Source organism: Mytilus californianus, unplaced genomic scaffold (assembly GCF_021869535.1).
Source record: "Mytilus californianus isolate M0D057914Y unplaced genomic scaffold, xbMytCali1.0.p SCAF_5, whole genome shotgun sequence".
Classification (NCBI taxonomy): Eukaryota; Metazoa; Mollusca; class Bivalvia; order Mytilida; family Mytilidae; genus Mytilus; species Mytilus californianus.
Window position 1 is genome coordinate 67,976,200 of NW_026262701.1, and position 144,179 is coordinate 68,120,378.

The 144,179-nt window shown below is 31.7% G+C and overlaps 3 protein-coding genes and 1 long non-coding RNA gene across 10 annotated transcripts; 2 read left to right on the forward strand and 2 right to left on the reverse strand.

Annotated features, from left to right (window-relative positions):
• Window positions 1–5,761: 5,761 nt before the first annotated feature.
• LOC127701323 (AKT-interacting protein-like) lies at window positions 5,762–49,936 on the reverse strand. 5 transcript variants are annotated; one of them, XM_052205211.1, is made up of 10 exons: window positions 49,821–49,936; window positions 38,389–38,469; window positions 26,777–26,955; window positions 25,904–25,968; window positions 23,244–23,344; window positions 18,899–18,987; window positions 17,509–17,607; window positions 16,384–16,491; window positions 15,060–15,120; window positions 5,762–8,548 (listed from the first exon to the last, which is right to left on the reverse strand). In XM_052205211.1, exons 2-10 carry the CDS (start codon window positions 38,407–38,409, stop codon window positions 8,444–8,446), a joined length of 828 nt encoding a protein of 275 aa, XP_052061171.1. In that variant the 5' UTR covers window positions 38,410–38,469; window positions 49,821–49,936; the 3' UTR covers window positions 5,762–8,443. The 5 variants fall into 5 exon arrangements, with proteins under 5 accessions (XP_052061171.1, XP_052061172.1, XP_052061173.1 ...); XM_052205212.1 differs by lacking the exon at window positions 49,821–49,936 and adding an exon at window positions 45,179–45,376; XM_052205213.1 differs by lacking the exons at window positions 38,389–38,469; window positions 49,821–49,936 and adding an exon at window positions 33,618–33,700.
• LOC127701385 (uncharacterized) lies at window positions 21,826–22,280 on the forward strand. The gene is made up of 2 exons (XR_007982001.1): window positions 21,826–21,973; window positions 22,140–22,280. It is a non-coding gene; the product is annotated as an uncharacterized LOC127701385 (long non-coding RNA).
• On the forward strand, window positions 49,931–104,138 carry LOC127701270 (L-fucose kinase-like). 3 transcript variants are annotated; one of them, XM_052205104.1, is made up of 29 exons: window positions 49,931–50,019; window positions 54,145–54,222; window positions 54,912–55,063; window positions 56,341–56,391; window positions 57,280–57,405; window positions 59,390–59,462; window positions 60,344–60,438; window positions 61,617–61,697; window positions 62,480–62,599; window positions 63,379–63,553; window positions 67,498–67,637; window positions 68,784–68,945; window positions 69,524–69,643; window positions 70,426–70,527; window positions 72,858–72,988; window positions 74,054–74,131; window positions 77,509–77,645; window positions 79,361–79,512; window positions 80,973–81,119; window positions 82,136–82,297; window positions 85,002–85,036; window positions 85,339–85,442; window positions 86,742–86,879; window positions 88,755–88,849; window positions 89,981–90,199; window positions 97,124–97,223; window positions 97,798–98,021; window positions 98,733–98,750; window positions 103,818–104,138. In XM_052205104.1, the coding sequence occupies exons 2-29, from the start codon at window positions 54,147–54,149 to the stop codon at window positions 103,884–103,886; spliced, it is 3,282 nt and encodes a 1,093-aa protein (XP_052061064.1). In that variant the 5' UTR covers window positions 49,931–50,019; window positions 54,145–54,146; the 3' UTR covers window positions 103,887–104,138. The 3 variants fall into 3 exon arrangements, with proteins under 3 accessions (XP_052061064.1, XP_052061066.1, XP_052061065.1); XM_052205105.1 differs by lacking the exon at window positions 49,931–50,019 and adding an exon at window positions 52,458–52,483; XM_052205106.1 differs by lacking the exon at window positions 98,733–98,750.
• A 4,110-nt stretch (window positions 104,139–108,248) lies between these two features.
• Window positions 108,249–135,393, reverse strand: LOC127701288 (palmitoyltransferase ZDHHC1-like). Its single transcript, XM_052205155.1, has 13 exons — window positions 135,261–135,393; window positions 125,432–125,618; window positions 124,579–124,751; window positions 124,041–124,142; window positions 123,587–123,711; window positions 122,924–122,947; window positions 122,255–122,281; window positions 121,016–121,144; window positions 116,183–116,295; window positions 114,345–114,385; window positions 113,709–113,823; window positions 112,479–112,641; window positions 108,249–112,088 (listed from the first exon to the last, which is right to left on the reverse strand). Exons 2-13 carry the CDS (start codon window positions 125,600–125,602, stop codon window positions 111,427–111,429), a joined length of 1,845 nt encoding a protein of 614 aa, XP_052061115.1. The 5' UTR covers window positions 125,603–125,618; window positions 135,261–135,393; the 3' UTR covers window positions 108,249–111,426.
• Between the last annotated feature and the right edge of the window lie 8,786 nt (window positions 135,394–144,179).

A 144,179-nucleotide genomic window follows, 5' to 3' on the forward strand; every position in this document is an offset into this window, starting at 1 on the left:
TAATATGTAGGATAAAGCAAAAATGTAATTCACATAGTAAAGTATGTGGCTGCTGGTTTTTTTTTTTTCTTTTTTTTTTGTGTTTCTGCTTGCAGAAAATCTTTTATTCCTGTCAATTATGTGGGTTTTTTTCAAATTAAGTTAAGAGGGGGCTGATAAAAATTGATATAACTATGTCAAGTAAATTTTTATAACACATTTCAATTACAACTTGATGTAGTTCCTTACTGGGATACAATTTAAAGTAGTTTGTAAAATTAGATAAAAAGTCCTTCAAATTAATTAAATTTAGATTTAAAACAAAAATTACTATATTACCGATGGGATGCAACACTAAGAGAATAAAGAATCAATGAACAAAGACAAATCCGGGAACAGATAAAACACAAAGCGACAAACTATAGACAACTAACACTGAAAACTAAAAATAAATGAGAAACATTGATCCTGAAAAACGGGGGCTACGTCAGAGGGTGAACAGACCTTGCTTCTTGCAAGACACTCGCCGTGAAAACAATCTGATATGAAGACAAGCTTTTGTTTTTAAAATTTCCAACAATAGGCATTTGCCTCAATGTAGTTACGTCCCTGTAATAAAAGTGGGGTAAATGTTCTTGAGACAATATACCTCAAGTTAAATGAAACCCATTTTCAGACATTTCAAGTACATTAATATTCATGATATTTATACATTGTATTATTAAAAGATTTGGGAAGTTTTCCCGAAAAAAATTGAAAAAAGATGAATTTTGGAAGAATCTGGTGCCATCTCATACTTGAGAATAGCATTTATAAAATGGCTTAAAAGACATGCTGAGTTATTTATTTTCAATACATTGTAAGTCAGGTTATTTATTTTCAAACTACCACAGACCAAACCATTCATTTTTGTTATTATCAAGGCTGAGTTATTTATTTTCAAAATCCTCCTGCCCCCCCCCCCCCCCCTCCCCAGAATATCAAATGGTCGTCCCCTTACAGACCGATCCGGTTACGAAAGAAAAAGAAAGATGTCTTACGTAACAGAACTTGTACCTTTAAAACTAAAAGTTTAACAAATACCCCGTAAAAGAGGGACGAAAGATACCAGAGGGACAGTCAAACTCATAGATCGAAAACAAACTGACAACGCCATGGCCAAAAATAAAAAGACACAGACAAATAATAGTACAGATGACACAACATAGAAAACTAAAGACTAAGCAACACGAACCCCACCAAAAACTGGGGGTGATCTCAGGTGCTCCTGAAGGGTAAGCAGATCCTGCTTCACATGTGGCACCCGTCGGTAGACTAGCGTAGCATTGCCTTTTATGAAATTATGACCCGTGGCCAAATAATCCTCAACAACTACTGAAGGTGTTATAATTGTTAAAAAAATCACGCGAACTTCAGAAGCATATAGTTAACCCAAGGTTAAGTAGTATATACGTTTTAACAGGCAAAAGAGGGGACCATGAGGTCTTAGAAAACGTTTTTTTTATTACCCCTCTAACATCAGATTGGTCATCGAAAACTCGAGAATCAGCTCAGGTAAGTTCAGGGACAGCATGAATTAGAATATAATCACAAGATTCCTTGCAGAAAGGTGGTTTTCTTCCAGGCATGGAGCCTTTAACGGCCTGCACCTTCAACATGTTTTCATAGTCCTACTTATTAATTCATTTTGAAATGTCAAAGTTTTACTAGGGGTTTAGGCACATACCTTCATTTAGAAGAAGGCAGCAGGTGCGGTAACCATGAAATAATGTAGCTCGAATTGGATATAGTTGAAAAAAAAAGCTTTAGTAAGTACACGGTACTATCACCTGCATTATCCTGTATGTGATCTAATCAAGTATTTCATTTTGCACTTTTAAATAAATTGTATAATCAGCAATCTACTAAGAAGCACTTCGTAATCCTTGACCGACTTATAGATTTACCTATTTCTGTTTGTAACAGAGATCTGCCAAATCTCAAGTTCTGCAATCATAATCAAGTGCCTTATGACGAAACGCGTCTGTTCTCCATCAAGCTACGAAGGTGCTAATTTGTGCAATATTACATGAATGGTAATTACTTGCAGGGCATGTTATCCAATTGAAGGTTAGGTAAACATAGAGTAAATACACATAATTGAGCTAAAGACAAGGTGTATATGTATGACAAGCCGTTTTTATATCTATTTCATTTTCAAGATATCTTATAAACTATATAAGATATTATACAAGATACATATCTTATATACCGGTATATATTTATTTCAAAGATATCTTATATAACTCAATATGATATTATATAAGCTAATAAGATATCTGTAAAATCAATCATATAAGGTATCTTAAAAAATATCTGATAAAGTAAAAAAGATATCTAATAAAGTAAATAAGATCTCTTATATTCTTTGAAAGATATCTTATCAAGTTAATAAGATATCTGATAATGATTATTAGCTACTTATTGGCTGCAAATCGAAAAAGATATCTCATACAGAATACTAGATATTTTATACACTTTATAAGATATATGTTATTAACTGTATAAGATACAAGTATCCTGAAATTGAATAAATATAAAAAGAGCTTGCAAAATATATTATATGTCCCATTGTATAAACAACTTTGTTCAAATCTATTCTATGTCATGACTGATAAAAGTTTAGTAAACCATATAACATTTATAACACCCAAACACCCAATCACACTCACATACACCCATCCAAACAAAAAAATAAACTGACAAACAAAAATAAGACACCAAGCAAAACAAAGAAATAATGATTATACTGGATGCCAAACATATTTAACGCACACACATTCATGACCTATCGTCAATCTGATAACTGAAGAGGATAATTACAGTGCTTAAAAATAAGATATTGTCTGAATAAAATACAAAGAAAAACAAAAATTAGGACTGTTTTTATTCAATAAATTATGATATGCAATGTACAAGAAGTAGTTTTTCTCCATGGGAATCAGTCCTCTGTTATTTAACCCTTGCAGTACTGATACAATCTACCTCATTCTTAAATTGATAAAAATTTATAAAGTTATATATATCTTATTTAGTTATTCTTAGATGGGTCCTATTTCAGATTTGTTTACTCCCAATGATTTATACATATTTTATATATATATATCAGGAATGTAATAGATTGGTGCCAAAAATTTCCAATTACTGATACAGAAAAGAAAAAGAACCCAATTAATTATATTTCAATGTGTTAATATTAAAATAAATCATCATAAAACTTTAAAAGAATAACAACAATGATATAACTACCTTTGTCTGGAATAGAGGATCATGTGCATACGTTGTTCTCTTTTTCAGGTATAAACCGCATTCCTTTTTCTACACTTATACAGACAGAAAAAAACCATGTACATATATATATGTCTGTGACTAAAGGATTGTTGTAAACACATATGCAGTTTTCAGAAACCTTGTCAGTGGTTATTTTATACCAAAGCTTGTTGTTATTTGGCGAGTTTGATGATGATGGGAGATCCTTAATAAGTTTCTATACAATCTATTCACTGACTTTGTAGTCGATTTACAGCTTGGCATATTGTAAAAACAGCTATCTATTGTTGAAGACTATAACATATGTTGACTTCTATAGATTTGATTATTTTCGATTCATTCTCATTTACTGAATAATTAGTCAAATATGTTCAGTTTATATAATCTGAGACTTCTATATCAGAGTGTATTATAGTAGTCTCAGTCTTGTATGTTTTTTAATTTTAGTTCATTTATATGTTTTGGAGTTTAGTGTGACGTCCATTTTCACTGAACTAGTACCGGTACACAATTTTATTTAGGGGCCAGCTGAGGACCACCTCCGGGTGCGGGATTTTCTTGCTGCGTTGCAGACCCATTGGTAGCCCTCGGCTGTTGTCTGCTCTTTGGTCGGGTTGTTGTCTCTTTGATATATTCCCCATTTCCATTCTCAATTTTATCAGATATAATTTTTGTCGAGCCTGCGACTTTTGTCGCAGAAAGCTCGACATAGGGATAGTGATCCGGCGGCGGCGGCGGCGTTAGCTAACTTCTTAAAAGCTTTATATTTTAGAAGGTGGAAGACCTGGATGCTTCATACTTTGTATATGGATGTTCATGTTACGAAGTTTCCGTCAGTCACATGTCCAATGTCCTTGACCTCATTTTCATGGTTCAGTGACTACTTGAAAAAAAAAGTTAACATTTTTTGTAATGTTAAATTCTCTCTTATTATAAGTAGTAGGATAACTATATTTGGTATGTGCGTACCTTGCAAGGTCCTCTTGCCCGTCAGACAGTTTTCACTTGACCTCGACCTCATTTCATGGATCAGTGAACAAGGTTAAGTTTTGGTGGTCAAGTCCATATCTCAGATACTATAAGCAATAGGTCAAGTATATTCAGTATATGGAAGGACTGTAAGGTGTACATGTCCAACTGGCAGGTGTCATCTGACCTTGACCTCATTTTCATGGTTCAGTGGTTATAGTTAAGTTTTTGTGTTTTGGTCTGTTTTTCTTATACTGTATGCAATAGGTCTACTATATTTAGTGTATGGAATGATTGTAAGGTGTACATGTCTAGCTGGCAGGTGTCATTTGACCTTGACCTCATTTTCATGGTTCAGTGGTCAAAGTTAAGATTTTGAGTTTTGGTCGTTTTTTTCTAATACTATATGCAATAGATCAACTATATTTGGTGTATGGAAATATTTTATGATCTTTATGTCAGTCGCACAGGTTTTATTTGACCTTGACCTCATTTTCACAGTTCATTGCTCAGTGTTAAGTTTTTGTGTTTTGCTCTGTTTTTCTTAAACTTTAAGCAATAGGTCAACTATATTTGGTGTATGGAAGAATTGTTAGCTGTACATGCCTGCCTGGCATGGTTCATCTGACCTTGACCTTATTTTCATGGTTCATTGGTCAATGTTTAGTTTTCTTGGTTAATGTTAAGTTTATGTGACAGTTGTAATAAAGCTTTATATTTAGGACTATCAACATAATCTCAATGATTAGTAAAGGCGGCGAGATACTTCAGCGTGTGCACTCTTGTGTATGTTATACATGTTTTTCTGTCTGGTTGACCGTAGACTTCTTTTAACAACTATAAACTGTTGACAGAGGGATGTCAGGCTTATTGTAATTTTAATAGTACAATGCAAATGTCGAAATTAAAATGGCAATATTTAAACATGTAAACTATGCAAAACATTCCAAGTCAATGTACCATGACTGAAGGTCCCAAAAATATCCATGGAAATGAGAAATGAAATGCTTATAGAACTGCACTCCAAAATACTGCAAAAATACAACTGCATACCAAATATCATTAGTGGTTTATCTTAAACTGATCTAATCACAAACTTTAACATATAACTTTGCAAATCCTTCAAAGTCAATAGACCATGACTAAGAGGGCAGAGCCAAATAATCTTCATGGAAATGAGATGTGCCAATGCTAATACATCTGCATACCAAATATCACTGACATACCACTAGTGGTTCCACATTAACTGACCTTATCACAAACTAATACATTGTTGCCGCCGCCAGCGGAAACAGCACGCCTTTATCTTGCTTTTTTCGACTTTAAAGCATGAAAAAAAATGAGATATCTCATATTGTAAATAAGATATCTAAAAACTTTAATAAAATATCTTATTAAACAGTTTATAAAGATATCTTTAAAATAACCTCAAGCAGTCCCTAATCCTGGCAATTTATATCTATCGCTGGAAGATATAGAGATTTAAAAGACAATTTCAAGAGACTGAATTTTAAAGATCATCTTTATTGTCAACAATAATCATAATATTTCATTCAGAGTATAAGAATGTCTTACATTGATATACATGTAATAATAAAGTAACATCTGGTAAAACATTAATTATTTCTCACCCTTGAATATTAAAAATCTTGTTTCATGCATGCTGTATAAGTAAACTAAAATATTTACCTTCTCTCCAAAATTTGGTGTCTATTCTAATAACACATTTTTTTAATCAATATTAAAGTCACCACATATTATTTACGTAATCATCGATATCTCACTTTTGGCAAGCATACAACCATATGCTGTAAAGAATTAAAACAATAATATTTAAAAAGAATATTTTGTAATTTAGTGAGAGATAAATCAGAGCACCAAAAGAACACCATTTAAGCCCATTGAGGACAAATCCTAGTGCGGTATGATATTTCTAAATATACAGTTTACAGGTCCTTTAAAATACAAAACCAAGAGAATAAAAAATGTAGTATATTGAATAAACTCTGAGACGTAAAGCCCTAAGGCCTACAAAAAATAATTAATGCATTTTCATTTTCAGCGAAAGTTTTGCACTATAAAGCACACTTCATCAGATTGAAGACTTTGTTGCTCTATTATTGTTACTGACAAAACTTATTCAGTTTTAGGATTTAAAGCCCATTAAAATAATGTCCACAACTTACACAAGACTAGAATATATATTTTATATAATTTTAATGTTGTTTTATATGTACACAAAATTTCAGGGTATGTCACACAAATCACACATTCAAATATTGAAATTACATTTTATATGGAATGTTTTTTTTAACCTATTGATCACAAAAAAGAGGTCCATTGCTAACTTGCACGATTTAGATTTCTCCTCACAGCCATGTCTCAACTGACATGTTATAAGGCATCCTGTTATATAATTTTAGGTACCTTCATTTCACAAATGTTTTAATAATGAAGGTCAAGGAGACCCTCTTACACTATAAGAGTGATGTGGCAGTGAAATATCAACCATCTGAGATATGGACCAATTTGAAAAGTGCAAAATTTGCAGTTGACTGAAAATCTGAGGCTATCACAAATATAATCATATAGGGTATGACATCCTTTTCAGAAATTAATTGGGGCTATGAAAATTTATATCATTACAATCTAATTTTCTAGTATGTTACAAATTTAGATCCTCACTGTGCTATGTGGCGAATTTTAACCAAATTATACTTGAATGTATAAAGTGTCAATATGGTGGTTCAAATGTCACAGAAGTGTGTTACAGATGTAAGAATTCATTGGCTTACCCAGAGACATATATACTAAATAGTATTAGTATATATGTCTTTGGCTTACCGGTAAACTCAAATATATTTTTGAAATTTGAACCTAAACTTAAACTAAACCAATCGTATGTGTGGCTGATTTGTTATGATCACTTTGTAATAGAAATGTACTGTATTTAATAAGTCTATAAAGGAAATGTTATAATATACTGAAATATCCCCAATACATCATTATTTGTTTCTGAACTGAACAAACTAAACACTTATAAATGGCACTTATGCATGAAAAGTATATTGAGATGACTCAAATTTTGTTGACCACTGTCATATCAATAACAAATTACATTGAGTCGACATGCATATTCACATGTTTCTGTAAAAGGAACTACAAAAAGAATTTAACCAAATCAAGACTAATGCACATACAGATTGAAAAATCGACAAATCTAGATGATCTTCCAACAATTGGCTTAAGAGTGGAGCATAAAAAAGGCCATAATGAATAGGAAATGGAATCAAGTGATTGCAACACTCATTAGTCCTTTGGGCCAGTTGAGTTAAAAGCTATGGTCAGTAAAGGAATGGGATAAAAATCCATCTCTTATGTAAACCACATTTACATTTTGAAATCAATGCTGGAAATCGGATTCATCAAAAATAAAACATTTGTCCATCATGACTTTTAAGTAACAATTCAAATAAATAGACAACTGCATCAGAAGCATACAAACACCCACTTACCCAATAAATTATAAAATAACTTACCAAAAAAAATAAAAAAAATAAGTAAAAGCTGAGTTCTTGTGTAAAATATGAAAAAGGGTCAATTTTTTTTTCACAAATTGGGTTCTGCAACAATGGCACAAAATTAGTGAAACATATCAAACTGAAAGGGAGCTAAATCTTATCATTATTGTGAAACAATTAAGATTTAGTCAAAGCAAAATGATCATAAATTCTAAGCTAATGCTAACTATGCTATTATAAGATTTGGTAAAAAGAAAAATTTTAAGTTTATCTTTAAGTTTATATGGATGGTTCAACAGCAGTACAACATAATATGTCCATACTCAACAAGCACGTAGTGTAGAGGTATATACACATATATCTAATATATTAATCCTTTTTCTTTTATCAAAGCTGATGCAATTGATAAAGATTAATTGGCAGTAATACATATATAGATTAGAACAACCTTCCTTAAGACAACTTTCTTCCAGATAGCAATATTCAATGCATTAGAGCAAATGCTTACAAAATTTACTTCACAATTGTAAAAACCTATTTTATAGCACAACATTAGTTTTTGTCTCTTGTAATCACATTTTTACAGTTTTATTATTTCATGGGATAAATTAAATGTCTAACAAAATCAATATGAACACATGAATGCATAAGATTAGACTTTTCTATCACGCAAGGCCAGAATCTTCTCTGGATAATATCTGTAAACTTCCATTCTTCATCCATGACAGACCATTTGTCCTTGTTGACGTTTGACTCTCACTACCTTTTGACTGAAAAAAAAATGAATATAAAATGAACTTTTGCCACATGAGAAATTAGTCTGCTTATAAAAACCAGACTAAAACAGGTAAATTTGTGTCTAGGTTTGATGATGTGCTGGGTCACAAAGTTATCATTGTTGATCTTAATACTAAAAACAAAATAGAAGTATTTTCCATTACATGTATTGATTATCTTCCCATTATAAAAAAAGTTGATTACTAATCAATACATTTTCATTATTGATAATCTAAGAGATCTGTTTTTTGATAATTCTACAGAATCTCACAAAAGTATGGTTTGAATTGATTCATTTTCAATTACTTTTTTTTTTTTATTTACTTTAGAAAAGCACACATACTTCACAGGTACAAAATGAATATAAAAATCAGGAACATGTTTATAAAATCTTCAAAAAAAAAACAACACAAAAAAAGGATTTTTTTCAGAAGCAATGTTAGGTCAACATCAAATTCAGATTAAATTTTTTAAAGTCTGGGATGATCTTCACTTCACATTAATCAATGACCTAGTTTTAATTTAAAAACCTTTCAGAGTTAACTGCATAATGAAAAAGTACATACATTTATTATTTTATTATAATAGGCATGGCCTAATCTATTTTCTTGGCTATGTGTTCAATCTTAACAACAGACAAACTTCCATTCATGTATTTGTATGAACTCACAAGACCTTTAATAAGTCTCGGAACACTTAACACACTGTATAGGGTGACATTATTAAATTAGGTTAAGTTACAAAGTATGTAGGAAGGAGACCTAAAATGTTGGTTATTTCGGAAAGATATTGACAATATTTACTTCCTTATCCTGATAAATTCCAAGTTTGAGGACAAATATTTTATAAATGTACATATAGACATTTCACAAAATAAAAAGAAAGTAAATATAGATTTCCATTTTGGTGCAAGTCAAAGCTATTCCAGTAGTTAGCAACAAAATATGTGATTATTTAACTAGTAGGAAGATATTCATAAACCTGATAATCACAAACAAAATCAAAACTATGCATGTATGTAATTTTTATAAAGAAGATGTAAACAATGTTAAAGCTTCAACATCTGTTTACCTTTTGCTGATGTATTTAGGATTATAATACAAGTACACAAAAAAATGTTCAACTCTCTGCACTAAGATAAAAAGAGATTTCTCTGCTACAACATATTACATAATATGAAAACATTACATAATTCATAAGAAATATAAAGAAAGAACTTGAAATTGTTCAGATATTTGAGCGTATCAAAGTAAATTCAGATTTTTTAGCATATCAAAGTAAATCACTAGTAATGAATCCTATATACAAGGGTTGAAATACTTTGTCAACCTGTATATCTAATCACAGTATTTATCATTCAGTTTTGTAAATATGACATGTCATTTGACCTTGTACTTCAATACAATAGTATTTACATTTTCCATACTCATGTACTAATTAAAAGTCAATTACTAATTAATATGCAATGAATAAATGAAGTTTTTTAAATCAATTATAATGGTTTCATCAATTTTAAAGATTGAAGAAAAACTGTAAAAACTACAATTAATCATTTTCATCTTTTATCATTCAATATTAATTACATCTACAAGAGCTAATTAATGTGTTCAAGCAAACCACCTTTCAAATCTTATAAAATCTTACACAATATAGGTAATTCAGCAATACAGTTTTTACCTGAATACCACATAAACATAATCATAGACTACGGAAAATGCTTCTGTTCTAAATTATGTTAAAGGATTGTAAAAAAATCCAGCATTATTAACTGATTCAAGGCCTACTTAGTGAAGCAGAACTACAAGACAGTTCTAACAGTACCAAACTATAACTTTAACCAAAGTCAGTAAAGAATGAAAATATGTTAATAATGACCCTTTTTATATACCCTCAATCCTAATTCAAAGGATCAGAAAACAGGAAGTAGGGACTGACAAATCAGAAACAAGTTAAGCCTCATCACTGTCAAACTGCTGACAAAATATAAAGTCATTCTGTTCAATAGTTCTTCAGAATATTGAGAAGAAAAAAATAAAAGTTTTCATAAAACATATTGGAAAATCTATAGTATCTGCAACCAGGAAGTAGGTGTCTGAGTGCTCACACTTTATACAGCTCATCACTGTTAAGCTGCTGACCTATTATGAAGTCATTCTGTTCTTAAGGATGTTCGCTCCTCTTGTTTTTGATTTTTTGCCAGATATTCAAAATCCTCTAGTTTTATACATGTAGTGCCATTAAAAATTTTGCCCGCAAACCCCTACTTTTCTTTTCATAATTTTATTATATATAGTTTAAATAGCAATTTTTGATAATCTTATAAAATCATTGTCATTTTTTCATAGTTTTTATAGAAAAAAGGTGCCAATGTTAAATGTATAAAAATTCTAGAGAGTAATCACTCGCCAAATTTTCAATGACTTACATCTCGAAAACAAGCACACAGACCCTTCATTTTTTTCTGCTTTTTTAGTTCCTTTATTCATATGCTTTCATTTAATAACAGTCTTATAAAAAGCTTGTTATTTTGAAACAGAGAAAAAAAAAATCCCCCCCCCCCAATTTTTTGAACCCCCTTATGATTCATCAACCCCAAACTCAATCCCAGCCTTCCCTTTGTGGCATGGTACCTTGCAGTACAATTTCAGAGAGATCCATACACTTGAACACAAGTTATTGTCTGGAAACTAGAAAAATGCTTATTTTTAGCCCCTTTTTGGCCCCTTATTCCTAAATGTTTTGGGCAATTACCCCCAAACTCAATTCCAGCTTTCCCTTTGTGATATGGAACCTTGTAGTACAATTTCAGAAAGATCCATACACTTACAAACAAGTAATTGTCATGAAACTAGAAAAATGCTTTTTTTTTTTGCCCCTTTTTGGCCCCTAATTCCTTAAATTTTGAGGCAATTACCCCCAAAATCAATCCCAGCATTCCCTTTGTGATATGGAACCTTGTGGTACAATGTCAGAGAGATCCATACACTAACACACAAGTTATTGTCTGGAAGTTACAAAAATGCTTATTTTGGCCCCTTTTTGGCCCCTAATTCCTTAACTGTTGGTACCATAACCCAAATCAATCCCAACCTTCCTTTTGTGGTATTGAACCTTATGGTAAAATTTCATAGAGATCCATTCACTTAAACTAAAGTTATTGTGCGAAAACCAAATGTGTATTCAGACGACGACGACGCCAACATCATACCAATAAAAACATGTTAATTTGAAGCATAATTTGAGAGAAGAGTGAAAAATACAAAATTGTATACACTTCCCCAACGGAATCATACAGAAATCACTAATTAAAACCTATCAATGATTCAATAAATAATTAATCATAAAAAACTATCAGCTTTAATTCCTTTAGATTATGAATTTAAGGAGATGTTGGGTATATATCAATGAGTATACGGTATATCAGGTTTTTTTCATGTGTGTTTAATTTTCGGTTTGTTTGCAGCAGCTAAAGAAGTGTGAAAATTTGACCCTGTGTCAATTTCCCTGTATATTCAAAGATTTATCAGTGTTTAAATGCAAGTCTGGAGCTGGCATGTCAGTTAACTGCTAGTAGTCTGTTGTTATTTATGTATTATTGTCATTTTGTTTATTTTCTTTGGTTACATCTTCTGACATCAGACTCAGACTTCTCTTGAACTGAATTTTAATGTGCGTATTGTTATGCGTTTACTTTTCTACATTGGCTAGAGGTATAGGGGGAGGGTTGAGATCTCATACACATGTTTAACCCCGCCGCATTTTTGCGCCTGTCCCAAGTCAGGAGCCTCTAGCCTTTGTTAGTCTTGTATTATTTTTAATTTTAGTTTCTTGTGTACAATTTGGAGTTTAGTATGGCGTTCATTATCACTGAACTAGTATATATATTTGTTTAGGGGCCAGCTGAAGGACGCCTGCGGGTGCGGGAATTTCTCGCTGCATTGAAGACCTGTTGGTGACCTTCTGCTGTTGTCTGTCCTATGGTCGGGTTGTTGTCTCTTTGACACATTCCCCATTTCCATTCTCAATTTTAGTTACATACATTATAATGTTAACCAGCATTCTGTGAGTATTGCATAGTAATAACATAGTCCCCTACCGGTAACAAATTTATTGTAATGGAACGAAATTCTAACTTGATCTATAACTTGTCATGGTGTAAACTACATAAAAATATCAAGTAAAAATCTTCAAGCATGACGAAAAAAAAAGTTGAAAACTGATTATTTAAGTGAATTTTCTATGTCCAAAGACCATAACTCTGTACAAAATTATCAGACTGGAACAAAATTCCAACTTGATCTGTATCTTGTCATGATAAAACTATATACTAATTATCAAATCAATATCTTCAAGAATGACAAACAAACCTACCACTAAATTCTTCAAACAATTTCCCAAAGAAAAGGAAAAAAATCCAAAATGTCATTTTGTCTTTTAAAATATGAGTTATTTCCCTTTGAACAGAAATCTACTTATAATAAGTATTTCATCAAAAATTTAATTCTAGGGAAAGGGCTTTAACTGAACAAAGAGAAAAGCTAAAATCGTGAAAATTGAAATTGATCTGCAACTTGTCATGATAAATCAATAAACCAAATATCAAATCAATATCTTCAAGCACAGAAAAAAGTCTGGAAAACTGATTTGCCGGACTGACAGATGGAAAGAACAGACAGACAAACAGACAGACAGACAGAAGGACGGAGTGCAAACCTAAAGTCCCCTTCGACTTTGTCGGTAGGGGACTAATTATCGAGTATACAAGATATTGATATATAAACTCTTTTCACCCTGAAATATAATTTTACTAAAAAATCAAACTGTTGTGTTGATAGACAGATCACAAGAATGTGCATATTTAATTAAGATATCTGTTTTCATAATAATTAAATTGGTTAATCATGCATGTATAACCTTTTGACAACACCACAATCAGTGACATGTTTAAAAATGTTAATTAGCGACGATCTATTTATTATTGTTATAACCCAAACATTTTACATATAATGTAAAAATTAAATTAAAATATATCACAATTATACATATATTTGCACAAATATGCTTTACAGTGCTCTTTTATACCATCACAAAAATGCTCAAAACTTTCTTAATTTTTAGCATACAGCAATGTATACAACTTACTTTCCTTGAAAGTTCTGCAAATTATGTGTATTTTAGTTTGTATCACACATATTTATTTGTTATCGATACTGTCTTTCAAACAAGTGTATGTTGTGTTACTATCCTAACACAACAACACTTTAAGACCCAAACACAGAAAGCTCTCATTTATGCTAGGATTTTTTTCCATCTTATGTTGATCACATTATACCGTCATTCTCATTTGATCATTTTTACAGGAGTTATTGGACTTGACTTTTTTGGACTTTCCTGTGAATGCAACTTCTCTGAGACCATTTGAGAGAAAGCTCTCATAATTGGAAGGAGTTTTTGCCATCATGTGTAAGCCGACCTTATATCTAATGACATTTTACTTTTCATAACAATCCTACAAGAAATGTAGTTGTAAGAGTGATTAGAAAGCACTTTTCTATTTAACTAATATTTCTAAGCGCAAAATTCTTTTTAGTAAATTGATCAGTACTGATTTTCAAACTGTTGACATTGCTGATATAAACCTTTGATATAAATTTCATAATATCTGGCAAGAATTGTACAGATGAGAGTGCTAACAATGCAATTTTTGATATTTACATTTCTAAGGGACATAACTCCTGTAAAAATAATTGATCAGCGCTAGTTTTCAAACTCATCCCAGGGACAGTGGTGATATTAACTTTGATTTTAATTTAATTAATATCTGGAAGAAATTGTACACTTGAGAGCACTTACAATGCAATTTACATTTCTAAAAGTACATAACTCAGGTAAAAATAATTTATCAGCACTGATTTTCCAAATCATCCAAGGCATTGCTAATATAAACCTTAGATATAAATTTCATAGCAGTATGACAAGAAATGTAGGCTTGAGAGTGCTTACAATGCAATTTTCCATATAATTTATACTTCCAAGGGGCATAAACCCTTAAAAAATAGTTCTCTGGAACTGTTTTTTGAACTTGGCCAAGACATTGCTGATATAAATCTTTGATATAAATTTCTGGCAAGCATTGCTCATGTAAGAGCACTAACAAGACCAGATGGATGCCCTGTATTTTTATGTCCCTCACAATGCGTAGCACAGGGGACAAAAAGCAAAAAGCTTTATGTAAATGATTTATGCAAACATCCTCCTTGCATTTGCATTCATGTCTCCCATTCATCAACGTTAGTCTGAATAATAATGATTAATGAATATAACAGGATTTCTTTTTAAAATAATTAAAGAATGTAACATTAATATACTGTTGATTTCTATATATTAATAAGCCAAAAAGCATTTATACATTTGAACCTTCTCCCAAATTAAAAGCTTTCCAATTAGTTTTGTGGCAAGCTGACCATTACCGAAAACTAAAATACCTGGTTTACCTGTATTTACCTTAGGTTTAATCATTTGTTTTCTGGCGTCTTCATGTATATTTGGGTCCCATGGTGTATATCTGTAAAAAAGAAAACTTTAACTATTTCTTTGTTTAAATAATCTTGTTGATCAGGTAAAGGTTTCTGTTTTTTTTTGTCACCTGAACCCACAAACACAGACATTCTGTGTGTCATACACATAATTATGTATGGCAGATAATGCTTCACTACCAGTAGTTGTGTGTGCAAATATGATAAATTTACATCTTAGAAATTCCACTTTCCAATTTAGGATGCCTTTTGTCACGAGGTCAAGGTCACATGAAACCCAACCAGACAGACATGTAATCTTACAATCATTCCACAAACCATAAATAGTTGACCCATTGCTTATAGTATCTGAGAAAAGGACCAAACTACGGAATTTGACTTTGACTAATGAACCACGAAAATGAGGTCATGATCAGATGATACCTTCCAGACAGACATGTACATCTAACAATCTTTCCATGTACCAAATATAGTTGACACACTGTCAGAGAAATAGACCTTTAACCTTGATCACTGATCTATTAAATGAGGTCAAGGTCAGGGGAACCCTTTCTAATTTAAGCAGTCGCTGAACCATGAAAATGAGATCAAGGACAATGGACATATAACAGATGGAACTTCATAATGCATCAATAAGCAAGGTATGAAGTATCCAGGTCTTCTTCTTTCTGAAATATAAAGCTTCATACAAATAGTTTCTGGCTGCATTCTTTGACTTTCATGGAAAGCCAGAAAACTACAGTATAAAGGAATTCAGTCAAGTTTGGTTTCATTCTAACTCAATTGTTGGACATTTTGCATTGATAAACTTCCCTGTTTAGTTAATGTTTTGCTACGAAAAATTGAAAAAATCAATCAAATAAAAATAAGTACAGAGATATACAACTACACATGGTGTGAAGTAATTCTGTCAATTTTGCTTCTATTTCTATTCTAGCTGTTTGATATTTGTATTTGAAAACTGAACTGTAGAAATGGTAAAGCCCATGATTTGAACACATCTACACTGTGTGAAATAAATCTGTTATTGCATTTCACTTCTATGTCAACTGTTGAAGAAGTTTGTATTTATAATTTTTGTAATTACCTGATCAAAGGATAGACAGTACAAAAGAATAATGTCTGCACATAACCATTCAAGAAATTAAATAAGATACGCAATGACCTAAAGCGCTAAAAAATCCTGAAATTTTCATTGAATTCAAATAGATTGCTTTGAAGGAGTAGGAGATGGGACATGAAGAGAAACAAACAGATGGAAAGAGTATCATCATTGAATCATGCACACCTACCTTATTGTATGAGGGTCATCTGATTTAACAGGTTCTTTAGATTTGTCTTTGCTTACAGCAACTGTTTCCAACACTTTTTTCTTGAACAAATCTGTATCTTCTTCATATCTGTAAAACAGACAGACAAAACTATAAAAATGTTATGCTTCTTTTGTCAATTTAAAAGAAGAAAAAGTGTAAACAGAGCTTTTATATTCATACTCACATTCCTCAGATTTGTATAAATATGGAGAAATCAACTGATTTCCTATAATACTCCCGAAATTTGTTTATATAAAAACATGTAAACTGATTACACAGAGATATGTCTCACCTGTATATTATTTTGACGGTAAAATGTAAATGCTGAAATTAAAATAGTAATATTTTATCATGTAAATTATTTAAAGTCCATGAACTAAATAAAACATGCCAATAATAATACAACTGCATATTAAATATCATTTACTTATAAGTGATTCCCTTTTAACTGTCATCACAAACTTAACATGTATTGAACTCCATGACTGAGTGGGCAGGGCCAACTAATCTCCATGGAAATGAGATGTGCAAATGCTTATACAAATGCAAACCAAATATCATTGACTACCGGAAGTCATAAGTGGTAGTGGTTCCCCTTAAATTGAACTAATCACAAACTTTAACATGTAAACTATGCAAAAGTTTCAAAGTCAATAAACCATGACTGAGGAGGCAGGGCCAACTAATCTCGATGGAAATGAGATGTGCCAATGCTTATACAACTGCATACCAAATAGCACTGACTAATCATAAGTGGTTCCCCCTAAAGTGACCTAGTCACAAACTTTAACATTTGAAAAATAAAATTGTTTCAAAGTCAATAGGCTATTCTGAAATTCATAAATAAAATGTGTGTAGACACTTTTAGAAAATTCCATGCTCATTGTTCAAAAAGTATGACCAAACAGGAAGTGACTACACCACAGATTTGAAAATGACTAATGGCATACAGTGATACTGTGACCTATAGTTGCTTACATGGTTTTCATTCAGTATGTATCAGTTGATTATTAGTAGATCTATATCAGTTGCTTTTCATCAAATCTGATGAAAGCCAAATAAGTTAAAGTAAAAGTTGTATTAATAAAGTGTTAAGTCACTTACAATACAGAAGCTTCTGGATTCCATGGCAATTTTGTATCTATTTTATAAAAACATCTTCTAGCATACAACAGCACCTGCCATACATGGTTATTGTTCTTCCTGTAACAAGAGTGTTGCCAATTTTAAACTTGACAGTATAACTCATATATATTCAAAGCAACATATAAAAAGAATGTTTGAGTTTTTGCTCAATAAAGAAACATATCATCAAATGGAATTTGCAAAAATTATAGGTCTTTTTGTCTTTAAAAAAAATGTAAAATTTCATTTCTTTACAAATGAAATACTGGATGAGTTTACTTTTAACAAAAAAAAAGTTCACACAAATTCCATTAGACTAGATTTGAAACACCGTTATCAGTTGTTTCAGAAGCATTTCTTCATTCCCAGAAATAGGACAAAAATTGGCAATTAAAAAAAGTTACACATTTTTTAACAAAAAAATACTGTTCAAAATGAATAATCATTCCTAAATTTCTTTAAATAAAACACCCAGTGACTCCTTTTTAGCATGTTGCATTCTATACAATATTTTGAGTGAATTTAGACATTTTTTAAATTTTTATCCCAAGTTCCTCAGATTTTTCAAAACAGGTTCAGTATTTTTCCTGAAAAACTATAACATTTCAGGGTTCTTATTATGCAATAACAAAATAATATTTTGGGTACAAAGTTTAGTGTTCTATGGTGGTGAAAATACCAGGGGCCAGTAGGGGAAAATGCTACTTAAAGAGTTGATTTCTGAGCAGAAAATTACCATATACTACTCGAACAAGTGATTTTCACATAAATGTCCAGATAACACTAAATGTTTATCATGTTTAATAATATAAGAGTTTACTTGCTCAGTTTATATGTTTATCTTTGTTATATTCTTTATAACAGCATGGCTATACTTTGAATTTTGGAGAAAAAATTACAAAATATAAAATTGCTTCACTTAGTTAATCAAATGTACTACTCATTTTAGTGATGTCGGACTTAAAATAAAGGTAGATAACTTTTATTTGTAATAATTGACAAAATAAAATCCCTTATTCAAGTACTTCCCCTGACTGTTACCAGTAAACATTATCAAAACTTAAAGCTGAAGCTCATTGGGAGCTCTAACCCTATAGTATTTTAATCACTGTTTTGCTTTATTTTGTGGAATATTTTAATACAATGTATCAATAACAAACATTGCTTGTAATAAAATACTTTTCCAGTATCCTCACCAAAATTTATTTGATACAAAACATATTTTGTGCAAATCTATGAAAATAATTTTGGAACAACAATTCTTTTAGGTAAATTTCCCCTTTTTTATATGGGATTTACTGTTAACTACATGCTTCTTTATGAATCTAGTTTATCAAGTTTTGTAGTCGTACAAGATTTTTATACTGACCTCCATTTTGGAAAAGCTCTTTTTACATCAAGTTCCCCAGTAGAAGGATCCACTAAAGGATGAAAGACAGGAAAATCAAAGACTAGACTCTGTAATACAAATATATGCATATGTTAAAAGACAACATTAGGAAGTAGAACAAAGGGGCTTCTTAGAACATGTCTTATCAGTATAGTTTTTGTTTTTATAAAGAGTTACTTAAGATGGTTTAATTCTAATGGGATTTCCTCATAACAGACACCTTTTGAAAAGGGACATATATAAGTCTGATATTGTTTTTTGTGATTATGGTCTAGAGGTTACCTGAAAATCATGAAAAAAAGGACTAAACAATCAGTAAACTTAAAGGAAACACAAAATCAATCTATCTGTAAGTCACCATTTTGTATACTATGTTCCCAAATTCAGTTCAAGATCTGCAGGCATAACAAAGACCAATCTTACCAGTACAATTTTCATAAAAAAAATTTATTGGCAGCAATTCTACCAAAAGTAGTCAACCTAAGGGAAACGAAGAATTGAACTTTAAGTCATCATAATACTGTAAATTCAGAAATTAATGTGAGGTTTTTATTAATGCGAATAATGCGACTGAAAGAGTATCGCATTAATAAGAACTTGCATTCTTATATCTGATACATATAACTGTATGCACATTTTTCTGAAATCGCAATAATTAATCTCGCATTTTCTACAAAATTCGCAATAATAAATGCATGCGATAATTTCTGAATTTACAATACACTAATGTACCATAAATCAGCTCCAGATATGGAGGCATTACAAGAAAACTAGAGGCTCTCAAGAGCCTGTGTCGCTCACCTGATTCTACTTTGGTTTTGGAAATCATGTAAAAATAGATTAAAATCATAACAGATACCCTAATAATGAGTGAGGCCAAATTTGGTTTAATATTGGTCCTGTAATTTAATAAAAAATTCTGGTGGCCATCTTGAACAGTAAATCGGCAACAAAGTAGCAACACTTAATCAGCACCTCATAAGAAACATTTATGCCATGTTTTGGTTTCATTCCATTCAGTGCACCTCTAGAAGAAGCATTTGTATGTATTTCCCATAGGGTCTTATTTTAAAGGAAGTCCCCCTATTGGCGGCCATCATGGATGAAGGATCAGCTTCAAAGTAACAAAACTTAGTCAGCACCTCATAAGGAACATTCATGCCATGTTTGGTTTCAATCCATTCAGTATGTGGTTCTCTAAAAGAAGACATTTGTATGTATCATCCATAGGGTCCTTTGTTAAACATTGTCCCCATCTGGCAGCCATCATGGATGAAGGATCAGCTTCAAAGTAACAACACTTGGTCAGCACCTCAAAAGGAACATGCATGCCATGTTTGGTTTCATTCCATTCAATGGTTCTCTAAAAGAAAACATTTGTACGTATTTCTCATAGGGTCCTATGTTAAACTAAGTCCTCCGCTGGCGGCCATCTTAGATTATGGATCGGCTTCATAGTAACAACACTTGGTCAGCACCTCATAAGGAACATTCATGCCATGTTTGGTTTCATTGCATTCAGTGGTTCTCTAAAAGAAGACATTTGTATGTATTTCCCATAGGGTCCTATGTTAAACTAAGTCCCCCGCTGGCTGCCATCTTGGATGATGGATCAGCTTCAAAGTAACAACACTTGGTCAGCACCTCATAAGGAACATTCATGCCATGTTTGGTTTCATTGCATTCAGTGGTTCTCTAAAAGAAGACATTTGTATGTATTTCCTATAGGGTCCTATGTTAAACTAAGTCCCCCGCTGGCTGCCATCTTGGATGATGGATCAGCTTCAAAGTAACAACACTTGGTCAGCACCTCATAAGGAACATTCATGCCATGTTTGGTTTCATTGCATTCAGTGGTTCTCTAAAAGAAGACATTTGTATGTATTTCCCATAGGGTCCTATGTTAAACTAAGTCCCTCTCTGGCGGCCATCTTGGATGATGGATCGGCTTCAAAGTAACAACACTTAGTCAAGACCTCATAAGGAACATTCATGCCATGTTTGGTTTCATTGCATTCAGTGGTTCTCTAAAAGAAGACATTTGTATGTATTTCCCATAGGGTGGTATGTTAAACTAAGTCCCCCGCTGGCGGCTATCTTGGATTATGGATCGGCTTCAAAGTAACAACACTCGGTCAGCACCTCATAAGAAACATTCATGCAATGTTTGGTTTCATTCCATTCAGTGGTTCTCTAAAAGAAGACATTTGTATGTATTTCCCATAGGGTCCTATGTTAAACTAAGTCCCCCGCTGGCGGCCATCTTGGATTATGGATCGGCTTCAAAGTAACAACACTCAGTCAGCACCTCATAAGGAACATTCATACCATTTTTGGTTTTATTCCATTCAGTGGTTCTCTAAAAGAAGACATTTGTATGTATTTCCCATAGGGTCCTATGTTAAACTAAGTCCCCCGCTGGCGGCCATCTTGGATTATGGATCGGCTTCAAAGTAACAACACTCGGTCAGCACCTCATAAGGAACATTCATACCATGTTTGGTTTCATTCCGTTCAGTGGTTCTATAAAAGAAGACATTTGTATGTATTTCCCATAGGGTCCTATGTTAAACTAAGTCCCTCACTGGCGGCCATTTTGGATGATGGAACAGCTACAAAGTAACAAGACTTGGTCAGCACCTTGTAAGGAACATTCATGCTATGTTTTGTTACATTCCATTCAGTGGTTCTCTAAAAGAAGTCATTTGTATGCATTTCCCATAGGGTCCTTTGTTAAACTAAGTCTCCTGCTGGCTGCCATCTTGGATGATGGATCGGCTACAAAGTAACAACACTTGGTCAGCACCTCCTAATGAACATTCATGCTATGTTTTGTTTCATTCCATTCAGTGGTTCTCTAAAAGAAGTCATTTGTATGCATTTCCCATAGGGTCCTATGTACTAAGTCCCTCACTGGCGGCCATTTTGGATGATGGAACAGCTACAAAGTAACAACACTTGGTCAGCACCTTGTAAGGAACATTCATGCTATGTTTTGTTTCATTCCATTCAGTGGTTCTCTAAAAGAAGTCATTTGTATGCATTTCCCATAGGGTCCTATGTTAAACTAAGTCCTCCGCTGGCGGCCATCTTGGATGATGGATCAGCTACAAAGTAACAACACTTGGTCAGCACCTCCTAATGAACATTCATGCTATGTTTTGTTTCATTCCATTCAGTGGTTCTCTAAAAGAAGTCATTTGTATGCATTTCCCATAAGGTCCTATGTTAAACTAAGTCCCTCACTGGTGGCCATTTTGGATGATGGAACAGCTACAAAGTAACAACACTTGGTCAGCACCTTGTAAGGAACATTCATGCTATGTTTTGTTACATTCCATTCAGTGGTTCTCTAAAAGAAGTCATTTGTATGCATTTCCCATAGGGTCCTATGTTAAACTAAGTCCCCCGCTGGCGGCCATCTTGGATGATGGATCGGCTACAAAGTAACAACACTTGGTCAGCACCTCATAAGGAACATTCATGCCATGTTTGGTTTCATTCCATTCAGTGGTTCTCTAGAAGAAGTTCAAAATGTAAAAAGTTAACGCCGACGACGGACGACGCCGGACGACGGACGACGGACGCCAAGTGATGAGAAAAGCTCACTTGGCCCTTCGGGCCAGGTGAGCTAAAAATCTGAACAAGCGAACAAGAATAATTTTCATGAAATTTACTTAATTAAAGAGCCAACACAAACTCTATCTGTAAACCATCATTATACACTAATATGACTTAATCAGATAAATATCTTCAACTTTAATGAACAATTTCTTGATATTTAAACTGTTTGATTTCAAAATAACATAAGGACAGAAGGACAGAGGGCATAAATTGTTCAACTTTCTGTTGTATAAAACACCTAACTTAATTGTAACAGCTACTGCTAAAGCTTAGCAAACAAAGAAGATAACTGGGAGCTACATAAATTACTGTCACTTATCATTTGTTTTCAGTTATTTTCTTTAAAAAAAAGCCCCATTTACACACATTATTATTTTTATGAACATTGACCACAATGAATATGTCATCATATACAAAATTTGGAGTCCCATCTTGAAATTAGTGTTTTATCCTCAGGCAAGATTTCTTGCCATCATAGACTCCAACAAGCCTAATTAGACATTGCAAATCTTTGAATTTAATGTTCTTTTATAATGTCAATTCAGCAAATATAAATGATTTTCTTAATTCAATATTTGTTGAAAATACAATCTTAAATTTTCGTTTTCATATTTCCAGAGTAAAATCTGGAAAAAAATGAATCTATCGCAATAACTTGGCACAAATTAACATACTGACACTGCCTAAGTAACGTACTTACAGGGCATTCCCCATCAGGGAAATTATCTGGAATTGTTAATTTAAATCTGAATACACCTTCCTGGTACAGGCCTTGTCTCATAAACAATATACCATACCAAACTGAAAACAGAGAGAGAAGAATAAATTTAACATTGTGGTATCTAGTCAGTTTTCAATATCACTTTATCATTGAAAATTATTTAAGGGAATATGATACATGTACTATAAAAACAAAATAGAACAGAGAATGGAAACGGGGAATGTGTCAAAGAGACAACAACCTAACCAAAGGGCAGAAAACAGGCTATGGCCACCAATTGGTCTTCAAAGCTGCAAGAAAATCCCACACCCGGAGGCAGGCTTTAGCTGGCCCTAAATAATAATGTATACTTGTTCAGCGAAATGGATGTCACACTTAACTCTGAAATATACAAATGAACCAAATTTAAACTAGAGGCTCTCAAGAGCCTGTGTCGCTCACCTGTATTTACTGATGCTTTGGAAATCATGTAAAATAAGGTGAAAATCATAATTAATAGTATTAGATATTAGATATTATAATGATATCTAAGATAATAACAAAAAACTTCAAAATATTTGTAAAATTACTAACTCAGGTGCAGCAACCCAACAACGGGTCGTCGGATTTGTCTGAAAATTTCAGGGCAGATAAATCTAAATCTGATGAACATTTTTGCCAACTGTCAGATTTGCTCTAAATGCTTTAGTTTCAGAGATATAAACCAAAAACTGCATTTTACCCCTATGTTCTATTTTTAACCAAGTCGGCCATGATGGTTGGAAGGCGGGGTCATCGGACAAATTTTTTAAACTAGATACCCTTATAATGATTATGGCCAAGTATGGTTAAATTTGTCTCAGTAGTTTCAGAGAAGAAGATTTTTGTAAAAGATTACAAAAATTTACAAAAAATTGTTAAAAATTGACTATTAAGGGCAATAGCTCCTAAAGGGATCGACTTACAATTTTGGTCATGACAACTTATTTGTAGATCTTACTTTGCTGAACATTATTGCTGTTTAAAGTTTATCTCTATCTATAATAATATTCAAGATAATAACCAAAAACTGCAAAATTTCCTTAAAATTACCAATTCAGGGGCAGCAACCCAACAACAGGTTGTCAGATTTGTCTGAAAATTTCAGGGCAGATAGATCTTGACCTGATAATCAGTTTTACCCTATGTCAGATTTACTCTAAATGCTTTGGTTTCAGAGATATAAGCCAAAATCTACATTTTACCCCTATGTTCTATTTTTAGCCATGGTGGCCATCTAGGTTGGTTGGCGGGGTCATCGGACACATTTTTAAACTAGATACCCTAATGATGATTGTGGCCAAGTTTGGTTAAATTTGGCCCAGTGGTTTCAGAGGAGAAGATTTTTGTAAAAAGCTAACGACGACGACGGACGACAGACGATGGACGCCAAGTGATGAGAAAAGCTCACTTGGCCCTTTGGGCCAGGTGAGCTAAAAAAAACACACAAGACTAACAACAGCTAGAGGTTCCTAACTAGGGGCTGGCGTAAAAATGCAGCAGAGTTAAAGATGTTTTGAGATATCTCAACCTTTAGCCAATGTGGAATAAACAAACAAACAGCAATACGCACAGTAAAACTCAGTTTAAAGAAGTTAAGAGTCCTATGTTAGATAACAGAAGAAAATTAGCAAAATGACAATGATCAACATAAATTACCTGTAACAAAGGACTACTAGCAGTTAATGACATGCCAACTCCAGACTTCAATTAAACTGATCGAAAGATTAAGTCTTTATCATATGAAAATCATCCACAATCCCTCCCGTTAGGACATACCCTGTATCATGCCAACAACTGGTTTTAGAATAAATATGTTTATTTTCGATGCAAAGACTCTATGAGTGAATCAATATTAATTCCAAAAAATGCCATCATTAAAACTTGCTTGACAGCACAAAGGATGCAAGATAAGAAATAGCTTACAATAAAAGTATTTATAGACAGACAGAGTCAGTTTTGTTACACAATTTGACTGAATTCTTTTATATATGTGTCTGAAGATAACATATGTAGCAGTTATCTATCCACATGCATATAAAAAAAAATTGTGATCAAATTGATCCCAAGGGTTGTAATGACTATGCTGTAAAAAAGAGGCCAAAGATACCAAGGGGTATGTCAAAACTCTTAAGTCAAAGGGATACTGACAACGCCATAGCAAAAACTGAAAAACACTACATAATCAACAAAGACTGAGCAGCACAAACCCCACCAAAAACCAGGGGTGATCACAGATGCTTCGGAAGGTTTAATTAATCCTGCCCCACATGTGACACCCATTGTGTTACTCCTTTAAAGTTATAGAACCATTAATTTGGCTCCGTCAAAGATAACATACAAGAAAGAAGTACATATCTTAAATATAAAGGAATGGTCTAGAATCAGTTTCAAGGCATGTTGGTTACCAAAGATTACCTTCAACTTAAAAGTATAGATTATAATACATACCTCTATAATCTTAAATAATTTGGTAAAAATGACAAAAAACAATTTGCATATTTGAAAGATCTAATTTAAACTGAAAATAGCTGTAGCAAACTGTGTCACAGGTTATTTCCTATTTCATGTGTTTCACTAGTGTAAATACAGGAGAAATCAAGACATAGAATTTAACTTACTAAGAGGTGATAAAGCTGATGGCATCAAATAGCACCCTGGAATTTTCTGCTGCATCAACAATTTACTGAAATAGAATAAATTTATACATCTATTAGACAAATCTACTGAAAACATTTTATTCAGAGAGCATTTGTTCACAATTACATGTCCTATTTTTGTTTATAATAAAAAAAAAAAAAATAACCATTTCAATTATAATCTCTTTGAAATAAACATAAACTTTGTATGAGTGGGGGGTCTATCTGAATTTAGTGAGTTAATCTCAAAATGTTTATTAAAATCAGGTATTTATAAATTGTAATATTTATTTAGTCTAAAAACATAAACTTGTTGAAAACTTATCATGTTTTGTAATTTTGCTTGCATATCTAAAATCATTAAATTGGTTGCAATGAAATATCGTGATTTCAATGTAAAATATATTCTGATAATTTGCCATACACGTGAAATAAATTTGATAATTTCACTCCTCTGACGTCATACAACAATGGGTGTTATCAAGTTATTGTAGATGACATTTAATAATTAATATTGAGAATGTGCAGAGAAAAGATTAAGTTCCATGAACTTTATATCCATTAAAAAGTCCTTAGCCAATGCAATAAAAAAAAATAATATTAAATTCAAGAATTCAAGTACCTAAAAATATTCAACTGTGACAGAAAACATGGATAATTATCTGATGTACTACAAACACTCATTAATTAATGTGTTGTTTAATCACTTGTTGAATATTTTACTATCTTAGAATTCTTGGATTAGTTATTCTATAATCAAATTTGAAATTTACCATGCTTACCTAAGTCAATCCATCAACATAAGTAAAGCATGACCATGACAATTCCTAAGTTTTAATTACTGGAAATACTTACTACTCAGCCATCAGTGAGTATTCTAACTTGAAGTTTTCAAATCCATGAATACCCGTTTTGATCTGTTTCTGTGTACCCGCCATATCTTCCTCTGAATCAGGGATTGGTGGTAATTGTTTACGTCCCTCCTTAGGTCCTTCCTTTGGTCTACTTACATCAGAACTGTTCAATTCATCTAACTGTAAAAATCATAATTTTTAATAAGGGTAAATAAAATCAGATATAAATCAACGCTCAATTGTCTCATTCCTTTTATTGTTCAGAACCAAAAATTGTCAGGGTTTATTAAAGGTTCAGTTTCCTACCTAAAATAGCTTACAAAGATATGACCATTGACTTGTTGTTCAAAAATACCACTAAACTGAACTCTAATCAATTTCACATGCAAGGAAAATCTAACTCATTTGTTTTAATCCAAAACTAGAGTAATCTGTGAATACTTATCAACATTTTCTCTCAATTCTACCTTTTGAATTCAGATTTATCATAACAATTGGACAAATAAGGCTGTGTTTACATCTCTTAAATTGCTTGTAAAATGAGTTCAGAAAAACCTGTGCAGTTTGAAAAGTTTTAAGGTTTAGTGTAAAGCAAAATATTGTCCTATGAAATATTGTCCCCCAAGACAATATTTCATGACTTTGTATCATGAAATGTTGTCCTTATCTATCAAATAATGTCCAGAGAAGGACAAATCTCCATATCAAATTGTGTCCATATACAGACAATATTTGATAGATGAAAGAGTATGACATTTTGTCTAGTTAAAGGGAGGTTATCCAAGGTAATATATTGTGTACATTGAGACAATATTTCATACATGTAGATGGATTGTCATGAAATTTTGTCTCATGAAAGGGAGGTTATAAACATTTAATATTTTAGACAATGATATCATCAAAGTGTTTAATTTGATTGATAAACAAACCTGCATAATTAATTTCTGCAGCAATTTATGGTTATACACATACTTTTCATGAAAAATATTACAAAATTCCAGAAACGCTCACAATTTCGTGGCAGAGGATTTCTCATGGAAGACATACTTAGATTAAGAAATATTGTCATGGACAATGTTTCATAGTGAAATATTTTCCAGAAGGAATAGATAAAATTTAATGGACAAGGACACTATTTTATATAATTTTGTACAACGCAGAATATTTCACAGAGGACATTATTTTATGTTACACTAGCACTCAATCTATTTTGGACTTTGATTGGCATTTTTTTCATCACTGCATAAGATGGTCCATTCAGTTTAACTGTTCAAATCATTCTTTGTTGTATAGATATCTAATTTATTTTCCTGCTGAAGGTCAGTGGTCCCTTTGGCTTTTACCTTTTTACGGCTTTAAAAATCTCACTCATGGTATGGAATTAGTATAGGTCTTTATATATTAAATAACATGTTCTTGTCCTGAATATGCACATATATATATTTGCAAATAGACACTAACCTATCAATCATTCATTCAATCAAATAATATGATTGTATGACATTTACTGGGTAGTATCATAGAACGTAGATCAGAATGAGAGGCTGAAATACTCAACTTGATGTATCTTTACACAAAGTATAACAATTGAAGGTATTTTGGTATCTTTTTGAGAAAATAATTTTGACCTACATGTTCATTGAGTATGAAATGAATCTAAAGACCATAGATGAATATTTGTATTTTTTTTCATTTAGGAAAAATGGAGGGATTTATGAACTCTTGATATTGTTAGTTCTTTTCATTATTTTTTATCAAATCAAATACTGTAAAGCAACTAATTTTTCGCGAGCCATTTATTTTCGCGAGTAAAAAATAACGCTAATATAAATCGTTGCAAATATGTAAAACTTGGATCTTTCCTAATTCAAATACATCAAGAAAATGTGAAAATCGTGAACTTTAATCGCCGTGAAGTGGGCTAGAAAGAGCGAAACGTGAAATTAAGTATCTGCGAAAATAAGTTGGTTTACAGTATACTAATTTCCAATTTGTCTAAAGCAATATGGATTTTTGGAAATATCATGGACAGTATTCCTACCAATTTAAGATCACTCTGGTACATTCCTATGTGATCACTACTTTTATTCCTATCATCCTTTGGAGCATAAGATATTTTAACATTTTTGACAGGCAATACAGAATTGCAAATAGTTTGTGAACTATTTTCACTCCTAAGAGTTGTATAGCCATCATCTACGGACGACAATGAATTTTCCAGGATTTTGTTTGCAAATCCGTCTTTTGAACAATTAGTTTTTGTACTCCACATTAAATTCATAATAACTTTGTCCTCCATGCCATGAATTCTCCATGACAGATTCTGATTTTCTTTCATAGCAGAGTTTAAAACCTCAATTAATGTTTTTGGTAATGACTCCATAGTCTGGAAATCGTAATATATTCATATAACTGAAATTATTCCTCCATTAAAACCACAGAACCAACATATTTTTTCTGCCCATAAAATCCAAATGTTTTTCATTCCACTTATTAATCATAACTATACATTCTAACGAAAAATTATAAAAATGTCACTTTTTGTTCTAGTATGTTTTCTTTTCCAAATATTTTGTTTTGACATGTTACTTATCAATGAGAAGTTTTAAAAAAAAAAGTGGGAAATTTTTCAGGGTTTTTAATTTCATTGTTTTCAAACAATTATGAACATTAGTTTTAAATTAGAAGGATCAGTCTTAGATTACCAAAATGAATATTATCTACTAATTGGCATTTAACACACATAAATCATTATCCCTTTTTAACCTTTATAGACATGAATAGCAGGTACAATGTTCAATTGAAAGTAAAATATGTGTTAAAATCACTATATTACATAATTTAAAAAGCATGAAGCTAGCATACAATATAAACACACATTAGGCTCAAAAGAGCCTGTTTTGCCAATGTGGTACCTTTACTAAAAAGAATCTAAAACAACCTTTATCATCATCATCTTCTTTTCTTTCTAAGTGGAGGACCTTTCAATTCAATATTCCTCACGTTTGTTTCAATTTGGCGCGGACTACTTTTATAGTTGATAAAAATTAGGAATGTTATCTGAATAGGGGCAGACAAACTAGCTATGGCTACTAAATTATGGCAATAACTACTACCACTGGCCATTTTGGTCAGTTTTGGTCAGTGCAAGGTAAACAAATTTTCATTTGACTTGTCTGGATATGTAGACAAATCTTGGATTCATAGATCTGATTTTCAAACTCTTCATTTAAACTTGGAATGGAATAACGACTAAATGAACATTCAAAGCTTTTTAAGCCTTATTCTTAATAAAAATGCCACTAACATGCAGATTTATAATGAGCAACTGAAAACTAAATGTTCAGGAAAATTTCAACTGTAAAAACACATGCCTATTTCATGAGCAATAAAATAAACACATCATTTCAATTACATATTCTTTGTCTATTAGTTCACATACAGAACATATGTATTTTCTTATTTTTATTCAGTAAGACAATTCTACTTCACTGACACATAGAATATTTGGCTTGGTATAAGTACTTTGTACATGCACACAAGAGAAAAATATCTACATGCAGATGTATACATTTATTATCTTTAATCATAATTTATATTTAATAAAATGCTTCGCTGGGGCGCAGCTTGATACGACCGCAGAGGTCGAACCCTGAACAGTTGGGGCAAGTATGGACACAAAATTCAAGCTTGATACAGCTATGACTTTGGATTGTCATTAAATATTTGACACAGCATAGGTTTCTGACACAGGATGAATGTGGTGTAAGAACTGGAAAAAATTTAATTTACCTATTATGGTGGAATCTCCATAAACTAAATTGTTTGTTAATTTCAATATATCAAAGAATATGTAGAATTCAATGTTTGATGTAATGTAATAAAGTTGAAATTTGGACCGTTTTTGTTCAATGTGGACCAATTTGGTAACATGTATAAATAATCAAAAATCTAAATACATGGGAGCCCATTTAAATACATCATAAAGGTATTAAAATAGAAAGTGACATCATAGTCATGGCTAAAAATAAACAAAAATCCTTAATCAGCAACATTTAAAGTAATATCTAAAAATAAAATTCCTTTGTAACCATAAAAGCATTTAACAGTAATATCTAAAAATGGAAATTACATCATAAAGGTATTAAAATAGAAAATGACATCATAGTCATGGCTAAAAATAAACAAAATCCTTAATCAGCATCAGCAACATTTTATAGTAATATCTAAAAATAAAATTCCTTTGTAACCATAAAAGCCCATTTAAATACATCATAACAGATATTAAAATAGAAAATGACATCATAGTCATGGCTAAACATAGCAAAAACCTTAATCAGCATCATTTAACAGTAATATCTAAAAATAAAAATTTCTTTGCAACCATAAAAGTAAAATAGAAAATGACATCATAATCATAGCTAAAAATAAACAAAATTTTTTTTTATTGGCAAATTTTAAATGGAGTTTATTATACTAAAACAATAAATTTGCAACCATAAACATGATAAAACCCCATTTAAACACATCATAAAAGTATTAAATAATTCAACTACATCATAAGGCTATAAAAATAGAAAATGACTTCATAGTCAAGGCTAAAGGTAAACAAAAAACCTTCATCAGCAAAATTTTATATTGGCAAATTTCCAATGAAGTTTATTACACTAAAATTGTTGGCAAATTTCCAATGCATTTATTAACAATAAAGTTATTGGCAAATTTCCAATTTACATAATTTAAAAGCAGTGTAGATGAGATATTTAAATGAGTTTGAATTACCAACCTTACACTGCTTTTAAATAATGTTCTTTACTCAATTATTTGTCTATTAAAATGGAAACCCTTGTTTTTTAACCTTTTTCCCCCTTATTCCTTAAACATTAGAGCAATAACCCCCCCCCCCCCCCCCAAGCCAATTATTACTTTCCAATGTAACCTAAATTTCCAATATACATAATTTTAAATTTCAATTCCTCATGATATATAACCGTATCATTATTATTTTCTTTCATATATAAATCTGAAACAACCATCTTTAAATGGAAAATTTTAAAGAAAAAAAAAGGAAAAAAAAAAATCCTACCCCCCACACATTTTTTCAACCCCCTTTTGATTCATCATCCCCCACCTCAATCACAACCTTCAATTTGTGGTATGGTACATTGCAATACAATTTCACAGAGATCCATACACTTGAACACAAGTTTTTGTTGCAAACTAAAAAAATCCTTATTTTCAACCAATATTTGGCCCCTTATTCATAAATGTTTGAGCAATTAACCCCAAAACTCAATTCCTACTTTCTCTTCGTGATAAAAAATAACTAACTTAAAATGAAATTTTAAACAAAAAAAAAAGGAAAAAAAAAAATTACCCCTTTTTTGACCCCCACCCCCCTTATGATTCATCACCCCCACCCCCCTTTCCCCCCAAACCAAGCTCAATAACAGCCTTGCCTTTGTGGTATGGTACCTTGTAATACAATTTTAGAGAGATCCATACACTTGAACACAAGTTATTGTCTAGAAACTAAAAAATGCTTATTTTAAACCCCTTTTTAGGCCCCTTATTACTAAACGTTTTGGGCAATTACCACAACACTCAATTCCAGCTTTCCCTTTGTGAAATGGAACCTTGTAGTAAAATTTCAGAAAGATTCATACACTTACACACAAGTTTTTGTCATGAAACTAGAAAAATGCTAGTTTTTTGCCCCCTTTTGGCCCCTTATTCCTAAAATTTTGAGGCAATTAACCCCAAAATCAATCCCAGCATTGACCCTTTGTGATATGGAATCTTGTGGTACAATGTCAAAGAGATCCATATGCTAACACACAAGTTATGTCTAGAAGTTACAAAAATGCTTATTTTCGGCCCCTTTTTGGCCCCTAATTCCTTAACTGTTGGTACCATAACCCCCAAAATCAATCCCCACCTTCCTATTGTGGTATTGAACCTTATGGTAAAATTTCATAGAGATCCATTCACTTAAACTAAAGTTAGAGTGCGAAAACCATTGTGTATTCGGACGACGACGACGACGACGCCAACGTCATACCAATATACGACCTCAAAATTTTTTTGCGGCCGTATAAAAAGTCTGAATAAAACAAAAAAATTGATGTATACAATCTTTTTGTAATTGAGAAAATGAAATTATGTCTTTTTTAATGTCTTTTTTGCTTTTGGGGGAGGGGAACCAGAGGTTGTAAAAAGTATATTCCTTCACTTTGAAAGGTAATAAGCTCCGGGGAAAATGGCATGGTAACTTTGAGAAAAAATGTTCAAAATTATTAATCATTAAAGAGCAAGCCTTAAAATTGTATTCCAGCACTTTTGGTCGGTATTATCTCTGAAATCAAATGGAAAATTTTGTATAATTTGCTGTAAAAATGAACAGAGAAACAATTCCTCAAGTCAATACCAGTCTTCACTTTGTGCAAACAAAAAATTCTGTTCAAATTCCCAAAAAGATCTTTCAATTATAACCAAAAATTGACAAATAGTAATATATATGCCAACAATACCCCTAATTCATAATAACAACTTTTTCAATTATTTCTATTGCCATATTTTCTCAATAACTATAAAATAAAATCTTGTACAATTTTTGGCTATCTCTAAATAATACCACATCTCCTTATTTCTATACTAGTCAACTCTGAACCATTTGAAAAATCTTTGGCCCGATACTTCTATACCTGTGACAGGCACTTTTGCAAGCATTTCTTTATAGAGATTTAGTTATTCAGCTGGCCATTAGCATATTAAAAACATTCAAATGCATAGATTTCAAACTACAAATACACAAGACAGACAAAATAAACTAGTGTACTTACTGTATGTTTATAAGCCATGTTAAAATTAATAAGAAATTAATTCACATATAAAATCAAGCCAACCATATTTTCAAACATTTTTAATTGATATACAATACACTCGATTTTCCTTTAGAATATATGCTGGCAGTATATTAAAGGATTTCAATTATTTAAATTGAAGTCATTTTACCAGTAAAAGGCAATTAAAATTTCCTATTAGCATTTGATAACAGACTTCAACATGCTTGAAAGGACTAATAATTATCTGTATTATTAGTACTGTATAAGGGGCAACATTTGATAGATAGCCATTGAATTATCATATGATTTGATATAATGTTTAACTTTCAACTTTGTACTTTCTTATTCAAAACTCTCTCACCTTTATAATTTGTATTTCAACTTTTAAAAATTATGAAAAGTTAAACAGTGTTGTACATAGTGCATAGTAAACCCCACTCTTTATCAGAAATTGAAAAAATTTTCATTGCTAAACTAGTTTAATAAAAATTAAAAGTATTGTAAAACAGGAAGTGACTGCCCTGGTCTGAAAGGAGTAGGCCCAGTAAGACCCCTTTTTGGCCCCAAAATATAGCAGTTTTACAAACTTGCTAAAATGTCAATTTTTAGCTATTTATTGGAAAGAAGAATACTTCTGTTATATAAATATGGACTATTTTTGCATTGGGTACTAGCATCATTAAGTCATGCTAAACTATTGAAATCTTCGAAATTTTAGCATTTTGGTTAATTTTTAGACGATTTCCTTCTGAAATGGAAGTGGCCGCATTTGTGTTCATTCTTAATAGTTAAATGTAAGTTGTATTTGATGATAATACATAACATATATAAAGGTTGAGAATGAACACGGATGCGGCCACTTTCATTTTTGACAAAAACCTTCTGAATAGTGACATATTATGGCATATTTGATAGATTTTTCATATTTAAGCTTGAATTTGAGCGTCTTTAATGACTAAATCAGTTAAAATCTTTCACAGAAACTAAATGAACCTGAATTTTGAGGCCAAAATCAGCCCTTACTCCTTTACATACAGTTACAACTCAGCATCATAAATTTCAAGAGTAAATATTAAATTATTCCTAAATACAGAAGCTGAGTAGTACATAATGTAAAAGTTCCATGTATGGTGAGTACAATAAGTCAAAGAATCTTCAAGCAGGAATTGACTGCCCAACACTGTTACAGATACATTTCGTAAAATTGTAAACCAACAACTAATTCTACTGTAAGACAAATAACAAATTGAGACCAAACCACTAAAAGGAGAACCTGCTCATGTATAAACTTTCCTATTGGAAGGTCAAATCAGTAAAATGGAGATGCATCAATAAAAATTAAATAAACCCAAGAAAAAAGTCCAATAAATTTCAATATTTCTTATAATAAAGGCCTTTGATTTAGAGCTTGACACCTGTCTATTGTCTATTGGGCTGTATGCTGCTCTCAAAATATGTGTTGTTGTGTTGCTGTCTCATAGCTGTATACCTCACACCTCCTTTTATTCAAATGCAGTGACAACTAAGACACATGGACATGGAAAACAATGTTTGTTCTTAAAAATTCAGAATACATTACATCAACATGACCAAAATACCTAATGACAAATTTGTGTAGATCTTATTGAACAGGATCAATCATAGTGCACTGTACATGTTTGCTGACATTTTAATCCAATTAAATCCTTTGAGTGCAATATGATGTTTATATACTGAAATTTAAATGTTGTTTTATCCATTGAGAAAACAATATTAGCCTCTGACTTTTTCCTTTGACATTACTTTTTCATTTACAGATAAAACATTATATTGCTTTCATTAAATCCTTAATATTTTAACCATAATTTTTGCGTGTCAGACAGTCTAACTGTCTAAACATCTGTTTCAGAAATAATCTATAGTAACATCTTATATCTATACTTCATGTATGTGCCATACATTTGTTAAACTTTTTCCCTTTGTAAAATAATAATCATAAAAGCCAAATGAAGAGAATATTAAGAATATCTTTCTCATAAAAACAAACAACAGAATTCTATGAACTATTTTCAGTCTCTTAACTCTCTTATCAAAATTGAAATACTAAGATCATACAAATTCTCTTCAATATGAATCAATTTTTTTTTCCATTTACTTTCAAATACAAATAAACTGTTATCACAGAGATATGTCTCGCCTTTTTGTAATTTTGATAATGCAAATGTTGAAAATAAAATAGCAATACTTTAACATGTAAGTTATGCAAATATTCAATGTCAATGAACCATGACTGAAGGTACATGGCTAAACAATCTCCATGGAAATGAAATGTGCCAATGCTAATACAACTGCATACCAAATACTATTGACTTATCATAAGTCGTTCCCTTTAAACAGACATAAACATAAACATTAACTTGTAAACTATGTAAAAGTTTCAAAGTCAATGAACCATGATGAGGGGGTGGGGCTATATAATCTCAATGGAAACGAGACTTGCAAATGCCAATAAATTTGCATACCAAATATCATTGACTTAACATTAGCAGTTCATCTTAAACTGATCTAATCACAAACTTATATATGTAAACTAGGCAAAAGTTTCAAAATCAATAGACCATTACTGAGGGGCTGGGCCAAATATTCTCCATGGAAATGAGATGTACTAATGCTTATACAACTGCATACCAATTAACATTGTCCTACCACTAATGGTTCCCCTTGAACTGACCTAATCACAAACTAATACATGTAAACTAAGCAAAAGTTTCAAAGTCAATAGATCATGACTGAGGGGGCTGAACCAAATAATCTCCATGGAAATGAGATATGCCAATGCTTATACAACTGCAAACCAAATATCATTGATCTACCACTAGTAGTTCCCCATAAACTGACCTAATCACAAACTAATACATGAAAACTAAGCAAAAGTTTCAAAGTCAATAGACCATGACTGAGAGGGCATGGCCAAATAATCACTATGGAAATGAGATATGCCCATGCTTATACAACTGCATAACAAATATCATTAACTTACCACTAGTAGTTCCCCATTAACTGACATGTAAACTAACCAAAGGTCCAAAGTCAATAGACCATAACTGAAGGGGCAGGGCCAAATAATCTCCATGGTAATGTGATGTGCCAATGCTAATACATGTACAACTGCAAAATTACTGCATACCAAATATCATTGACCTACCACTATCGGTTCATCATAAACTAGACCTAATCACAAACTAATACATTATTGACGCTGCTGCCACCGTTGTCGTCGCCGACGCCGGAAACAGCATACCCTTTGTCTCGATTTTTGACTCCGTCAAGGCGAGACAAAAAGTCACAAAAGAGCAAATGAATGGACCAAGGATGCCAAGAAATATAATAGCCCAAAATTTAGGTTTTGGTGTTGTTGATACATATATATCATTATATGGTAATACACAATTCTATCATTAAACCATTTACAGAGGATTTAAAAGTTCAATTAAATAATTAAACAATTTTCACAAGTTTTAGTTTCAAATCAATAAACCAATTATCAGAATTCTTTAAGGATTTGAATATCTCTGATTATTTACACAAATGACTACAGACTGTTTATTCTGATAATTAAAGTGCTGATATAAGCTTTTAATGTATTGCATTAAGATATTAAAAATATTTCATTCAATTTTTTTAGTTCCCACCAAATGGCAATGGGTGTAATAATTCAAATATGTTTTTTCTTGATTCTTGACCAAAATTGACTAATCATTAGATTCAGCAGCAGCATCTTATTTAGTTATTAGTAAAAAATCTTCAAGACAACGAATCAGAAAAAAAGATGGTTAAATATACTTGCTAATAAACTGTTGACACAGAGATATGTCTCTCCTGTTGGCATAAAATTCAGAAAAACACAATCTGATGGACAGCAACATTGCTAAATAATTCAGTCACTGGACCAACTAGTGGGTAGGGCCTCGAAATGGTTGACAAACTGAGATGTACAGACAGCAATGCAACTTTATAGAAAATATTGTCTATTGTAAGTAGTTCCTATTAAACTAACTTTTAAAATTAGAAAACTTAACATTGAAAATTGTTAGATGATTGAAAGTCACTGGACCATGACCTAGGGAGCAGGGCCTTAAAATAGTCGTCAAACTGATATGTACTGATAGTAATCACTGTAATGCAACTTTATAGAAAATATCATTAATCTATTGAAGTAGTTCATATCTAGAAAACTTATCATTGAAAATTGCTAATTAATTGAAAGTCACTGAACCATGACCTAGGGGCAGGGCCTCAAAATAGTCGTCAAACTGATGTACTGATAGCAATGCAAATTCACACAAAATATCATTGATCTATCACCAGTACTTCCTGTCAATCTAACTTAAGCAGAAAACTTTACATTTAAAATTGCTAGTTAATTCAAAACCACTGGACCATGGCCTAGCAGACAGTGCCTAAAAATAGTCGTCAAACTGATATGTACTGATAGTAATGCAACTTCATACAAAATATCATTGATCTATCACAAGTAGTTCCTATCAAACTAACTTAAGCAGAAAACTTAACAATTGTTGACGCATCACCGCAGCCGTTGCCGGAAAAGCATTCCCTATGTCTCGCTTTCCGCGACTTGCGACTTTCGTGCAGGCTAGACAAAAATTGATAATATGCTCAACATATCAATTAAAGTCAACAATTGTCATAGGTGAATTTTCCACAATTTACATATATGTCCATATTTCAAAAAGAGCTAATTAGTCAATATTATATTATGTAATCTCACCTGTGCATCAAGTTCTGACATAACAGCTAAGTATCTACAGGTGTTTTCTCCATTCAAGTCTTACATCATTTCTGTTTATACCTGCAATCAGAATAAAGGTCTTGGTAAATCATTGCACTTAATTTCTTTCAGTATTTTTACAGCTCCAAAAAAATTTTTTTATTGTTACTACAGTGAAATCATGGGACATATTATCATGGTATACTGATGTTCCTCTGTCTGCTAACAGCAATGCATATATACATGAAGAAATTATATTAGATAAATAGCACATTTTTTAAATTTTTTTTGTGGTGGAGGGGTGGTTGATGTCTCATACATGTATTTGATATTGTAAAATTGTCATGTTTAAGGCAATGTTAAAAACGTGTAAATTTGAAGCATAATTTGAGAGAAGAGTGAAAAATACAAAATTGTATACACTTCCCCAAAGGAATCATACAGAAATCTCTAATTAAAACCTATCAATGATTCAATAAATAATTAATCATAATCATGATAATAGCTTATCATTTCACAGGTTATTTTCATGACAATGTTCAGCTTCAGGCAACTACCTTTTACACATGCACAAACCAAAATTAAGGGATGATACAATCTTTAAAGGGAAACTCCGCAAAAAAATGAAAAATTGATATTTTGTTCTTTAAGCATAAAAAACCACATGTTCATAAATAAAAAACTTTTATTCTCTATGTAAAGAGATCAAAATCGATTTTTGAAATTCACTATCAGTTCTCGACATATCGCCATCTTGTCGGCATGTTCGATCTAAAAAGTCATGTGATATCTATAAACCACAAATTTAAAGAACAAAAAGAATCGGGGATTTACCGACCGTGCGTTAAAAACTCCCATCATCAATTGGGGATTACCGTAGACGGTTATTCAGTGTCAAATGTCTTGTCAAGCGTACGGTTGTTCTGTCAGACAAGGTTATGACAAAAGTCTACATAGTTTTCCCAATCCCACAAAAAATGAAAGAATTGTATCAGACATGGTTGTACAACCTTAAATTAACAGCAAATAGTTGCATCTATAGCAAGCACAAGTTGGTGTGTGAAGACCATTTTGAACAATATTGTTTCGAGGGAGATCCGATGGTATTTATCCTTTTTTAATAAAAAAAATAAATTATAGATTTGATGAGGAAGAACAGTTTCAATTATAAGAAAGACAAATGCAGTGTTCTTGTAACAATCACTGATTTACAGAAGATTCATTAGTATGCCTCTTTTATATAAAGTGCATTGATTTGTATAAAGAATAGTTCCGTATTTTTAATTATGTTATTTAACGGCTATTGACAAGGAGCAATGTTAGGAAGAGGTTTTAGCTGGGACATAATATGTTGATATAGTATAATATTCCCAGGTTATAGATATGTAAATATCGAAATATCGGACATCTCAATTTTTTTTATTAAAAGTGGTTTTTTTTTAACTTATCTTTAAATTATATCAAATTGATACGGGATCTATTCGGAACGGTCACTTATAAAGACACTTAGCTTTACAGTTAAATGTGTGACTCTATCTGGTATGTTCGGTGAAAAATTTATAGTTTTTTTTCTTTTTAAATTATATTTACGTTATCTTATTATATTTTGGCTTCCTCCCGAATTGATAATAGGTATGTCAGAATTATTGATAGATGTCGTGTCAGAGCGACACATTCAGTAAGGTATTCCAAGGACGTATATTAGATACACGTCCCTGGGTATTCCAGTGACATCCTGTCAACTAAAAATTCGTATTACACAATTATATAATACAGGATCATGCATGGCCTCTTTATTGAGGTACCCGGTGTGCACAGGTAACATTTATTGAACCATATATTTGTGTCTAACGTTGTTTATCATGTGTGTGTTTGAAATTATAATTCCACCTTTAATGAATGATGTTCTGATAATAATATTATCCACTATTTTTGCTGATAATAAGTTTAAAAAAATTATAAACATGACCTTTGAACATTTGAAATGAATATTGTTTTGTCATGATTCTGGACCATATTTTTGAGAAAAAAAAATTCTTCACGCAAATACAAGCTTTTGTCGATTGGCAAACATGCAGATATATAAAGTAATGCAGCACTTATAGTCACTATCAATATTAATTCATTGAAGATAAGAGAGCCCCTTCTATGTCTAATGTCTCTATCTTTATAAGGATTAGGACGACATGGGAAAAAGGAGCGGAGATAGAGTGGCATAGTGAAAAAAATATAACCGAATAGAGAACAATATAGAGAATGATCGACGAAAAGCGAAATAGTTATTGTAAAGGAGCGGAGATAAAGAGAGGCATGGTGAAAAAAAATGTTTGCTTGACAAAGTTATTGCTCGCTTTGATATTTTTAGTTATACAAAATCACACATCGTGTACCTAATTGGTATTCACGTGCACTAACTTGATGCTGGGAACAGTATATTAATATATATGTTCCTGCTTGATGTGTAAAGTTTCTGCATAGCATGGTTAAAAATAATTAGTATCCCATTTGTTATATCGTAGTGTCACGGTGTTACTTTGTTAAATTTATTTAGTTTGTTAATGATTGTGTAAATAAGAATAAATCTGTATAAAAACTTCATACCATTTTAGTGATTGCCTATAGGCGTTTGATTATTGTTACATTTAAGATATATATATATATTTAGAACCTTTCATACATCTTAAAGTAAAAGATGTGTGTCCGAGTTAAACGACACAAGAACCCTGTAATACTAGTACGAGAGTATAGCATGTAAAAATTCCTACTCAATATGGTTGTATTGGAAATCTTTTCATACAGATTGACAACTCATGGTCCGACATGCATGTAATATTTGCCACATGACGCTCATAGTTCTTTCTACCATCATCATCTTATTCATTAAATATTGCTGTAAACATCGATGGTTCACACCCAAACAAAATGGGAGTAATATACCTTCAGATCTTTTCCGTGGTATACACTTGTGAAATATATAGACGAAATTCGGTATTGAAGTGAATCTACATCTCACAAACACAATTTTTGAATTACGATTTTTAGTGAACACCCACCAAACCAACACAAACGGTTGGCAAGATATAACCATGCAGGCATTTAGTTTTCGTCAGTCACAAGATAAATAATCACTCTCATAAACGTATATATGCATGCAGTTTCAAATATCAAGAACAAGCGATCGATGTCTATAAATCATTGTTAAGTCCGTTTACTAACTGTTCAGAGTCAGACATGTCAATAGTTCATTCTTGGAACCTTCATATACCCCATCCGACGATGGGAACTCTTTCTGGTAGTGTTGACAACATAAGCTTGTTTATCTGTACAAGTGGTTGTATGGCCTCTCCTGCCCCAACAAACAAATACGCTACCAGTCTGCTCTCAGTCTGGAGCTCATCCTCAATGGCGCATATACGTCAGGAAACTTACAAGGATACTAGTAAAGATTTTTTCAAGAACAACGAGGTTGGGACGAACTGTTCTAAAATCGTCAATATCAGTAATACATTACTAAGATATGCCTTTAATTACAACAACTGTATTACTAATTTGGATTAATGACGGCTATCCTAAAAAAAATCCTCAAACAAATTAATGTATTAGCTTAGATTTATAATGTATGTATATTCATTAATGAAATAAACGATAATTGGTATTCTTTTCACAAATAATTTGTCTAAGGGATTGTCAAATGAATTAATTATGTAAGAATGAAATGTTAATAAGAAAATTAAAAAAAATCATGCATGTTGTACTGTTGTATTTTTTCAATTAAAAACTTTAAAATTGCGATAGTTTTACGATTGTTATAGCATTTAAACATCGCCAGATTTAAATACAAGTTAAAGAATTCCGGTAAAGCAAATTAAACTGATGTGCAATGATTATTAATTGGGAAATGTAACATTTAATTTTTAAGATTAAAAGTACTATTCTTTTAACTTCATATCTTAACTTTATGCTAATTGCATAGAACGTAACCGAAAATTGTTCCATTTTAATATTGTAACACTTCCGGAATTAAAAAGTTGAATGTTAATTTTCAATTAATTTATACAATTTATTTATTGTTTCTCTATTGTCATCGGGTATTTCATCTGGGTATATTAAACACTCTAGTTATGTTAATCCATTCAAAATGACAATATTCACACCTGTGTTCGCTTGAATTCACACCTGTGTACGCCTGAGGCTAAATTGCTGCAAGGTAAAGTTCAAACGAATGCTCTTCAAATCGAGAAATAAACAATGACTTTACAAAATAATATACACACTCTGTTCACAAATATTTTGCATTGAAATGGTACTCAAAGTTATAACGGTAAATAAAACTTAAAATATTTTCAGTTCAATATCAGTAAAAATGTTCTATAGATATTTTATGAAAAAATCTCAATAATTTATGAAATTTATTCGAAAATATTTATATTTAGATAACTTCATATAGGAAGTTTTATTCAATCATTACAAAACGGTACACACATATTCATTTTCTTTCATTCTTATATTGTGGTTATTAACTACGACCAACGGTCATCTGTGCGCTTTTAATTACGTAAAATTCTGATAAGCAATTAAGACTTTAACAGATTTTATTTTTTCCCATGATTCAACAAATCGGGTTAAAACGTCACAACCCAGTGACGTAGGTCAACCAAAAAAGTTACAAATACTTGATTTTCTCCGTTATTAGAAAGAATATAAATTTAAAACTTTGTGAATGTGTTTTTTATGTTAAGATGAACATATTTAGATGATAAGTAAAAAATCGCGGACTTTCCCTTTAATGACCACAGTTAATATGCATGTAAATATAAGAAAGTAGCTTGTAGTGACCATGACCATAAAATGGCTTCAAAAACAAACAACACAAAACTACATGTATAAGATACAACAATGGTAGTGTTATTAGCCTGATTGGGTGCATCTAATTAACACCATTATATAATTCTGGGACGGATCCAGGATTTTTGAAAAGGGGGCGCAATGCAATAAAACTAAAGAAATAGTGCTGAGCATAGCTAGGCAAAAATAAATTTGGACGTCACGATTTTTTGCTAAAAAATTATATACTTTCCAATCAACATGATCAAAGGGGGGTGTACGCCCTTCCCCCCTGAATCCGCTACTGTAATTGTTAATGAAAGTGATAGCTTTCAACAATTTATGAGGGGGGTCTATCAGCTATTTAACCTTAGTTCATGGTAAAGCTTAATAGATACAGGATATCATATCACATTTAATGGTATAAACGGTATAAATAAAGAAAGTATTAATACTCTTATTCAAATTTCGTGTTGCTCTTAAAAGCTTCTACACCATACTTAACACTTAAAATATAAAAATCATTATAGTCATATCAGAATATCAAGATCTCCCAAGAGTGTATATGGTTCCATTTTTACTATAACTTATAGATTATTGATTAGCCAATAATGTTGACAGAAAAAAAATTTACTTTCAAGTTAATCAACATTAGGCACACAATATGCCAACGGGTAGATTGACTAATTCATTGTTAATTATTAGTATACATGTATGTGCTGCCTATATATATTCAATCTTATTATGGGAGACATTGTATTTAGGTTTAGTCCAATACTTTTTTTTTTATTCAACAATATATTGCACGCTGTTAACAATTTACTTCACTAGTCCAGCATTCTAGTGAAGGGTCCCTTTATTTTTTACCAGAAATCAGGGTTAATCTCTGGAAATCATTATTATATTACATTACATCTAAACTAAATCATAATATATCATTTTCAATCATGAAATAAACAAGTATATATGAAAATTCTTATTTATCGATATGTATTATCTAGCTTGTTTGGTAAAAATAGATTCCGGAAATAGTTCTAACTTTTTTTTTTTCCGTTATCAATTTAGTTTTAAGTCTTAGATTTATATAATATAACATCCAATACTAATAATAAAAAAATTATATTTTAACAACGAAAATAGAACTGGCCACATGCAAGAATTTCTGGTTAACATACATTTGTATCCTTGGTTTGTGGTGTAATTTATCATGTCAACATGACAATCATGCATCATGTTAAAAAAAAATCAATGTCGTTTGAAAAATATTAACTTATTTATAAACTATATAACACTGCGAAGCATACGAGAACATACCACAAGTATTTAGTTCCTGGAGGCACTTACATATAGAATAACAGGACATCATTAGAACAGACAGTGTTAAATCTGTGTAAAGTACATTATATAAGAAATATGATGGATAGCAATATTTCTATTTTGAATGAATGGGAGAAAAAGAAAAAGAAAACAAAAAAAAAGAGATTGAGGGATCCCAAATACAAGTACATGTACTTCTGTGGTGTATGTTGTTAGCATGAAAGACCTAGAAAGTGCAGGAGGTAACTGAAGACAATACTGTCCAGATCACACCATGAAATGAAATTGTGTTTTGAGTCTCTTTTCAGTAACATGTACAACATTCATGAACATTTAACAGGAAAGACATGCCTAAGAGTCTGGGTATCTTTAAGAAGTGTACATCCTTTGTTGAAGATTATTCCTTTAGGATCCCAGCTCAGTGTGTTGGTCTAGAATTAAGTACTTGTAAATTTTGCACTTATTTATTAATTGTAGATCCTCTCAACCAGAAAAGTTAATACAAAGATTAATAAATCAGAAATATTAACTATCAAGTATACTATTCGTTTTAGCATATATCATAAACCAAGCTAACCGAGAAAAAAAAAGTAAATTCTACTTTGCAGAAACAAAAAAACTTTACATATATAAATATGTATGTACTTACATCAGCACTAAATTTAAACAGTTATTAAAACTTTTGTAAATAAATGAATACTCCTTTTTCCTACATTATGAATATTCCTACTAATGTGTCACAGAGAAAAACCAGGGATAATCCAGGGTCAAGAATGTTTTCAAATGACATCTGACATTCCTTTCATATAATTGCATACTGTTATCAATATGAAAATCTATAATAAAATTTCCAGACCATACATATCACTCTTTACATCATGCCTACTTTTTATTGATAGTCAATGTGTCACTTCTCCACAACTGTAAACAATTCACATTGATCCCCCTTATTTAAATCATTCTGATCATATTTTTATTGTTTTCATTATTGACATTTAGGTTTTAGTATTCTGGAATGCCAATACTTGTGAAGGTATATGTGTACATATACATGTATAGTAAATACCATATGTAAACTGATTATCTTTATTTGACAAGGCCATTTATTACTTTGACTTGTAACATTACAAGTTAATGATGTTATATTATATAAATCTAAGGCTTAACCTAAATACATTAAATTAAATATTTAAAGAGACATTTATTACAAAATTTATTATAGGTTTAATTAGAATAATTAACTGTTAGGGCTCCTGCATTTGATCATAATATTTTTCATTAGTGTAAATCATGGATATAAAACAATTTAAACAATGTAACTGTTCTAATAAAAGTATGATATTGATAAAGAAAAATACCATGACATTTCAGATGACACATAAAGTAATTCCCTAACGAGGATTTGGCTAAGGCCAGTAAAATATAAAGAGGTCCTTTTATCTGTTAGTAACATGTAATCTCATTCTGTAATAAAAGTTCCAGCCCAGTAAGAATTTATGGTAATAGTCTAGTAATCGAATCATGAGAGTTCTGGAAGGGCAGTTTCTTGCTCAATGTTTTTGTGATTTCTACTTTTCCATTCTTATGTAATTTAAGTGGATTCAAACCTGACAGGGAACTTTATTGATCATATCCAAGATTATTCATCATTCAAGAACTTTATATAAAGCTTAAAGTCATATGATTCTTTAAATTCAAAAAAAGTTTAGTATGTTTTATTTACAAATGTACTTGAATTGCTAATTTCTACTATAAAACATGTGTACATGGACTTTCTTTTCAAAGAAAATTCTTTACTTTATCCAAAACTTCAGAAATGTACTGCTATAGAATTATTGTCTTCCTGTACTCTAATTCACTGACAGCTTTTCCGTATACAGTGACCTTAACCATGACACAACTGCACAGCACAAGTGCTAGGGAAAAACTATGATGAAAAAAATAAACATATTGGACATGTTGGAAGGTACATGTAGATAGTAATAATTGAATCTGAAAGAAAATTTTTGATACACAAAATCATTAAACAACTGTTATGACAAAGTTTGAATAACAAATGGGAATGGGTGGAAAAAGAAAAAAACAAAAAAACAAACAAACGTTGCTCTCTCATCTCACTTATTTTTGATGTGTTTGATTGTTCATCAAGATTACAATTGGTAAACTTTGGAACCAAAACCAGAAAGTTAATTAGCCACCAAAGTTTTCCATCAACAATTACAGAATGAAATATTTTTTGATTATTACAAGTTATGGATTCTTAATAGATGTAAATAAATGGGGAATGTGTCCATGGGACACAGATGATGCCCCCTCTTGCATATAACCTTATAAAGGGACATAACTCAAGAACGGTTAAAGTGACACCACCGAAATTCGAATTTGATCTCTGTTTTGTGGTATTTAGCATTGTGCATAAGTTTCCTAACATTTGGTTGAGGCAAACTAAAGTTAAAGAACAGAAACGAATATTTCAGCAATTTTTCCATTTGTAAAGGGGCATAACTCTAGAACAGTAAAAGTGACGCCACCAAAATTCAAACTTGATCTGTGTTTTGTGGAAATAAGCATTGTGTATAAGTTTCCTAATATTTGGTAGAGGCAAACTTAAGTTAGAGAACGGAAACGAAAAATTCAGCAATTTTTCCATTTGTAAAGGGGCATAACTCTAGATCGGTAAATGTGACGCCACCGAAATTCGAACTTAATCTCTGTTTTGTGGTATTTAGCATTGTGCATAAGTTTCATAACATTTGGTTGAGGCAAACTAAAGTTAAAGAACAGAAACGAATATTTCAGCAATTTTTCCATTTGTAAAGGGGCATAACTCTAGAACAGTAAAAGTGACGCCACCAAAATTCAAACTTATCTGTGTTTTGTGGTAATAAGCATTGTGTATAAGTTTCATAACATTTGGTTGAGGCAAACTTAAGTTAGAGAACGGAAACCAATTTTGGGACGTATGTACGGACAAGGGTAAAACTTAATGCCCCCTCCGCTACGGCGGGGGCATAAAAAATGTGTATAGAGGACTTAGTTTAGTTTAGAATATAATTGTATGCATGCATTTGTTCAATAATTTCCATAACATTTATGATTACAAGAAACTCATTTTATGACTTAAAGGTTTGAGATTTATCATATCCAGTTTTCAATTGTTGTATCAGACTCAATCAAGAAGAATGGTCAGGTTAATGTCATTAAAATTATTTCAATTATTTCAATCCGGTTGTTATGAGTGTTTGTGGGGAAATCCTGTATTTAATAGATAATCATTTCATGAACATTCTTAAAACGTATTTTACATTTGAATTAGTGAAATCTGCATATGAACAAAAGGAGGTATGATTCAAGTCATTTTTACCCCCTGAAATGGCAAAAATAGTAAACTTATTGAACCCTTTACAAATTATGTTAATTTTACTGATATAAGGACCAGTTGCTTGAATCTGGGAACTTAAATGCATAAAGAAAACTTGTGATGTCACTATGACAATGTATGATGTCATGTGTAATTTTGTAATTTTATATGTATAATAATTTTTCACACACTTACTCAAACTTAAGATATTGTTGAGGTAATTTGAATGATGCCAATACTATATGAATTTGTAATTTTTACCTGTTTTGAAAATTGTATATTTCATAACAATTTTTTATTTCATTTTTTCATATATGTGTGTTTGTATGATATTTTGTAATTGTTTGTTATATTTCATTGTATTTCATGAGGGCCTCAGGGAAGATTAGTTTTATAGCTAACTGTGTAACCCTCTTTAAATAAAGAATTATTATTATTATTATTATTATCATTAACATGTCAAAATTTTCATATTTGACCTAATGGGGCCATTTCATAAATAATTTTTGGTAAAAAAATATATATGAACAAGAGCTTTATAGAAAAAATATTTTTTCACAATTCTTAGTACTTTATGTTTAACGATTGATTTATGAAAATGATAGATTTAATCATCTACCTATTTATTTTGATTATTAGCACATTTAACTATGTAATTGTATTCAGACCAGTAATATGTTGCGTAATTAAGTGTCTATTTAATGTTGTAACTGAAAAGGTTAGTCAACTAAGATTAGCAGTAAAGAGCAAAGGCAGGATGACAGCCTAGGTGCTGTGTGCAAAACTTTTTAGGTCATGTGGTACTATTTCAGCTTTCGTTCAACATTACATAAGTGCAACAGGACTTTAAATGAATTAAGTAAAAGTTATTTTTACTTGGGTTTTAAAACGTCTACCACTAATCTATGCATAGAGCAATTTCAATTTTCTTTTTCGGAATGACTAAGGCTGGTTAAGGCTGAGGTCTAGCCGCATTTTAAAGGCAGTATGACTTAATAACATAAGTATTGTGACATCAAAAATATATGGGAAAATACACGAACATGAAAGTTATTTATGTGGGGATGAAATCACCAATAATATTAAGAAAATTAATATAAAAATGAACTCAAAATCGTAACCTTTTTATGAACAGTTGAGCTTGCGCATTATCCCGTTCTGGTTCTGTTGAAGGATGCTGCCATGTTGGAAGTCATATGATTTTCTGCAAATTTGTATAACTGATTCCCAAAAAGAACAATGAGGACGAACATTTTGAATTTATTCTGTTTGTGTACCTAATAAAAGGAGTCTAGAACTTTATAATATTCAACATATGATTTTATAGCAAACAAAATGACTTCTCTGGGGAAACTCACCTCAGATCAATCAGGCAGATTTTTGTATCTGTACAAATTAAGATCAGTAAAAATCTGACTTTGGATATTTGTTTTTTTTTAAGTGTAATTATTATGATTTTAATTAAACTATAATTTAAAATGAGTATAAAAAAAACCCTACCCGAAGATAGCGTTTCTTTGTTCACATTAAAAGTGAATTCATATATAATATTCCAAACAATAGGACCAACCTTGGATATGTTTCCGTAATTCAGTTACCTTTTCACCAGAATTTATGGATTTTTTTTTACAATAAATGTTTATATAAAAATAAATCTGCTGTTTATTATTCTAAAGGTTTGCTAACTTCGTCCTCTTTCACAGGTAACACCTGCCTCATATTAATCTATGTCTTATGAGTCTTGAACCTAAAAAAATTAGGTATGGGACCTAATTTTTTTAGGTTCAAGACTCATGGGGTTCATGTTTATGATGTTATGTCCCTTGTCTGAGGAACGTCAGGACGTCTGGCGACCTTCATTTAGAGTAAACTTTGGTATTCTTAGTAACAATCGCTATCCTAAAGCCATTCCAGAAATATCATAACTTACTCAAAAATCTCCTAAGAAATGAAAGGTTAAAAACGTCAAAATAACTAATAAAAACAATCCAGAAACACAGGTGTATTGTGATGCAGGAAGCGGAAGTAATACGGTAATACAAGGGAAGCAACTATCGAAAAATAAACAGTAAGCGACGAAGTACTATATCAGTTTTAAAACGTCTTGATCAGATGCTAGGCCTATATAGGTTGGTAAATTATTGCATTTAAAAGTCCACACGATTTTGTTGATTATAACTGAGAACAATGCAGCCACTGACAAATACAGTGTGTGGCCGCTTTTGAGACGTTTCGGCCATGAACCAGCTCGGTCGTCGCCGTTTCGGCCATACACTAGTCCAAATAATTATGACGTCTTGAAAGGCTATTTTATTTTTTTGCTTTGACGCCTTACTGCGACAGTCGTTTATTTTTTTTGCTTTGACGCCTTACTGCAACATTCGCTACTGTCGCAGTAAGGCGTCAAAGCAAAAAAATAAAATAGCCTTTCAAGACATCATAATTATATATAATTATTCCGACTAGGCATAAACCTGTTCGGTCATGGTCATTTCAGCCATATACCTGTTCGGCCTTGGTCGTTTCAGCCATACATCTGTTTGACTTTGGTCGTTTCGGTCCGTTAAACCCACGCCATAGTAATACAACTATAGCTGTATAGCACTATAGGTCTATTTACAATATACAATCTATAAGTCCTAATAATTATGTAATTTAATTCATGATGTCTTGAAAGGCTATTTTATTTTTTTCAGCAAAAAAATAAAATAGCCTTTCAAGACATCAAAATTATTTGGACTACCAATCTCAGAACACTTTATGGCTATTTATTCAAATCCAGATAAGTTCTAAAATTACACAACTTTTTCATCCAGTTGAAGCTATCTGGGGCCCTGTTTAAACAATGTATTATGCATAAAACTTTAGGAGAAATGTTTAAACCATCGTAAACACTTCAAACAAAGCAGTTTAATTACTTTAATTTGTGTTTTAAAAAATGTGGATCATAACCTATCAAAGTTTCAAATTGCTTGCTTTCTAAACTTTTTTCCTTCCTTGGAAAGTTAGGGAATAACCATTTAACTTCAGGGGGGGAGGAGAGTTATGGTTTTTTTCCTAAAAATATATTCTGATCCCCAATTTCATGAAAAAAATATTGTAGTTAAGCAGATGACAAAAAAAAAAATATTCTGAGTCCAGATTTTCCCCATACCTTCATGACCTTGTAGTGTTAAATTTTGAAAAAAATAATTTGATTGATAGAGTCGATAAAAACTACAATGTATAAAAAAATGTTCATGCTTTGCATGAAAAAAATTTTCTGACTCAGACAAAAAACCATAACCCCCCATTGAAGTTAAATGGTTGCTCCCTTACTGATGACCTTTGTTTTTGCAAGAGTTGACCCAAACAGGAAGTTGTATAAGTGACTGTTTTTTTCCAGATTGGACTAAATAGCAATAAGGTGTATAAGAAAACAGGTTTTCGCACAAAATCTGACTACAAGGCTGTATACCTTATCTCTTTTTATTCCTATTCCAAACCAGTTGAAGCTATCTGGGGCCTTGTTCAAACAATGTATTGTGCATAAATTTTTCATAGATACATGTTTAAAGCATCATAAGAGAGGTTCATATAGGGTATGAGGTAAAATATGCACTATGTAGGATACACAACATTGAAATTGGAGAGGTTGACAGTGTTGACAGGTTGAAATTGTAGGGGTTGACATGGTCGACAAGTTGAAAGGGGTGGACAGGTTGTTAGGGTTGCCAAGTATCATATATCATTCATAAATCATGCTTATGTCAAGAGTACGATACGATAATAAGTAAAGTAATGAAAAAAAAACTGATAAAGGAAACCAAACGTTTTGGAAAAAAATATAATGAATTATTCATTTTCTTATAAATTTGAAAAAAGAAAATATTGTGGATGATATATTTTTGAATTATAACTTATCTCATTCTTGGTCATAATTCATCTACTTAATAAAAACTTTTATTCACACCTTACATTCCCCAATTATTTTTGGGATAGAGTGATTACATACCTGTCAACTGACCTGTATTCTGTGGGTGACAACTGTAAATTTCACCTCTCACCTAGGAATTTTTAAATACCCGCTGCGTCGATAAATAACCTAGAATATTATGATGTATTTCATAAGTGATTTTCCTCTGAAATATCGGCAAATTCGTAATTCTTGTTAACTATGTAAACTGTCAAATTAAGTGGCCCATTAAAGTGCATGGGTTCACTTGACAGCTTTGGTGTCAAATACACTGTTAATTAACACCAATTACATGTACCTTAGCCTCAGATCTTGAATAATTTGTGAATTTCAAAGATGTTTGACAAAAAATTTGAGTTACTCCCCTTTTTTTCCCACTTTTCGCAGTATTCTCCTTAAATTGATGTTTCTTTGTAAAAAGATTAAATCTAAGGCAAATTGAATGCAAAGATATATAAGAATATTACTTATATGATTTTAATTTCTTATTACAATTAAAAAAAGTAATATTTTGAAAATTATTTTTTCGTCTCTACTTCCTTTGAATGCTTGAATTTTAAATTATATATACAGGTTACACTTATGTCTGGATGATTGACCGGATTGTGACTTGATAATAACCGGATGAGATATAAATGGTCAGATTTTTATTGTTATATGGTAGATTTTTTTTTTGTACATTGTATTCTGAGACCTTTGAGATACTGAACTATGTTTTATGAGCAAAAAAAGTTGATCCGACAGATTTTATATTTGCTGATGTACGCTTTAAATCTATTGATTGATCAACAAAAAGTTTTAAATCTCTTTTGTTTTACAATATTTTCATTGATTTTTTTCATGAAATTATGAAATCTGCGAGATTAATAAATATATTAAATGAAAATTATATTTTCAAAATATAAACTTTATAGTAAAAAAACAAAGTTGACCGGACGGATTTCATATTCGCCGATGTATGATTTGAATATATTGAACTGATTGACAAAAGTGTTAATATCTCTTTTGTTTTACAATAATTTTTCATGAAATTATGAAATCTGCGAGATTAATAAACAAATTATATGAAAATATAAACTTTATAGTAAAAAAATTTGTTTTTCTACAAAAAAAGTTGACTGGACGGATTTTACAAGCGCGAATTACGCTACGAATAATATTGACCGGATAGACAGAAAGTGTTAACTCTTTTATTTTTCAAAAATATTTTCCTAAAATTGAGAGACCATTGAGATAAACTTATATATTATATGAAAATATAAACTTACTTGTAAAAACTTATATTTTTGAGCCCATAATGTTGACCTGAGCGAGTTCACCGACACATTAAAAGTACCAATATTTAATTAGATTATCTAATTTTGACACTTGTCGTAATCACCAATCAAGCCACTTTAAGTTTTCACACCTGAGACATCAAGTACATTTTATTGAAATACCTTATATAATCAGGTGGCAATTAGAATCCAATCAATGAAGAATTTTGTAAATATTTGATTATTTTAAAATTTATTAATGCAATTAGGAGAACAAACATATTAATATTCAAGATCCTTGATAAAGTTCAAGATTACGGAATTATTTATTGTGCTATATCGTGGCATTTAGTTTTTATTGGTGGAGGAAGCCGGAGAGACTAGAGAGAATCACTGACCTTTCAATAGGTAAACCAACAATCTTAGTCAATTAAGATTGGAGTCTAGTGCATGTGCCGAATTCAAACTCACAACCTCAGTGTTGACAGGCTACTAATACAGTAGATTGACTACTCAGACCACTTGGCCACCGAGGCCCCAATATAAATATATAGGAATATGCAAAGTTTGACAAGGTTTTTAGAAGGGTAACAATCTGATCAATCACCCTCATCTATTTGTTATATAATTTATTGTACTGAATGTTCTTTTATCATTGTCTTTTTCATTTTGAATTGAAAGTAATAAATTATGACATCATGTACTGAACAACCATCTATTTTTGGCATGTTTGATAAAGCACACAAACACTCAAATAATTAAGTGTCTCCCTGTTCTTAACCAATCAAAAACTTGCATTTAAACGTTAAGTAATACTCATTATTGTACTTTTTGCCACTACATTGTATCTTGAAAACTGAAATGCAAATATGAAACTGTAAACAGTAAAACAAAATTAACTTTGTCTAAATATTGCTTAGGATACTGTATGTGCTATTCAGGCCCCTTTTAGCCTCTGGTTACTTCATGGCATGATTAATGATTTCAATTGTATATAAAGACTCCATAAACTACATTGAAAAATTAATACATTTTCTTTCCAGAAATGACAGCCAAAGTGAAGTGGACAGCAATAGTTCTGACATGTGCTAAAAAAGAATGGGGAGAGGCAGTACAGAAAGGTAATTACATCTGGCATGTTGTGTATGGAAGTGTTTATATTAAAAGCAGGTAAAATAAGACCAATATCTATAGATATCAACAGTTAAACTTTGTGATCAGAAAAAGGATAAATTAAGTGGATTAAATACAAGACATATCCACATATATATATTATCCACTAGTCAAATGCGTTTTGTTAAAATATACTTTTTCACTTTTTGGTCTTTTGGAAAATGTTGTTTGTGCTGTATTTAAACCCCTCTACCAAGAAATTTGTTTTGCATGCACACGTATAAAAATTGCGGTTTTTATCCACAGCAATCATAGGTTTGAACGTTGTTTTTAGTTTAGACTTGTTTATATCCATATATATATGTATATATCTGTACTGTATTGTATATTGATATGAAAATTCATGTTAATCACTGCAAAAGTACTGTTAAAATTGATTCCAATTTTCATTGATTCATGGGAAAAGTCTTTCACATCGGCTTATGTTACATGTATGTACTTCCTTAATAAAAGTAGTTCTGGACACTCACATACACTGATGTAATATATATATATCCATATATCTGAAATTATTTATCATAATAATTATGTAGTACCAATTAATTGAAGCATTTCACACATTTTTGGCTTTAATTTTGTTAATCATTTTGCATTCTGAATCATCTAATAATTGTTTGGGTTAAATTTATATGAACAGAACTAGAACTAAGACAAGCCAAAGGATATATAGACAAAGATGTTATTGTATTGACCGTAGAAGATCCAAAGAGTAATGTTGGCAGTGGTGGAGCTACTATCAATGCCTTACTCACAGTAACAGAATACATCAGTGCAAAACAAGGATATTCAGTAGGTATAATGTAAATAGTGGTAAGAACTTACTCTAGGTATATCGTAGAGTAAATTCGTTGTCAATTGTAGTAGGTATATTGTAGGCAGTGCCAGGAATATTCAAGTATAAAAAAAAGATTCGGTATGATTGCCAATTAGACAACTATCCACCGTAGACCAAATGACATAGATGTTAGCAACTATAGATCACCTTGCAGCCTTCAACAATGAGCAAAACCCATACAGAATACCAACTAGCAAGCCATAAAAGACCAAGACGTAACAAAATGTAAACCAATTGTAACAAGAAATCCAATGGCCTGATTTAGATTGCATTTTTAACTATTTAGAAGGTATATTTCACAAAAGGGAAAACACAGATCACTGTACAAATATTCCTCATTTTGTGCTGATCAAGTGACATAAGTAATGTAAAAGAGAGGCGAAAGATACCAAAGGGACATTCAAACTCATAAGTCATGAACTGACTACGCCATTGCAAAAAAGAAAAATACCAAACTACAAACAACAATATACAAAACTCAACATAGAAAACTAAAGACTGAGCAATATGAAAGCCACCAAAAACAGAGGGTGATCTCAGGTGCTCCGGAATGGTAAGCAGATTCTGCTCCACACATGTGACACTCGTTGTATTACTCCTATGAAATACATTGATAAGTTATATCAAGTGATTAGACATCACGCAATACCAAAAAAAATGCCAACTACAATTTTGAAAAATATTGAAACTTTTGATTAAGTGCTCCGAGTCAATCAAATGAAGTAAACAATGACTTTGAGACCCATTTTATTGATTTGGAACCTACCCATTTACACTATAATGTCAGCTAGAGACTTAGGTAAGTGTTCAGTTAATTTTTGTATCTAGCAAAACATTTGACTAAATTTATTTAAAGGAACCTGTTGTAATCATATAAATCAAGTGAACTTTGGCAGATCCAAATTTTTGTTTATTTGTGTCATTGGGTTGATGTCTCATTGACTTATGCCCCATATCTTCTTTTAGTCATATATAATGAAATTTGTATCCAAGTGTCAAATCCTGACTTTACTGACATAGCAGGGGCGGATTCAGGCGGGGGCGTGGTGGGCGTGCGCTCCCCTTAAATTTGCAAAGCATAGGTTGTCCTCAGCTTAATAAAGAATATTTCGATCATTTTACCTCAAAAAAATTTAAGTTTGTGCCCCCCCACCCCCTAACCTAAAATCCTGGATCCTCCCCTGCATAGTCATTTACTTTCTGCTTTTTGTTGTGTTTAATTCTATTATAGGTGATAAACAGTGATGTACTTCAAGAATCTCATATACTTATTCTTCATAGTGTAAGTACACAATGCACAAATATGTATAGTGAGTTTTTACTCTATTCAAACATTGTCTATAAAAATATATCATCATGTAAACAAAAAATATCTATGTGAGATGGAGGGTTAGCTGTACTATTATGCTTCAATGGTCACAGTTATAGAAAATAAAATAAAATTTTAGACACCTACTAGGTAAGGCATTTCAAAAGTCCTTTTTGTCAATCCTGACTGATTTTGTGACAGTAATGGGCAAGATAAATATGAAAATATAGTTTCAACAGTTTGAAAGTTACTTGTAAAATTATCTCTAAAGACAGTATTTCATTTTTAGCTCACCTTTCCGAAGGCGTCCGTTGTCTGTCCGGTGTAAACTATTTCAAACATCTTCTCCTCTGAAACTACTGAACTAATTCCAACCAAACTTAAGCTTCAATTTGTTCCTCTAGTTTGTTTACTTTAAAAAATCTTCTCCTTTGAAACTGCTGAATCAATTTCAGCCAAACTTGGGCTGAATGAGTTTCAGAGTATCTACTATAAATTTTGTATTTTATTTCCTTGTATGTCAAGAAACATAGCCACTATGGCTAAAATGGAACATAACGGTAGGGGTAAAATGCATTTTTTTGCTTTTGAAGAAAATATGACAGATACAAAGAACATTTAAATGGCATTTTTAAGCCACTCATTAATATTTATTGAAAAGCAAAAATAATCATTGATGAAAGATTTAAGCAAAAAATTACAGGTGAGTGATTCAGGCTCTTGAGAGCCTCTTGTTTAAAATTGTTGGAAAATTCTGGCACAATTTTATAAAGCACTGCATTAGTTTCAAGTAGGGCAAAGAATTGTAAATTGTAAGATCTGAAATGAATAATTTTTTTCTATGATAATTCTATTTTTTAGGGCAGATCCTATCCATATGATCCATGTGGTAGGACTTTTATGGTACTTCCTGTCAGCTATACAAACCCAGAGTATGACGGACTTATAACAAATGTAGACTTACTCATTAATAATATATCAGAAAAGGTTAGAATATTATGGCTTTATAATAACTGTTTAATGTAGTGAGTTAGTGTATCAGAAAATGGAAGTATTATTATGACGTAACTTTTTTTTTGATTCAGATGCTTTCTGCATAGGAATATCCACATACCTCTCTTCTTAAAACTTTATTTAGCATAATGACAAAATTCATCTATTTGATTTCTTATCCATAACCTTTCAAAAGACTTCAATAAAACTTTTACAGATTTGTCTTACTTAATGGTATTGTGTATGTACTATATCATTTTTTGTTTTGGATATGTTTTTGGTTTCACATTGCAAAATATGGACTTTGCCCTAGTGGAGAGGGCATTGAGTTTTACCCTTGTCCGTCTGTACGTCCGTCCGTACGTCCCCAAATTGGTTTCCATTCTCTAACTTTAGTTTGCCTCAACCAAATGTTATGAAACTTATACACAATGCTTATTACCACAAAACACAGATCAAGTTTGAATTTAGGTGTCGTCACTTTTACCGTTCTAGAGTTATGCCCCTTTACAAATGGAAAAATTGCTGAATTTATTAGTTTCCGTTCTCTAACATAAGTTTGCCTCAACCAGATGTTATGAATCTTATACACTGTGCTTATAACCACAAAACACAGATCAAGTTTGAATTTGGGTGGTGTCACTTTTACCATTCTAGAGTTATGCTCCTTTACAAATGGATAAATTGCTGAGTTTTTCCTTACCATTCTGTAACTTAAGTTTGCCTCAACCAAATGTTATGAAACTTATACACAATGCTTATTACCACAAAACTCAGATCAAGTACGAATTTTGGTAGCGTCACTTTTACTGTTCTTGGGTTATTTCCTTTTATAATGTTATATGCAAGCATGGGCATCATCTGTGTCCCTTTGGACACATTCCCCATTTATTTTTTTATGGAAGAGCTCTGCTATCAGTTTTTTATGGCCCTGCCATAGGCAATGGGGGCATTAAGTGTTACTCTTGACTGTTTGTCCTTCTGTACGTCCTTCCCTCTTTCTGTCCCATATTTTCCCTTTCCACATTCTAACTTAAGATTTTCTCATCCAAATTTAATGAAACTCATTCACAATGTTAAGAACTACAGCACTCAGACAGAGTTCAAATTTGGGCAGTGAGTCATTTATTGTTCTATAGTTATGCCCCTTTTTAACCTGGAAAATTGCAAAGCTTGAGCGGGGGAATTCGTGTCCTCAGACAAATTCTTCTTTTATCTAGTAATGTAATAAACTATCGATCAGATCTACATTATAGAAGTTCAATTGAAGATATGTTACTTTTTATTTATATTATATGGATCTCTTGTCCTGTAGTTTTTGCAGAGAATTTACATAAGGAAACGGTATTGTGTGATTTAAGGGGCATGGAGAAAATGTCAGTTGAACAGCAACCCAACTAAAAAAAAAAAGAACAAAAGTAGGACTTTCTGCACAAAAAATCAAGCTCATAATCACTTTGAGGCTAGACACATTGTCACACTTCTACTTCCACATGTGAATAACTTTCTATAAGATATCTATCATCAACATGCAGTTCTTTAATGGACAAAAAAACTCTACATGGTTATAAAAAATTAACCAAAACAACCACTGATGAGGTTCCTGAAATGGCAGGATTTCAGCAGTTTTGTGAGTATTCATGATTAATACTCATCTTAGTTTTATCTTCATCAATTGATAAACAAAAGCCACAAAAAAGAAAAAAAAACAACAATAGACAAGGTACCTTTAAATTTAAAGTGGTAGAATAATAAATATATTGATTGTGGCTGCTAACTGTGCAAAGAAAATGCTGATATGAGAAAGCTTGACAAATTAACCTGACCAATGTCATGAAAAAATAGGAAAGGGGTGTGTCCAAAATGACAGCACATTTATATTAGTATAAAAGGTATTTATGTAAAGCTCTTTTGCCATATGAATACACTATAGTGGTAAGTAATACATGTATATAAACAATTATTATGGCTTTTGCAGCTAGCAGTTAAATCTGGTCCTGGACTATGGGTGTCTAGTACAGACATGATCTTGTCTATACCTGACAATGCAGGTATGTTTTTCATTTTCTTTGATATTTCTTTCCTCAGATTTATAACAGTGATGTGATGTGAACATAAAGTTGTGTGTGTGTGATTTTTGATTTTGTTGTTTCTTCTTAGTTATCATTTTTTGTTTTTATAACATTTTTTTGATAAATGAAAAAAGTTTGTTGCATTTTGTGCAGTATGAAAATATTTCATTTGATTTGATTTTTCATCAAATACTTTTATGTAAAATAAACATTTTAGAAATATTTCAATGTCAAAATATGTAAGGTTTTATGAAGAAGTGGATCAAAATCAGAGGACATTTTTAAATCCACCAAGTATCAAAGTATTAAAATGACAAAATAGAATTAGATCCATTTATTGATGCTGCAGTGCCTTCTGTGGCAAATAGACAGATGTGGAAATTGATCAAAATAGCATTTTAGCAGGCCTATTAAATATGTATCTTAGTATATAATGGCTTGACAGTATTTTGCTGTGTGAATTTGTTTAAAGAGCATTACACTCTCACAACACAGGGACATAAGATTTAACATCCCCATTATGATGTGGCTGCACATTCAAACAGATGCTCCCTCAGCTTTGGTTACTGCTAGAATTTTTGGCTCAAGTGATCATATACCACCTAATTTTGTTACATTTTTTGGTTTGAAAACAGTATTATATGGGATAAATGGCATAGAACATATGCAAAATTACTAACCAAACTTCACCTTTAAAATGAATTCTATGACATTTAAAGTATTTTTTTCTTTTCTGATTACCATCTGAACAATTCAGACTCCTTAAAATATTTAGTAGCTATGATCTAAAGGAAATATGGATAGATTTGCATAGAAATTAATTTGACATAGTAATATGTTCTTTCTTTCATTAATTACAGAAGTTCCATGGAAGCCTTGTGATGCATGTGCCATAACAGTTCCTAGTACACCAAAATATTGTAAAGATCATGGAGTTTATAAAATAGACAAAGATGTAAGATTATTGTAAACCCATAGCAAATTTAAATAGAAAAGGTTTTGATATAAATAACATAGGATTAGAAAAAGTTAAGAAAATTAAAGATTTTTATAACTAGCTCTAGACCATTTTAATTTATACATATCAATAACAAAGAGTATCAAAAAAATTACAATTAATGTTAGGTCACTTTTATTTGTCCAGATTTTATTAATACATGTATATAAAAAAATATATTTTAAAGTAATTTTGGAGAGGTTGCGGGCATAGATTAACATAATTTTTGTCGTGCCTGCAATGTATGTCACAGAACAATGCAGAATGTGAGACATAGGGATGCTAATTCATTGGTGCCAGCATAAAAAAAAATCTTAAAACACTTACTGTGGATTCATTTATTTTCGTGGGTATCAATTTTCGTGGATTGCTGAAAACTTTCATATTCGTGGATATTTGATTTCGTGGTTGGGCCAATCTCTGTATACAAAGCCTATTGAAAATATGTTATTCGTTGAACATTTGAATTCATGGTTCACCTGTACCCACGAAACCCACGAAAATTGGTATCCTACGAATGATAATGAATCCACAGTAAGTCTGAAGATATAAACCAAGATACTTCATATCTTATATACATATGCCTTTTTGATACAAAGCTTCTGTCTACCATATGTCCATTGTCTTCTACCTCATTTTCATGATTCAGTGACTGCTTGAAAATACAAAAGTTTTCATTTCGTGATTTCTCACTTATTATGAGTGGTAGGACAATTGAGATTGGTATAAAAAATAATTGCAAGATCTACTTGTATGGCAGACAAGGTTCATCTAACCTTGACCTCATTTCATAGATCAGTGATCAAGGTTAAGATTTTGTGGTTTCAGTAATGAGTAAACTATATATTTGGTGTATATTTCTTGAATTTTTGAATTCCCTTATATTATGAGCTAATTTGAAGTAGTTGTCAAAAACTTCATATTCTTCGACCAAAAACTATTTTTGATGCATCTTCTCCTTTGAACATTTGCACAAAAATGCTTATAACATTGAACAGTAAAAAAAAACCCAAATATTGAACAGTCTTTGATTTTAAGATTTTCCACTGTGCTATATTGTATCATTAATGCTAAGATTAAATGATATGCCAATTACAATCAACAATTTATAACCATGTTTAATTTTTGGTTTACAGGGAAATGTAGGAGATATATTATTTCAGAGAGACATTAGTAGTCTTGAATGTTGTGAAAGACCTGATGGTAAAGTTCCTGTGGTAAGATTTTCTTCAAGATATGTGAATTGGTTTGATTTAAGTTTTTAGTATACCCTGTCAGTTCACACTGTAACTAAAGGCAGCCAATACAACAATAATACATAATGATGAACTAAACAAGGAAAAATAAATGCATACATTATACATCAGTTTGAATGTCCGTTTGGTATCTTTCGCCTCTCTTTTATTCATATTGTGAAACAAGTTAAGTAGATTAGAAACAAGAACCATGTGTTGAATACAATATAACCATGCAATGTGTATAGAAGTATCACTTGCTTAAGTTGAGGTCTACTTATGTTAAAAAAAGGGTTAACACAATAGAGAGACAATTCCACAATAAGATAAATACAAATACAAATAAGGTCAAAATATGGTCTTAGAAAATAGACTTGTTCACTTGTAAAAAATATTTTACATCATCAATATTAAACAAACATATTTTCTCGTTTGAATTGTTTTACATTGTCATTTCGGGGCCTTTTATAGCTGACTGTGCGGTATTGGCTTTGCTCATTGTTGAAGGCCGTACGGTGACCTATAGTTTTTAATTTCTGTGTCATTTGGTCTCTTGTGGAGAGTTGTCTCATTGGCAATCATACCACATCTTCTTTTTTATATAAGAGTCTGTCATGTGTTGAGGCTTCAAATTCATATTCTATGGCTATGATGTAGCAATGTTATTTTAGTAAGGTGTCATGACAAGTGTAATTTTAAAAGTGCCATTAGTGTAGAATATATGAAAGTTTTAAAACTATTTAGTATGTATACTGCATATTTAGGTGCCATCAGTTGTATACTTTAGCAGTGCTGTAGCTGGGAAGTTACTTAGTTTCTACATGAAGCCTCCATTAGATGCTTGTACATACATGGGACTTGATAGTGGTGAACCACCTATCCAGGTAAACCTTTACAGTAAGCAAAGCCACACAATCAAATAAATACACTTTACATAAAATGAAATCAGAAGATATTATTATTTTTTTGTATTGCTTGAATACTTACTTGTTTTCTGATATGTATGTGCATCTGATGCAGTAAAATTGGTACTGTTAATGTTATAGTTCCATAAGAAAAATCCCAGTAGTTAGTAGTAAATTTGTGATTATTCTGACACTACTAGATCATTTCTGTGAACTTAAATATAATGTATAAAAAAAGAATTGAAAAAAAAAGTAAAATTCCAATATTCCAGCTCAGTCACAGTGAAAATGGGTCATTTAAATTGTGCAATGGCAACTGCTATTATTAATGGACATTTTTCTAGGTATTTTATGTCATTTCAAAATTGTTATTTGATTGAAATAAAACAAGGCATAGGGTGTAATGATAAAAAAAAATAACTAGTGAATATGCCTTTCCCAAGTCATGAACATTATCATTTACTGCTACCTTCATATTAGTATGTGTTATGTCTTTTAGGTAATGATAGCAGATATTTTTTGTTTGGTAATTTCTATGAAAATGATTCACAACTTGTTATTTTTGGAGTGTGAAAAATAATACCACCTCTTATCAATAGTTGAAAACCATGTATTGGCTCCATAATGTATGTTTTTCTGTTTTATTATGTTATTTGTTAGCTGTCTCATTATCTCTCTTTATTCACATATTTCCACATAAAAAAGTCAATTTTAGGTAGAATTCTGTTTCTTTACTTTAGCTTTCAATTTCCTTTCAGTTATCTCTTTTTTTCGATGTGATGTTGCCAATGACAACAGAAGCTACAGAAGTGGAGTTTGTGTCAGGACAGAATTCAAGAAACCAGGGAGACAAAAACTCAGAGATAGAAAAACTAATGAGGTCAGCAAGGGCATTGCTATGGAAAGAACTAAGTAGTACAAATATATATACCTGTAAGTTGAACCATTAACAACTAACAGGGATGATGTACTCCCAAGCTTCATTATCTGCTCAACAATTGAAATGGTTTTATTAATTAAATAAAATATCACCCTATAGATTGAAATAAACAAATAATTTCCCCATAGGCGACAATGATAGCCTTTTTCGAGATACAGACTTTAGAAAGTTGATTTTTTAAACGAAACCTTGCTAGAATTAAAGAAAAGTTATTAGGACAGTATTTTTTGGTCCAAAAAATATAGGTTCGCGTTGCTTTTCTTAGCGTAATTTGTACTTATCTCCCATGCCTATCAATTTTGCACATAAAAATACGTGTCTCATCCTAGCGTTTAAAAGACATCTCAGTTCCGTTAGGGCTAAGGAAAATAATTTATTTGGCCTTTGGTATAATGCAGAATGCACGAAGTCTCTAATAACAAAAAATAACGGGCGCACATATCAACCAATCAGGATTAGCTATACTCTTAAATCTGAATACCATGTTATGCTCATAAAATGGCTGCGTCCATAAAATCTAATGGTGTATTGTAACCTATATGGCATAAAGAAGTACACAGTCATTTCTGATAGGTGAGAATTCCAAGTAAGGATAAGGTTCATATGCATGTTTTGTTAAATCCTTGGTTTTTGAGTGGATGTGTAACCACAGGCAACCACATTCGCTTTGTCTGAACAAATCTTCCAAGATGAGCATGAATGAAATAAATTTTAAACCACATTATTAAGGGGAGATAATTGAATTTACAGATGTCTTTGATTCTTTTTATGATTTTGACCTAAGTGCAACTTCTCTGGAAACATAATATGTATTCAAATAAAATTCAAAGAAACATAGAATACTTTTGAAAGATATAGATGATTCAAAATTATTCCTGCCTGATATATAAATGGGGAGATTATTGAGCTTTAGCAAATGTTTGACCTTGTAAGTATAACTCCATCTAAACCATCTAATGGATGTAAACAAAAATAAACACAAATGAAGTACAGCATGTAAAGCTATGCATAAAGAAGTCCTTCTAAAGCATCTAATAGATATAAAGAAAGCTACACACAAGTACATTTTTAATACAGCATGAAGAAATATACCAATATTTTAAGATATTTATTAATTGAAGAGTGATTTCATTTTATGAATTTTCAGACAGTACTACTAGCTTTTAATTGTTCTCTGCAACCAACAAAATGTTAAGTAATTTAGTTGCTTTAGTAATCTTCTTTTAGACACAAGTTTTAGTTTTGTTTTTATTTCATCTGATAAGCTCTGCTCAACCTTAAATTTTGTAGGCATGAACTATATGTTATTGCAACTGTTTTTACTCGGATTTTCGAAGGAAAAGACGGTTATTGATTTGGGGATGAACGGCGGGCGGGCAGCTGCCAACAGTGTCCATTCATTAAAATGCAAACGCTTTGACGAATTTTCAAATTTTGATATGTTGTTTCCTGTGACAAAATGAAGGTCAAGTTTAATTTTCACGATTTTATCTTCTCTCGTTTTTGAGTTTTCAACTTTTTAGAAGTCCAAATATATACTCATTATATGATTGAGTTATTTCCCTTTGAACATAAATTGTGATTTGCAAATATCATTTTCATTAGATAATAATCTATTATTATCAAAGCATATATTTCATTACATTACAGTGTGTAGATAAAATTGTTGACATTGATAGATAAATTGCAGATCTATATTAGTTTGTGACAAATGAAAGAAAAAATATTGGGAACTATTAATTATATATATAAAGTTTGATTACACTAAGTGTTTTTAAATAATTTTCACCTGTTAATAGATAACAAAACATCTGGTAAATATCTTATCTCACAATTATAATTAGAGTGACAGATTTGTTTGAAAATTTTCTGTTTCCTAAGTGTTGATGATAAGATCTGTAGGACAGTATAAATAAAGTTTGAAATTTACTGTTCATTATTAGACATTTTGAAGATAATTGCAGATAAGTTTTATAGATTTTTAATAGATACATGTATTGTATTAATGATAAATGACATTTTGGATTTTTTTTCATCTTTTCTTTTGTAAATTGTTTGAAGAATTTTGTGGTTGGTTTGTTTGTTATTCTGTATAAACTTATTTTTTGAATGCTATATATATATTTTTTTTGATGAAGCAAACTCCTTTAAAAACTAAGCATAAAAAAAGCTTGAAAACTATAATAAACATATATTTAGATTTCTGATTTTGGGCCCAGAGTTCAAGTTGGTCCAAATTGGGGTCCAAAATTATACTGTGTTTGATTTCAACATAAATTGAATATATATAGGGTTCTTTGAAAAGCTGAATCTAAATCTGTATTTATTTTCATTATTAATTAGATAATACCCCATTGAGGTCCAAAGGGTCCTAAATTAAACTTTTGATTGATTTCATCAACAATTCAAAAATTGAATTCTTGGGGGTTCTTTGATATGTTAATGATAACAATGTTATTAGATTTTGGATATTGGACCATAATAGGTAAATTTCTGATTTCAAATTTTTCAGTTCTTTGACCACATTCATTTTGTGTCAGAAACCTATACTGTGTCAAATATTCAATCACAATCCAAATTCAGAGCTGTTTTAATCTTAAATGTTGTGTCCATACTTGCTCAACTGTCCAGGGTTTGACCTCTGCAGGAAAATTTGGTTTGCTGTCACTCTGACAGCCTCTTGTTGATGTTTGAAATGGTATCAATTTAGAACTTTAATGACATCCTTGACAACCTATGTACACTCTATATTGATAAAGCTCAGTTTAATCAAAGATCAAAACTGCTTTCATTTTATATACATGTCTCATGGGCGATCAACCAATTTTGCTTTCGTTTTAAATATGTCTCATGTGCGATCAAACCCTTTCTCGAACCATAATAGTATGTGTGAAATGTATAAATTCGGCTCCTTTTGTTTTTCAAGGATAAATATAATCAACAAAGATCTAGAATTTGGAATGATATGGCTACAGTATTAATTTTTTGCGCAGACAAGATAAGGCAAGATGAACGTACAAACCGCCGAACCATTATTTTTGGCAAGCCTGTGCTTCACTGGTAGGCAATGAAAGCTACAATCCTCTACGTTAAATGCTAAATAGAGAGATCGTATGAAAAATGAGCCCCGATACGTAGCAAATATTCCCCCCAAGAACTCTTTGGTTTCCATTGCAGCTTATTAATTATAAAATTCAAAGAGAACACCCTAAGTTCCAAACTGGGACCAATTCAGGAACCGGTCTCTTTGGTACATTCAAAGAAGACCCAATTTAATCTCTGTGGGAACACAGAAGAATATAACCCCAAATATAAGCTAGCGTACAATGTGGGGACATGTTCCATTTTCATCTTGCCATATCCCGCTGGCTATACTGTAACGACTTATTTATTTTTAATTTACAACAAATTTGAAATGATAAAATACTGAATTAAAAGTCATACAGATATATATTGAAAATATGAACTGTCAATAATTTTGAAAATATGTCAATTAAACAAGAATTTGATTCGATTAACTGGTGTCTCATTCACTGGCAATATGGCACGTTCTTGTCATGCTGTCAGAGCTGTTAATTCCAGTGGCGGTATATCCATATCTATTTTACATCTCTCCATAACTGCATCCGATCACTTTAAAACCTGAAAAATTTGAACACAGCAGCAGAATTTTTCTTATCTTTATTTTTGGGGGGTGGATGGGGAGGTGGGTGGGATTTTTAGCTAACTATGTTGGCAGCTTTTGCACTCGCCACTTGTTTAACAACGCATGAATGACGTCACGATATGACGTATTTTAGAATGTAACTAAATTCGGAAACAATTAGGAATGATTCGGGAAAAAACGGAGTTCTACTTTTATTAAACCAGTTTATCCTAATATGATAAACTTAATTAATTGGCATTAGAAATAGCAATTCCTTGCTTTTTATTTCAGGTATGATAGAAGAAGGATCATTCCATTACTTAACTAACACAGTTCTTAACCATAAATATCAGATAACAGCCTGTCCTCTTTCTGACAATTTTCCAAAGAGTGAGCTTACCTGGAACAGGTCTACACATTCCTATAAACAGGTATGTGTCCTTGGAAAAAAATTATCTTACAAAAAGATAGTTTTGTCATTTATGCATGATAATAAGAAGACAAATTTTAATTGTATATTGTCAATTGATGAATTATGTTACCCTTGTATACTAAAACTAAGGTTACTCTGGCAAAGTTGATTTTAGAAGGATTTGCTTATTCTATTAACACCATTTTGGTTTTGAAGTTTCAAAACATTTTATATAATGTTGATTCATTTGTTTTTATGTGTTCCAATTTTCATGGATTGAGGAACAAATAGATTTTGTCAAAGTCTGCATACAATCAAAACTTGTACTATGTTGAACACTTAAATTCTTTGTTCACCTATACCCGAAACCCATGAAAATTACTATCCCACGAATTATACTTAATCCACAGCATGGCTTCCAAAAAACCTTGGTCTTAAGAGAATACCTGTAGAAGGCTATTCCAGTGAGGTATCTTCAAGGACTGAAATAGATATGGTGTATGTGTATAATTATGATCCGAATATGATAAATTTGCATAAGAGTATTAGAGGTAATATGTTCTCTTCCTGAATGATGGGTTAAACTAAAGACTTTGGATTGGTATTTGCTGCTTCTTTGCGAAGCATGTAACATTTAGGAGTAAGAGCAAACATCTGCAAGTCTGGAGTCTAAATGATGTGACCAAGAGTGGTGCCAAGATTTTTTTTTAATGTTACCTTGTGAAACAATACATTTATATTATAGTTTAGTATTTTAGTCTAGTACAAATAGGAATAAAGCGAGATATGACAGCAACCCAACAAATAAAACAAAACAATCCATATCTCATGAATACAGAAGTGTCTGTACATAAATGTACATAAAGAATAGTATTGTTAACTTCAAGCTGGTAATTTTTCAACTTAATTTCAGAATGAAAACATGCTAATTTTTAAATATGAATATAAACTAGGGCTTGTATCCAGTGTCTGCAGCAATGTATACTTGTATATGTTGAAAATAAAGAAAAAAAATATTGCTATTAATCAATACATTATTATTAAACATATTCTAGGTTTATGAAATTCCCAAGTATTAAATTCGGATGCTGGGAAAAAGTATTCTTTTCATAATTGAAAAGCCAAAAGAATTGCTGCAGATTTAAAAAATAGTAATTTTTCACAGGTTGGAGTAATGGTTGATGAAGAAAGTAGTGTTGTGAATTCTGTGTTGTTAGGAGATGTAGAAGTTGGGAAGAAATCTGTTGTATGTGGATGCCATATTGGTGGACGGGTTGTTATACAGTCTGACTCATTTATCTCAGGATTAAAAATAGAACACTATCAGGTAGGTGTAAATGTGTTTGCTGCACCAATTACGTAAATGTATTCATGAATTAAAGAGTGTAGAATCATATTTGAAAGTCATATTGACTAACATGGCATGAACTTCAAAGTTCTCCAGGTTTAGAAAAATAAATATTCAGTCCATATAATTTATTATTTATAGCCACTGTCTTGGCCATGTTTCCCTTTTGTCAACAAACAAAAAAAGTTAGTATGAAATGCTGAAAAAATCTTAAGAGTAAATTCAGATATACTGGTTATAGGAATTATCTATAATATGACTTTTGTATTTTTAAAGAAAGAACATAAATGACCCCTTGAACAATATTTGCACTACATATGTTTGACAGAATTATCAATTCATATGGAAAAGTCTGTTGTTTTGTGGTTTTTGTTCAGTACATGTATTTTTATTCAACAAACATTTTCCTGAAAGCATACAATTTTTTCTTTGCATTTCTTTTTATTGAAACCTCTTTCTTTTTATAATACACCAAAAGCATAACAGGAGTTACCAAAAATATCAAAGTATTATGTAATAAATATGTGCACACATCTATTTCTTTGTTTCTTTTTTAGACAAAGAAGACAATAAAGTTTGCTGATGCTGTTGTTGTACAAGGTTACAATATTCATATCAAATCACTGGGAATGACCAAATATGTTTTAACTACACATGGTAGATTTGATCTCATTCAGGTAAATCAAAAGGAATTAAGTTTAGAAATTAAATATGTATATATCATATTTATTAAGATGTTTTGGATAGTAGGCAAAACTCTGAAATAGCCATCAAATCTTCTATATGGTCTATTGGCTTATCCTGCTTCTATGAACCCTTTGTGTGCTGTTTTTGTCTGGCCTGCAATGAATGTTTCAGTAGGCAAGACTTGGATACTACTATACACTGGTGGCAGCATCAATTTGCAAAAAATCAAAAAGCCAAAATAATGTTTGGCTGACAAGATCTTATCATAAACAACCTTGTCAGCAAGACATTAATTTCATTTTGATGTTAAATTATACAATGAGGTCTGTTCCTAGAATAATGTTCATTGAGATAGATCAACAGTATATTGCATGAGGCTTTGACTCCATCTGTCATATATTATATGTCCTTGGCACCATGTTCATGCTCCAACAGTTAGGTTAAGTGTTAAGGATGATGTCATGTTCTAAGCTTTTACAAATACATGACAGGTCAACAATATTTGGTATGTGGATTTTAAGGAATAGACGTCTGTCTGATATTATAATGATATATAACATATGGCTTTGGCTTTGTTTTCATGTTCCAGTGGTCAGGTTCAAGTTTTTGGTCAATACTTAGTGGATTGAGATAATTTTTAGTGGTCAGGTTTTTCTTGAAATCTTTAACTTATTAGTACAGTAAATTTAAAATTAAACCTTTTTTTTTATTGTTTTACATAGTTCAGTTCTATTTGATGATATATTGAAGATACTAAACTTTATTTTGCAAGTTACCAATGTGGAGATCAACAAGTAGCTTTTGCAATAGTCCTTGGATAGTTATGATGAATAGAACAGGGATGATAAAAGAAGATCTGTGGTCATCTGATATTGTAAGTACCAGGTATATTTGTAGCAGACTCAGATATTTGAGTACATCTAATAAATTATACTCTGGACTGCTGTAGTTCTCATGCTTTATCTAAATCTCATTGGTAATTCTTTTCATATTCAGCTGAGATACCATATTACAATGAATGATATATACTTATATACCCTGGACACATGGAAATCAAGCTGGATGCATCATTTTTGAAACCTGTGAGTCCCCGGGACGCATCCTTGTTGTATCCCCTGAGTCCCAAACACATCGTTTTGCCAAGAAGATTCATGATCGTCACGTTGTTTTGACAGGAAACTAAACCGGAAGTCGATGTTGAAAAATTATGTAATGCATAGATGAATATTTTTGTTGACTGATAACTATTTTTTAAAATTAAACGTATATAATTCTGTTCAAACTGTTTAATAAATATGTAATAGTTACCGATTTTTAAAAAAATTAATGAGTATTTGAAAAGATTTAATATTTCCACGTGTTGAACATCACGTATTTATAAATTGAACCAAAGAAAGTAAAAATTTTTGAGAACATGAAATGAAATGATATAATATTTCATAACTGTTGCTACTATGCATAAAACAGATCATAGAACAATGTTGATTTGAAATTTTACGGATAAGAATAATTCTACTGGTCTTCGAATGATTTAACATTTTTCTTGTATTGTGCATGTTGAACATCGCGATCGTAAACAAGGTGAAAATGTAAACAAAGTGAAAAATGTTTTGAATGACGATTAAAAAATGATTAAAGAATAATTACTATTCAGCCTTTAGCAAGCTCAATATTTTGAACAGTGTTCACTTTAGATTTGCTTGTTTTTATATTCATGAAATGCATGTATCTCTTTTTATTGTGTAAAAAAATTATACTAATGTATCAAGGGATTTGAAATAAGAATATTTTTTAATTTATTGCCCCTGTATTATATAATTAACCTGTAAATGGCTGTTTTTGGGGGCTATGTTCAAACATTGGTCTACTATCTTTCTATCTCCTTTTAGGTTTGCCTTTTAATATTGATAAAAATTATGACTTGAAAAGGAATAGTTGTAGGGTGCCATAGGGTTATTTAATTTTTCAGTTGTTATTCTGGTGTCCAAAGTTGGATTGATTGATTGATTGATTGACTGTTGTTTAACACCACTTTCAGTACTGTTGTGCTATTTCGTAATCACATGTTGGTGATATAATAAAAACTACCGATCAAACATGCATCGTTTTAGTTTTATTTCATCATATTATAAGACACAAAAAATTACACGCATCCTGGACTCATCAAAATCTATTGGGACTCACCATTTCTAAAAGTGATGAGTCCCAGGACTCACCATGAAAAATTCCTAGTGAGAACCCTGCTCTGTAGTTCTCATGCGTTATCTCAATCTTATTGGTTAGCATTTTCATATTCACCTGAGATACCATACTACATTGAATGCTATAGACTTACAATAATACAGACTGTTATAATGTATAGGATGAAATAATTGCCACTATGTATATTTTAGCCTTTGTGAAATAATGCACATTTTTTACTGCCTCATTGTAAATTTATTGGCCAGCCTCAGACTGCTACTTACTAGATAAATGGTTTTAATTTGTTATATGGTCCATCAAATGATAAGCAATTTTTGTTTTTTTCGATTTAAGTGTAAAAATATTTATTTGTATTATTTAAAATGATTTAATACATTCTGTTGAAGATAGGCATAAAACAATTCTTTAAGTAATGTGACTTTACAACAGGAAATTCTGACACTACAGTTGTGATTAAAGCATTCCCTCAAAGGATGACATTGGCTGGATATATTTGATTCCTCAATCACTTAAGGATGTACTTAGGTGAAATTAAAAAAATCTAGAAGTTAAAATTGATACTATAAGTCGGAAGAACATTAGTTAAGTGACAAAATAAGCTAAAAATTGATAGGTTATGGAGCTCCTTTTTGAGATATTTATTTTTTTTAAAATGGTAGGAAAAGGCTGACTCAGACTTTTACCTTATATTTGCATTGGTATTATTTGGGTCTCAAATCGAAAGAAAAGAAATCTAGAATCTGCTTTAATTTTGGTAAATGACCTTTTATGAGCTATTGAAAAATGGGTGTTATGGGGCAAAATATTTTACCCTGTATCAAAGGAAAAAAACCAAGGAGTCTGAACATCTGCCATACATTCCTTAACCTGACCTAAGTATATCCTTATGTCTGTTCTATAATAGCTAATAATGTATTCAGCTGAATTATTCTTGTTGAATACTGCAGCTTAATGTGACAATATACGTGATTTTAGAAACATATTTATTAAATCTTATTTTAGGACAATGACAGTCAGTCGATAATGACAGCCAAATTGTTCCCTGTGTTCCATGCCATAGAACAAGTTGGGTTAAAGGAAATTCTCTGGCTTCAAGGTCAAATAGAGGATAAGGATGGATCAATATTAAAAAGGTATGGTGTACAAAGGTGTCAACTCTCTAGGCATAAGAAGAAACCTATTATTTGTTATAATTTTGAAATCTCCCTCTGAAGACCAATCCACTGAGACGTCAGTTAACTATTTCCATTTTGATAAAAATATCTTTTTTCTGGTAATTTCCTTCGCATTTAACATTGCTTGAAACTAAATAATTGGTTAGCCTTTAAATATTTACAAATTATTATCAAAGATCATTTATTAATGATTGGATTCATTTGAATGATCTTCATAAGGATTTTATAATTAAAAACATTTGTAATACAAAAAGGAAAGAGTTGAAATAACATTAAAGATAACAACACAGATTTGTTTCCTCTGCAGATCTCCCTATCCAAAAAAGATCATTAGAGATTTTAAAGATAGTATGATATCTTCATTTCAATTTTGATTCATTTGTAAGCCTATCAGAATATTATTTCTTACCAGTTATGTTCTTTTTGTCAAGCTGAAACATTTTGTTGCAAAAGTGTGACATAGCGATCCTATATTCTGTCAACGTCATCAACATTTTCATCCGTCTGTGGTTAAAGTTTTTTTAAAACATCAATAACTTTATCAAACCTTTACAGAAATCAGTTCGAAATTGTTTTTGCTTGGGCTGTGTACCTGTGTTTAGGTGTGCTTAAGGCATATAAAAACTTTCAATACAAATCGTTCTTGTTTTCCTAAAGAAAATGTGTTCATAGAAAAGGTGACAACAAAATAAAAAAAATTATAGTGAATTGCATGTTTGATAAAATTGTACACGTTTATTTGGTTTTTAAAAAATATTTCAACTGATTTAATCATGAAGGATGAAAATTGTCATATACATATCATATTCTTAAGGATGTAGTATCAGTTAACATATCTTCGCCTGTTGATTGTTGCTTTGAATATTCTCACAGTAAAAGGGATTCAATAGTTCAATAATATTTTAGCTTGAAAATAGTACAGCTGACTTAATGTTTTTTTTAGATAAATTATGGTGCTGTTAAAAAATTGTGATAGTTTTGATGATTATTTGATTATACTGTATAGTTTTTTTTTAATTTTAGGTGGAGATCATCATGGAGGTTATCTCTACAAGAAATTTTAGACTTAGTAAACATTGAAGAGGAGTTTCATTGGAAGAGGTATTAAATACTGCTTTTATCTTAAATGCTTATAGACTGGTTTATCTATCATTGACCTAGAAAACATGGGCGCATCCATTAACCTCTCACGTGACCGATCCGCCGTTACAACTGTGAAAAATAACGCACGTGTATTGATCAAAACATTATCGATTTTCTGTTTACATTTGTATTTCCTTCATTTTTTTGTTTATTTCACTATGGATACTGCCGAAAGTTATAAAAAAGGTGGAGGCATTTCTTGTGCAGTTAATAGTTGTACAAATAATAGTAGAAAATTTCAGATGTGGAAAAACTCAATAAATAAAATATGTGAATTATACAAGTTGTGCCGACTGCACACAATCCGTTTTTTTTTAATAAAACTTGTTATGAAAGTAAAATTACACTGGCAGACCAATGTTGACACATCGTCAAACGACTGTAAAATAACTTAAAGTATCTATGAAAATTAATCCGATGACTACAGTGCATCTGCCTCTGTTTGTATAGAATATCTACACATCAGATGCGGATCCAGAATTTTGAAAGGGGGGGGGGGGGGGGGGGGGGGGGGGGGGGGGGCGCGGGTCCCCAAACAAGACATAATTTGTAGTGGAAGCGGTTAAAAGTATGGATTAACCATGAAAGAAGCTTCATTAGGGGGGCCGGGCATGCCCTAAATCCATTCATGCACATTTCTTTATAATAACAATGAAACCTACCCCGAGGCTACATGCATGTATTTATAATTGAATGCAAATCAGCCAAGTATGAAGAGACAAACTTTTTTTTATACATGACGACTATCTTTATGCTGCAAAATGGACAGACGTTCCGGCAACATTAACTCAGACAAACATATTGTTAAAAGAGGAGTAAGGAGTTCAAAATTGAATAAAAGGGGGAAACCACGTCAGCGTATATACATATTATGAATGACAGTTACGCCTTATTGTATACTTGTGTAACTAAGTTTTCTTTACTTAAGTGGAATTACTACACAAATATAATTTTCAACTACAATACTGCAGATCAGCTGTTCAATTCATGCCGAGACAAAAGTGATACGAAAACGTCACTCAATTTTGAGCAGTATACGTGAGTCGAACCACGAGCAAATCATCAAACAGTACATGTCTATAGGTATATTTTTTTCAGAAGATGTAAGTAACAGCGCGCTGGAGAAAACATGCTGTCCAATTATAGGATCGTTGGATTAGAGGATCGTTGAATTTTACGACTGCCTCATTATAGGTCTGACCACAGAAATTTCTGAGTTTGATAAAATTGCACCTGGTTTTTCTGATATATCACATTCGAACCGGCAAGACAATTTATTTTTATTTATGTATGTGTTATAATAATCAATATTATGATTACCAAATGATTATAATCGATATGTAACCTGGGATTAGTATTCGTATATATTATGTCCCGGTTGTAACGTATCACATACTAGTACCGTGAGTTATATTTTAAGGACACAACGCCTGGCCTACAATACACTTATAATTTAATGTCCATTCCTTATCTAATTACTTTATTATTTATTCCTTATTCTTGTTTACATTTTTTTCACGGTTGTAATGGTGGATCGCTACTACGACGACACCTAGGAGTCACGTCACAAACTAAGGCAGATAATTGGAAAAACCTGTCTATATATCTGTATGTAGCAGAACAATGTTAACTTTAGAAAATTGTAGTTCACAACTTCACAGTTCAATCTTGTGCAAGAATTTTTTAAACGTTCATTACAGTTTATGAAATTTCATTATATAACCTATTTTAGGCTCGGTAGACAAAAGGGTACTATGGCCATCACATTGTATCCGCTGCTAATCATTTCTTTAAGTTGTTAAAAATCTTCTTACTTGAAACCACACTGCCAAATGAAACCAAACTTTGCCAATATGATTATTAGGATGTCTGACTTCATAAATGTTTCCTGCCAACCGACCAACATTGTCACCATTGATATAACTCCAACTAAATTGTAAAATAGGGAAAATGATCATCTTTAGTGATGATTACTGTAAATGTATGGCTGATATTTAGGATATTGTTGTGCAATAAAGAGTTACCTTTTAAAAAACTATCAGTTTTGTTCCAGTTGACCTTCTTTGACATACTGTTGATTCATTATTATTCTTGGGATACCAATTTTCATGGGTGTCGGTAAACCACAAATTTAAATGATCCATGAAATACACATTATCTATAGGCTTGTACGCAAAATTTGCCAAAACCATAAAAATCAAATATCTACATAAATAAAAGTTTTCCTCAATCCTCAAACAAATTAGTCCACAGATTGAGCCATATGATGAATACAGCAGCTTTTCCTTTTGTTGTCAACCCTGCCAGAAGATATTGAGCTGATATTTGGTAAAAAAAATGAGTATCTACTTATAAATTATTCTTTTTATTTAACTTAACAGTTTGAAAAATTAAAAAAAATTCTGATCCATTTGCAGTTAATTTTAGGTGAATTTACCTGAGACAAGCTCAACTAGATTCAATAAATACAAGCATCTGCTACCTAATTTTTGCAGAATAATATTTCAAGGCTGAAAGCTATATAGTTTTTGTAAATGTTTGTTTCTTTCCAAGTAACATTATTGAGTGAATAGGATTTACCACATCAGGAATTACTGCAACAAAAATATTGGGAGATAATTTCAGAAATTTTTGTGATGTTTTTATTTGTACAACAAAGTTTCAGTAGTTCAAAGTATAAAGCTTGACTAAGTTATTCTCTGTAACATTGCACTGGGTGATTGCCAGTGAATGATTCAGGATTTTTTAGCTGAAATAAATCAATATTTCATATATTTTGGGGTAAAATTTATCACATGTACCCCATAATAATTAGCTGATATTTTGTTTGAGGTTTTGATTATTTCTACAAGCTTACAAGATATAAGTAAATATGTACAGTAATTTATTTACCTGACCCTTTACTGTATAGAACTTAACAAGTAACATACATATGGTATCTTTGATTCTACAGAGAATCAAAAATATCCTTTAACTGTGAAACAGTTATTTTAAGTTGTTCTTCTATTTGAATTACTTTAAGTTATGATTTTGTTGAGAATATGCAGAGAAAATTTAGAAATCTTTAGATAAAAAAAAAAAACACTGTCCTAGAATAAACATTAACATTTGGGTCAAAATTTTGAGGTTTTGTCTTTAGAATTTATTTCATTGGGATTAACTTTCAAGGCTTTCAGTCTTTGAAAGAAATTTTCTATTAAGGTTTATTTTTTGTTTGGGTTATAAATGTTATGGACTACATTTATCCAAGAAATAAAAATTGAAACCCGACAAAAATTGCCTCATTTAGAGTAATGAAATTATTATGCTTTAATCTAGATCTTTCTTCTTTTTAGGCAGCTATTTTATGATGTGAGTCAAAGAAATATAGAAGATGGATTAAAAGAAAAGAAAAATATAGGATTTAGAAGTATTTATACTAGTGCTGTAACTGATGGATTTGCTGATGTTATACTTAAAACACTAGATGAAGGTATGTAGCCATTGCTTCTTTAAAATTCTAAATAAAGGTGTGAAGTCATTGATAACTTAAATAGCTAGATGAAGGTGTGTTGTCATTGATTACTTAATACACTAGATGAAGGTATGTAGTCATTGATAACTTAATACACTAGATGAAGGTATGTAGTCATTGATAACTCAATACACTAGATGACGTCTGTAATCATTGAAAACTTAAAACACTAGATGAAGGTATGTAGTCATTGATAACTTAATACACTAGATGAAGGTATGTAGTCATTGATAACTTTATACACTAGATGAAGGTATGTAGTCATTAATAACTTAATACACTAGACGAAGGTATGTAGTCATTGATAACTTAAAACACTAGATGAAGGTATGTAGTCATTGATAACTTAATACACTAGATGAAGTCTGTAATCATTGAAAACTTAAATACTAGATGAAGGTATGTAGTCATTGATAACTTAATACACTAGATGAAGGTATGTAGTCATTGATAACTTAATACACTAGATGAAGGTATGTATTCATTGATAACTTAAAACACTAGATGAAGGTATGTAATCATTGATAACTTAAAACACTAGATGAAGGTATGTAGTCATTGATAACTTAATGCACTAGATCAGGTCTGTAATCATTAAAAACTTAAATACTAGATGAAGGTATGTAGTCATTGATAACTTAAAACACTAGATGAAGGTATGTAGTCATTGATAACTTAAATACTAGATGAAGGTATGTAGTCATTGATAACTTAATACACTAGATGAAGTCTGTAATCATTGAAAACTTAAATACTAGATGAAGGTATATAGTCATTGATAACTTAAAACACTAGATGAAGGTATGAAGTCATTGATAACTTAAAACACTAGATGAAGGTATGTAGTCATTGATAACTTAAAATACTAGATGAAGTTGTGTAGTCATTGATAACTTAATACATAAGATGAAGGTATGTAATCATTGATAACTTAAATTACTAGATGAAGTTATGTAGATTTGTTAACACAAAACATTATATGAATGTGTGTAATTGTTGAAAACTAAAACTCTCGATGAAGGTATGTAATCATTGATAACTTAAAACACTAGATGAAGGTATGTAGTTTTTGTTAGCATAAAACATTAGATGAATGTATAAAGTCATTGATAACTAAAACGCTAGATGAAGGTATGTAGTAATTGAAAACTTAATACATTAGATGAAGGTGTGTAGTTTTTGTTAACATAAAACATTAGATGAATGAATGTAGTCGTTGATAACTAAAACACTAGATGAAGGTATGTAGTCATTGAAAACTTAATACATTAGAATGAGGTGTGTAGTTTTTGTTAACATAAAACATTAGATGAATGTTTGTAGTTGTTGATAACTAAACCATTAGATGAAGGTATGTAGTCATTGATAACTTAATACATTAGATGAAAGTGTGAAGTTTTTGTTAACATAAAACATTAGATGAATGTGTGTAGTCGTTGATAACTCAAACACTTAGATGAAGGTTGTGTAAATTTTGATAACTTAAGACACTAGATAAAGGTGTGTAGTCATTCTTTGGTAATTGACAGTCAGTTTTGGTTATTGGAGTACAAATTTAATTGCTCATGTATTGTTATTGAAAAGTCAACTAAATTTGGTCTGTATGTCTACTCTTGTTAAGGATAATCATATAAAGTTTTAGTCATTTACATATAATTTGTTTTCTTTCATAGTGGCAGCTAACAGTGAAGGTGAACCAGGTGTGACAGCAAGGACCCTTGCTAATATAGCTGATGTTCTGGGATGCATGGGAGGTGCACAAGGTGGATTGAGGAGTGGACCTGCAGCTAATAAGTCTTGGGCTAAAGCTTTCCATCTTTTAGAAGTAAGAGAGTGCATGGTGCACAGCTTAAAGTCTTAACTTGTTTATGAGAGAACTCAAACTTTTATGAAGTGTTAGAGCCAAAACATAATTTAAGCTGACTTCAAATGGATATGAGACATAATAGTATGATTAATGGGAGATAAATGTTTATAAAAAGGCAGTGTCACAACAATACAATTAATAGTTAGCCTCACTGGTCTTTTCTAAAAACATTTTCAGCTATAAGAGATGAGATAGGCTATACCTGTGTATTAAAGTTAAACAGGTTTGACTTAGGACTGGATTTGCGGGAACATCATAAATTCATAAATTCCTATGTGCATTTGATACTGAATAATTAGGGCCCCGCCGAATGGCGGACGCCCTATAGTGATCAGTCTGTCCGTCCGTCTGTCCATCCGTCTGTCCGTAACAAATTGTGTCCGTTCTATATCTAGAGAACCGTAATGATTTCAAAGTTTACACTTGACATGTATATAGACCAACACTGGAGGGTGTGTCATAATGTATGTACAACTTCCTAGGTCAAAGGTCAAGGTCAAAAACTTTGGTTTTAGTTGACAACCCCATGTCCTATGGTAAAGATCGTGTCCGCTCTATATCTTGAGAACCGTTATGGTTTCAAAGTTTATATTTGACATGTATATAAACCAACACCAGAGGGTGTGTCATAATTTATGTACAACTTCCTAGGTCACAGGACAAGGTAAAAAACTTTGGTTTCAGTTGACAACCCCATGTCCAATGATAAAGATACAAATTTTTTACCACACATTATTCACAGCGGGGCCCACAGAGATGGCTCCCATTTCAATGATATCTAGTTATTACAATTTCAGGGAATGCTGCATACAAATAATGCCAACAAAATTTACAATGCAAGTTTTTATTTTGGTGAAATCAAACCTTTAAGATTGGAGATAAAAGATGTTGCATAATTCTATAATTGGTGGTAGACTTGTTTCTGATAAAAGTATTTTGCTATAGAGTCTTCATTTTAATCGAAGAAAATTGATATGCAAGTAAAAGCATTTAAAACTTGGAAAACTGCCTTAGTAGATGATATTTGAAGCATACAAATCAAAATAGCTCTGCTAGAACAACAAGACTTTAATCTGTTTCTAATCAGTACCTGTAAATCTCTACATAAAGATTGGAACAGTTACAAGAAAGAAGGTACACCCATTTGTAGTTTTCAAAATTATATTATTTAATGTAGCCTTCTTACAGATATGTTATGTCTGATGAAAAAATATAATACACATCTTGTCTTACTCACATCCAATAGCTAATTTTAACACAGGATGGGCTTTCTTAAAGTTTTCTTTTTTCGGTTTTCTCTCATACCATGCCACAGTACTTTTTGGATTTATACTAGTGTTTTAGTGTGTGTTGATCAAGATTGATGTTATAAATACAATAACAAGTTTCTTCTCTTGAAAAAATGTACTAATTTCTAGATTGGAGACTTGAAAAATGGAATTGCAGCTTTAGCAAAGGAACGATCTAAATGGTTAAGTCGACCTGACTTATGTATTAGGGCAGCTAGGCATTATGAAGGAGCTGCTTCCATCTTCATTAGACATGCTGTCAAAACTGTCAAAGAAGTTAGTAGATAATCTATGATAAAGAATTGTTCTCATCTCATGTAGTTTCCTCCTTTTAATTTTTCTTTTATGGATTTTTTTTTGCTTGTATACAATGAACTTGTAAATTGATAATGGTATGTCCTTTTTATTTGCCTTTTTTTGGTAAAAACAGATTTTTTTTCATTGTAAGTTTTTTATCTACTTGACTAATAAATCTGGATTTTTAACATGATGTTTACCAACATTAAGGTTGAGATTTATATTTCAGATTCAACCTTATTGATTTCTGAAAATAGTCAAAATGTTATTTATGTAAATCTTGATACATATCATATCTGCAATGTGAAAGTGAAATAACTTTATTTTCAATATTAAATATGAAAAATGAGTGTTTAGAAGTTGTATGGTAATGTGAATTCTATGTTTAAAACCATACGGTTGATTTGGTTTTCTCACAGGTTATTCATTTCTTAAAATTCAATCATAAACCATGTACAATCCTGATATTATTATTTTGAAAATTCATGTAAATTTCTATTTTTAAATTCTCACTGTGAATTTTGTCTTTTCTGTGTCAATAGTTGTGTAAACCAGTCTTAGGCATGCTGTTTCTGGTGTCAATGGCATCAATTCTTGTTGAAATAAAAAAAAAAAAAAAAAGGATGAAATGATTGCTAATGAGACAACTATATTTAGACAAGAAGAGCAATGAATATGAAGATAGTCATACTTTTTGGTGACAAGACTTTTACACTCATTGTTTAAGTTGAGTGTATTGTATTCCAAGACAATGTCAGTTGTTTACTGTATAAACTGGAGGATACAATGAAAATTCGTTGAGTAAAACTTGTACGGTATTATTTTTGTGAGCATTTTCCATCAGCAAACATTTGATTAATCCTCAGTTTTTGGTATTATTTTTTTTAATTCAATTGTTTGAAATGAATATATATTTCACATGCATTGATATTGCAGATCTTGGTTTATACAATTTAATTGTTATTTTTGTGTACTGTATTTTATATATTTTTTAGTTCTTTAAACCAGAGTCATGTGAGCTACCTCCACTAGGTAAATGGTTGACAGCAGAATGTCCCGCTAGGATAGATGTTTCTGGAGGCTGGTCTGATACCCCACCAATAACATATGAACATGGAGGAGCAGTTACCATGGTAGCCTTACTTGTTAATGGAAAGGTAAACTATCAATTGATATACTAATACAAAAATTTATTAGGGTATTATCCACATAACTGTTTATTAAGATAGTCATGAATAAAAACTCCAACAGCAGCAAATGTGCTCACTTAAATTTTATCCTTAACTGAGTGAATTACATTCAGTTCTTATATACTATGTATTCTACAGTCATGCAAACAGTAGTAATATTCAATTAGAGCAATCTACCAGTAGCCTTTTTAACCAAAGTTGGTCATTCACAAAGTTTCATTTTATTCCATATAGAGTGCAACATGTATAACTGCACATGCTCTCATAAAACAATAAAAACAAATGATGGCTTGATTTAACTTGTAATTTCATGGTTGTAGCATAAAAATGTAATTATAAGAAATGAATGCTTCTTTCTGTAATTCATAGGGTTGTAAGTCTTCAAGAACATGAGTTGTGTATTAGCTGTACTTGGCTTTGTTTGATCTAGCTAACAGTATTTGTGCATTGTCTCTATTGTTTTAACGTTAGTGGTTTCTCTACTTTGTACCGATCTTTTGGTCCGAGTACACAGTTATTTTGTAGTGCATTTCTTTTAGACACATAAATGAAAATTTATAAAATCCCACCTGCGCTTTCTCAATAATTTTTCTACAGTGTGTTGTACTACTTTTGAGAAAAATTATATCAAAATTATAGAAAACTTCATCGGCTCTAACTCAAAATATGGACAATTTTATGTTAAGGGGGTCTTGAAATCTTTTGACAGCTTGCGAAGTGCTAATTTTTAACATTTTTCAGCTGGACCAAATCACTACTTAACTTCAAAATTCATGACCCAAATTTTTTTACAGTCTCATTTCACTCCCCCCCCCCCCCACCCCCCCTTACTTGCTATTTGAGTCATAAAACATGGAGAAATAAATTTGGAAGGGGTATAAAAATAATTGGCAAGTAACCCACTGTCCACACTAGGGACGAAAATCATAGGACGATAACTGTGTACTCGGACCTTTTGCTTTAGACTGGTTTTAATAGTTCTTATGTACTGCTGTAAGACCACTGTCACACGTTGGGAGGGGGAGAGGGTACCGTAGGCGCTCACAAACATATACCACCGACACATTTTGAATGTGCCTGTCTTAAATTAGGAGCATATAGATCAGTGGTTGTCGCGTTGATTCATGTCTGTCAATTTTTTTCTACGGAAATTATTTTGTTATAAATAAGTTAGTTTTCTCGTTAAAATTGTTTCACATTTTCACGTTGAGAACTTTTATAGCCAAATATACGGTATGGGGTTTCTCATTATTGGAGGCCGTACAGTAAACGACACTTTCTTCATTTATTATAAAGTTTCCATTTTAAAAAGAAATGTTTTTCACCATCTGAATCTTTACCAACTAAATAGTTGTCAATAATTATATTCGATGTTCAATATAAAAAAATTGAGAATGGAAATATGGAATGTGTCAGAAAAAGAATGTAAAAGACTTATGATTCACATTCTCGTATCATTTCCTTGTTTGCTTTTTATGCTTTTTGTCTAACAATTTCTTATGAAGTTATAGACTTGCAAGCATACAAGAATATTATTTTTCCATCTCAAGAAGTCAATTAAAAAATGCATCTGTTATAAACCTTTTTATATCTGCATATTCTTAAAATCAATAAAAATAAGATCTATATACAGGTTGTCTATTAGTTATCAACACGGGTTAGGGTATTTAATTGGTAGTGCATAGGGTATTGTATGGTCGTACTACAGGTATTCATTAAACATATATGATCAGGTAGTTGTACCTGTTTTACTGTACACAACAATAATATATTCCAATCTCACCTGTGCCCTCGGCAAAACCAACATCCAGGATGTACACAAAGAGCTTATGAAGTAATATTGCGTAATCACTATATGTCTTATCAATCCCCCATGTGGAGTGACACCTGAAGTTTGCAACTTCAAACGAGACCTGAAATTGCGAAACTCAATCATCTGTACCGTATACCTGTGACCTATGATGAACTCATGGCATGGCACCCGAGACCCCAACTCTGAATTCCCTATGAAAGTGGGCGGAAAGAAGTGTAGTTTGGGCTTGTTAAAAAGTCCCATCTTTACACCTTCTAAGTCTGCGTGTCATTCAAAATAGAAAATATCATGTCAATATTCTTTTTAATTATATTGTTGAATCCATCGGCATCACACATAATATCATTGTTTATCACTGTCGTGTGTTTTGTTGGATAATAATCGAAACTAAATTTGTGCTGTACCCATATGTCAATGTGAATGAATGTAACCACTGACGTAGTAGCCTCGTTCTGAGTGACTTCCGGGATGGAAATATGCATATTTGACAGGTCGATAAATTGTTGCATTAAAATCTCATTAAAATACATATTTTTCTAAATAGTTGACACTTATATTGCTATCGATGTATTTTTGGGGAAAGTTAAGTATAAATAAACATTTTGAAACACAAATTGAAAATCGTGTCATGTCTCCTTTAACTCCACAATAAAATTTAAAAAGTAGTTTTCAATTCTTAAATAAAATACTACAGAGTGCCTAAATTACTGCACTAATATTCAGAAATTATTGAAATGTATAAAAGATAAATTTGTCAACCATTTAAAATCCTTGACCTTTTTTGGTAAATTCATAACTTTTTATACATTTTGAATCAAATATGTACCATGTATACAAAGAATTTTATTTTTATTTCAGAAACCTGTTGGTGCTAGGGTCAAAAGGATTCCTGAGTAAGTACTGGTATTATAATACTGAGTGTTGCAAGATTTGTTGATAGGTGGTCTTTAATGATAAGTTTGTTAATGAATTCATATGTGAAAAGCTATGATGACATAGTCTGTGTTTTATGTCAGAATAGAATATTTTTATATTTAACAAAAAGTTGTCTTGAATTGAGATATTGTGCTTGGAAAATGTTACTGAATCTGTTCTTACACTTCTTTAAAAAAAAATAACAGATTAAATAAGAAAGTTGGAGGTCAGTGTTGATGATTTGTAAATTAAGAGTAGAAATATTGTTTGATTATTTCAGACTGAAATTAGTATTTGTTATTATAAATAATGGAGTTGAAAGTTCAAGGGTTGTATGTGAAGAACTTCACGACCTGGAGGATTATAATCAACCTTATGCTTCTGGTGAGTTTCTTTGCCATAAAATATGTGTTTGGAGAGGGAGGCCTTTCACTTTTTAGGTGTTTGTGATGATAGTTATAAACCTTTAGGTTATAGGTAGGTTATTGTTAAATAGATATAATATCAACATGTCACTTCATTGGTAAATACTGTGAAATTTGTTAAAACGGAAACCCTCAAGGACTAACTATCAGATTAAAAATGTGTTTGGTGTACATGGGTTCAATTAATAAAGAAAAAATACTTTATGTTCATATACAAGAGTTCAATTTAGATAGTTTTCAGGTTATGTAGGGTTTGGTTAGACTATTTTCATTAGATTTTAAGAATTTGAGTTTGTGTTTGATTTCAAAAAAGTGCTTCCAGTATTGAAGCAAACATTTTGTCACATGGTGTGTAACTACTCCAACAGTAACAAATGGACTGAACAAAATCCTTTATGATATATTTGTTACAAAATTCTATTGTAAACATCAAAATTTTTTCACTTATTGATATTCCATGCTATATAATAATAAGGACATATGGTTTGATTGCTAATGAGACAACTATCCAACAAAGATCAAAAGGATAAAGATTTAAACAACTACAGATCACTGTACAGTCATCAACAATGAGCAAATCCCATACTGTATAGTAAGTTTTAAAAGACCCAGCGAAGAAAGAAATGTATAACAATTCACAAAAGAAAACCAACAGTATGATATGCTAATAACATTGAATGAAAAAACATGTATGGGAGTCAGCAGTCCAAATAATTATGACGTCTTGAAAGGCTATTTTAATTTTTTGCTGTGACCTCTTCCTAAGAAGTCATAACACTGAAGCCATTTTTTTTGTCTGGACTTCGAGAGAGAATTTTGCTCTCAACTTGGAGACCTAATTTTGCCATGAAATCTTCATTGAGGGCTAGAAATTCTTGCATATTTCAAGTTCTAACCTTTTGTGTACTTGTTGGTGCAAAACATTTCCAGAAATATCCAAAAGTAATAATGAAATACTGTAAGTTCAATTCCATCTAGGACGTGCCATGACCTACTTTGTTTTTAAAATGGTTTCCCAGATTTCCCAAGATCCTTCACTATTGGAGAGTATAGAATAAATTTTCAAACCAAACTCATTAAAATTTGATGGAACCAAATTTCTGGAACGTTTGATTTATATTATCCTTCAAACTTCTACTAGCCATAAATAAATAAATTTAGAAATACTGTAAGTTATATTGTTGAATTTGACATAACCTTGACACAAAAAAAGTATGGGTGAAATAATTATATTTTTAGTATTTTTTATTCCATGTAGGTGCACTTCTAAAAGCTACGTTTATATGTGGTGGTATTATTGATTTAGAATCAAGTCAATCTTTAAGTGAACAGTTACAGACCAACTATGGAGGTGGATTTGAAATTCAAAGCTGGTCTAATTTACCTCTTGGATCAGGTATTAAATTATATTATAGAATCTTAACTGACAACAACAAAAAAGCAGGGGAAGCATAACAGACTATGTAAATTTTATTTGGTATATCAACAGCCTTAATCTAAAAGATGTTTGGATCATCAAATATTTTGAAAACACATCATACTGTGAATTCATTATTATCCGTAGAATAACATATTCGTTAATTTCGTGGGTAAACCAAAAATTTAAATGTTCAACAAAGTACAAATTTTCTATAGACTTGTATGAAAACTATGACAAAACCACAAATTTAAATATAAGTTTTTCTGAAAATGGGTACCAACGAAAATAAGTGAACATTAGTATGTAGTTTGTATTAGTGTTGTATGACTAGATGTGTTTTTTTTGTTTTGTTGGGTCACTATCAGACTTATACATGTTATATATACCCCAAATCTCCTTATAACAAGGAATTAGTTGAATCTGGAATAATTTTAAATTCTGGAAAATTTATATGAAATATATGATTAAAACTTACCCAATTAAGGAGGGTAAATGCATGGCTATGGGGTGTTAGTTAGTTTATACTGAAATATCAGTGAAAGTAACTTGAACCTTAGCCATGCATGCATGACTAACCCTCCAAAGTTGGGTAAGTTTTCATTATACTTTTCTTATCAATTTTCGAGAATTCAAAAATTATTCCAGATTAAAATAATTCCTTGTTTTATATCAAACATCTACAAACAAAACTCGAGGGGAGTATATAAGAGCCTGTCTGTCTGTTTGTCTGTATGTGCAAACTAACTTTTGGTGCCTTTGTCCAATTTAAACCAAACTTTGTACAGTTGCAGATGTAATGTTTTAAATTTGAAATAGGATTTTTTTCTGTATCAATTATTCCAGAATTATGCCCACTGAATGCAAATTCCTCCTACATGTTTTCACAGGTGTTCATGAAACTTTGTACGTTGTAAGACCCTAGCATGAAGATTTCCATATTTAAGAATTGAATGCTTCTTTTCGTAAATTCTTTGGGGTGTAAAAGCGTTGACCGAAGTAAAAATGTATGCATGGTCAACGCTTTTACAACCCTATGAAATTACTAAAAGAAGCATTCAAAAATTATAATTATATTTTTTTGCTATGATCATGAAAACACGATTACTATCATTTTTTCTTTTATTTACCTTTGCACTTTATTGTGGAAACGTGTGTCATCATGTATGTTACAATTCATGAAATTCATTTTGAAATGAAGAATGACGCGAGATTGCTGTTAGCCAATCAAAATAACGTATAATAATGAAACATACATCCAATGTAATTATAAGAAGATTAACAGCCTGACTTCTGTACAAAACAAACAAAACATCAAATATGCTAGACAGTAACCCACAACAACCACTGAATTATAGGTTCCTGATTCAGAATGTGGCCTGATTAATAGAAAAACAAAAGATATGGGGTATTCATGCATGACACAAAATCAGTACATGCACAGCAAAAAAAACACATTTGTGAGAGCTCAACACTACCTCAACTTGTGACAGTTGTGTAACAGGACAGCATGATTAGATGTCAAACAGACAGCAACCCAAAGTAACAAATGACCAAAAGACATCTACAGATCAACATACAGTTGTCAACAACTGACAGTCATCCCTACATGCTCTCAAGCTCTAACTAATCTCAAATAAAAAAAAAAGTTGTGAATAAATTTTACAGCAACTATCAATATATGTTGTGAGTTCCAAGCAATTTGAAGAAACCTTTAGGTATTGATATATGATAGGCCTGTGTCTTGTGATGATCTGACTGATAGATTGTTTTTTATAGACTTTTTATCAGGTATAATGAATTTTTTAATATGATTGAAAAAAATGTGGCTTTAGTATACCTTGTACTCCCTAGGTATGGGTACCAGTAGTATATTATCTGCTGCCTTGATTGGAGTAATAATGAGGGCTGCTGGAAAGTCATGTGACAGAATGGGAATTATACATTTGGTATGATTTAAATATGCATAACTGTATCAGTGAATTGGCTTTGGTATTTCGTATTATCAACTTTTTGTAAAATGACCAGTAAAAGATAGATTTAAAGATTTAAAGAAAAATTGTAGAATTGAAATTTGAACATGTAATGCATTCTTCAGGCAAATTTGTATGTAAATTGTCCCTAGATTAACAAGAAAAAACAAGCCAAATTTTAATATCTTTCAAATTATTTTATAATTATGATGACACCAAGGTTTTGTTGTACCAACTCTACAAAAAGCTGGGATACCAGCTGCTTTGATTGGAGTATTATTGAGAACTGCTGAAAAGTCAAGTAACAGATTAGGAAATATACATTTTGTATGGATTAAATATGCATAACTTTATATTCATTCTTCTTTCCCTTCTCCCCTCAAGAAAAAATATAACTTTCTGTCATGATTGTGTAGCTATAATAAATAACTAGTGTACTTAATTGAGGAATGCTAAGTGTTAGTACTTTTGGTGTTGATGACATCTTTGGTAGTCTCTGATAAATTTATTTGGCCAACCTTAAAAGGATATTTGTTTCCCAAAAACCATCATTTCTGCTTGATTATTTAATTCAGAAGAACATTTGGATGAAACAGAAAACTATAGACACCACACCTACTGCAACAAACTTCTTTTCATTTGCATGGAAGAATTGGAAATCAAAACAGACGCATGAAATACATTTAGAACTTTGTTGTCCTTGGAAATTGTAAAAAAAAAAGTAGCAACTTCATTTGTTTCACATATTATATTCATGAACTTTTGGAATTGTCTAAAACAATATTTTCATGTTTTATATAGCATTGGGAGTAAAAGCAATAAAGTCAAAAAACAACTACAACAACTACAATAAAGTAAAAAAACAGTGTTTTTTCAATGGTGGTTTCAGAAAAAGTTGATGCCCTGAATTACCACAAAAAATGTCTAGTCACCGTTTTTTAATTGTAAGCAGTTTACTGGAAACAAACATCTTGTAAATTTTGGTCTTGATATCTGTATTTTGTGTTTTTGGATTGTTGTCTCATTGGGGTATACCCACATGTTTTTAGAGTCTTGATTTGAAAAAAAAAAAAAAACCACTTCAGCTCTTTTATTTATGTTTACCAGGAATTATATGTCGAGCAGATGATGACAACTGGTGGAGGATGGCAGGATCAAGTTGGAGGGATCTGTGGAGGAATACACCTTGGTTTGTCAGAAGGGAAACTACCTGTGTCAATACAAGCAGTAAACCTGAAAGTTTCTGAAGAGACTGTGAAAGCATTTAATGAGAGAATAGTATTGATTTATACAGGGAAGACCAGACTGGCAAGAAATCTATTACAGGTACATAACTTCTACAATCAACGGATTCCCAGTTTTTTTGCTGCTTTTTATACGCCCGTCAAATATTTTTGACGGGACGTATTATGTTATACAAATGTCTGGCGTCCGTCCGTCTGTCCGTCTGTCCATCTGTCTGTCCGTCTGTCTGTCCGGCGTAAACATGTCGCACCGTAACTTGAGAATGACTTATCCAAATTTCATGAAACTTAACATAGTTGTTTCTTATGATGGTCAAACGATCTGTATACTTTTTGGTGAAAATAAGATTAAAACTTTTTGAGTTACGGGACTTAGTAACTAAAACAGGTGTGTGTTTTTTTTCACATGTCGCGCCGTATCTCAAAAACAATTTATGATTATTGCTTAAAACTTTACACACTTCTTAGTTATATTAATCTTAAGATCTGTATACTTTTTGGTGATGATTCAAAATTTATTTTAGAAATATTGAGTATTTTGTTATAAAAGGGGGAGGGGTTTTTCACATGTCGCGTCGTATCTCAAAAACAGTTTATGATTATTGCTTAAAACTTTACACACTTCTTAGTTATATTAACCTTAAGATCTGTATACTTTTTGGTGATGATTCAAAATTTTATTTTTGAGTTATTGAGTATTTTGAAAAAAAAGGGGGAGGGGTTTTTCACATGTCGCGCCGTATCTCAAAAACAATTTATGATTATTGCTTAAAATTTTACACACTTCTTAGTTATATTAATCTAAAGATCTGTATACTTTTTGGTTTTGATTCAAAATTTTATTTTTGAGATATTGATTTTTTTTTTTAAAAGGGGGGTTTTCACATGTCGCGTCGTATCTCAAAAACGATTTATGATTATTGCTTAAAATTTTACACACTTCTTAGTTATACTAATCTAAAGATCTGTATACTTTTTGGTTATGATTCAAAATTTTATTTTAGAGATATTGAGTTTTTTGTAAAAAAAAAAGGGGGTTTTCGCGTGTCACGCCGTATGTCAGAAACTATTTATGCTTATTGCATAAAAATTCACACACAAGACGACGGGCGTATCATGCGCTCATGGCGCAGCTGTTTATTTTTCTTTTTGGGGGATAAATTGTTTAACTGCTATCTGTTCAAACTTTTCTATTTTTTAATATTAACTTGACCACACCTATGATGAAAATTCATTGTTTTTAGTAAAAACAAATAAAAGTAAATTACTGAACACGCATTGAAAAACTTAAAAGTTGCTGAGTCAACAATGCAAATAAATTGAAGATTTGGTTTAATATTCTTATCTTATGGATGTTTAGTAGAATAATGTATTTAATAATGTGGTATGTTGTTACCCTCTTTTTCTAGCAGCTTATTTTTGAAACTTTCAATTTTTGTAAAATTTTGATATTTTTCTGTAAACTTGTAATTACGAAAAGATTTTAAGGGCATACGATACAATTTGGATCCCACAGTGATATTTTATGATAATTGGCATACAAATTATTTTTCAACTCATCAATGCAAATATGTAAAGAAAATATACCTTCATGTGCTACTTTTAGAGATAAATGGAGTAGAAATTTTAGACATTCACTCAAAATTTAGTTTTTTGGGAAATTTCTATACCGGACAGACATATCAAACTTTTTTGTATCAAAAGACAAACATAAGCGGATTTTTGTGAGCACCTTTGGAACATCTTTTTTACACAAGTATGCTCTATATTTGTGTAACAATTCTTTTGAAATGATTCAGTTTTATTATATTTTCAAGATTTTAGAATACAGGCATTTTTTGCTGTATGTTTATTTAATTAAAAAATTATCGTTGGTGATTTGTTCATAAAAATTGGTACAAATAATCTCCAAACTGATCAAGCCCAATGTCATTTTAAAAAAGAGGGGTTCATTTACTCGTTTTCAAGCTAATGATTAAAATCAGTTGAAAAATGCTTTTTTTTCCAATATGTCTCAGTTTGGCGTCACGAAAAATGTTCATTGAAAAATAACATTTTTATATGCCTGTCAAAATTTTGACGGGATGTATTATGGTATAAAAATGTCGTCTGTCCGACTATCCGTCTGTCCGTCTGTCTGTCCGGCGTAAACATGTCACACCGTAACTTGAGAACGACTTATCCAAATTTCATGAAACTTAGTTGTTTCTTATGATGATCAAACGATCTGTATACTTTTTGGTGAAAATTAGATTAAAACTTTTTGAGTTACGGGACTTAGTAACTAAAACAGGTGTGTGTTTTTTTTCACATGTCACGCCGTATCTCAAAAACAATTTATGATTATTGCTTAAAACTTTACATACTTCTTAGTTATATTAATCTTAAGATCTGTATACTTTTTTGTGATGATTCAAAATTTTGTTTTAGATATATTGAGTATTTTGTTAAAAAAGGGGGAGGGGTTTTTCACATGTTGTGCCGTATCTCAAAAACAGTTTATGATTATTGCTTAAAACTTTACACACTTCTTGGTTATATTAATCTTAAGATCTGTATACTTTTTGGTGATGATTCAAAATTTTATTTTTGAGTTATTGAGTATTTTGTAAAAAAAGGGGGAGGGGTTTTTCACATGTCGCGCCGTATCTCAAAAACAATTTATGATTATTGCTTAAAATTTTACTTCTTAGTTATGTTAATCTAAAGATCTGTATACTTTTTGGTTTTGATTCAAAATTTTATTTTTGAGATATTGATTTTTTTTTTTTAAAAGGGGGTTTTCACATGTAGCGCCGTATCTCAAAAAGAATTTATGATTATTGCCTAAAATTTTACACACTTCTTAGTTATATTAATCTAAAGATCTTATACTTTTTGGTTTTGATTCAAAATTTTATTTTAGAGATATTGAGTTTTTTGTAAAAAAAAGGGGTTTTCGCATGTCAGTAACTATTTATGATTATTGCATAAAAATTCACACACAAGACGACGGGCGTATCATGTGCTCATGGCCCAGCTGTTTATTCGTTAGTGACGTCATTTCTTCTCCTGTAAATATATTATATGCCCTTAATTTGGCCAAATTATATTAATTTTAAGTGTATTATTTTACACTTTATATTTTCTGGCCTTTAAAGATTTAAGTAAGGGTTTTTTGAGTGACTTCAAATAATCAAAAATATCTCAACAAATGAAGGAAGAGTTCAGTTTGCAAATAAAGACAAAGTTCACCTTGTAATAAATATCTTTTTGTGTTTGGTACAAAATTCTTAAGTCAGCAAATGAGCATTTATAGTGTATTTTCTCAAATGAAAAATGGAAAATTTCAAATATCTTGTTTATAAAGAATAATGACCACTTCACATTCCACAGGAAAACATAATACACAAAAAAGATATTAGGAATCACCAAACATGTCACCCTACCCCCAACCGCATTTTTCTTACTCTGAGCTGACCAATCTGGTTTTTGTTCATCTGACCATGACCTCATTTTCATGGTTCATTAGTCAATGTTAGGTTTTTGGGATAAGGTCCATTTTTAGCTCACCTGGCACGAAGGGCCAAGTGAGCTTTTCTCATCACTTGGTGTCCGTCGGCGTCGTCAGAAGCTTTTTACAAAAATCTTTTCCTCTGAAACCACTGGGCCAAATTTAACCAAACTTGGCCACAATCATCATTAGGGTATCTAGTTTAAAAAATATGTCTGATGACCCCGCCAACCAACCAAGATGGCCGCCATGGCTAAAAATAGAACATGGGGGTAAAATGTAGATTTATGCTTATATCTCTGAAACCAAAGCATTTAGAGTAAATCTGACATGGGTAAAACTGATTATCAGGTCAAGATCTATCTGCCCTGAAATTTTCAGACAAATCTGACAACCTGTTGTTGGGTTGCTGCCCTTAACTGGTAATTTTAAGGAAATTTTGCAGTTTTTATACGACCGCAAAAATTTTTGCGGTCGTATATTGGTATGACGTTGGCGTCGTCGTCCGGCGTCGTCCAAAGACACATTGGTTTTCGCACTCTAACTTTAGTTTAAGTGAATGGATCTCTATGAAATTTTACCACAAGGTTCAATACCACAAAAGGAAGGTTGGGATTGATTTTGGGGGTTATGGTACCAACAGTTTAGGAATTAGGGGCCAAAAAGGGGCCAAAAATAAGCATTTTTGTAACTTCCAGACATAACTTGTGTGTTAGTGTATGGATCTCTCTGACATTGTACCACAAGGTTCCATATCACAAAGGGATTGCTGGGATTGATTTTGGGGGTAATTGTTTCAAAATATTAGGAATTAGGGGCCAAAATAGGGGCAAAAAACAAGCATTTTTCTAGTTTCATGACAATAACTTGTGTGTTAGTGTATGGATCTTTCTGAAATTGTACTACAAGGTTTCATATCACAAAGGGAAAGCTGGAATTGAGTTTGGGGGTAATTGCCCGAAACGTTTAGGAATAAGGGGCCAAAAATAAGCATTTTTCTAGTTTCCAGACAATAACTTGTGTTCAAGTGTATGGATCTCTCTGAAATTGTACCACAAGGTTCCATATCACAAAGGGAATGCAGCGATTGATTTTGGGGGTAATTGCCTCAAAATTTTAGGAATTAGGGGCCAAAAAAGGGGCAAAAAACAAGCATTTTTCTAGTTTCATGACAATAACTTGTGTGTAAGTGTTTGGATATTTCTGAAATTGTACTACAAGGTTCCATATCACAAAGGGAAAGCTGGAATTGAGTTTGGGGGTAATTGCCCGAAACGTTTAGGAATTTGGGGCCAAAAAACACATTTTCTAGTTTCCAGACAATAACTTGTGTTCAAGTGTATGGATCTCTCTGAAATTGTACTGCAAGGTACCATACCACAAAGGGAAGGCTGGGATTGAGTTTGGGGGTGATGAATCATAAGGGGGTTCAAAAAATTTGGGGGGGGGGATTTTTTTTTTTTTTTCCTTTTTTTTCTTTTTTTCCTTTTTTTTTTTTTTTAATTTTCTATTTTAAGTTGGTTATTTCTGATTTATATTTAAAAGCAAATAATAATGATATGGTAGGAGATACACACTAAACAGGATGTGTAAATTATTATATAATAAGTATTGTGCAATAGCAAGAAATTTTCAATTGCACAGTATTGCACAATAGCAAGAAATCTTCAATTGCACAGTATTGCGCAATAGCAAGAAATCTTCAATTGCACAGTATTGCGCAATAGCAAGAAATATCCAATAGCACAATATTGCGCAATTGCAAGAAATTGTCAATTGTGCAGTATTGCGCAATAGCAAGAAATATTCAATTGCACAGTATTTTGCAAAAGAAGATACTTCGTATAAATTGCTTATTTCTTGACCAATTTCAATGGGGTTTTATTCTTGAATTCTTGGGGTTCTTTAATATGCTGAATCTAACCGTGTATTAAGTTTTTGGATTTTGGGCCCCGTTTTTAAATTGGTCCACATTGAGGTCCAAAGGGTCCAAAATTAAACTTTGTTTGATTTCATCAAAAATTGAATTATTGGGGTTCTTTGATATGCCGAATCTAACCGTGAATTTAGATTCTTAATTTTTGGTTCCGTTTTCAAATTGGTCTACATTAAGGTCCAAAGGGTCCAAAATTAAACTAAGTTTGATTTTAACAAAAATTGAATTCTTAGGGTTCTTTGATATGCTGAATCTAAACATGTATTTAGATTTTTGATTATGGACCCAATTTTCAAGTTGGTCGAAATTGGGGTCCAAAATTAAACTTTGTTTGATTTCAACAAAAATTGAATATATGGGGTTCTTTGATATGCTGAATCTAACCATGTATTTAGATTTTTGATTTTTGGGCCCCGTTATCAACTTTGTTCACATTGAGGTCAAAAGGGTCCAAAATTAAACTTTGTTTGATTTCATCAAAAATTGAATTCTTGGGGTTCTTTGATATGCTGAATCTAACCATGTATTTAGATTTTGGATATTGGACCATAATAGGTGAATGTCCAATTTAAAATTTTTAAGTTCTTAGACCACATTCATTCTGTGTCAGAAACCTATGCTGTGTCAAATATTTAATCACAATCCAAATTCAGAGCTGTATCAAGCTTGAATGATGTGTCCATACTTGCCCCAACTGTTCAGGGTTCGACCTCTGCGGTCGTATCAAGCTGCGCCCTGCGGAGCATTTTATTGGTTATTATCTTGAATATCATTATAGATAGAGATAAACTGTAAACAGCACTAATGTTCAGCAAAGTAAGATCTACAAATAAGCTGTGATGACCAAAATTGTCAGTCAACCCCTTTAGGAGTTATTGCCCTTAATAGTCAATTTTTAACAGTTTTTCGTAAATTTTTGTTATCTTTCACAAAAATCTTCTTCTCTGAAACTACTGAGACAAATTTAACCATACTTGGCCATAATCATTATTAGGGTATCTAGTTTAAAAAATTTGTCTGATGATAAACCATCATGGCCGACTTGGTTAAAAATAGAACATAGGGGTAAAATGCAGTTTTTGGTTTATATCTCTGAAACTAAAGCATTTAGAGCAAATCTGACAGGTGGCAAAAATGTTCATCACATTTAGATTTATCTGCCCTGAAATTTTCAGACGAATCCGACAACCCGTTGTTGGGTTGCTGCCCCTGAGTTAGTAATTTTACAAAAATTTTGCAGTTTTTTGTTATTATCTTAGATATCATTATAATATCTAATATTTAATACTATTAATTATGATTTTAACCTTATTTTACATGATTTCCAAAGCATCAGTAAATACAGGTGAGCGACACAGGCTCTTGAGAGCCTCTAGTTCCAATACTACTGTCAGTGGATTTATTATTATTCTTGGGATACCAATTTTTCGTTAATTTTATGGGTATGGGTAAACCATGAATGGTAAGGTAAAAAATAATCATTCAGATATCCTATACTTTCACAGCTAGTGTAAAGAGGTAAAACTGTCACTGGTTGTTTGTTAAACTGTTTCATATAGTATATATTTTATTTGTAGGATGTTGTTAGAAATTGGTATGCTCGTAATCCACTGATAGTTGAAACAGAAGACAACTTGGTGGCTCTAGCTCAGGAATGTTCCCATGCATTTATAGATGGTGGGTAAATTGATTGAAAGTGTAATTGTTTAGTTTAGTGATTATTATTGTAGAAAGTCAACACTTAGGTTTAGTCTGTGGTTAAAGTTTTAAAGACAGCAATAACTTGTAAACTCCTAATGGAATTTTATGAATCTTGGACAAAAGCTTTTTCATGATCAAAACACAGTATCAAGAGCAAAATTGTGAAACTATTGCTTTTCATTTTACCTTATTTTACTGATAAATAGACTTTAATATTTTGTTTTTTTGTAAACAATTATATACAGTCTAATGTTTTAAGACATCAATAATTTTGCCAATCCATGATGTAATATTACAGAGCTTGGATAGATGTTTCTTCACAATTAAAAGATAGTATCTTAAATAAAAAGATAATTACACATTTAAACATACATGGTAAGAAAATATAATTTAAAAATATTAAACTAAACAAACAATGAGAGTCACTTTCTTTCAGGCTTCATAATTGTATATTTTATTGTTGACACACAGGTAGAATATGTATCACCAATTATATGTGGAAGATACTTTCATATTACCTATGACATAAAATAAATTTTATTCTATCCAGGTGATTTGAAAAAAGTAGGGTCCTGTCTGGATCGTTATTGGCGGATGAAGAAAATAATGGCACCAGGTTGTGAAACACAGATAATTTCCACATTAATGGAAGCTGTTAGACCATTTGCCTTGGGTATATGTATGGCAGGGGCAGGTGGAGGTGGATTTATGTACGTCTTAGCACAGGATCCTCTGAAGAGAGATGTCATCAAACAACTCATACCAACAGTAAAGGTAAGTCAACTATATAGGATACAGTCAGATTGAGGAGCTTCAATAGTTTATAGCAAAAACTTAACTATGAAAACATATAAAGATGAATTAAGATCAATGAATTCCTCATTGGTCTCATAGTATATTGCTTGTCTCAAACAACAGAGGTCATGGGTTTTTTCCCAGGCTGGTTTAATCCAAAGACTTAAACATTGTTATTTGATGCATCTCCACCAAGCACATAGCATTTAGGAGTAAAGGGAAAACACTGGTTGGCTCTGAGTTAGAATTATTATCAGAGTAAGATGCTTTCCCATGGATTTTAACCTTTTGAGCTACTACATAAAAAAATATCACTCAAATATGTTTTGAAAGGTTTGTATCTTTATTTAGGAATTTTTACCTCACAGCCAATTGTTCTTTAAATAATGATGAAATTAAACTCACCATAGATACAAGGATTAAAATTTTGTATGGCAGACAAGGATCAGTGACGCTCGAAACAAAAAAGTTAAAAAGGCCAATTAAAGTACAATGTTGAAGAGCATTGAGGACCAAAATTCTAAGGCAATCTACACGCAAACTAAATAACACTAATTTTTTAAATACATATTTAGATATATACAAATAATCAATTACTGTGCATAGACAATAGCATCAGTGGCTTACATTTTATTTTTTTCTCTGAAATTTTCTAAATTTTTCAGATCTAATTTAACATTACATTTTCAGATTTCTGGACAAGAAATGGTTTGTAAATTCAAACATTATGTTGCTAGAATTGCTAGAAAAAAATATTGATTGCTTCTTGGTTAAATGCATCCCTCCTGTGCATTCAAAGATTCAACATAACTTTTAAAATTCTTTTGTTATCTTTATAAGAACTCAAACAAATCTAGTTCAAGTTCAATCTTGTTTAAAGGTCATAATTGCATGTTATCTAAAACTTAACTCTGAAGCTACTCTCTCCATCATTATCAATATTTTAAATGACATCTTCATGTAAAAAAAATCTACAAAGGGTATTGCGGTATATAAGTATAGTTTATCAGGTTTTCAGCACATTGATATGGTGAAATATTAGCCGTGAGCCACAATGTGAACCTTTTTGGCGAGTGAGTGCAGTGAATGAGCTAAAAAGCTTCACATTTTGTCGAGCAGCTGATATTTTAATATATCTATATGCATTAAACTCGATACTCTGTGTATCGTGCTTTTTCTGGTCTTATCTCACAACCTTAGACAGTTTTACTGACGAAAGTACCTAAGCTTGATAATGTCTCCTCACACATTGTGACGTCACTGATAACTTCTCCTCATACATTGTGACGTCGTTGATATGTTCTGCTCATGTCTCAAAGCTGTGATACAAAGACAAAATGAGGTATTATTTGACAAGTAAATTTCCAAAAATATTAAGATAAGTCAATTCAAAAATTGCTTTTTGGCATACAGTGTTAGTTAGAATCAATTTAAAACAACAGCCTTATCCAAAATGATGATTATTGCACATCAGCATTTTTGCATCTTAAGATATTTTGGGCGAAATATCTTTTTTGTTATCCATTGCTCACATCGTAAGTTGCTTTGGTTTAATCTATTATATGTATATAAATTAGAAATAAAGTAAGGAAAGTTAAGTTCTAATTTCAATACCACTTTAAAGGCCTGATGCATTTGTTTCCACAATCTTATGCAGCTTCTTTCACATCCATTCATTTATTAAAACTTGAGTTCAATTGCTTAGAGATAAAACAATAGAAAAAAGTGCTGTATACCTGTACATAACTATTCTTTAATGTCAAGTTAAAGTTATTTTATAATGTTGCAGATTTTATGTAATTTGGCATTCAACTTCACTATGTTAAAAGTTCAGCTGAAAATAATGTGTTAAGCTCTTTATTTTGTGAAATATTATTACTATTAAATGAATATTTTTTTTATATATGAAGCTGTACATTTGTATTAAATGCACCATAAGTCAGTGAAATCATTAAAATGGATATTTATCAGACACAACATATAGTTTTTACAAAATTATTTCTGGCTTTTAAGGAAGAGTGAGACTTAAAGGATACAGTTTAAAATGGTTTTAAATAAATTTAATGTGCACTTCATTTTTATACGACCGCAAAAAAATTTTGCGGTCGTATATTGGTATGACGTTGGCGTCGTCGTCGTCGTCGTCGTCGTCGTCTGGCGTCGTCCGAAGACACATTGGTTTTCGCACTCTAACTTTAGTTTAAGTGAATGGATCTCTATCATATTTTACCATAAGGTTCAATACCACAAAAGGAAGGTTGGGATTGATTTTGGGGGTTATGGTACCAACAGTTAAGGAATTAGGGGCCAAAAAGGGGCCAAAAATAAGCATTTTTGTAACTTCCAGACATAACTTGTGTGTTAGTGTATGGATCTCTCTGACATTGTACCACAAGGTTCCATATCACACAGGGAATGCTGGGATTGATTTTGGGGGTTATTGCCTCAAAATATTGGGAATTAGGGGCCAAAAAAGGGGCAAAAAACAAGCATTTTTCTAGTTTCATGACAATAACTTGTGTGTAAGTGTATGGATCTTTCTGAAATTGTACTACAAGGTTCCATATCACAAAGGGAAAGCTGGAATTGAGTTTGGGGGTAATTGCCCAAAACGTTTAGGAATTTGGGGCCAAAAAGGGGCCAAAAATAAGCATTTTTTTCTAGTTTCCAGACAATAACCTGTGTTCAAGTGTATGGATCTCTCTGAAATTGTACCACAAGGTTCCATATCACACAGGGAATGCTGGGATTGATTTTGGGGGTAATTGCCTCAAAATATTAGGAATAAGGGGCCAAAAAAGGGGCAAAAAACAAGCATTTTTCTAGTTTCATGATAATAACTTGTGTGTAAGTGTATGGATCTTTCTGAAATTGTACTGCAAGGTTCCATATCACAAAGGGAAAGCTGGAATTGAGTTTGGGGGGAAATTGCCCAAAACGTTTAGGAATAAGGGGCCAAAAAGGGGCCAAAAATAAGCATTTTTCTAGTTTCCAGAAAATAACTTGTGTTCAAGTGTATGGATCTCTCTGAAATTGTACTGCAAGGTACCATACCACAAAGGGAAGGCTGGGATTGAGTTTGGGGGTGATGAATCATAAGGGGGTTCAAAAAATTTGGGGGGGGGGGGATTTTTTTTTTTTTCTTTTAAAATTTTCCATTTTAAGTTGGTTATTTCTGTTTTATATTTAAAAACAAATAATAATGATATGGTAGGAGATACACACCAAACAGGATGTGTAAATTATTATATAATAAGTATTGTGCAATAGCAAGAAATTTTCAATTGCACAGTATTGCACAATAGCAAGAAATCTTCAATTGCACAGTATTGCGCAATAGCAAGAAATCTTCAATTGCACAGTATTGTGCAATAGCAAGAAATATCCAATAGCACAATATTGCGCAATAGCAAGAAATTGTCAATTGTACAGTATTGCGCAATAGCAAGAAATAGTCAATTGCACAGTATTGTGCAAAAGAAGATACTTCGTATAAATTGCTTATTTCTTGACCAATTTCAATGGGGTTTTATTCTTGAATTCTTGGGGTTCTTTATATGCTGATTCTAACCGTGTATTAAGTTTTTGGATTTTGGGCCCCGTTTTTAAATTGGTCCACATTGAGGTCCAAAATTGAATTCTTAGGGTTCTTTGATATGCTGAATCTAAACATGTATTTAGATTTTGGATATTGGACCATAATAGGTGAATGTCCAATTTAAAATTTTTAAGTTCTTAGACCACATTCATTCTGTGTCAGAAACCTATGCTGTGTCAAATATTTAATCACAATCCAAATTCAGAGCTGTATCAAGCTTGAATGTTGTGTCCATACTTGCCCCAACTGTTCAGGGTTCGACCTCTGCGGTCGTATCAAGCTGCGAAATTTTGAATCAGTCATATTTATAATTTTCATTTTGGGTCAAACATGTAAAAAATTATGTGATATATAGCCATTTACTGTTCCTTGACGATTAGGAGTTTTCTTCGTTGTATGGGATACACCTTCTAGTAGGGTGTCAGGTTAAATAACCAAACTCTCAGGGGTTTGAAACAGAGGGAAAGGGATTTGTGATAGACAGACTGACATGCTGACTACTTTAAATCAATTGGCTAGACCCTAATGAAAATATAGAAGCAAATGAATAAACACAGATATTGATGAATGGATCTGTTTTATTTTATACTAATTTTTCTTCCTTTTATTTTTTGTCACACCACATCACAGACACCAGTCTTTTTACAGCTTCTTTAGACTTTTGTCTTTGTCCTTATCAGTTTTTTAGTTAAATCATAAAGTTTTTTTGTTGGGATACTGATCACAAATGTTTTTGAAGGTCCAATGTAATTTGAAGTAATTGACAAATTCCTTGTCATATCATTCACTCAAATACATGAAGATAAGATATAATGAATTTTATTGAAATAAATAAATCAGATGAACACATTTTTTGGTCATCTTTCATTACAGGGAATCATCTGCCAAAATCCTTATCTCTCATTACAGTGAATCTTCTGCCAAAATCCTCATCTCTCATTACAGGGAATCTTCTGCCAAAATCCTCCTCTCTCATTACAGGGAATCTTCTGCCAAAATCCTCATCTCTCATTACAGGGAATCTTCTGTTAAAAACCTTTGCCTTTGCTTTTGCTATTTATTATTGAACTGGTGATTTGGACTTGGTAAATTACACTCTTACATTTGATTTTTAATCTTTAAGTTGGGGAGAATTTTTGGAGTGTCCTTGACATCATATCACTGTTGAAATATGCATTCAGACTCATATCTGCAAGAGAGAACATTTTGTCTTCCCTCGCAAAGCAGGGACATAGAATACAAGGCATCTTTGTGTCAGTTTGTCTGTTTGTCTGTCAGGTTTTAAAAGCACTCTCGGAATATGAATTAATATATATCAAAGATTTAAATCCATAATAATTATTCATTGTTATCAAAATAAGAGGTGATCAAATGTTTTTTACAGGACTTAGGCTCCTTGGAAATGTAAATTATATGGATAGTTGCATTGTTAGTGCTCTTATGCCTACATTTTTTGTCCTATTTTTATTTAGAAATTAACACAGTTAAGGTTTACCTGGAATTTCTTGTGAAAATAATGCCAAACAACTTTTTCATGAGATTTAAGACTCTAGGAAATGTAAATTATATGGAAAATTGCATTTTAAATGCTCTCACCCTAGATTTCTAGTCTGATTTTTATAAAACTCATATCAAGGTTTGTATCAGCAATGTCTCAGACAAGTTCAAAATCAGTGCTTATTGATTTTGTTTTTTTAGTTATGTCCCTTTAAAAATGGAAATTTTATTGAAAATTCCTTTGTAAACATTATTATGCCAAATTTCTTGTGGGAGTTTATGAAAATGATATTAAAGGGTTAATAAATTTGTCTGAAAAGTTTGATAATCAGTGCCCTCAACATTTTGTATCAGAGTTATATCTCTTGGAAATATAAATTATGTGGAAAAATGCATTGTAAGCAGTCTCATGGTAGTCCAAAATTAAAGCCCTTCGTCTGGGTCAAGATACTACTCAATTGATTTTTAAACTTGTTCTCCTCCTGGATAGGCATGAATGATCAATCTATATTAACCAATGTAATTACAAGGCACTTTACCATATATTTTTATCCGGAGTATATAACCATTATAAGCTATGTTAACTTCCAAAAGATGTTTCTAATATTGCTTTGGAAAGCTTTCTTGAATTGCTATATATGTGATGAAGTTTAAATATTTGATAATTGTTTTTCTTTCAGGGAGCTGAAGCAGAAGTTTATGAAGCTTGTGTGGACATGGAAGGTTTAAAGATCACAATAGAAGAATAGGCAAAGAAATAGACTTATACAAGGATTTATATGGGCTTCAATTGTCTTAAAGTGCAATTATTTTTACTGGATTTTTTTTTAATAATAAAGTGAGGGGTATATTTTTTTTCATTTTAGATTATTGTCTCCATGTCTCAGGTAGAGACATAGTGATGTAAAGACTTATACAAATATTTATGTGGGCTTCAGTTGTCTTAAAGTGCAATTACTAACACTGGATTTTTTATTAATAATAAAGTGAAGGGAAATATTTTCACATTTTTAATTAGTGTCTCCTTGTTTCATGTAGATACATAATGATGTAAAAATAGATTGATTTTTGTTTGCTTAACTTCAAATAGCAAATATTTCATCATGTAAATCTATTTTCACTCAAATATTTATGTACATGTATCTGTATGAATTATAATGAACCTTTGTGAAGTTCCTTATCACTCAGCTCTGCATATTCTTTTATCAATATGAACAAATTATCTTGCTAGTAGTATGTCCCCATATAACTAAACAAAATAGGATTAATTGTTATGGCAGGTTCTGTGTTTCTTTTATTAGTATTTTTCTTAATAAGAGACAGATTTCATATAAGTGCTTTGAATAAGAATGAAAAGAAATTAGTGCTACCCATTGATTTCATATTTCACTTTGCATATATATTGTCTTTGCAAGATCATGCTAAGCAGACACCACTCATAGTTCTAAGTATCTTTTCTGGATTTACCTTCATCAGGAATGCTCAAAGCGTTAGAAGAACCCAATTGCAAGAAAAGTGAGATGAAAATATTTGTTGGACAAACAATATAGCCCCCAGGTATAATAATTTATCATAACAGGTGTGCATAAATCTCTAATTTAAGACAAACGCCAAAGATGCACTAGAAAGAATTTTCCATGGCAAGCAAGCATGGAGACCAGATTTCCCCCCCAAAAAAATATTTGAGCAAAGGTCAATCACAGTGGTATGTGACACATGCAATGCATCAAAAGCCTATGTTTTAGCATAAAAAAGTCATGACCACAACAAAAAAATGTCCTATTATTTGACTTTGAAGTTAAAGTGAGGGTCACATTAAGGTCATGAGATGCCACACAGTTATATGCTTTTACACCTTCATACCAAATATCATAAATCTTTGTCTAAAGATAACATAGCTATGGCCAAAACAAGGTGAAGAAATACTACTTAAACAATTTTAATTACTGTCTTAATTCTTTTAAATTGTCCTTTAAAGCTGGTTCCCCAAAAAGAAGACTGATTTCAATGACATATATATTTTTAAAAAGCTTATTGATTGTTGATGCTTTGATTCAGTTGCAAATATTTCAATATGAACTGAGTAAGACTGTTTTAGTATACTAAAACTAATGTTTCCTCATTTTTTAAATTTTGCGGTCGTATATTGGTATGACGTTGGCGTCGTCGTCGGTGTCATCATCGTCGTACGAAGACACATTGGTTTTTGCACTCTAACTTTAGTTTAAGTGAATGGATCTCTATGAAATTTTACCAGAAGGTTCAATACCACAAAAGGAAGGTTAGGATTGATTTTGGGGGTTATGGTACCAACAGTTAAGGAATAAGGGCCAAAAAGGGGCCAAAAATAAGCATTTTTGTAACTTCCAGACATAACTTGTGTGTTAGTGTATGGATCTCTCTGACATTGTACCACAAGGTTCCATATCACAAAGGGAATGCAGCGATTGATTTTGGGGGTAATTGCCTCAAAATTTTAGGAATTAGGGGCCAAAAAAGGGGCAAAAAACAAGCATTTTTCTAGTTTCATGACAATAACTTGTGTGTAAGTGTATGGATCTTTTTGAAATTGTACTACAAGGTTCCATATCACAAAGGGAAAGCTTGATTTGAGTTTGGGGGTAATTGCCCAAAACGTTTAGGAATAAGGGGCCAAAAATAAGCATTTTTCTAGTTTCCAGACAATAACTTGTGTTCAAGTGTATGGATCTCTCTGAAATTGTACTGCAAGGTACCATACCACAAAGGGAAGGCTGGGATTGAGTTTGGGGGTGATGAATCATAAGGGGGTTCAAAAAATTTGGGGGAGGGATTTTTTTTTTCTTTTTTTCCTTTTTTTTTCTTTAAAATTTTCCATTTTAAATTGGTTATTTCTGATTTATATGTAAAAGCAAATAATAATGATATGGTTTTGAATAGGTAAATTAAAATTTTTTAAGTTCTTAAACCACATTCATTCTGTGTCAGAAACCTATGCTGTGTCAAACATTTAATCACAATCAAAATTCAGTGCTGTATCAAGCTTGAATGTTGTGTCCATACTTGCCTCAACTGTTCAGGGTTCGACCTCTGCGGTCGTATCAAGCTGCGCCCAGCGGAGCATTTTATTAATGTCTGAAAAATTAATTATTCTGAACTTAATGTAAAAGGTCAAGGTCATAATGACCTTGTGCATGGGCAAATTATTATTTGCATAGCTATATCAAAAAGAATATATATGGTATTGAGTTGGACATACAAAAATTAATTATTTGACCTTGAAGGTCAAGGTCATCATAGGTAATCTTTTATGATACACAACACATGATGCGGTGCTGCACCCATGTGCCAGATATCACCAGCAAATGCCAAAGGAGGAAAAAGTTGTTATGGACATGAAAATGTTCAAAAATATTAGGTATTCTGACCATGAGGTCAAGGTCCTCATGACCTTTTGCATGGGAGAAATCCTTAGTTGCAGTGACAAGTAGGAATTCATAAAGTATTGGGGTGTACTTACATTAAATAAATTACTTGACCTTTAAGGCCAAAGTCATCTTCCATGGTATGTGACACGTTGTTCTGAGGTACTGCATCCATATGCTTATGTCATACGAGACAAAAGGTATAAATGTAAAATAAAATCAAGTATTTTGACCGTTAGGTCGATGGTCACGGTCACATAGAGGTCATGAGGAAATGCATCACAGAGTCTTATGGTTATACACCATCATGCCAAATATAAGCTAGTGTCAAAGAAAACAAGTTATAACCTGAACATGGTTGCTTGAGAAGCAGAAGAAAAACAGTACTTAAACATAATGTCTCCCATTGTCAAAGGGGGAGATGATCAGAGATGTGGGGTATACGTCGATGAGAAAGCAACCTTGTGACAAAAATAGCCAAACTGACTCAGGACAGTCACATGAATATGTGGTAGGGTTAAACTATTTTTTTTCAGATATCAATTCCCCCTTTTTTAATCTCAACATTCATAAAAAAACATACAATAATAAACTGTTGACACAGAGATATGTCTGGCTTTTTGTAATACTGACAGTAAGATGCAAATGTTGAAATTAAAATGGCAATATTTAAACATGTTAACTATGCAAAACATTCAAAGTCAATGAACTGAGACTGAACGTGCAGGGTCAAATAACCGCCATGAAAATGAGAAATGCCAATGCTTATAAAACTGCATACCAAATACCATTGAATGTTCATAAGTGTTTCTCTTCTAACTAGCCTTAATAACCATAATCTTTAACTTGTAAAATATGCAAGTTTTAAACTAAATGAGCCATGATGATAGGCAGGGCCATATAATCTCCATGGAAATGAAACTTGCAAATGTGTATACAACTTCATACAAACTATCATTGACTTAAAATTTGTGGTTTATCTTAAACTGATCTAGTCACAAACTTTAACATGTAAACTATGCAAATATTCAAAGTCAATAGACCATGACTGAGCTAAATAATCTCCATGGAAATCAGATGTGCAAATGCAAATACATCTGCATACCTAATATCGTTGACCTACCACTAATGGTTCCCCTTAAAGGCATAATCAGGAACTATTACATGTAAACTAAGCAAATCATTCAAAGTCAAAAGAACATGACTGAGGGGGCGAGGCCAAATAATATGCCTGGTAATACCAAATATCATGGACCTACCACGAGTGGTTCCCCATAAGCACCTAATCACAAACTAATATATTGTTGATGCCGCTACTGCCGCACCACACTAACTCTCACTTTTTCGAAGCAAGACAAACATCTGCAATAAGAGGGCACACATAATTTCCATTGGAATTCCAACCACTTGTCAGTATACTTCTCTAAAACAACCATGAATTTTATGAAGCAAAAGTTTAATGGCTTTAATCAGTTCTTTGCATGTCCAATTTGTTTTGTTTTTGTTTTCAGTTGAAACATGTTTTATTATTCAAAGGACAAATGGATCATTTTGTAAGGTTTAATACTGAAAAAAGGAATTGTAAAGACTGTAACAGATATAGTTACACCAAGTTTTAACAAAAGACCTATTCAGGACAACAATTTTACATTCTTGGTAGCAGAAATACAAAAGAAACACAAACATTAATAATTCATAACACAAATATGTTAAAAAAATTCCATTTATTAGAATAGTTCAATGATCCAAAATGTAATAACAATTTTGCATAACATGCAACTGATGAAAATCACAGATCCATTGTAAAAATAAACATCACAAAACATTATCACAACAACTTTGTTATAAATAAAACTTAACAAAATACTATGATAGTGGACGTTAAAAGTGAAATAATACTAAATAAAAGTTCCTGCCAATTCTAATACTTGCTAAAAATGAATAAAATACAATGCAGAAAATTTCTTACCATTAAGTGTGATTGCTACGTTGCTCAGAATTTTGCTACCAAAATAATTTTCTACAACTTTGTCTGTTGTCCATACATAAAGAAAATAAAAGAAGAATGTGTCCATGGGACACAGATGCCCCTGTTTGTAATTATACATCAAATTCAGCATTTTTTTCTTTTATAAAGGGACATAACTCGAGAACATTGAAACTTGACACCCTCAAATTCAAACTTGATCTGTATTTGGTGGTGATAAGCTTTGTGTATAAGTTTCATAATATTTGGTAGAGTCAATGTAAAGTTAGATTGCTGAAACAGCAAATTTGCCAGTTTTTCCATTTATAAAGGGACATAACTCAAGATGTTAAAGTGACACCACCAAAATTTGAGCTTGACCATTGTGTATAAGTTTCATAACATTTGGTTAAGGCAAACTAAAGTTAGAGATCGGAAACTAATCTTGGGACGTATGAAAGGACAAGGGTAAACCTTAATGCTGCCCCACTTGGCGGGGGCATAATAAAAACACATTTTTCTTGAAAACTTCTATACAAATTTTCAACACTTATGATTTAAAATAAGATGTGGTATGATTTCCAATGAAACAGTTGTCTACTCCAGCCAAAGAATGAGGTTCCAAATGATGTTGGTCAGACTGTTGTAACTGATAGAATAAGCACCACTCTTGCAGACCAGAACATTTCTACAGTCCTAAATGTCCATCTGACAAATCTGTTAGTAGTGATGTTGATTTTTATTACTACATTTTAAATAAGCCTTAAATTGGGTATCCTCAGTTTCTCTGTTCACGATAAAATGTCTCAACATCATGTAAATCTGCTTAAAAATTTGTATTTGATTCCTTTCAAGTGTATGCTAAATACCAGATATATGAAATGTGGTCATGATTTTAATTTGGTAAAAATACTGTACTTCTCCAATGTTTCAAAATTTGTTTGGTCTGGCTGAATTTGGCAAAACATGCACTTGAGACTAATACAAAAACATCATCATGGAAATGACTGTCAAACCTTTATTTTTCAATGTGTGAATTAGAATCTTTATCTGTTTGATGCTTAAATCTAAATCAAAATGTACCAGTAAACTTGCCACTTACTACAAATTCCATCCAAGTGAACCCTTATCGTGCAGATATACAAATAAGCAAATGCGATTTGGAAATGGTAGTAAAACTCAGAAGAAATTAATACCTTAAGTTTTCCTTTATAACATCCACAAAGATCTGGCCTAAGTCATAAAAATTTTGAGTACAATTTTCGAACTCATACTTAGAAACCAACCAATCAAAATACTGGATTTAGTGTTTCCAGCACAAATTTAGTCCTCTTGAGTGCCAAGTATAGTTATATGCCCGAAACTCTTTAACAGCCTTACAACTCGAAGATTAACTTTGCATGAGGGAGATGCAATCTAAATATTAGTACCAACACAAAGCTTATTAAGTAATTCTTAGATTACACAAAGCTTATTAAGTAATTCTTAGATTAGAGAATTATTTCATACCAATCAAAATCTACAAAAAGGATGTATTAAAATGAAATGGAATGGAATGTCAACCCACAAAAATGCTAAATACTAAATTGATAACAATAATTAAAAACAAAATACATACTATATTGTAAAAAGCACTTTATATTATACAAATGGTGCAACATTGTTAAAATGGACGGATGTAGATAAAAATTAGGTAACGGACTAAAATCCTGTTTAGAATTTTACCTTTAGACCTCACAAAATTATTTATTTTGTTTTACTCTTATTTAATACACACATTTTATTTTCATGTAAAAATCTAACTCTTTATGTCTATTAATATTCTATATATTAATATCAAACCAGGACATAATAGAATCAAGTATATATGCCTTTATGTTTTGTGTCCAGCACAACTAAAGCACTTTCTTTGGTTTCAAAATAGAAACATATACTTTTCCATCTGTTCTCTGAAAAGATGGCTGTTCTTCTTAAGCAAACTTTTAACTCCCAAGTTTCAAATGAAAAAGGCCCTATTACACATTTTTTTTTAGTAAAAAGAATAGTTGTTTTTTTATTTAAACTAGTTTTTGGACCTGCAAAAATATAAAGCACATGCCAGTCAAAATAAATAACATGTAAGTCTAGACAAACAACACCTCTTATCACAGTCTCATGTACATATTTATTTGGTACTTGCATGTGCTAAATATTTACACCTCACAACTTTGTGTCAAAATAGGCAATTTTTTTAATATTTGGGAGTAAAATCAAATTTATGCTATCTTTTGATTGCAAAATTTTTAGAGAAAATTCATATTTCAAATTCCTTACAGTTTGAAGTTTGCACATACTTATCAACTATCTTTATGAAATAACCACCTTATCTTGTTATAATTTGATTGTCAGTCCAAATAGGGCTTAGCACACCTCCTCCTTTTCAGCACTTTCTCATTCACACAATAAATTACACATATGTCATATATTTTAATAAAAATTTGCCAGACATAGCATACATCTTTTACTGCATAAATTCTAACATTCTAATAATGGCAAGGGAAATTAGTACCATACTTCATATGAAATACTCTGCGCTTAAAAAAGTAGTCGGAAATACAACAGAAAATTAAATTCTGATTTTTAAAGTGGACTTTTTTCTTAGTAACTACACATTTTTCAAAAAAGGATTTTTTAAAGGTCCTACAATGATGCAAACAAGTGCAGTGAAATAATTCAAATTAAGCTTAAATTGACTTGAAAGTGCAAATTAGAGTTGAAGAAAAGTACATAACTATACTAAAGTAGATAAAAATTAAATGGAAACATGGATCAACATGTCTGCTAATACTCTAGCACACAACACATTTCAATAATTTGAAAAGGCATGCAAACAATTTGGTCCCAAAATTTAAAAATTAAAAAAAAATCACTTTACATTAGCTACAGTTCAGTATCCAACCCACTCATTTCTGGCACCTGAGAAAGTTTCTGTGAAGAAGTCAAATTATTGTTATTAAAATAATCTGGATATCTTGCTGTTAGGTAAGTATCATCTGACCTTAGTGAACTAGGAGGTCTATATGACATATTGTCTGCTGAACTTGCAGTCAAAGGACCTAAGTCTAATCGTGGCACTTCTGGTGGGGGCGATTCTAATTTTGGCAGATCTCTATGCTGCCTGAGTTTTAACACAACTGGAGTTACAGGCATACCGTTAGTATAATCCAAACTACCATCTGGATTATATTTGGCATTGGGATTTACAGTTAATAATGTTGTAGCATTCAAATTTTCATCTGTATTCTTTGACTTTGATTTTTTACGTTTTGGTTTTTTACTTCTTCGTAAAGAGTCTTGAGAAATAATTCCAGAATCTGGACTATCGGAGCCCTTTGCAATATTCCTCTGTGATGAATTCCTAAATGCTAATGGCTTCTGTCGAGGTTTAGTTTCGTGTAATGATTCTGCAGAATCAGAATTATATTCCTGTGATGCACCAACAGCTGTCACAGGAACAAGTGGGGGTGGCGATACTTTTATTGGACTATGAATTGGTAATTCCAATTCAACATTCTGAGCAGTTGTATAGAATTGAGGATTACCTGTAAAAAAAATAAGAAAAATTTAGGAATTTTTCATTTAAGATTTCAACATTAATGTTTGATGAACTGAATACATATAAGTGCAACTGATAACATTAGACATTTAACGGTTTTTTATCAAAATCTTAAATTGACAAATTAATCAGTAAACTTTGAATTAAGCAACAAATTCTATCTGTTAAATTGTTTACTATAAAAAGATGATACTGTTTATGTTTAAACTATATTAAATATCAAACTGTTGATAAAACTGAAAACAACTATTCATTTCCATATAACTGGTTTCATTTGACATTATAAGGAATTTGAAATGTATTAAAGAGACTGAGCCTTTTTTGCATTTGTGAACATCAGATCGTATAAAGAAATTAAAATGAATAGTGACATTACCAATTGTAGAAATTTTTCTGTCAGTCTCATCATCTGAACTTCTGTGTGTTGGTGCTTTGTAGGATTTTTTCTTTTTTCTTTTAATCTTTTTAACTGTGACTTCATTGTCAATATGAGCATGTGGCTTTTTTCTTAAACTACCGTCTCTGTAAATTTTTTCTGCCTGCAAATATTTGAAATGGAAATATTGAGCATGACCACAAATATAACTAATATCTAAAAGCTAAATTCTAGAAGAAAAAAAGAAAATAGAAATTAATGGGACATCGATATTTTTCTTCATCCAATGGGGCATAATCAAACCAGGTTTAGTAAAGATGATGTTTATGACTAAAAATATATTGTTGGAAAACCAAAATTATGTTGGAATATGTAATGCCACAACTACTGAAAAAAATATCCTTCTGTCAATGGTGAAATCAAGAATATAACAAAGCATTTCTATATCATATTTGAATACTGAAAATGATTATCTCAGAACAAGCATACCCACCATAGATAACACAAATTCCAAAGTTCCTCTGTGCATATGCACATAGACATAAGATTAATTGGGAACTATATTTCAGTGTGGATAAATTCAGTAGCTAATCTGGTAACTTCCTGTCTGGGAGGTCTGTGCCTTAGGAAATAATTGGAACAATAGTTCCAATCTTTCACAAAAACAATTAATATAAAAGAGTTACAAAAGGTAAATGTCATAATTTAAAAAGAACAAATAAAACTGTGAGCTACTGCTCAATAATGATTTAAGAATTTGGTAAACAGGAAGTTGATAAGTGATGAATCTGACAACACATCTCACTGAAAAGCATGTTCACATGAAGCCTGATAAAAAATTTCACGAAGCTCTCATTTGTAGTTCCCCAGAAAAAGATAAAAATTCATACAAGGTAATTATGTGATAGAATATATAAGTATTCTATAAACACCAAGGTGAGGATTGGTGAATCTGTAACTGCTTAACACAGTATAGCATGTTTACATGATGACTGATAACAAATTTCGCGAAACTCTGATATAAAGTTCCTGAGAAAAATGCAACAGAATTTCACAGGACAGAAAGAGGTAAAAAAGTATACACCCCTCCTTTGGAGCTGGGGTATAATTCTGAGATAGAGGATATAATAAACCATATATTCATCATAACTTAGTAAACAGGAACAACTATCTATACAGAGTGTTAAACATTGATTTTTACAGCTATAACTTTGGAGACTTTTCACATACATTATTATTGTTTTCATTCTGTCTCATTGGACTGGTTGTAGGTGGTGGGGTCTCTCCAGAGGTTTCTCCTTCCTCTCTGTGTTTATATTCTTTTTCTTCTTTGAATGAACCTTTTCTATAATAAAAATGTTTCCTTATACAAAAAATCCTCTAATATAACACGATAACTAGTCATTTTTTTAAATAGCAAGTGGTAAGTTATATATATGATTGTGTTTGACTTTTAATAAAAAGTAATCTATTTGACCATATGCTAATATTATTCTATATATATCAGGAAGTAATCACATCAACTAAAAGTCTTACCTGTACGGTCTATTATTTTTATGATGTAACTACCATAAAATAATTTTCCAAGTAAATTATCAAGACAAAACAGTCTGTACTTTGCCTCCATCTTAATATATTTTAGCATCCCTTTCCTTGTGCTACTTTTGTGTACCTACTATGGTATATATTTTTACTTCATTCCAGTGTCAATTTCGAGAAAAAGTAATGGATATTTGAATTTTTTTATTTCTGATTATTTATCAATTTTCATTCTGACATTAATTAAATGGACTAACTATACTTAAGTGCTTTCTAGTTACATGCAGCCTTAGCCACTAGTAGTTCTTTTAAAATGCATTTACATACTTGACAATTTTTCTTGAGCCTCTTGGTCCTACTCTGTTCATCTGAAAACAGATATAAAGTATTACTCAAGGAACTAAAGCATTGTTTCTAATTATTTAGTTGACAACATTCAATAGTAAGAATTTTGTACCAATTAAATTCACTTTAATTATATCTAAATTACAACTACATATACTTGTATTAATCTCTTTTGCTTACATAACATGTCAAACTTTACATCTATCGAAATCTGAAGATTTGCAAATTAATTAAACAGAGGCTAACAGATTCCATAATGGATAAACAAACATTACAATATAAGTTATAACAAATACCAGCAATTATCAAGTCCCTAACTTGAGAGTGAGGCTCATATAATTGTAGCATGTTATTTGTGACTTGAATCTCCATCCTTTCCTAGTTTTAATAACATACTTATAAATTGTAAAGGTTCAAAGAGTCAATGATACATGCAGATATGGAGAAACAGTTTTTAAAAAAAGTCGAGTACATAATCTATTGCAACTAACAACATGACAAAAAGTTAAATAACAAAAATACCGAACTCCAAGGAAAATTCAAAACGGAAAGTCCCCCATGAAATGGCAAAATTAAAAGCTAAAACGCATCAAACTAATGGAAAACAACTGTCATATTCCTGACTTGGTACAGGAATTTCCTTATGTAGAAAAAGGTGGATTAAACTTGGTTTTATAGCTAGCTAAACCTAATCTGTACAACTACATATTGGGCTCCAGTAGTGTACCCCAATTAGGTCACAAGATCAGGCCACCAGGGTCCTTTTTAAGCAAATAAACAGTTTTGAATATTTTTTAAGGTCACAGGTCCTTCTTAATGAGACATCAGGTCGAAAAAGTGGCCTGCCAAGCCCCTGAAGGTCAGAGGTTGGATTTGACCATGTTGGAGCCACATATTAAATCAAATCTATCAATCTTTTTGTAATGAACATGACTATTTTCTTTTTTTAGTTATAAATATATAAAGCCTAATATTGATTCACTTATAGGGTCTTTGCATCGGCACTAAACACATTTATTTAAAAACCAGTTGTTGGCATGACACGGGTTATGTTCTTCTCATATATGTTATGATGGTATGATACTAAACCCCTAACGGGAAGGATTGTGCCTGATATTCATATGATGAAGACATAATCTTTCAATCAGTTTAATTGAAGTCTGGAGCTGGCATGTCAGTTAACTGCTAGTAGTCTGTTGTTATTTATGTATTATTGTCATTTTGTTTTTTTTCTTTGGTTACATCTTCTGACATCAGACTCAGACTTCTCTTGAACTGAATTTTAATGTGCGTATTGTTATGCGTTTACTTTTCTACATTGGCTAGAGGTATAGGGGTAGGGTTGAGATCTCATAAACATGTTTAACCCCGCCGCATTTTTGCGCCTGTCCCAAGTCAGGAGCCTCTAGCCTTTGTCAGTCTTGTATTATTTTTAATTTTAGTTTCTTGTGTACAATTTGGAGTTTAGTATGGCGTTCATTATCACTGAACTAGTATATATATTTGTTTAGGGGCCAGCTGAAGGACGCCTCCGGGTGCGGGAATTTCTCGCTGCATTGAAGACCTGTTGGTGACCTTCTGCTGTTGTCTGTTCTATGGTCGGGTTGTTGTCTCTTTGACACATTCCCCATTTCCATTCTCAATTTTACATATATTATTGATTTTTTCATATCCATTACATTTTGTTCCCAGAAAAGGTAAATTTGAACTTTTACTCACAAATACTACATTAAGACATCAACATTTACACATGATAAAACTATGGGTTTTAAAATGTACAATAATGCTTTAATATGTAAAGAAAACATCATTACCCTTACCATGCTTACAGGAACTCGCTTGCGTCTACCAGTAGACACAGGTGGTTTCACTGCTTCAACCTCTTTTTCTCTCTGTTTTACAATGTAATCATAAGTTGTCATCTTATTGTACACTGTAAAATTCAGAAAGAAAAAAATTTTAAAAATGTCATTTGTTGTACAAAAACAGTGTTTAAACCAAATTATGATGTGCTTCAAATGTTCAGAATTACAAAATAACTCACATTTATGGTCTTAATTCAAAGATAGAAAATTGAATAAACAAAATTTAACACTAGTCAACAGTATAAATATGTAGGATTTCTTCATACGTAACAATCATAATAAAATAAAATGCTCCGCAGGGCGCAGCTTGATACGACCGCAGAGGTCGAACCCTGAACAGTTGGGGCAAGTATGGACACAACATTCAAGCTTGATACAGCTCTGAATTTGGATTGTGATTAAATATTTGACACAGCATAGGTTTCTGACACAGAATGAATGTGGTCTAAGAACTTAAAAATTTTTAAATTGGACATTCACCTATTATGGTCCAATATCCAAAATCTAAATACATGGTTAGATTCGGCATATCAAAGAACCCCAAGAATTCAATTTTAATGAAATCAAACAAAGTTTAATTTTGGACCCTTTTGACCTCAATGTGGACAAAGTTGATAATGGGGCCCAAAAATCAAAAATCTAAATACATGGTTATTTCAGCATATCAAAGAACCCCATATATTCAATTTTTGTTGAAATCAAACAAAGTTTAATTTTGGACCCCGATTTGGACCAACTTGAAAACTGGGCCCATAATCAAAAATCTAAATACATATTTAGATTCAGCATATCAAAGAACCCTAAGAATTCAATTTTTGTTAAAATCAAACTAAGTTTAATTTTGGACCCTTTGGACCTTAATGTAGACCAATTTGAAAACGGAACCAAAAAATTAAGAATCTAAATACACGGTTAGATTTGGCATATCAAAGAACCCCAATAATTCAATTTTTGATGAAATCAAACAAAGTTTAATTTTGGACCCTTTGGACCTCAATGTGGACCAATTTAAAAACGGGGCCCAAAATCCAAAAACTTAATACACGGTTAGAATCAGCATATTAAAGAACCCCAAGAATTCAAGAATAAAACCCCATTGAAATTGGTCAAGAAATAAGCAATTTATACGAAGTATCTTCTTTTGCACAATACTGTGCAATTGAATATTTCTTGCTATTGCGCAATACTGTACAATTGACAATTTCTTGCTATTGCGCAATATTGTGCTATTGGATATTTCTTGCTATTGCACAATACTGTGCAACTGAAGATTTCTTGCTATTGCGCAATACTGTGCAATTGAAGATTTCTTGCTATTGTGCAATTCTGTGCAATTGAAAATTTCTTGCTATTGCACAATACTTATTATATAATAATTTACACATCCTGTTTGGTGTGTATCTCCTACCATATCATTATTATTTGCTTTTAAATATAAAACAGAAATAACCAACTTAAAATGGAAAATTTTCAAAGAAAAAAAAAAGGAAAAAAAAAAAATCCCCCTCCCCAAAATTTTTTGAACCCCCTTATGATTCATCACCCCCAAACTCAATCCCAGCCTTCCCTTTGTGGTATGGTACCTTGCAGTACAATTTCAGAGAGATCCATACACTTGAACACAAGTTATTGTCTGGAAACTAGAAAAATGCTTATTTTTGGCCCCTTATTCCTAAACATTTTGGGCAATTACCCCCAAACTCAATTCCAGCTTTCCCTTTGTGATATGGAACCTTGTAGTGCAATTTCAGAAAGATCCATACACTTACACACAAGTTATTATCATAAAACTAGAAAAATGCTTGTTTTTTGCCCCTTTTTTGGCCCCTAATTCCTAATATTTTGAGGCAATTACCCCCAAAATCGATCCCAGCATTCCCTGTGTGATATGGAACATTGTGGTACAATTTCAGAGAGATCCATACACTTGAACACAAGTTATTGTCTGGAAACTAGAAAAATTTGTAAGGGTTCCGCGGAATCCAGTGTCTCGCCTACTTTTGCTGTTAATCGCAGGCTCAACAAAAATGAGGAAAAAATCAATAAAAATATTCCTTAAGATACTATCTTTTGATTGTAAGAAGCTTCTGTCAAAGTTTGGTATAAATCCAGGATAATTTATGAATCTAATAAATGTTTTAATAAAATGCTCCGCTGGGGCGCAGCTTGATACGACCGCAGAGGTCGAACCTTGAACAGTTGGGGCAAGTATGGACACAACATTCAAGCTTGATACAGCACTGAATTTGGATTGTAATTAATATTTGACACAGCATAGGTTTCTGACACAGAATGAAAGTGGTCTAAGAACTTAAAATTTTTTTAATTTTCCTATTCAAACCATATCATTATTATTTGCTTTTATAATGGGAAATTTTAAAATGGAAAATAAAAGGAAAAACAAATCCCCCCCCCAAATTTTTTGAACCCCTTTATGATTCATCACCCCAAAATTCAATCCCAGCCTTCCCTTTGTGGTATGGTACCTTGCAGTACAATTTCAGAGAGATCCATACTCTTGAACACAAGTTATTGTCTGGAAACTAGAAAAATGCTTGTTTTTTGGCCCTTTTTGGCCCCAAATTCCTAAACGTTCAGGGCAATTACCCCCAAACTCAAACCCAGCTTTCCCTTTGTGATATGGAACCTTGTAGTACAATTTCATAAAGATCCATACACTTACACACAAGTTATTGTCCTGAAACTAGAAACATGCTTGTTTTTTTGCCCTTTTATGGCCCCTAATTCCTAAAATTTTGAGGGAATTATCCCCCAAAATCAATCCCAGCCTTCCCTTTATGGTATGGTACCTTGCAGTACAATTTCAGAGAGATCCATACACTTGAACACAAGTTATTGTCTGGAAACTAGAAAAATGCTTATTTTTTGCCCCTTTTTGGCCCCTTATTCCTAAACTTTTTGGGCAATTACCCCAAAACTCAAACCCAGCTTTCCCTTTGTGATATGGAACCTTGTAGTACAATTTCATAAAGATCCATACACTTACACACAAGTTATTGTCTGGAAACTAGAAAAATGCTTGTTTTTTGCCCCTTTTTGGCCCCTAATTCATAAAATATGGAGGCAATTAACCCCCAAAATCAATCCCAGCATTCCCTTTGTGATATGGAACCTTGTGGTACAATGTCAGAGAGATCCATACACTTACACACAAGTTATTGTCATGAAACTAGAAAAATGCTTGTTTTTTGCCCCTTTTTGGCCCCTAATTCCTAAAATTTGGAGGCAATTACCCCCAAAATCAATCCCAGCATTCCCTTTGTGATATGGAACCTTGTGGTACAATGTCAGAGATATCCATACACTTACACACAAGTTATGTCTGGAAGTTACAAATTTTTTTTGCGGTCGTATAAAAACTTTAACTGCAGACTGTATTTAATGTTAACTGGAAGAAAAACTAAGTCCATTACTAGGTAAAATACGGATAAACAGGTAAAAAATTTTAACAAATTTACTTCTGGATACTATATTATGATCATAAACAAGCTTCTGTCCAAGTTTGGTACAAATCCAGGATAGTTTAAGAAAGTTATTAAAATTTTAAAAACTTCAACCACAGAGTGAATGTATTGTTCCTGGCAGAAAAACTAAGTCCATTTATAAGTAAAATACGGAAAAATGAAATTTTTTTTTTTAGCAAATTTACTTCTGGATACTATATTATGATCATAAACAAGCTTCTGTCCAAGTTTGGTACAAATCCAGGATAGTTTAAGAAAGTTATTAAAATTTTAAAAACTTTACCCACAGAGTGAATGTATTGTTTCCTGGCAGAAAAACTAAGTCCATTTATAAGTAAAATACGGAAAAACAGGAATTTTATTTTTACAAAATTTACTTCTGGATACTATCTTATGATCATAAACAAGCTTCTGTCCAAGTTTGGTACAAATCCAGGATAGTTTAAGAAAGTTATTAAAATTTCAAAAACTTTAACCACAGAGTGAATATTTGTGGACGCCGCCGCCGCCGCCGACGGAATGTAGGATCGCTATGTCTCGCTTTTTCGACTAAAGTCGAAGGCTCGACAAAAATGCTTATTTTTGGCCCCTTATTCCTAAACGTTTTGGGCAATTACCCCCAAACTCAATTCCAGCTTTCCCTTTGTGATATGCTATGGAACCTTGTAGTACAATTTCAGAAAGATCCATACACTTACACACAAGTTATTGTCATGAAACTAGAAAAATGCTTGTGTTTTGCCCCTTTTTTGGCCCCTAATTCCTAATATTTTGAGGCAATTACCCCCAAAATCAATCCCAGCATTCCCTGTGTGATATGGAACCTTGTGGTACAATTTCAGAGAGATCCATACACTAACACACAAGTTATGTCTGGAAGTTACAAAAATGCTTATTTTTGGCCCCTTTTTGGCCCCTAATTCCTTAACTGTTGGTACCATAAACCCCAAAATCAATCCCAACCTTCCTTTTGTGGTATTGAACCTTATGGTAAAATTTCATTGAGATCCATTCACTTAAACTAGAGTTAGAGTGCGAAAACCAATGTGTCTTCAGACGATGCCGGACGACGACGACCCCAACGTCATACCAATATACGACCGCAAAAATTGTTTGCGGTCGTATAAAAATTGAAGGTAAATAGAAGTCAAAGTTACTTTTGATATGTAGTGGAACTGTTAAATAAACAGTTTCTTATTAAAGATGTAGAAAAAAAGTTTCAGTTCATGATCAAACCCAATCTAATTAAAATATCTGCACCCACTCATTTTTTTAATGCTTGGTCAATAAAACACAAACTTACTTAGATAACAATGGAAGGCAAAAAGATGAATGAGTAATGCTAAAGATAGTAAGAGCAGTATTGCTGTTATTCCCAACAGTGCTAACCATCCTGCTTTCTCTTTTATTGGTATGTGCATAATCTTAAACTCTGTAAGTAAAAAAAATATAATTAAATATGATTTGTTATCTAGAAAAGCTACAAAAGAGAATTTTCAGAGAAGCTTTTTCTTTATTTGCAAAAATCTGGTAAAAACTAAAATAAGCAAATTCAATACTTGGAGACTGCCAATGAAATTGGTACTTTTATAAGATTAAGTCTTATTTATTATGATGTATCTAGCAAATTAAACTTTTCAGTCAATCATATCTTACCAGCAAGCTAGGTTTGGCCTATTTTAAGCCCTTATTTGGTCCTAAAGATTAGGGCTAAAAATGTGGCAAAAAATATATGAAGAGCCCTTTTTTGTTAAAAAAAAAGAAGTAAATATTATTTATGTAAATTTGTTGTCTGAGGTTTTGCAGAGGTGTGGTTGATATTTTTATAAATAATTGACATGTTGTTTTTTTGTGTCCTTTTTGGTCATATAGCTCTTCATTTGTTTCCGTTTTCATTCATCCTTGGCTTTCAAATATTAGGATTTGAGTGTTCCTGATGAAGGTAAATCCAGAAAAGTGCTTCAGACTCATGAAATATATAAAGTATTGTTTTATTTTTTTTTAATATTTGAGCAAAGGTTTATCAATAAATCAAAATGTGATAAAAAGCATGTAATGAATGTGTTACTGGTAAATGATATGGACTTTTATGGGGTTTGCTCATTGTTGAAGGCCATACAGTGACCTATAGTTATACACTTCTATGTCATTTGGTCTCTGGTGGAGAGTTGTCTCATTGGCAATCATACCACATTTTTTTTAATTTTTATATCATGAACATTCTCATATCTTACTATCTTACTGAAACTTGTATTTGACATTTCAATGAATATTGGATAACACTATCGTTTTTGTGAATAAAATTAAAACAAAGAATATGTCTAACATTAACTAATATATTGCATATACAGAAAAAACATAAAATTATATTTTTGAATTTTCATATTTTTAATCATATTCAAGAGGATTCCAATTTATAGCAAATTTGCTAAAATAAAGTTTTCAAGAAAATATCCCGAAAACATTATAATCTTAAGCATACAATTAGAAAACAGTTTAGGTTGTTTGATTAATACAATCAATAATAAACTATATAGTTTACCTGGTGATGCTGATGTCAAATTTGGATCTGAAAATAAATTAAAATCAATATTTCTACTTGAGTATAATGAGATAAACAAAGTTTCTCAAACTTCCGACAATTAATAGTTTTACCAATCAATACAGATGAAATTAGTTTCGAGATCTAGATATATTTAAAACAATAGGATCGATTCTACTATTAACCTTAAAATACTTCAATCAAATGTTTAGATTCTTAAAGCCTTTTTAAATAGGTTGTCAGTTTAATTGGTTCTACTTTTTTGTTAACCTAAATGGAGTGAATAAATGGAGACATTGTGTATACATGAAGTTATACCAAAAACAGACATCTGAAGGTCAATATATAAACTTTAATGAACCAAATGTCAAACCTGAATTTCCTAGTCCAAAGTTTTATCATTCTTTACTTTGGATTATCTGAAGTTTATTTAAAATTTAGAAAAAAATATTTTACAAATATCCTTTCCATCATCAGATTGGGGTACATATCAAACCAACAACATATTCAAACAAGAACACATTACAATGTACCTAAATGTATTCAAATCAGTTTATTTATTTTTGTTGTTGTTTATGAATTGGATTTGGATTTGTCACAAGTACCAATTATGTTTACTTATATAACAATAAAGACTTATTATAAAAATATTTATTCCTGTATACTTACTTAATTGCAACATTTCTCTGTAATCTGTACAATATAAAGGCAACATAAATCAATCATTTATATAAAACATTCAATGAAATGGTTGAAATAAGTAAACTGTATAAGAGCCTGGCTTACTTTTTACCACAAAAAACGAAATCAGTATATTCCTTATTTTATACAACAAAATGATTCTTTTTCTTTTATTGAAAGGAAAAATCAATGAATAATGATAACACAGTGGTACAAACCCATCAAGATAATCTAAAGGATTAGTTTTTTATGGTAATTATATTGATGCTTGATTACCTTAATAATGTACATGATGAGTGCCACATGTGCAGGATCACTTATTCCGGAGCACCTGAAATCACACTCAGTTATTGATGGGGTTCATGTTGCTCAGTCGTTAGTTTTCTATGTTGTGGTTTGTATATATACTGTTGTTTTTCTTTTGATTGTTTTTGTTTTTTTGCCATGCCATTGTCGGTATGTTTTAGACTAGAGTTTAAATGTATATCCCTTTGGTATCTTTTGCCTCTCTTTTTTATTAGAATTAAAGAAATAGCATATGGAAAATATCTTCTGTAGAATATTTCCTGTTTGGTTTATTTTCATTTTCTTACTTGTTTATGTATTTTTTCATTAACTTTTATATTTAGAAAATAAGGAATATTTTTTTACCTATATAAGGCAGTAGTATTTCTCCATCATCTTCATCTGTAAAGTATGCAATAAACTCTACCATACAAACAAGGAAAACAAGTAACACACCTATAATCCCAGTAACAAGTACAGCGAGAAACCAACTGAAAAAAAATATCAAAATGTATCTGTTTGTCACTATGTGGTCATCAACAATTTTGGCTGTGTCCCTTAATTTTAGGGCAGCTTTCCCCATTTTTGAAAGAGGGAAGCAATTTCCCTTCTTTCCCCCTTGCTACTATACCATTGTAACATTATATTCTTGCTAAGAAACAGATGCAATTTATTCTTAAACATTGTTATTATAATGTAGATATAAATCAATAAATCTGCAAATGTTGCAATCTTCCAGATGAAAGCTGTATATACATAAAGATATTTAATACATGTAATTAAATTTATGATTTTTCTTTTTCAATTTTAGTATACTTACTTATAATTACGTCCACCAACACAGTTATTTAACCATTTGCAATGATGGTCAAAGTTCGTCACACACTTATTACATGCACTGCAATGTTTAGATTTAGCACCTCTGAAAATAATATTATTTCAAACATTATAATGGCCTGTCATATATGATGCTATAAAAATCAAATTTATTACAAAATCCTGCTCTTGGTAGTCAAAAAGACCAACTAAATCTAATAATGAATCTATTCATGTAAAATATAGTTTTGACAAAATAAAAGACTTCAAAAGATACACAAACACACAATTACAAAGCTATCCACATGTTATAAATACAAAGAGATAACTATAGCATGTCAACACAGATGTTATGAGTTTAAAACATGTATATGCCAGGTGTCTTTATTGACTATTATTGTCAGTTATCCTACCGAAGGCCACAGTATAGCCTAGCATCCTGAAAGAGCTGTTTAACATCAACAATCCATCAATATAAATACAAAAGAACGATTACAAATATAAATCTATCTTCAATGCACAAAAGAATAATATTAACTTACACGTCAACTTCACAAATATAACAATGCATGTTTTCTATAACATGTTTATGTTTCCGTCTGTCAAATTTGGCTTGCTGTTTACTGTTTTTTTGTATAACTGCTACATCAGCAGGGTTGATAGTACTGGCTACAATATGTGACACTGCATGTGCAACTAAAGCAATCCCAGTCACCTGTTCATTGCTAAGGAAAATTGTGAATCTGACCCTACTTCTATATATAATGCAAAGATTATTCTTACTGGCACTTGTAATGTGTGTAGACAGATAGCCTTTGACTTATTAAATAACTTATATATTGGCAATATAAGCCTCTAAAGGCTGGCTGATATATTATACTATTGCTGATGTATTAAAGTGTGATTGTGATGTTATATTATGTATATTGTATCAGGATGCACTTTTACAGTTTCTACAGATATATAAACATCAAATTCATGACATTGGTTTAGTCAAACAATAAAATTTGTTTCTTTTTAGGTTGTAAACTTGTTAATTGTTAATCATTATTGTCAGTAACATATAATCATGATAATAGCAACAAATTAATTACAAATATAAAGTGACATCCCAGTTTTACAACCTCTTTTTTGTAATTTAGTGAGCTACAGCTTCTGCATTAGTCCTTATGATTTACTAATCTAATTCAATTTTTCGATTGGCTACTGACTGTCATAAAATCCACATTTGCAATGCCAAACTAGCTGTTTGACTTCGACTGAGCCACCAAATTGGATTCCTGAAACTCAAAATATTCAATTTATCACGATGTGATTCAAGAAAGAATAATATCTAAATCAGAAATAAAAAAACATGAACCTACGACCACAAATAATTTGAGTTAACAAGGATACAATATATCCTGCTGGGTGCCAGTTTGTTGGTAATGCTGGAACCATAGTGGTGAAATATACTACAGTATAATAAAAGACAGCAAACCATGCAACAAACTGAAGAGGATGGAAAGGACAACTCCAGCCATTCACTCTGAAATGGTGATGATATTCTGTTTCTGGATGAGGCATCTTGCCTTTCTGTAATCTGTAAAAAAAATCAATATTTAATTATAACTTTCTTTAATAAATAATTGTTCATATCATTTTAATACCTTATTTTGCAGCTGCCATATCAGTTCTCTATTATCATCATAGGTTTAAAAAGCCATCATGCATGACCATAGTGAATAGTTTTTTTAAGTTACTTTCAGCTTCTTAAAAACATTTCTGTTAAATCAGCAAAGTAGGTAGGATGGGATGAAGAGAAGAAAATATGACAGACACTAAAAAGAAAAAGTTTATGTAAGATAGGGAAAAGAATTAAATGTCTTGAAATAGGCCACCTACAAAGCCCTCAAAGAGTTATTGCAAGGTTTCTTTAACATGCAAGAGCAAACTCCAAACTTGAGTCATCATATATAATCACCCAATTTCAACAAGACTGCAAATATACATCCTGAATAGCCAAACTGACACCCCTCTTTTAGAGATTTTTACTGCCAGATGGTAGAAATTCTGCTGGTGATCATATTGAGGGTATCACCAGCCCAATAGTCAGCACTTTTGTGTTGACATGAATTATCACTGATATGGTCATAATAATAAATTAACTGTTTACAAAACTTTGAATTTTTCAAAATTACTAAGGATGTTCTACCCCAGGAATAGATTACCTTAGCTGTATTTGGCAAGGCCTTTCGGAATTGTTAATCCTCATTACTCTTCAACTTCTTACTTTATTTGGTCTTTTTTTTTTCCTTTTTTTATTTGAACCTCACTGATCATACTAGTCTTTTGTAGATGAAAGGCGTGTTTGGCGTACAAAATTTTAATCCTGGTATCTATGATGAGTTTGTTTATCTTAATACCCCAGTCAACCCTTGAGGTTTTCATTATTTAAAGTGTGAGGAAAGATTTAAATATCTTTTTAATTTTTTCTGCTCTTCTCGACTTGGTATTTACATAAATTTTACATACATTGAAGTGACACATCATGTTATTTACATGTCCTTAATTACAATTTAAATGACTTATAGATAAGAAACTAACCTGCAAGTGTTACTGTGATAAACAACACCCAGTAAGTTACAACTAAATGATTTTAAGATACTTTCCAAACATTGTTACACTTTTACAAATTAGAATAAAATATCTTGTAACCATCTGCTGTACCTTAAAAACAATTTTCCAGGTGAATAACAATATTACAAGACAGTGAAGAAGGATCAATAAATTTTTTTTTCATATAATATATTGTGAGAAGATGTTGATCTTGAGTTAATCAGGGCAGTATCTCGATGATTGGTAAACACAGATTATACTGTAAACAAATGGGCTAATGATCTCTGAGTGTATTGATTTTTTTCCTGTATATATAAATGTTTCCATGTCAAATGGAATAAGTAGGTCACTTTAAGCCTAGAAGATATTTTTATGAGTTCTTTTAAAGATGTAAAAAATTCAGAGTTATTTTGAAGGAAATCTTCAATTCTTAATTCTTACAAGTTCTGTGCCAGTCTGTGGATTCATTTATATTACATCTTGTTTTTACATGTACCGGACTGTTAAGACCATATAGGTATTTTTTCAACAAGAGTGCACACGCTGAAATGTCTCGCCTTCTTTACTAATCATTGATATTATGTTGATAGTCCTAAATATAAAGCTTTATTACAACTGTCACATAAACTTAACATTAACCAAGTAAACTAAACATTGACCAATGAACCATGAAAATGAGGTCAAGGTCAGATGAACCATGCTAGGCAGGCATGTACAGCTAACAATTCTTCCATACAACAAATATAGTTGACCTATTGCTTATAGTTTAAGAAAAACAGACGAAAACACAAAAACTTAACACTGAGCAATGAACCTTGAAAATGAGGTCAAGGTCAAATAAAACCTGCGTGACTGACATATAGATCATAAAATATTTCCATACACCAAATATAGTTGAACTATTGCATATAGTATTAGAAAAAAAGACCAAAACTCAAAAACTTAACTTTGACCACTGAACCATGAAAATGAGGTCAAGGTCAGATGACACCTGCCAGCTAGACATGTACACCTTACAATCATTCCATACACCAAATATAGCTGACCTATTGCATGCAGTATTAGAAAAAAAGACAAAAACTCAAAAACTTAACTTTGACCACTGAACCATGAAAATGAGGTCAAGGTCAGATGACACCTGCCAGCTAGACATGTACACCTTACAATCATTCCATACACCAAATATAGCTGACCTATTGCATGCAGTATTAGAAAAAAAGACCAAAACTCAAAAACTTAACTTTGACCACTGAACCATGAAAATGAGGTCAAGGTCAGATGACACCTGCCAGCTAGACATGTACACCTTACAATCATTCCATACACCAAATATAGTAGACCTATTGCATACAGTATAAGAAAAACAGACCAAAACACAAAAACTTAACTATAACCACTGAACCATGAAAATGAGGTCAAGGTCAGATGACACCTGCCAGTTGGACATGTACACCTTACAGTCCTTCCATACACCGAATATACTAGACCTATTGCTTATAGTATCTGAGATATGGACTTGACCACGAAAACTTAACCTTGTTCACTGATCCATGAAATGAGGTCGAGGTCAAGTGAAAACTGTCTGACGGGCATGAGGACCTTGCAAGGTACGCACATACCAAATATAGTTATCCTATTACTTATAATAAGAGAGAATTTAACATTACAAAAAATCTGAACTTTTTTTTCAAGTAGTCACTGAACCATGAAAATGAGGTCAAGGACATTGGACATGTGACTGACGGAAACTTCGTAACATGAGGCATCCATATACAAAGTATGAAGCATCCAGGTCTTCCATCTTCTAAAATATAAAGCTTTTAAGAAGTTAGCTAACGCCGCCGCCGCCGCCGCCGCCGTAGCCGCCGCCGCCGCCGCCGCCGGATCGCTATCCCTAAGTCGAGCTTTCTGCGACAAAAGTCGCAGGCTCGACAATAAAAGTAGAGAACTTTCTTTGAACCAAAATAGGCACAATTTACTAAACTAAAATCCTACATCTAATTCTTTGACACATTTGTCTGAACATTAGTGTATCTATTATTTTGCCTTCAGTATAGTCAATTAAAAGCGCCTTTATCCTGTAAAATTTTTCGACCGTAAGTAAAACCACAGGCGTTCAGGGCATTTTTCCCTGTTTTTAGATAGTTATTTTTAGAAAAAACAATTTCTACTAATTTCGTCTGATTTTCACTTAATTGATGTGTTGTTGCTCCCGCTCAAATGTTCTAACAATAGCAGTAGTTTATACGTGCTGCCCCTATAAGATAATTGATGTTTTCTTGATTTTCCACATAAGAATAGAATGAGAGCACGTATAAACAACTGTTATTGTAAGATTGTATAATTAGGATCAAGAAAACATCAAATAACTAAATTAAAGAAATTTTAATTAAATAAAATACAAATTTAAGCACCAATAAAATGCTTCGCTGAGCGCAGCTGGATACTGTTGCAGAGGTCCAACCCTGAACAGTTGGGGTGAAAATGGACACAATATTCGCGCTTGATACAGGTCTGAATTTGGATTGTAATTAAATATTTGACACATAATAGGTTTCTGACACTGAATAACTGTAGTCAAAGAACTTAGAATTGGTTATATGATTTGAATTTATATTCAATTTTTTGCTTTTGTGCAATACACTATGCAAAAAAAAAAAAATATTTGAAGAAATTTTCTTTTTAATCTCGGAAATCTGAAATGAAAAAAAAAATTGCCCCCCACAATTTCTTTTTTACCCCCCTCCCCTAATTCCTAAACGGTTTGAGCCATAACCCCCCAAAGCCAATCCTAACCATCCCTTTGTGGTATGGAAACTTGTGGTATAATTTCAGAGAGATCCATACACTTAAACACAAGTTATTGTCTGGAAGTTACAAAAATGCTTATTTTGGCCCCTTTTTGGCTCATAATTCCTTAACTGTTGGTACCATAACCCCCAAAATCAATCCCAACCTTTCTTTTGTGGTATTGAACCTTATGGTAAAATTTCATAGAGATCCATTCACTTAAACTAAAGTTATTGTGCGAAAACCAATGTGTCTTAGGACGACGACTACGATGACGACGCCAACGTCGACTCATACCAATATACAACCGCAACATATTTTTTTGGCTCGTATAAAAAGGAATAAGAAAAAAAGGCTTTAATGCTCTCACTGCCTGAGTGTAAAACAACTGACTTCTTGTTTAACAGTCCTTGAGTTAGTTTTCCCAAGTTGACATGTTGTGTTTCGAAAGGAAAAGTCCATAATGCTTCAAATAAAATTTTACTTTGAGTAGCAGAATTCACACTTTATTTCCTTAATCATGTAACAATGATTACCATATGTCAGATTAAATATGTCAAAGTTTCATTTTTAAAAATTCTTAATTTATGACACCTTGAAGGATCATACCTTAAGTAATTTACAGTAAAAGTACTCTTCAACATTCAATGTATTAATTATACAAATATGGTCATGACTATACGTGTATGATCCAAAAACTCATATGGTCAGGAGCACATAAATTAACTTTCTTATATCAGTATTGTTGAACAAATCTTAATATATCATATGGTAAAAAGAATGTACAATGTATACCCGTAAATAAGAAATATGACCTTTATTTTTATTAACAGTTCTTTTTATGAGGAAATATAAGAATAAATTACAATTTTCCACCACATATAATGAAAACATGCCAAGAAGTAGTCAATGTCCCCTGAATGTACATGTACTTCACACATGGGCCAATTTCAAAAAGTCTTTGAATCTCTACTCTACAAAATTCACAGTATCACAGCTTTACATGTGTACTTGGGGTGTTCTTACAACATACATGTTTCTGGCTTATTTTACAATCAAAGAACAAAATTATAAGTGCCCAAAAATAGCTCAGAACCTGGATTTTTTCCTATAGATTTTGGCAAATTAAGAGTACTTCTACAAAATAAAACATTATTGGATTTATTTTGTACAAAACAGAATGAAACAAGTTACTTTACAAATGGCAAAATATCAATGTTCTAAAAAAAAACAATATTGTAACACCTCAAGTAAACAAGCACTTCTACACAATCTTACTAAGATAATATGACAAAATGGAGTGACAAATGGTTATTTTAAAAAGTTCTATCCAGAAAAATTCGTAAGGGTTCCGTGGAACCCAGTGTCTCGCCTACTTTTTCTGTTAATTGCAGGCTCAACAAAAATGAGAAAGTAAATCAATAAAAATATTCCTCTTGATACTATCTTTTGATTGTAAGAAGCTTCTGTCCAAGTTTGGTAAAAATCCAGGATAGTTTATGAATCTAATAAATGTTTAAAAACTTTAACTGCAGACTGAATGTAATGTTAACTGGAAGAAAACAAAATTTCCTTCTAGATACTAGCATTTGATCATAAACAAGCTTCTGTCCAAGTTTGGTACAAATCCAAAATAGTATAAGAAAGTTATCAAAATTTTAAAAACTTTAACCACAGAGTGAATGTGTTGTTTCCTGGCAGAAAATCTAAGTCCATTTAAAAGTAAAATAAGAAAAAATGGATTTATTTTTTTACAAAATTTACTTCTAGATACTATCTTATGATCATAAACAAGCTTCTGTCCAAGTTTGGTACAAACCCAGGATAGTTTAAGAAAGTTATTAAAATTTTAAAAACTTTAACCACAGAGTGAATGTAATATTTCCGGGCAGAAAAACTAAGTCCATTTATAAGTAAAATACGGAAAAAATGGAATTTTATTTTTACAAAATTTACTTCTGGATACTATCTTATGATCATAAACAAGCTTCTGTCCAAGTTTGGTAGAAATCCAGGATAGTTTAAGAAAGTTATTAAAATTTCAAAAACTTTAACCACAGAGTGAATATTTGTGGACGCCGCCGCCCACGACGATGACGGAATGTAGGATCGCTATGTCTCGCTTTTTGACTAAAGTCAAAGGCTCGACAAAAATGTAAACATATGAATATCACAAAATCATGTAACCCAAAAAAATCATAACTACACATGTACCATTTGATGTGTCTCATTATGGAACAGGCACAGGAAGAAAAGGACATATGAGTGATAATTGACTTTGGTTTCACAATTGAGGAAAGAGAAGAAAACAAAGCAAACTTAATGTCCATACAACTAAGAGCAGTCTGTTATTAAAATGTTGACACATTTGTTGCACTTTATAAAATGATGGTCAGATAACAAATAGCTTATGCTACATTTTGTTGTTGTACATATGTATATAGTTCAGATTTAGCTCAGTATAAAAATAAATAAAATCGAAAAAAATCTAACAAGTGCCAAATATTAGGAAACCCTTTGGATCTCAATGTGTACCAATTTAAAAACGGGGCCCAAAATCCAAATACACAGTTAGAATAGCATCTTAAAGAAGCCCAAGAATTCAAGACTCAAAATCAATCCCAACCTTCCTTTTGTGGTATGAAACCTTGTGATTCAATTTCATAGAGACCCATTCTCTTATACTCAAGTTATTGTCTGGAAACCAAATATCTTCAGACGATGACGATGACGACAACAACAACGCTATACCATTATACAACCACAAAAATGTTGTGGTCGTATAAAAATCATGTATCTAGACTAAAGTATCAATCAGTACACATCCGACATCCAATGGATTTAGTGAGAGTGCAATGCCAAAATATAGGAATTGACAGTATGTACATATGATATGTGTATAGCAATAATATATAGTTGGGTTTTAATTTATTGGTAAGAAAATCAATATTTATACAGATAAAAACAATATTCAAAGATCTATCTAATGACAGTGTTAAATTGGTAACCTTTTCGAATAAGTCTATTTAGAGGATAGATAAGTTTAATTGGATCTGGCCCAATCACATCTAAATTTACAGGCTTGATAAACATCACCATAAGTCTTAATTTAACTTATATGTACATGTGTATATACTGACATGCATTTACAATGTAAAGAACAAATTTTTAAGGTACAGTATGCAATGTATAAGAATAAAGCATCTATTACATGTAATCAACTTAGACTAATTTTTAAGACAAGTTGGACCAGTTTAAAAGACTACTCAGACCAGTTTGAAAGATTAATAAGACCAGTTTGAAAGACAACTCTGTCCAGTTTGAAATAAATTCATTACAACTCGGGACCCAATTTGAAAGACAACTCAGACCACTTTAAAGGCAGTGTTTTTAAATACAGAAAAGTTTGAAGACTACTAGGATCACTTATTTACAACTAGGAGGTGATTTACTATATATGAAAGACTTAAACATATATATCTGTTTTAAATGTTCATTGCAAGTTAAGATATTGGCAAGATTTGTCTTTAAAATTGATAAGAAGTGTCTTTAAATGATTCTGACCAGTGTTTCTAGTAAACTAGTCTACATTTTGTAAGTTATCTTTCAAACTGGTCCGAGTTTTCTTTTAATTGGTCAAAGTTGTCTTTGATTCAAGTCGTCCTAATTCCGAAAATACAATTCTTTTATTCCGAGACTGTTTTAAGGTAGATTAACTGTATACTGCCATATACGATTGTAAAATAGCAGTACTCAATTGGTTTTATTTTTGCATAAATCTTTAAATTTTGAGACAGAAAAGTAAAAATCAGCGATTTATTGCATTATTAAGACTGTTTTTACAGATACAAAATATGTGATTGTTCAATTCAATTTTTTCGACTTAGCCATATGAGGGGAATTAACTCTTACATAAAAAATTTAATAAAAAAAAAAGAAATGTTAATGAATTTTTTGGTTTTTTTTACTTGTAGCAAGAAAACAAGCTAAGTTTAGTGACACCATTCCCCCCCCCCCCCCCCCCCTCCTCCCTTTATCTGTAACAGCCTATTATAAAACCTATCTTCTCATATTTTTTTTTCAAAATTCTATCTCATAGATTTCTTCCTTATATGTATACTCAAAAAGTGTTTTTTCATGAAAAATATAGATGCAAAATTAAGCTTGAAAAATTGATTTGCATGCCACAGTTACCAATACTTTTTTATATTTTTTAAAAAAGCACATGGTCAAACCTTCATTTTTGCAAAGTATAAAAAAATATATAGTGGTGATACACATTAATTTATCAAAAATTTCCTACATGTTCCTGTTCAATGGATCTCTCCTTTTTGTGAATATACAAATGTGAAATATGGTGCTTGGACAACTGTTCTCATGAAAGGAGCTATATCTTCATCTTTACCCAAAAGATATCATGTATTTGTCTCTTATATTTATAAACTCATGATAATAAAGTGATTATTCCAAGACTGACACTTGAGTCTAAGTTGAGTCTTGACACATATTTTAAAACTTTTTTATACTAAAAAATTTTAAATCTAAAAGAACACTTTTATACAGTATCAATATGGGAAATAAATTTTAAAATTTATATATACATGTATATAATGTACGTATAAATTTAAAATCTAGGAGGATACATTGTACTTTCAACAGTAAAAGTTAAGCAGGAACAGGAACATATAAATTGACTGTATATATACTGTTCCCAGGCGGGAAAAATCTAGAGGATACATGTACTTTATCAAGTTTATACAGTACACGATGCAGTCCGGTAAATCCGCCCACATAAGGCTTTGATCGTAAATATTTCTGCTTAATTTTATACAAATTGAATCATATTTAATATAAATCAATTTACTGACAAATCAACTTTGAGTAGTTTATCTATTTCCCCAAAAATATCTGAAATAAATTTTAAAATCAACAAAACAAGTGGGTCAACTGTGTTTTTATCGGAAATGTGTTTGTCCAGTAAATCTGCCCATGCGCAGTTTATATGTATGGAGGGCCAGTTTATCGCAAATTTATGAAAGGAAAAGATGATCTATTTATTAATAGACCACTTATAAAGGTATTCCTAATAATTCAAAATAATTTTTTTAGTCAGAGTTTTGTAAGCAATAATATGATTATCGTTAGCTTGAGGAACTGTATTATATATATCACACTATAGATATTTTCGTAATAAAAGATTTTTCTTTAAAATTTGACATGCAGTGATGATAAGTACTGTTTCTATGAATAAAATAGCAGACGAAATATTCACAGAAGTGACAATTATGGAAGTAAATAGGAGTTGGCGGGTTTACTGGACATGCGGAATTACCGGACACTACTGTAGGTTTAATAAGCGGGAATAAGCTTAAAATCTAAAAGAATACTTTATACAGTATAAGTTAAGCGGGAAGTAACCTGTCTCTCCTTTTTTATCTGTCTATATACATACATACATACAAAAAATTGTTTTTGGCAGAGCACTGTTCAGTAGCCACTTTATATACAATGTCAGTTTATAATCATCTCCTTGTATGCTCTATATCCGAGTTAAGAGTTTTAATAGTCTGATTCTGTGTGTACGCAGTTTATAACATAGACTTGCCGAAATATTACGGATATTGATAATGTCCTCCTTCTTGAATAATGCATAGAAGTGGCTACATTCGATCACAAGCTGTACACTATATTTTGTTTATTTCAATATTTGAGAAAGTGTTTTATTCAAATTATTGTACACTCCTTCTCTTTTCAAATCATAAACATGGCTTCGCAAGTTATCATAATTAGACTCTTTATATTAACGTCCATGAAAAGATCTTGATGGTATACTTACACTGACAAATTACATATTCTTAAAAAAAATCCTCTTCAGGTTACCATTTCGAAAATTTGACAGGTCGCCATTTTGATTCCAAGGTGATATGTCAACTATATTTTTGATATTCGTACGCAACTCTTATAATGTCCATTTTGGTCTGGTATCAGCACCATGTACTAATCTTCTGAATATATTCAAAACTAAACGCAAAAGATGCTTTTATCATAATAAAAAGGGAACTATTTCTAGCATCACTGACAAGGGAGGCGACTCCACATTTGAAAAGTAAATAAATGAACATAAAGTAATTGCTTTTGAAAAAGCGTACGTGTTTTTAAACTAAACGATTTTGTATATAACCGATGTCTTATTTGAAGCAGAAAAAAGAATCATTGAACTAATCTCTCGAAATGACCACAATTTCCTGAATATGTATATGTATGATGCAAGTTTAGCCGACAAACACAGTGAATCGATCAAATTATAAAATTTGGACAAAGTTTTCTTTCCAAATAACGCACACTTAAATCAAATTTTGTTCAGAGTTATAACTTTCATTCGGTACACATTTACGTGACAAAATAAACAATTGTTTAGCAAAATATCGATTTATTGAGAGTTTTGCTATTTTGCCGGTAGGCTTATTTCAGATTTTTTTTTACTAACATGATGAACTATTTTTTTTATTGAAATCATTGACGTTCGAAAATGGAAGACTGCACTTCATTTAAGGAATGACTGTAATTTTTTTCCTGTCTATGAAGAAATAACATCAAAAATGTGGTGCACACTGAATAACCCGCGTACGCGGCGGGTTATTTTAAAGTGTGCACCACATTTTTGATGTTATTTCGAATAGACAGAAAAAGTATAAGTCATTCCTTGTAATCTAATTCTTAATTCCATTTTAAGCCGGAGTAAATTATGAAAAAACGTTGATGACGTCACGGTCACAAAATTATGTCTAATGATGAGCTGATAGACAAAACACTGTCAGCCAATCAGAAGACGCGTTACATCCAAAATTAAATTATTGCCAAATAAACTTGAAATAAACGCTACTGAAGATGAGCGACTAATATGAAGAGCTATTAAAGCAGGTTTTGGAGCACTTTGAAAATGACAACTATGTGAAACTGTGGACACGTGATTCAAAGACTTTAAATTTATGAAAACTATAGCACTAAACAAAACCTTTAATAACGATCTAGTCTATGGCGCAATAAAGAACTGCTGTGTTCATGACGCAAAGACCAAACATTTGCATCTACTGGTTAGTCAAGTTGTTTCATAATTTCATGTACATGTACCTTCGTTTTTATCTTGAAACTGCATACCTGTCAACTGACCATATCCTGTGGGTGTGACCCGAGATTTTCACAACTTTGAGGGGTCACCCGGGATATCCGCCGGGTCGTTAAATATCCCGGGAATTCCGAAAATGACCCGTTTTCACCCGGATTCTTAATCCTTCAGACTGATTTCATACGTGATTTTCCTTTAAAATACCGGCAAATTCGTAATTCTTCCTGGTAAGGAAGTTCAACTAGCTGTGCAAACTCAAATTAAGTGACCCATTTCAGTGCATGGCAACACACTGTTAATTAACACCAATTACCTAAGCTTTAGGTCATAAATAATAGTTGAACTATATACATTTACGAATGACAGCACGCATTTGAGATGACACGCAGCACAGAAACTATAACATTGTCAATTAAAACTTGCGAATATCTTGCATCTATATACATTTGCGGATGGCGGCACGCATTTGAGATGACAAGCAGCACAGAAACTAACATTGTCCGCCATTCAACATCTATCAATCGATTTGAACCATACTTGATATACACTTTGCACTAACAAGTGTGTTCTAATGTAGTGCATAATATCGCAAACCTAAAATAACATTTTAAAACATAATTGTGTTATTCTCGCTAAACAACAATTAAATCATAAACACACTGTTCTAAAAGCCCTAGCCAACAAGTGTTGTGTGCAGTTCATGTCTGCAATGGCAGCATCTTTCTTGTGCAAGACTGGAAATGCACCAAAAGCAAGGCACTGGTTTTGAAACACTTGTAAAGCATTTTGAAGTTGTTAAATTGTAGATAAGACAGATAACTAAACGAGGGTTAACTTTTATAAGAAAATCTTTAAATTGATATGGAGAAACATAATTCATTTTCGCCTGGGACATAATATCTTTACTACTATTCCCAGATTTTCTCTTTGATTTGTTTTGTTGCTCTTGCAATGATATTTGACCCTAATACTTTTTTTATTATTCTTATTTCACTACCATCCAACTGCATGTAGATGAAATAATAGTTAGCAAAGCATTATTTCCCTAAAGCTTTTAGTTTACACAACCTGAAAGGGTTACATGATTTTTTTTGAATGAGCTAATTAAGCTTGAGCGAATTAACGCGCGCATCGTACACAAATCTTTTTTCTTTAAGAATAAAACTTACCTTGTGTAAACTGATACTGACAACTTTTTTAACGGACACCATACACATTTTAAAGATGTCAATTTTTGTCTGATCATGTGCCAAGCCATTGTTAACAGCTAGCAATTAACCAAGCACTACTTTTCCAGATATTCTTTTTTTTTCATTATATGTGAAAAACACAGGAACACGAAGAAAAATACAACAAATGTAATAAACGAATCATCTGAAAGAACAATCCAAACAAATTGAACTTTTAAACTTTTTAGGAACTTTGCCATTGAAAAACTTCCAGGGTAAAGGAAAATGAACTTTGGTTCGTGGGTTTAAATTTTGTTCTGAAAGTTAAGTGGCTTATATAAGAAATAATTGGCTTTAACAATTATATTTTAATTCAATGAAAAGTTTTTGGAAAAATATATAGTTATATCAACAAATAGTTTGTTGTTGTCTTTTTTTATGTTTTTTGTTTTTGGCATACAGGTAAATAAAAAATGTTCGTGGGGAAAGAGCGCTTATTAATGATCGAAGTATTATGCAGTCTCTTGTGAGCTGATTTTAAGTCTTCCACGGATCTAGCGCCGACCACTTCTTGTTCCAGGTGATCCCAGTCAACAATGGTCTTTATTTCGAGTTTACAATCTTGATGCTTTATCCACTTTGCTGAGTGTTTCGCTCTTATGTTTCTGGATGGTATGCATCCAACAAAGTATTTTACTAGCTCTGTACATATTGTATGTTTCCCAGAGATTGTATATGACATGTTATTAATGGCTTTTGCTAGTTAGCACTATTTAGAATGTCCTAATTTTCTTTTGAGAATGAGTAAGGAAAAAAGGGGGGTGTTTTCTGGTAATGAGGTTTATCATTCTGTTGATTATAACGATATCTATATCGTGGTCAGATATAATTGGTACGCTTACTGACGATTTAATGAGTGATGGGTTTGTTTTTATGCATATAAAATAAGGAGATGTGGTACGGTTCAAATGAGACAGCTATATCTACCAAAGACAAAATGATTTAGATGTTAGCAACTCTAGGTCACCACGCAGGACAAGTGTGTGTTCTCCTCTAATTTGCTGTTCGTGGATTTTTGTTAGGATTATAGTTAATGAGATGTTCAAGTTGGTGTGCCTTTTTTCGTTGCCATTTGAATTTTACTGTTGTAAGGTGTTTTAAATTAATGCGGGCAGTTGTAATCTCAAACCAGTATTGTGGTTTTGTTTGTGTTGATTGCCATCTCTAGTGCTTCCCCTGAGTTCTTGAATCTTTGTGGCACGTATTCGAAGGACGACGAAAACGTCTTCGTTGTTTGCAGTTTTGATTTCAACAGGAGACTATTATTACAGTAGTCTCAGTTTCAACCATTCCAATTTCACAGTTAGTTATCAAATTCGATTGTTCTTCAGAGATTATGTTTTTGTCAATCGATATAAATACCTCCATCCAAAGGTTCTTCTGTCATTTCTATAGACATTGTATTCTGCAGGCAGAAGCGAGGATTTCTCTGGTGGATTTATTTGGGGTCATGAAGCTCTGACTTTCATAGTCAAAATTCAATCTGAATCGTGAATTTGATAGTCGTAAATAGTTTTTTTCAAGGGGATTCGTCCGAGAGATAAATAAACGTATGCGATAAAAACAAATCGAGGTGGTAGATTACAAACAAGAATGTGTCCACAGTAAACGGATGCCACACTCGCACTATTATTTCTTATGTTCAGTGGACAGTGAAATTTGGGTCAAAACTCTAATTTGGCATAAAATTTGAAAGATCATATCATAGGGAACATGTGTACAAAGTTTCAAGTTTATTGGACTTCAACTTCATCAAAAATTACCATGACCAAAAACTTTAACCTGAAGCGGGACAGACGGACGAACGGACGCACAGACCGAAAAACATAGTGCCCCTCTACTATCATAGGTGGGGCATAAAAAGAGAACCAAGACTCATAAGTCAAAGAGAGACCGACGAAATTATGGCAACGACAAACGACGTAAAGGCACCAGTTTACAAAAAAATATATAAAAAACTAAAGACTGAGCAACACGAACTCTACCAAAACACTGAGGGGAACTCAGGTGCTCCGGAAGGGTAAGTACATCCTGCTCTACATGTGACACCATTTGTGTTGATCATGGTAAGCTCAAATTCGGGGATAAGTCTCATTCGGTGATGTCTCACTCGAGGAAAAGATGACTGAAGTGGTGTTACGAACATTAAAAACATATCCGTGGCCATCTGTAGCACAGATAAGTCATCACGGTCAACCAACTCATGATGGCATTCGTAAAACTTTCAAAGGGATGACTTCAACTTTATAACTCTGGAATATCCTTTCAACAGGGAGCTTTATACTCCATCTGCAGGCGAGGGTTGCATGTTGCTACATAGAAATTTATAGTTAAGCTCACAATGGGAAGCTGAAATCATCTCTTTTGTCGTAAAGTTTTATTATCAATCGACCTTCATTGTAAATTTCTAGATGTTAGTCAAGATATGAGACAGACTTAACTGTATCTGTGATATCCTTTACTTATAGTTACCAAACTTTGAATTATTTGGTGAGTGGACATCACCTTTATGAAGTCTGTCTCGTATGCCGGAAACAGTTGGTTACCACAGAAATAACGATTGTATGTTAAAGAACTCTTCATCAGTACGTAACAAATATGGTGTCAATAAAACAAAATCAAGCAGCTTGATGAATACGGTTTCTGATAATTTTTTGGTTGAATCAGAGTGTTTTTAGAAGTATCACTGTATAATTTATCCCTTCAGAACACAAGATCTACGTTGTATCTATGATGGCCATTTCTTTTTTAAAGAAACTTTAGACTTAATTCTTTCAACTTGTCTTTAAGTTTAGAATGATGAATTACTGACTGATGTAAGCTGTGCAGCAGTCAAATGTTTTTTTTATACTATTGCAAGTGGAAAGAGACTTGGATTGAATGTATTAGTACGCTAACATATCTTTGGATTTTTAAAAAAAGTATACATGTCTTATTCACATTACCCCTAGAGTAGGTAGTTTTACAGTAGCTCTTAATCCCGGATTTGATTTCTGATTTATATATACATATAAAAATTATAGATGTTTATAATTTGAAAAGAGGTTTCATGGAGCATTTGGCAGATCCAGCAGTATAACGTTGTTTGTGACACCTTAATACTAGTCCATCATTTACATAATTTTGGAATCCAGTACAACGAGGGAAGATCCAGTTCATTGTCTTTGAAATTTCAAAGGAACATATAGAACAGACCTATGATTGTTCAAGACTTCGTTATTGGTAAATATCGTCTGAGTATATTTTGAGTTTCAAAATAAATTGCCAATATCTAATTTCCTTATCGAACAGTTTCTGTGATTTACTCAAAAAAAAAAAGAAGATAAAAAACGATACGCGAAGTCTTCAATATTGAGATCCTACAACACGTGTTTGTAGATGAAAATTTTGATCACAATAGAGTGGTATAGGTATAAGATATGATAGGAACATACTGATCTTAGTAAGGAGGTACTTGGAACTGATTTATGGTGAAGGATGTTGCCTAAATTAATGGCATTGAAACTTTGGAAAATATCCAAATTAATCTACACAAACACTTCCTGTTAGAAAACAACACAATAATGTATTGGTCAACAAAACGCTGTTAAGAACTAAATACTCATAAAATGTCATTAGGATAGAAGTGTTCATATCGCAGTTAAACATTTTTAAACCAGTGCTCCTTAAATTAAAGTAGGTGTTTATTTTATTTTAATTTCATGGCACAGCACTAAATACTTGGATTTGGATAATAAGCATTATTTTTATATCACTGCACTCACTTCACACTAAATTCTGTTCACTCAAGCTATGCGCTAAAAATGCTTTACCAGTTGATCAATTTGTAGAGGTGTTTCTAACTGCAATTGGGTAAAACAAAAATTAGCAATTGGTATTGTGAAAGGACAAAGCCTTCTGATTAAGTACAGTTAAACGCTAATAATGAGTAAGTTGTTGGTACCGGATTCGTTCATACCAAATCATGCTTCCGAATACAACGACGCGTGAGACCAGTTTTAAAACTTAATGCTTGTTACGACCATTTAATATTGTGTTTGTGAAAAACAAGTATTGCTTGAAGCTGGGAACAGTATATCTATATATATGTTCCTGCTTGAAGTAATTAAGGCAGGGAAATTATGAGTTAGCTGTTTTCCAACATTTTATAGGAAATAGTATCCAAAGATATTAATTCCACACACACTACCATGGACAGAAAGAAATACTATGAAGGACAAACAACAGTTAAGATAACACAACACAAATAATTTAAGATTGAGAAAAAAGTACTCTACCAAAACCATGCAGGGGTGAACTGAGGTCCCCCAAAAGGGTGAGCCGTTTCTGCTCCACTAGTGACTCCCTCCATGTAGTGCTTTATAAATCATACAAAGATAGATGAGTCATATACAACGAAGATAGTCATTTTACAATACCTATGAGACGTCATCCAATCCAAATAAGACAAGTACATGTACATTCTCTAACCTTTAAACTTGACCGAATGAAAACAATTTTCCGAGAAGAAGGATACACTAGACAATTACCAGTAGAGAAAAGACAGACATTGAAAAATAAAATAGCACAAACACATCACTGAATACTATCAAAGCAGCACTAAACTCTTTAAAAAATTATTAGGGAATATCCTGAAAGGAAAGCAATTCTTATTCAACTATTATTCATGTAACTCACTGCAAGTAAAACAATCGGTGATTATAGTCACATGCTGTGATTTTACAACCGAGGATAAGATCTACGACAAAAGGAGCATAATAAATATTTATCTGTGGTCATTTGTGACACATACTTTCCAAGACTGCCAACCCAATTATGATGGTATCCGTAAAACTTTCGAAGGGACGGCCTCGACTTTACCATTTGGAACCCTTGGTTAAATAGCTTCCTTGTAAGCAACAACCATATATCAAGAAAATACAAGCCTCGTCATATCGTATCAACTGGGAGAATTAAGTTCACACATAAAAAACAATTCTGAACTATTCATCGTTGGAAGTCAAGATATGAAGCAGACTTAAATGTGTCTGTTGTATATTTTTTTTCCAGGTTAAAAGGGATAGATTTGATCGCCATATTCATCAAATAAAAATAACATTTTTTAAATTGTGTGCTTTCGAGGCGCTTTTCTGGATTGATCTTCATCAAGAACAATCAAGCTTAACATTGGAAATCAAGTGATGTATAAATACATAGAAACGTTATGAGCTATGTGAGAAAAGGGGACATCTAAAGAATAACCAAATTCATCTAAGGTGAATTTTGCCTGAGGGTATTGGAACCTTAGTTTCTTCAGAGACATATAATACAATTGTAATGTTTCTTCAGAGACATATAATACAATTGTGATGTTTCTTCAGAGACATATAATACAATTGTGATGTTTCTTCAGAGACATATAATACAATTGTAATGTTTCTTCAGAGACATATAATACAATTGTAATGTTTCTTCAGAGACATATAATACAATTGTAATGTTTCTTCAGAGACATATAATACAATTGTAATGTTTCTTCAGAGACATATAATACAATTGTAATTTTTCGTCAGAGACATATAATACAATTGTGATGTTTCTTCAGAGACATATAATACAATTGTGATTGTATTATATGTCTCTGGTTTCTTTATGATTACTGAATTTATCAAAGGGGAATTTAAAGATATTTGTTAAAATCATGTCAGTGCCGAAGCACTGACTATTGAGTTGATGGTACCCCAGGGGACTAACAGGCCACGAGTAGTGGTATCGACCCAGTGCAAATAAATCAAAATAACACTAATAAACTTCTTGCATCCGGATTGCTTTTCTGGATTAACTTCATCGGGAAAGTCTACAAATTTGAATGCAAGTAGAAATGGTAGGAGCAATATGACCGATCTAAAACAATAATTGGCAAATCATCTAAAGTCAACTTTGCCTGAGGGACTTCGAATGTTAGTTTCTTTATAATTTCAGGGAATTTTAAGACCAAACTTCGAATTAATTAAACGAAAGGACATTGTTTACATAAAGGAAATTACAGGTCAATGTCAGCCTCTTTTCATTTTTCTTGAAGCTCCTGTATAAAGTATGTCTCAAAAGAATAAAGGAAAAAGTCATTAGGAGAGGATCACTTTTGGTTAATTAGGAATGGTGGTTATCATTTGAAAAACTTCCTCAAACCATAATAGATATAGTGTCAATAAAAAAAAATCAAGCATTTTGATGACGTGAGTTCCAAAGAACTTTTTGTTTGAATCAGTGTACTTATTTTTTTTTACAAAGTATGAGTTGTCCCTTCCTAATAAACGATATTTGCATCTGCATTGGTCATTCTTTTTTTATGAAACAAAGTTGGAATAATTTTTTTTATCTGTCTTAACGTTTAGAATAAGTAATACTAGTACCTTTGTAA

Bases quoted from the DNA above. Each gene is read 5' to 3' on its own strand.
- LOC127701323 (XM_052205208.1), bottom strand. From the start codon at position 29,158: ATGGAGTCATTACCAAAAACATTAATTGAGGTTTTAAACTCTGCTATG. The intron at 17,608-18,898 runs GTCAGTATAAAA...CTCTTGTTACAG, and splicing joins AGAGCTTTTCCAAAATGGAG to GAAGAACAATAACCATGTAT. The intron at 8,549-15,059 runs GTAAATACAGGT...TTTTTTTTTCAG, and splicing joins AACAAATGATTAAACCTAAG to TCAAAAGGTAGTGAGAGTCA.
- LOC127701270 (XM_052205104.1), top strand. From the start codon at position 54,147: ATGACAGCCAAAGTGAAGTGGACAGCAATAGTTCTGACATGTGCTAAA. The intron at 79,513-80,972 runs GTAAGAGAGTGC...ACTAATTTCTAG, and splicing joins AAGCTTTCCATCTTTTAGAA to ATTGGAGACTTGAAAAATGG. The intron at 97,224-97,797 runs GTGGGTAAATTG...TATTCTATCCAG, and splicing joins TTCCCATGCATTTATAGATG to GTGATTTGAAAAAAGTAGGG.
- LOC127701288 (XM_052205155.1), bottom strand. From the start codon at position 125,602: ATGCCTCATCCAGAAACAGAATATCATCACCATTTCAGAGTGAATGGC. The intron at 122,948-123,586 runs GTAAAAAAATAT...TATATTGTACAG, and splicing joins AATACTACTGCCTTATATAG to ATTACAGAGAAATGTTGCAA. The intron at 114,386-116,182 runs GTAAGGGTAATG...ATCTGTTTTCAG, and splicing joins AGCGAGTTCCTGTAAGCATG to ATGAACAGAGTAGGACCAAG.